Below are 144,179 nucleotides of genomic sequence, written 5' to 3' on the forward strand. Positions count from 1 at the left end.
TTTTTATACTGATGATGCAAATTGTAGGTTTTCTGACGATGAAAATAGTGTGCAGCACATTGTGATTTAACATTCATACAGATGACAGAAGGGGTACAAAACCACAATTTTACTGTGTGCACGCTCTTACTCAGCTGCTCCTACTGTTGCACTGGTATCTTAAAAATGGAGTCCCAAGAGATTAAAACTACAAGAAAAAAATCACCAAACAATAGAATTATTGCTACGAAATGCAAAGTTTCAAGGTGATAAACCACTGCAAACATATAATTCTAACATTATTCTGTTATATATCCTTCACTTTACATCAATATGATGATTAAATGAGAACACAGAGCCAATAATTAAGTAAATCCTGGTTGATACTGCCATTGACGCTACCAGTAATTAAACAGAGCCAGAGAGATGATGAAAGTTTTGTTATGAAATTGAAGAAAATGACATTTTCATTAGGTAACATTAGCTGCTGTAATGTTCTATTTACAACAAACCAAGCAGGACTATATTAACAACACACCTGAGCATATTTAAGTGATAAACAGTGCATTTGTTAGACGGGATTCAGACGTTAGACTGCACCGAAACAGCCTTAGATGTTGACCGAGTCACTTCTGGCCAAGTGTGTATCTGTGTTTAAGTTCAACAAATTGTTTCACAATCATATTGTGTGCATGACGAATTCATTTCTCCAGTTTGATAAATTGACACGCTGCATAAAAATAGGTATGTGAATAAGAAAGAGCACAGCAATTTATGCAAATGATTGAAAATGCACTTTTCATAAAGGCTTATCAGAAAAATTAATCCATTGCTTTATTCTGTTTGGGATTGTTGGGGGATAATGCTCTCAAAAGTGGAAGCACAATAACCAGCTGCGTTTTTTCAAAGCCGCAATAAAAAGCAATTTCTTTTCTCTTTGGCGTCCAAAGTGTGAGATTTCCTCGAGGACAGCAGAGAAGCCTTGCGGTCAGAAAAGGCCTCCTGTAAGCCACAAAGGCCCACGTTCGATCCCCAGAAACCTCGGCGTCCTCCCTGCAGAAGTGTCCTTTTAATCATGAGTCTAAATCTGCACCGGGTCCGTGAGCGGCTGACCCTGCGTCCTGACCTTCCTGGTAGGGGGAGGCAGGCGGCAAGACGGCAGCTCGGGGATCGATAGAGAATTAGAAGATTCGCAGGCCATATTGCTGCTGCTCGTTGGTCACACAGGAAGGACAGCAGCTGACAGTAATCCCATTCAATGGTGATTAATGCCGCAAAATGATGATCTGCACCAACAACGTCAGTCTGATCCCTCCTGGGGCGACTCAGTGCTGTTTCCAAAGCAAACAAATACAGCTACAGAGCAAAATTAACTTTATCTGTCCAGATTTGTTGAGCATTTCTTGAGTGTGTATGCCCTTGGACAGAGCTGGAAGCGTTTCTTCTAGGGAATGGTCAACATGGAGGGGTGTTTTAATAGTGTTAAATAATAAATGTAGGAACACAGTAAATGCTGCTGGTGTATTTTCTACTACATCAGTTTCTTCTGTTCTTTTAGATAAGTTTTTTTGAAACAGAACTGGTTACTAGGTACTTCATACATCTTAAATGTAGCTGTTTATAATTCACAGCTATATTTAAGAAGTAATCAGTTACATTACTTTCATTACAGCCCGGGTCTGTCAAAGATGTCGCCCTTAGACTACATATAAAGATGGACGACACGACAGTCCTACTAAAATGAAGTCAAACTATCCGGATCGCCCCGTGAAGGCTGGTTGCAGTATTGCTTGTAACCCCGTGCTTTTTATGCTGCCAAATGGCACTCAAACTCAACTAAAAATCAAAGAAATACTCAGAATGAATGTTTATCAATCTTGATTCCTGTTAAGGGTTTTTTGTTTTTTGTTTTTTGCACTTTGCTGATGTATTTGTTTGTGATTAATTGTTTGATGTTCTAAAAAGGGTGTATTTCATCATGATGGACAGTTGCGTGATTTATCATTGCCTGCTTCAAACTAGAACTATGTATAGTTTGCAGATGATGTGGTTCTGTTGGCTTCATCAGACCGTAACGTTCAGCATGCACCAGAGAGTCAGAATGGTAAGGAGTTAGGACAACTTATAAGAGCTTGGTGTGGAGTTGCTGCTTCCTTCAAAGGTGCCAGCTAATGTGGTTCAGGCTTCTGATTATGTTGCCTTCTGGGCACCTTTCTTTGAGGTTTCTCAGGCAACAGGGAGTAGACCCAGAACTCAGTAGGGTGGCTACATATTTCATGTGGTGAGTGAATGCCTTGAGATCACCCAGTAAGAGCTGGAAAACATTGCTGGGAGAGGAATGCTTGGAATGCCTTCTTTATCCTGCTACCTTTATGATCCAATAGTGGATAAACAGAAAAATGAATGGATGGATGGATTCTTCAAACCAATTTTCTGAGGGGTCATGGAGACATTAGGCTAAATTAATTAGTAAGTTAATGCTAATGTGGTTCAATCTATTAGAAAAAGCGTCGTTGATATTGTTAGGCTGGATGACATTCAAGGCGTATCATGGGGTCTCTAACCCTATACCACCAGGGCATGACATCTGCTCCCATTCCTGCAATATTTGAGCTTCCATCTTTATTCACAGTTGGTGACATAGTAGATGTTGAAATGGTTTCACTCACCTGACAACGTCTGACTTTTATGTGCACCAGAATTCATAGCAATCCATCCACTTTTTGTTAACATGCGTGACTGTAAATCAAACCTGTCGACCTGTTAGATTTTGGCACTACAGATGGAAAGTTAGAGGTGCACTAAAGTTTGTCAGTTTCATCATCAGAGTTGCTTGTAAAGAACTTTCTGGATATCAATCAAAATGAGTGATGGACCAACAGACAGACAGACAGACAGACAGAGAGACCCCTGCTAGCGTGGCTAAAACATTGCGTCAGACTGGCTTATGCTGCCACATTTGGTCCGAATGCTGTTGCTAATTTCATTCCAGCATTCGAAGAGGTTTCACACCATCTCCGCCTGGCGCCATGCAGCAAACCCATGCTGAGCACCACTCACATTAAAATTCAGATTGATCAGCTCTCTCCCATAATTCATTTCTGCTCTGGTGGGAGCATTGTCACAAAGCACAAGTGGCCATCTAGTTGTTTGATGAGCGTGATAATTATTTTAGCCATATGCCAAGGCTTTCCAAAGCACCTGATTTGAACTCCACCATTAGGCAGAGATGGACTGGAGCTGGAGACACTGTTTGCCACTGACAAACCATCTTTATTGACGTTCTCTTTATTCATTATTTGCCTCTTTATCTCCTGCTGTTTGCCTGTTTTTTTTTTTTTTTTTAAATCTTTCTCATCTTGGCCATTCCTTCAACCCCCCCCACCCTCCACCCCCTACTCGCCTCTCTCACCCGCAACCCCCTCCCCTCCCCTCCCCCTCATCCCGTTTGCTTGATTATGTCGAGCCGGAGTCGGGGAAAGTGTCACTATGGAAACAGGGGCAGAGGCAGCGGAGGGCTGTCTATGGGAGAGAGGGGGAAAAGAGACGGAGAGAGAAAAAAAAGACTGAGAACTGGCCAGTGTTGAGGAATCCGCGAGTGGTCATCTGATGCAGAGCTTATTCATGAAAAGGGCAGGTAACAAATTCATTTTATTCACCCCAAAGTGGACATAAACTGAACACGTACTGCCAGGTGGTATAGCCAAAGCCCCTTACTGTGCTTCTCTATTATTTCAGTATTCATAAGTCCAGCCTCTTCACACTCTACACACTGTATTCTGAATGCCAAAGAACCTTAAAATCCTTCATTATCTTTCTTCTTTTTTTAAATTTTTATCTATGTCTCCTCTGTGATTGGTATCTTTTTAATGAGGGAAATCAATAAATGATGGTGGCATTTGCCTAGATTCACCTCAACAACTGAGCAACACTGGAGCAGCAGTAAAATCCATAACAAGCTGGAACAACTAGTCGATGAGCCGACTGACAGAAACTATATTTTGATTATTTTTCAAGCACAAATTCCAAACATTTAGCAATTGCAGCTACTTTTTGCTTTTTTTTGGTCTAATATGACAGTAAACTGAACATGTTTGGGCTTTTTATGTGTGGATCATATCTTTAAAAAAAAGGTTATTTGAGTCCCTAAAGAAGAATTAGAGGAAAATCAGTAAATGAGGGTGGCATTTGACTAAATTCAGCTCAACAACTGAGCAACACTGAAGCGGCAGTAAAATCCATAACAAGCTGGAACAACTAATTGATGAGACGACTGACAGAAAAAATATTTTCAAGGACAGAATTCTGAACATTTGCCAGTTGCAGCCACTCAGATGTGTCTTTTTTGTGTGTGTTAAATGAAAGTAAATAGAAAATTTTGGGGCTTTGTGTGTGCTAAAAAGCCTATTTGTACACCTAAAGAAGAATGAGAGGACAATCAATAAACGATGGTGGCGTTTGCCTAAATTCACCTCAACAACTGAGCAACACTGGATCATCAGTAAAATTCATAGTGAACTGAAACAACTCACCAATCAGCCAATTGATAGAAACTGTATTTAGATGATTTTTCAAGCAAAGATTCCAAACATTTGTCAGTTGAAGCCACTCAGATGTCTTTTTTTTAATCTTACATGACCATGAACAGAACTGCCTGTAGGTCTTATTTAAAAAAATGGGTATCTGAATACCTAAAGCTGGAATTAGAATGGTCATTTTCCCCATTTTCAAACAATTAGTCGAAGCCCAAGCCACACACCGTCTTATTTTCTGATGCAGTGAGAACAGAAAACTCACCTCGTCAGATGACTTTTTGATTCAATTATGGCAACACAACAAGCCTACTTTGAAGAGAAAAAAAAAGAGCTGAAAGTACTGATAGAAGCCCTGATTTCCTTTGTCAGCCTTTGAGTTTGAGGAGCGGGGCGGCGCAGGAGAGAGGAGGGAGCAGGTTAGATAAAATAAAAAAAGGGGGAGGAGTGGAAAAGAGGAGGGGAAAAGAGTGGGGGGAGCAGCACGGGAGGGGAGGAGAGGGGAGGGGAGGGAGGTATGATAGTGAGAGGAGCTGAGACAGTAGCAGAGCGAACCAGAGGCAGGGAGGAGGCGGTGAAGAAGCAGCTCTCCTCCTGAGCCTCCATCCCAGAGAAGACAGAGCGGCGGCAGAGTCCCTCCTCGGCTCCACGCTTCCTCATCCCCCTGCAGCTCCTGAAGTTCACGCCGAGACGTCCGTCGTGAGGTACGTTGCATCTCACTGCCTCCTCTTCTTTCATCCCCTCCTCAGGATGCTGTTAAGTCATGTGTGTGTGTGTGTGTGTGTGTGTGTGTGTGTGTGTGTGTGTGTGTGTGTGTGTGTGTGCAAAGATCCTGCCAAGTCCAAGGTTTTTTCTTTGTGTGTGTGTGTGTGTGTAATTTTCCAGCAGCAGGTTGCTCCTTCTGTGTGTGGATCTGATATGTGTGTGTGTGTGTGTGTGTGTGTGAGCAAAATGGGGTCTGATTTATCAAAATGTCAGGAGCAGCGATTCTGCTGAGATGTAGTTTCTTTGACATTTGAAGACTGATAACATTCCCCCGCAATCAGAGCCGGTCTCAGCAAAGCGTGACCTCCTGCTACAACGGACGCCACAAGAGTTGGTCAGTTCACAAACTTGACACTGAGCCTTTCATCTGTTCACGCATTTACTGGCAATTAACCCGGAACCAAAGCTTGCTTAAACTCCATTCATTTGTCAGATCAAAATGAATTTCAAAACATGACGATAATTCAAAGCCACATTTGATCCAGTGGAGTTTCTTGGCAGCTAACAGACTGATCCTCTGACCTAAGTCTCCCTGAGTATCTGTCCACCACTCTCTTCATTAGCGCCATTAAGGGCGGTCTAATGTTATCAGGCACATTGGCGGTATCGATCTGCTAACCTGTTCCCAGGGGAGCGATAGCCCAGACAAGCTCAGAGTCTTAATTTTTAAGTGTTGCTTTCCGTTTTTCACCCGATACCGTCTCAGCAGCGGAGAGTGGAGAGAATTATTGAATGCAATAGCGCAGGGATTGTCTTTGTGCAGATGTCATGATGTCATACTAACTGGACCCTTCTCCTCTCTGGCTGAAGATAATTTTTTAACATTACAGAGCAAAAGTAGCTCATGCTGCAATAAGCGTGTGGTGTTAACCGTTAGATCCACTGTCATGATCCTGCTTTTTTTATTTTTGTTTTTTAAGAAAAAGGTTTGTGATATGTGTTGTAGCAGCTCTTTCACTATGATGTCATATCATTTTTTGGCTGCTTCAACTCATTTTCAAGCAATTTACTGTCGGCACTTCGCCATTATCCTTTAAAATCCATTTCAAAAGCAGAATGCACCTGCTAATGTTGTGTGTTTGTGTGTTTTCCTAACAGAATATTCCCGGTTTCCGCAAATAATTCTGTAATTACCATAATACACACAGCCTCACTGTGGCAAATAAGAGCCTTTTCGCAGAGCTTTTCGCCACTTTGTTCCAGCCTGCTGTATAATTTAGTGGCTTAGCATTCCTATCTTGTTAGAGAAAGTACCTCATTATTAATTTTCACCGAGCATCACAATGTTCTCTGTGTAATCTCAGCGCAAACACTGTTTGTTTGCTTCTGTCCTCTGTGAAACAATATGGGGACAGTGTGTTTTGCATAATACCTGTTGATAGCGCAAGATGATCCCACTTGATTAATCGTAAATCATTTTCAACATTAATTGCTTTCTTAGTGTATGAAATGTATGAAAATAGTGAAAAAATGTCAGATTTTGCACATCTTTAAGGTGTTTTTGCTTTCCAAAGATACTCAGTTTATTAACTGGGCAGAATTAATGCTGATTAGTTTTCTGTTGCTCGACTAATCGATTAATTCACACACGTTACATTACACGCTACAGAGTTTATTATGAGAGTGATAGTCTTGTGGTGTTGAGTCCAGCGTGCACCGAGTCGTACAGTAGATGCATGTATTCATGTGCCTGTGGGCAGCATCTGCGTGTGTGTGGATGGCAAAGAAAGTATATGGAGATCAATGCAAGCAGCTGTTCTCTCTGCACTTCAAACGGCGCTCTGTTGTTGGCGCGGCAACGCTCCGACAGGCCTTGCGCAAGGGGATCAAAGGCTAATGAGACAGCCATCGCACAAACGCACCCGGCAGACCCATGAATATTGATATGGCTCAGGAGAGAGATGGAGGCAGGGTGTCTTCACTCGCTCAACAGCAGCCAGATAAATTAAAGTTGGGGGGGATAGGACGGGGGGAGGAGGGGAGCGTGCAACTGTACGTCGGAAGGACTTTGGGGTTTGAAATGTGACAGAATATGTGGTCAAAGTGTGAACAGTTCTCGTGACGGGTTTCATTTAGACCGGTTAGAGTGCCAGTTTTGCTCTCTTAATGTCACACATTTAAGCTGCTTTAAGAGCCACTATATCGACTCGCAGTGCAGCGAGTGCAATGCTACTCCCACACTACAAACTACCAAGTTCAGAAACTCATGAATATATTGCCAGTTTAGTGGACTAAAATGTTATTTTCGCTGGCCCGCTCACTACCGCAGTGGATGACCAAGACGTGCTGCTTCTGTAACCATCAGAATACAAATGATAGTAAGTTTTGCTCCCAGTCAGATCACTGTGTTCTGCAGAGTACCATCGCCTGAAGGTGACATGCTCTCTACAAGATAATGCACTGTCTGGTACTGCAGTGTGGTTGTTTTGTCGAGCAGCACACTTAACCTGCTCGGTGTCATCACTTTGTTTGTCCCGGTGATCGACGGCTACGTGACCTGTTAAAATTAGCTCCTGCATTATCTCCCTAAACTCAGACAAGCATCTTCCCCCTCCGGCTAAGTTTGCAAAGAAAGGAAAAAAAATCAGCTGAAAGTGACATTTTAGGAGTTCGGCATGCACTGGATCTGGCTGAAGGTAAAGAACACAATGAAATGTTTGCCTGGGTGGTATGTCATTTCAGCCCGTTCCTGCTGTCAGCCAGCAGGCAAACAGACAGTGGAAGGAGGGCGAGGGAAGGCAGGCAGGCAGGAGGAGGGAGACTGATGTTGCAGGAAGGCCGTCTACAGTACGTGGGCGACTGTGCTTCCATCTTGACTCGGGGTCGTAAATCAAGCCTCCCCTGCGGGGCCTATCTTCCATTCTCAGACCTTCACAACAGCTTGTTCTCCAGCCTGTGACGAGAAGGCCTGTTGTCACAGCAGCTATCGATCGTGTGGGATGAGTTTGTCGGACCGGGGGATTTCACCCATCTGAGCGTGGCCACTGAAGTGTCCCGTCTTGTCTCTGTTGTCTGTCTGTGGGCTACATGTTCTGCTGAATGCCAAGTCACTTGAAGTTACTGTCAGCTGCTCCACACACAGTTTCAGACCCAAGTAAGATCTCTGTGATTTAGATCAAGCAATTCAAAAAGCAAAAAGGACCGCCGTCTGTTTGGATGATAAATTTATTCCATTTTATCGACCGGATGCTTTAAATTTAATGACTTGTGGCATTTATGTTTCTGTTTCATCCACTGCATGCTGAGACTGCTCCAAACTCAAATGGCCTAAAAACGAAATAGGCTGGTGTAGAAATGCTGAACATTTAAAGGAATAATTGGATTTTTTTGGGAAAAACAGCAGACTGGAGGAATGATACTCCTCCCATGTTTTATGGTATGAACGTACAATCAGGAGCCAGTTAGCATATAGGCTAGAAATAGTGTAAAATAGGTTAGCCTGCATTTAATCAGAAAAAAAAACAAATTTAAAAATGCCAAATTCATGGGAGTTATAGGTTTTGACACACTCTGTCTTGGCCAAAAGCAATGGAGATTAATAAAAGAGTGTGTTGGTCATGTTGTCCCATGCCCCACTACCCCTAATATCATTTAATGCAAAGTATTAAACACATATCTGAATATTTTTCTTGAAAAGTTGAGATTTTTCTGCTCCCACATACAGCAAACACTCAGCGTAAGCAAAACTAGAGACCAGGTAAATGTTGAACTGTTGTAAAATGAACAGTAAGGCAGCTTGGTCAAACAGTGGGAAGACAAATATGACGGCACATGTGAGCTGGAATAATAGGAAGTCATTCAGTCTCAAAAATAAATGTACTCTTCCAAAGCAAAAAGCACAAGGAAAAAACTGAAGTCGACAACAAATACACGAGTCCCCTAAAATTCTTCCAACAACAACTCCTTAGTTCATAGTTCTACAACCAGTCATTAGTACTGAACATTCAGAATGAAAATATTTGTGCTTCTTTCAGTATTTACCGTCATTACTCAGAGTTTCATCACACCTCTAATCAGTTGAATCTGACAAGGAGCTGCTCTTGAGGTGTGGATCCAGCACAAGATGGCTTCTACCAGGGACAAACTTTGACAGATGATTGTTTTTAGATATTAATGTCCTCTTAATGTGCTCCGTACGTATTCTTATCGAACGGAACACTTTGCCTTTAATGCAAAGTACATTTCTGCCTCTCGACATTAAAATTATAAAATCAAATTAACAGAAAAATAACATGATGTGTGATTAATATCCACCAAAACATGCAGTCAGGTAGCAAGATAGTGCTTTCCAACATGGCTAACACTATTTGATGACAGGTTTTTAATTCTTGTGGTTATTATTGGAATTAACAACATTTATAAAAAAAATGCCTCTGAAAGGAAATGATTTCCAGTAATGCAATTATGTGTATAATCCCACAGAAAAAGTCAATTAATTGTTTCAAGATAAGGTCATTCAGATTTACTATCTGTAAAATGGTGCTTGATCTGCTGCAGGGCTATAGACCCTTTAATGACCCACGTCACGAATGACGTCACAGCTTTAGCTGGAGGCAAAAGAGGAAGCCGCGGCCGAGACCGAAAGGCGAAAGACTGAGGGACTAGGCTCTATCAACTTTTCTAAAATGTCGTCCTGCTGTGTTTTTGGATGCCAGAATAGGAGGAATGACATTGGCGAACGCAAAATAAAGTTTTATAGGATTCCACCGAACACTCGTGCTCAGAGGGAATGAAGACAGTTGTGGTTAAATGCACTGAGGCGAAAAGACTGGACAGAGACGATCAGCTGCAGTCAATTCCAGCCATTTTCAGCACAACAAATCGCTAATATTCTATTTGTAAATAAAAAATATTAAATTCAATTCAATTCAATTCAGCTTTATTCCAGACACTGGGTCCAAATACACACACCATAAGAACAAGGACACAACAAGACACAGAAAAAAATACAATCAAAAACAATAACCCGTTAAATATGACGAGAAATACAGGGAATATTGGACGCGCATCGCGAGGTGCATTTCCTTGAAAACGACCGATTCGTGGATTATATACCGACTTCAAGACATGTTTTGGACAAAATAGTTTACTGGCTTGTGTCGTCTGGATGTCCAAGGTTGGATTATGGCCGTTTTTTGTGGAATATTTTCATCTGTGTGTAATAATGAACCCGGAAATGTGAGTCGCGCTGTGTACGTTGAAGCCGTGTACAGAGAAAGGATGGATGGATATTCGTTGTTTGTTGGACAAATGTGTTTATATTACCCGCTGTGGTAATCACATCTGAAAGTGGTTTATACCGGCGGATTCATGAGAATCTAAGCTTTCCATCGGCGTATAGTGTTTATATAATCGCGTTTGCAGCCTTCGGACATTCTTTAAATTCCTATGCAAATTAGTAAGTGTACTGCTGACGGTACACTTAAGTTTAATGGGTTAAAAATGCTCGAGTTTGCAGCGCAAACTCCCAGCGCAAACTATATACTCCCAGTCCCGCTTGACTTCTCGCTCCGCTTTTGCCTCCAGCATAAGCCCCGCCCACAAAAAACATCACAATGTTTGTAAACAAATAAAGGGTCTATAGGACAGGTAAATCAGCCCACTGGTTCATTCTTCTTAACTGACACTGACACCTCTAACTCCGCCCCTTCAAATTAAGCTCACCTGGAGCAAAAGTCAGAGTGTCAAAATGTGTGAGGCAACAAGGAAGTGAAGCATGGAGAATTTGTGGACCAAAAAATAGGTTCCTCAGCTGGATGACATGCTTGCTACGGGAGCCATGGACAGTGATGATGAAGATGGAAGGAGTGTTGAAGTTGCGGTAAGCGAAAATGAACAGGAAACAATGTGCTGCCTGCCAGACTCAACAGTGTCACGAGAGATGATTAAGTTAAGGCTACTCTGAAGTCGAGAAACCCTTTAAAAGCTGCTTGATAAAGCTGCGCTATACACTACTGTTCAAAAGTTCTGGTCACACAGGCAATTTAATGTTTTCCATGAAAATTCACTCTTTAATTCAGATGCTAGCATAACTGCACAAGGGTTTTCTAATCAACAATCAGCCTTTCAACACCATTAGCTAACACAATGTAGCATTAGAACAGTTCCACCTAGAATAGTCATTAACCACATTAACAAAGTCTACACTAGATTTCTGATTAATTTAATGCTATCTTCATTCAAGAATGTGGACATTTCTTAGTGACCCCACATTTTTGAACAGTATGTTGATAACATAAGAGTAAAATAAATTTAGCATTTTTTACTCTTTTGCTAGCAAACTACCTTTATGGGCACATGTAATATGTCTAATGTGTTTAGCAAACATTTGGTAGCAGCTAGCAAGTTAATCCTCTTGTGTTTTCCCTGGTGATTGAAAAATATGTTTTAGTGTGGCTCTGATGTGTTGTTCTGTTAGAAGAACAGTGTTGTGTTGTTTGGTTCATTTATCCATTTCGCCTCAGGCTGCATGTCCTGAGGATAAATAATGTGATGCGATTTTATCTGGAGGCATTTACTACAAAGCAAGTTTTGACATAGCCAGACTTTCTTTGTGTTAGCATAAAGATGAAACCATTTTGTTGTTGTTCTGTGCGTAAAAGAAGATGTTTGATGTGTTATTTCACTCGTCTTCCTCACAATGGGCTGATGGCGTGTCGCTGCTTCAGGTTGTTATAATGGAGAGCTATGAATTACCTAAAATTATTACAGTAAAAAGTGCAATTACTGCAAATGAAGCAAAGGAGAAATGTTGACAGAAAACTGTTAATTGTGCAAGTTAATATACCGGTATATATGTTTAACCATTTGATGCACTCTCAATGCTGCTGGTTATTTCTAATGTGACATATGTGCATTATTGCTGTTAAACTTCACACACCTAAACATGATACTCGGGAAGTATACTGACAGTCAATAGAAACTTTGATGTAGAAATGTACGCAGAATTCTTCTTGTAGGGGGGTTGTAATTATTCATTGTGGATTTACTGATGATCTGGTGCCCTGGTAGTTGAGATAATGATGAGTTGTCATTTTGTCATGATTCATTGCACATGGGTTGGTCACTTTGCAAAAGTGAACCAAATACACACCAAGCAATACTCAGTGAGTATCTGCACAATTTGAGAATGGGTTTTGAAGGCCTATATAAGGCCTATATAAAGGCCCAAAAAAGGCCACCATTGTTAGTCCAGTGAACAGCATCATGCCGCGTCTATCACATGAACAACGTCTCCGGGCACTGGGTATGGTGGAGGCCGCTTTGAGCTACAGTGATGTAGCCAGGCGTATGGGCTGTTCCCAACCCACAATCAGAAGCCTGGTCCAAAGCATGCGCCGACGGATTGCTGCCTGCATCGAAGCAAATGGAGGCCATACTCTGTATTGACTGTTGTGACTTTGTGTTTGGCAGGTGTCGTTTTCTTTTGTGAAATTCTTTATTTTGAAATCATTCTTGAAACTTTAGATTTTTGTTTCTGTATGCCAATATGCTAAACAAATGATTCATATGAAGAAAATCCTGTTTTGGGCTTCAAAATAAAAAATATGTTGAAAATATGGTCTCAAAGTTTTTAATGACTGTCAGTGTACATTGCACTCTAACACTGACCCAAAATGAAGGATATGTGGTAATCACTTTAGTTTTTGGCCATATTAGTGTGAAATTAATGTACTATATTGGACTATTCTTTGTCAAAAAAAGCAACAACAACAAAAAATCTGTCTTCTACTTGTGTTCTATTAGCTGCACTACCAGCAGTTTTGTTTTCCCTTTTGTACTAGCCTGCAGCCTGAATGTGAAGTCAAATTGATCTGGACTAAACTCTTTTACTTATTTCTCCACTAATTTGCATGGCCTTGAGCATCTTTAGCCAGCAATTGGTTAAATGCTGCACTGACCGGGTGATGCTTCTGCAGCATTCACCACCCCCAACAATAAGGATTTCTATTTCATTTATTGCAGGTTTTTGGTTATGCTGCATATTTTAAAGGTCATTTTTAAAGTGTATTATAAAATAACCTTTTCAAGCAGGGAATGGGTGCCCCTAGAGCTCTCTGTTGGCCCACTGCCCCTCACTGGGAGCATTTTCCAGGCAACCAGTGGAGAGACTCATACTTTAAAAAGAGCTGCTTTTTTCCCACAGATTAAACAAATGAAATTTAGCGTGTTATTTAGAGACTGAGATTCTTAGTCATTTAGGTCATGGTAAATCTAAGAGCAAAAATGAAAACAAATGCAGTTGCTGGAGTTTGTTGAGGACATTTCATCCCTCATCCAAAAGGTTTCTTCGGCTAATGATGAAATATTCAGATGAGAGGAGAAACATCTTCAAGAAATTCAAGCGAGTTCAGCTGCCTTCATTTTAGCACTTCGATACATGCTGTCTAGAGAGATTTAAAGGCACTGACTGTATGTAGAAGGTGGATTTAGAGCTGTCATCTATTGGTTTGTGTCTGTTTTTGAAGAGTTTAGCTTTGCATTTGCTATCTTGGTACATTATGCACGTCCAGACGGTCATGACTTGTCAACCAAAAGGAAGCATGAGTCCTTATTGTCTATTTATTCTAAATGGGATCATAATTTGCAAAACAAACATCATATTGTTTTGAAGGAGAATTCAAACTAGTGATTGAGACCACAAATGCACTTGGAAAATGTTAACTGGGGTAACAAATTAAGTCAGAAGAAGAGTCATTTTTATACAATCTGATTTATCTGCAACCAGAGAAGTCGCCCCTGTTGGCCATTGGCGATATCAACCCTTCCTGATGGGTCTTCACGATAAAATTAACTAACCAGTTGCCGGCTATTGCTTCATATAGAACAAATAGGACATTCCCCTCATTTACCTCTCAAGAATACGAGTACTTGCATTTCTAAATTTGAAATTAATTCACTTCAGTCTTTTTCCTGATCTCAGATCTCTAATTGCAAAATTGCTCATAAAACACAGCTTCAACCAAATTAATCACATTTCAGTTTATTAATATTTCTCATAAAAGAATGAGCACACCTGCAGCATGTTTGTGTTATCAATCCCCAAAAAGTTAATCACTAAGAACGCTATTTTGTAGTTGAATCCCTCTGTGGATTCAGCGTTTACTATGCTACACTGCATATGCTAATGCATTTCAGATGATGTTCAGGTAGCAGTGAATGTGTTCACACAGCATGCTAAAGCAGATTGTATCAAAGTAAACCCAATGCAGAGAGGTGAAACTTTGAATAATTCTCATTATCTGCAGATTATTTGATCCGTTTGACCTGTAAAGCAAATAAACAAAGCTGAAGATGCTTTAAAAAAAAAAAAGAAAAAAAGCCTTGAAACACATTTACATGGCAATGCGGTACCCAGAGTTCGTTGTTCCTTTGGCATCGCTGCAGTGCTAAGGAAGCTACATCATCCATTTTGTTGCTCCTGGTGGGTTCATACATGACTAGACTGGCAATATGTTTTAATGAGTGCCGGGGTGGAAAACTAAATTTAAATCAAATCAAATGCAAATGTAATTCCTGAATAGTGGTTCCAAAAAAAAAGTTTAAACCTGCGCAGTAATGGATTTCCAATAGTATTCTCACCAAAGTCAAACTACTTTTAAAACCAAGCAGTTAAATTATTCACCATCACACATTCTGCTCTTTAAAATCCAATTAGGTGACGGTTTCATGGAAATCAGGGACAGCATTTGATCCCCAGATGTCATTTTGAATTCAAGAGGGGAGAAATTACACAAATCTAACAGCCTCTAAATTAAAGACCTCATCCCTCTGACACTTCTGGCAGGTGAACACTCAACAAGCTAAAATCCACAATTATGTGATTTTATTTTTCCACCGCCTTGGGTTATGTGACACATGCAAGCACCCATCTTCCATTTTATTTAGCAGTGAGAAGCAACACATTTTAAACCTGATTCATGGCACAGAAAGTCGTTCTTTAATTCTAAATCATAATTTAAAAAAACAGGTTTAAAAGTTCAACAAAATCCATCTTTGGCATCCCGGCCTTGGCATCATTTTATTGTAGAGCGACACTGAAAACAGTCATTTCCAAGACAGAAATGAATTTCATCTCACTGTTTTCAGAAGTGGTATGTAAATGAAAACGTATTGAAACTGATAATAGCGGTAATATTGCGGCACCGTGTCACCGGTGCCTCCACATTCTTTGTCCTCAGGCGGTTTCAAAGCATTTCTTCATCTTGTTTCCTCGCCCTGAAAGCCTAGTTTGTGAAACTCCACCGGCGCTACACACAAGAGAACACCCACTCAACCTCCCAGCCTGCTGAGAGCACTTGAAAGCAATTTTCTTTTAATCAAGTTCACTATGAAGGCCCCTCTGACGCCAACCTCAGCAACACTACCATTTTGTTTTTTTTTTCAGCTCCATCTCTCTCCATTATATTGATTTCTTTACGAGCGGTATGAAATACTGTTTACTGACAGAATGAGAATTCGCTGAGTTTATTGCTCGTTCTAGACAGATACAAATATCGCTGCACCCTCAAATGGAGGCCTCATTTCTCAAACAATTGCATGGGGCTGCAACTGACAGTTATTTTTCTCATTAGGTAATCTGGTCTTGTCTCCGCATTGTCTAAACCCTGGTAAAATGCTCATGAAAACTACCCACCAAACACAGTGATATTTGTCTAATTAGCACATTCCAGGTTTACCCCTCTTTTGGATCAGTCTTGGTTGCTTTGTTTCCCATTTATAAAAATACATATTTTTTTCTTAGTGCACACACAAAACAGACATGTAGTGGACCATGAAAAGACATTCATGGAATTTTACAAAAAGTACATTGGATTAGAATTGCCTACCCTATCTTTAAATAGCTTATGGCAAAGAAAAGCAGAAATGTTTCCTTGAAAATTTATTCAAATAATTCTGTCGTCCAAACAGATGCTAAATAATCTTCTACTGCTCGACTCCATAATCAGTTAATGATTGCAGCTGTACTCTAGTTACTGCTGTATTGATTATTGTAACTAAATAATTGTTTAATCAGGAACTGCATAATTACTAAATGGCTCTGATTTAATCCTTATTTAATCAGCTAAAACTGCAGTTTTTGATATCCAGCTTTAATATTTTATGTTTTTTTTTAATGGTCTAAAAATGCAGCAACTTGTAGGCTACACTGCTGTGCCCAAGTGTCTTTTTGATCAGGGCTTGATGTCAGCCAGCAACATACTGACTTAGAGTCCTCTTGTTTCTTAGCTGATTTACCGAGGACAAAGCGCTCGTCAATCTGAGGTTGGGCTAACATTGTCGACTCAAAGGAGCCACAAATATTAGCCGTCACTACTGAGCTTTCTAACTTTCACATCAGTTTCCAGTCACATTGCCCCCCTGCAGCATTGGTTGTATTTTTGGCTTCATCAGTGCTTAGATCCAGAATGTGTTGCACAGTTCAACACCAAGGAACTTCCAGGTGTGCATAAGTTTAGGAAAAGTTCCTTTACTTTGTTTTTTGTTCATTTCTGAAAATATTAAGAGATGTAACATTTGCGAATGAGTGAACAGTTCTTTAAAGTAAACGATGAGAATTGGTTCTCAGTTGCGAGGAGGAGTGTGGAGCAGAGCCACATTCATCAGGGAGGAGGAGATGTTACTGACAGAATAAAAAAAAAAAAAGCAAAATGAGCCAGAGTCAAAAGAAAAGTAGCAGCATATATCACAGGTCTGTATATATGTAAACAATAACAAAAAGAATGCAAAACACAAGTAAACATTTTAACAATTCAGAAGCAAAATATAAAAATTATGTATAATAATGAAATGTATATAAAATTAAATAGAGTATACACCCCCTGTCAAAAGTTTTAGGACACTTTCTCCTTCAAATAAAGTAGAACCTGTCCTACAACTTTTGACAGGGGGTGTATCTACCAAATTTGGTACACATATGCAGCACATCAGGCTGAACAAAAAAGTCAGTGACAGCCACATTCCAAACCCAACAGGAAGTGAGCTATTTTGCGTTGAATGTCAGATTTTGCCCATTTTTCATTTTTTTTCTAGAGCGAACTCCTCCTCGGGGGAAACTCCAATTCACCTCCAATTCAGCCAGTACATACAGGAGGCCTTAATGATCCAAAGTTATTAAAATCTTTTTCCAAAGTCAAAGGGCGTGTCCGTGGCGGCCTCTGGAATTTTGATCCTTCGCCATGAAATTTCAAATGCTGTGTAAATGCCCTGAACATGCTCCAATCTGCCTGAAACTTTACATGTATGATCAGAGTCCTGCCCTGATCACATCCATATGATGAAATACACCCCCTGTCAAAAGTTGTAGGACAGGTTCTACTTTATTTGAATGAGACAGTGTCCTAAAACTTTTGACAGGGACTGTATATTAGTGGGATATGTAAATTTGAATTATTCTGATCGATATTGTATCTTATTTCTGCTACCAGTGATTGTTTCTTTGATAAAAGCGCCCGGGTTGACATCTAAAATAAATGAATGGAACAACGAACCAGTCTTTTGAACGGCTCTTTAAAAGGAACTGCTACCCCAAGATCTGGCTCCATTCAAAAGAGCCGTGAATCCCATCTCCATAAACTACAGGGATACAACCATGTTAGCATAACGTGGTTAAATGCTGCAGGCTGTCGGAGTTTACTCACAACATTTTGCACATTCAAGTATCTTCTATTCTAGCGGGCTACCTCTGGTTACACTTCTGATTCTTTATTTAAGCAAATTTTTATGTGAAGCACTGTTTTACATAAAATGCTCGTTCATTTACCTTGCAAATGTAATTTTAGCATCGGCGGTCTTCCATTGCTCTTACGGATTCATTATGCTTCTATGTCGCTGTATTTTATACATGCTGCTTACCTGAAAATGCAGAAACACAAGCACATTAGCATAACGAGGCTGCAGACAGTTGGGACTTAACTTAATGACGCAGGCCTCTCTGTGTTTTACCCACAGGACTCCTGAGCTGCCCAAAGTGTCTGCATGAGCTTTTCAATCATAGATTTACCCACTAAAACATAACCATTGCAAATGCAGATGAGCTGGAGTTGGATAAACCTCAAACAAATATTAAACAACACAGGCCTGAAACGGTCACATTAAACTCTTTCACAAGTTTAGAGGAAATTGCTCTTTAGATGCACTGCTAAAAACTTACACTTGAAATGTGCTCTAACTAAAAAAATGAATCGGTTTATTATGTTTTCAATAGAAGATCTCAATGTGTAATCTAACTTGTTTACCAGATTATTGCTGTGGAATGAGAAGAACGTTATTTCCTCCTGAATTGTAAAGAAGCACAAGTGTTTAAAAATGGTGCTTAAGACAGTACTTCGGTAAATGTAATTAATTACACGCCACCACTGGTTAAACTTTTGCAGCTTTTCTTCGGGTCATTATGAGCTCATCTCGGGCTCTTTCCACTACGCCGTCTGGTCCTGATGTCCTCGGGGGGGGGGAAGCATTTGCTGTATCATATTAGTGAAGAAGATATTTCATAACCACTTAATAGTCACTGACCTTGAGTGAAGTGCATATGAATGTTGCCCTGCTGCATTGTTAATTCAGGGAGTGTTTAAACAAGAGCACCTTGTTTGACACGTTGTGACTGCAAATGTGTACCGTATCTAATTGCTTCAGCGAGGCATCAAATGACGAGCGGGTAAACGACAAACAAGAAAACATGTTCCCCACGAATGATTCATGCACCTTTAAAGGCAGAGAGGGAGGGGATGTTTCATCAGAACAGGCCAAAATGTGGCAAATGTGGCCTTTAAAAGCTGGAGCTGTGCCTCTTAACCACCCTAATCAGTTAAACAAGTATAATTTCCTGCACCCTAAAGCGCACGCAACCAAATGTGGCAGATCATCATTTGTTATGACAAACGGGTCCGACCTTTCTGTCAAAGCGTTTTAAATATTCTGACCTCAGTGGGTGAAGATAATGATGTTTGGAGTGGCCCACTTTGCTGCTTCTAATCGCAGACTCAATTTTCTACCTAAACCTGCAGAAACTGAATTTTTGGCTATTTGAGGGCAACTTGAAAGCAGCAACACTGACTGGTTATTGATTCTTAAAGGATAATTGTGTAGGATTTAAGGGGATCTATCAGCAGACATGGAATACAATATTCATAGTCATGTTTTCATTACCTGTAGCTACGAAGTACTGTGTTTTCGTTAAGTTTTAGCTTTCTACTGTAGTCATGCACACAAAAACAGAAGTGGTGGCTGCAAAGAGTGCGTCTTCACATTACTTTGTGCAAGCCGTAGCTTCTGTACTTTCACCTCCAAGCTTGGACAGTGAGGAATATTCAGCTAGTTGCAATCTACAGTTAGCAGTCTAAATCCCAAAACCTGCTGGCTGTTTTGAGAGCTTTGTGTGGCAGAGCTAGAAACTGTAAAAACAGAAGCAAGAAAAGCTCTCAGAGAGCGCAGTACTATGCCAAGGCTGTTCAGTCAAATCATTTCCGACAGATGAAATCTTTAGTAAAAAATTGCTTGCGCTGAGCACAGGCGTGTGTTATGCATGTGTACGTTATGTACGGATACTGAATCGCGTGACCTAAATATGTAGCAAGCGGCGGGAATTGATGGGACTCAGAAACACCCCCACAATTTAATCACTTGTTCCTTGTACCATTTGTGGCGGTTAAGTCCTGGTAAGTCCACAGCGGTGGATTTGTAGGAGGATCACAATCATGTGATGGTCAGCAGGCAGCTGATGTAGTGTTCACTTGTAGTCATAGTTATAGTGATGCCATGCCGATATCTCACAATGACATAAAAATCTTTAACAAATCTGTGGATCCAGACTATAAGCTGCTTCACTGCCAAAATCTAATCACTTGGTCCTTGAGTCATTTCTGACCTTCCCTGAAATTTTTTCCAAATCCGTTTGTCCGTTTTTGAGTAATATTGCACACAGACAGGACAGATTAACAGACAAACTTACCCCAATCGTTGCATAACTCCACCACGTTCCTTGGCGGAGTATTAATCATTACATTTTAACCGTTTCGTGAGCTACTCATTTGTGACACATCACACTGGAAAAATTAATCTGTAATCTAAGCCTAAAGTAGTGATATTCCATCTGAATTTCTTTATTGTACAAGTCTTCTTAAAGAAATTAAAAAATAGACTGTGACTTCTTGATTGAACTGTAGGCTATACTCCACAGAGCAGACAGACAGGTATGGAAAAGTTTTAAAAATATTAGTAAAATATCAGTGGTATGAACAGTTACCATGTTTCCCAGTATTGGTAGCACTTGTAGGCACTTGGAAAAAATGAAGTTTTTTCAGAAATCCAACTTCTATTTTTTTTCTTTTGTATGATTTTTTTTTTAAATTTTGTATGACTATATATTGCAGTGAAAAATAAATCCACAGTGACAGGGGCAAAAATGCTCAGAAACTGCTTTTAGTTTAGCGGCTAATGGCTAACATGTTCACTATTTATACATCCACCAAACTCAAAGTAAAGTTTGCATTTGTTTAGATTTTTTTCTGCCTTACATGGTGAAGATAAGTTTAGTGTTCATTCTTTTAGCTCTATTTTTGGTCACCACCAACTTCTTTTTAAATTTAGCTGGTAAAGGCTAAATCATTTCTGTGCTGACTGTAATTGTTTGCTGTACAGTGATGTACTACGGTTCTGCAGAGCTGTTTCACAAACACCAAGCTGTACAAGGGTGCATGAACTAATAACTGACTAGAAAACACACTGCTCGTTACACATTCAGTTGATCCTTTCATCATTTGATCTTTTGTTGTAACAACATGCATTATAGACACTGAGGTTATTTCACTTTCTGATGTTTCACAGAACATGTACAGAGTTTGTATATGTGTGTCATTTGTTATCCCTTGTCACACTGTAGTTCATGTTATGTTGGCTTTTGTTTGGATGGTTCAAAGCAAATATAATTCCCTAATAAGCTGCAGTCGACTGGGTGTCTGTACTAGTCGTAGATGGGTGCAGATGAAACATTTCATAACACAAATGTTTGTTCAAACTCTGAAAATTGTGTCCAAAGAGTCTGAACTGAGCCTTAGAAGGATTTCAACCTTAAGGCTAAAAACATGTTTAAAAAATAATTTTGTTTGACGAGAGTCCTCATTTTTTTCTTCCAATTTTGTACAACTTGTAGGTCAAAAGAACACGATGTTCTGAGAGTGTGAGCTGTGACTGAACCTGCCAAGACTGACTGTCCTGAACACACAGGTGAGTCTCACTGTTCTCACTGTCTCCTTGCAAAGATTAATAACAAAGATCCTTGAAGTGATGGATGGCAGGACAAAGTTAAGATCAGACATTATGAAGTGTGAGCACAGCCTGATGTGTCAGGATGACGACTACAGTGATCCCTCAGTGTATTTATAGTGGTTTAGAACAGGAGGAATCTGCTCTCGTATTCATTACACCGTGGTTTCAGCACTCACCTGTTTATAATCCACTGAAACACAATGAATTATCAATATAAATGATGTATTTGCCAGTTACTGACTTGTGGATGGAGTTTCGGGCAAATCAACCAAGTGAAAAAGAAGAATCTCAAAGATCGATAGTCCAGAACTGTAATCCCTGTCTAGGAGTTGGCTGGCTTCTTCTTTCTATGAATTTTGAAGTGGTACACATGTAACCATCAGAAATGCTGCACATTTCACTTATGCTTCCACTCCCCTGCTGCTGCATTCACTCCCAAGGGGTAAAACCTGTTGTGCCCATACAGAACCGAGGCCATTTAGCCAAACTACAACATCGAGAGAAGTAGAAGCAAAGTGCAGAGACACACAAACTGCAGGAATGCCCTAAAATATACAGCTTTTACCAATACAGTACACATCTTAATGGAAAACATAAAACAAAATGAGAATTGCTGTTAAAACTGAGATAAAACTGAAAAGTCGCGAGATCAAATGTGCAAAAACATATTAAAGTAAATTAAACCACTTCATGACTACATCACGGACTAAAATACTATTAGAGGAAATGGGAAGTGTTACAAAGCCAATGGTTGAAGCCGCTGAAGCCATTGCCAGGCAATATATAAACTGCTAATCAGAAGGAAACAGTGTTGGCAGAAATTGTCACATAGATCAAGTATGAAAATTACATCCTACCCAGCTGGCTGCCTAATGTATTTTAATGAAACTCCAAAGAGAAGCCGCTTTAAACTTTAAAAGGTACTTGAAGCAGTAAAACGAATAAAGCCCTGAAACATCTTTATATTGGTTATTAAAGTGCATCGCTTGTGCAGCAGAACTTTGTAAGAGTCTAAGTGAAAACAGAATGAAGACCTTAATAGTTGCGTTTCCTCAACTTTTCCTATTTTCAGCCCCTATATCCTCCATTTCAGTTTTCTATTTTCTGCGGCCCGCTTGATTTTCAGGGAGAAAACTGCATCGCTGCAGAAACCCGAGGTGATTACTTTTGGTATCTGTTTGTATCTACCAATAATGATGATGATATCCTGAGCTTAAGCCGTGCAACAATAATGCAGAGTTGTGCAGAGTTCACCTTCCAGGCTGTTAATGAGATGACTCCTGTGTGTGCATGCTGTTGCTTAATTTACGGATACCTGCAAATCGGCCGAGTAAATGCATTCACCGTGTGCATCCAGGCAGCATATATCTACAGATAGAGACAGCATAGAGCACTAGTGGATGTCCAGCTGCGCACCGGGCTCATCCTCCTGATGTGAGCAGCGTAAAATATCTGCATTACAGAACACGGCCTTAAATCCTGTGTTTTGTCACCGTTTTAATGATGCTCCCCTCACTGGGCTCAGGTTGCATCGTATCAGCGCTGACCCTGGCAGGCTGAGCTCTGGTGACACCTTCCAATCTGTGTTAATGAGATGACTCCACTCTGTCTATGGGTCACGGTGATATTTACAGAAAGCGTTGTAGCGGCAGAGATCCACGCCTCCCCGTGGTGCACCCTCTCCTCATTTGCATAGCTTTCAGACTTCCCTTCCTCGCTCTCCCTGTTCCATCGCTCTCGCTGTGCTCCTCCGTGATCGACAGGCTCCTTCACACTTCTCTTCAGTTTGTGTCGCACATGTTAATTAAAGCCTCTAATTAGCTTTCCCCACTAAAAGGCCGCATTAAATCAGAGTTGGAATGGCAAATGATTCCTGGCATTAGCATAATTGTGTTTTTGAAGTGTAAAGATTCAGGCATTAGGGATGCTAGCACGCGTTTTTGTTTCAGTGATTTGTTGTGTTTGCGGCTCGGGGCCCAAGGGGCCACCGGAGGTTGGCTGGTTGGGTTGTGGGGCCCCGGGACCCTTCAGGGGCCACACGCTAATGAGCCCTGCTACTCTCTGCTGGAGCAGATACAGAAAAAACAAACCTGCGATGTGTTAGCCTCAGGTGGTCCTGAGAGTCCGTCAGAGCGGAACAGGACTCTTCTGGTTTCTGTTTGTGATGGAGAAGAAAACAATAAGAGGAGACAAAATATATGAAAACTCTTTATTAACTACGCCAAGGAATGCATGTGACAATCAGTATACATTTGTTTGTCTGTTAGCAACATAACTAAGAAACGGACTAACGAATTTGGATGAAATTTTCAGGGAAGGTCAGAAATGACACAAGGACCGATGATTACATTTTTGCAGTGATGCGGTTTACAATCTGGATCCACGGATTTGTAAAAGATTTCTGTGTCATTGCGAGATAGCAGCATGATGTCACTGTAACTATGACAACAAGTGAACACTACGTCAGATCACATGATTGCAATCCTACTACAAATCCACTGCTGTGGACTTATCAGGACTTATTGATACAAGGAACAGTTGATTAAATTGTGGGAGTGTTTCTGTGTCCCATCAATTTCCATATTTAGGTGCACAACACACATCTGTGCTCAGCGCAACGTCATTTTTATTAAAGATTTCATCCATCAGAAATGATACGACTGAGCAGCCTTGGCGGAGTTCTGCGCTCTCTGAGTGCTTATCTTGTATTTTTGTTGTTAGAACTGTCGATTGACTTTTTGCAACAAAACCCTTTGTCTCTTGCTGCCTGTGCCATTTATTCACTTTATTCAAAGCTAAGCAGTTGCATTACTATTTAAGTGCACTTCAGCAGCAAGCGAATGCATTGCCACTTATATGACCCAAAGTAAAGCTCTGATTCAGACTATTTTCATTTCACTAATACATTCAGTTCAGCAACAAAACTAGCAAATACAAGCAGAATGCATAAGGTGTCATTTACCGTACCAGTAAAGCATCAGATTCTGACAGTTTTTACAGTTTTTTGCTGTTGTCTAATATGCTGAATGATAACGGCAGCAGTCAGTGAGTGGATCTCAGTCTGGGTATAATACAACTTAATGTCAAGTATCAAAAACAAGAAATGGATTCAATTTTTCATCTTCGTGAAGTCTGTTAACATTGAAAATCAATTGTTGTAAACAGGAAAACACAGCTTAACTTTTAAATCACTTTCTTGATTTAGTGTAACTGCATTTTAAGTTTTATACCAAAACTGAAAACACATAAACATGAGCTATTTTTTCATTTATTCACTGCCCATTAACACAGAAAATTAGGAAGAGCAAAGTATTGAAAATGGTGTGTGATTTCAAAAAAATGTCATTTTCCTGCAAAAACCAGAAGACTGGACATTTTTTAAAATTTCCCCAATGACTGCTAACACTCAAAATCATAAACTGTAACTAAAATTAAAAAATCTAAATATAAGTGAATTCTGTGAGCATTTTAGTGTCAGGAAAAGGAGCCACATTGCAATCGGTTTCATTCAGTGTCAGATTACACCAGTTGGCTTGTTGGTGTCTTATGTGGTTAATACTGTGAAAACTGTTGCACCTATTCCATGTTGCCAACCCAAATAAAACAGATCAGACATCAGTAACATTCCTGAAATGTTATCTTAGATCTGCTATTGATACACTGGAAGCTTACACCTGAAAACCCAGTCGAACTACTCTTTGTTGCTCTATGTTTTGGTTTTTGCCTTAAAATGGAAAAATAAAAGATAAGATTACACCACCCAGCATACAGGTTGGAGAAAGAGGAGGGCTGCCATTTTAATGAAGAAAAGGATTATTTTTAGGTTGATAAACAATCTAAATATATTACTCTGAAACACAAAGATGAGTTTTTAGAGGTTTAATCAATGAGGTTAAATAAGGTTAAATGGCATTTTAATGTTTGCACAGCAGAATGAGACAACTAAGTACTGACAGCTGCAAGCACAGTGATTCATCTTCGTCTGTCTGGAGAAGTTTGCAGGCTTTTTTCCCCTCATACATATTGGATTTTGTGTTCTATCGCAAACCTGAAAAGAGTTGGATCTACTAATTAGCCTGCTCTGGTTCGGTTAGTGTAAACTATTCTCTGCAAAGATCCCCACATAGGCCTTTGAGTGTGTCTCTGTAGAACTGTAATTCCAACCAAATATGAGAATATATTGTCAAATCTAAGAACTGTTTATACACCCTATCGTTCAAAAGTTTGGGGTCACGCAGACAATTACATGTTTTCCATGAAAACTCACTCTTTCATTCATGTGCTAACATAACTGCACAAGGGTTTTCTAATCATCAATGAGCCTTTCTACACCATTAGCTAACACAATGTATCATTAGAACACAGGAGTGATGGTTGCTGGAAATGTTCCTCTGTACCTCTATGGAGATATTCCATTAAAAATCAGCCGTTTCCAGCTAGAATAGTCATTTACCACATTAACAATGTCTAGACTGGATTTGTGATGCATTTAATGTTATCTTCACTTCAAAATTAGGGACATTCCTGAGTGACCCCAGACTTTTGATCAGTCGTGTTTGTCAATCAGGTATACAGAGTCATCCTAGTCCAGGTAATGATTTCTGAATCCACCTCCTTATTAGTGTTGGTGAACACACAGAGACTCGTGCCTCAGGTCATGTCCTCTATTACACTGTGACATCTCTGGATTTACTCGTGATTAGTGCTGTGCACATCCTCAGCTATCAAACATGACTGAAGCTGTCACCATCCCATGAATCGAGCCTCGGGGCCGACATGATGTACTTTTCAGGAGCTTCCCCTGAGCGAACTTGCTCGCTGCCACTGTGGCGAAATTATTCAGGGTGAACTTGTCCACCCAAAGGCGCAACGGTGGAGCACTGACAGTTTGGGAGTTGTGTGATAGCTGAGAGTGTTGTCATATGAGTTATAATTGAAGCAGCTAGATATACCACAATGCAGCAGATTCCTGCTCCAGCCTTGAATATGCTCCAGGCATGAAAACCCATTAAGATGCATTACAGGAAGCAGCAAGTTGAGTTGAAGAAATGATGTAAGAAGGAGAAGGAGGCTGCAGACAGAATTATCACGTCTTCTACACAAGGCTGCCTTTAATTTCACTAATTCTAATTAAATGATTTTTGTCAGCAGTCAAATCATTTCTTTTAAAGACCAGCGTTGATTACACGAGGACATGCTGCCATGTTCTTTACCGATGCAGTTATGTGGAATGGTTTTTTAATGTCCTGTGCAATAGTGTGTTTTTGCATGTGAGATTTAGGCAGAAAAACAAGCAAAAAAAAAAAAAAAGAGCAGAAGGCAAGAAAGAAAGAAGTGGAGGAAGGAGGGAAACCAACAACACACAGAAAGTCGTAGAAATATGGAGACTGCAAGCAGCGCCAGACTCTGTTTGGAAGTCTAACATTCATTATGTCTGTTTCACTGGTGCTGCTAGTCAGAGCTCAGAAGGAGATTGCAGCCAGGCAGCAGAGAAACCAAGGGCACTGCCAAAGGCTTGATTTACACAACAAAAAGACATTTCACCCTACGTGACCTGGACAGGACTTTATGGTTGTTTTTCCAAGTTTTTGCCAAGTTTATGTAGCTCCTGCTGCCAAAAGGAAGTATTCCCATAGTACCAGCTGTGAATGTTGGCCGCTGCGCTCCCTCCTCATCCGTCCACGCTTGTTGCATTTTTGCCGATTGTGGATCCAACTTGTGTCAACAGGTATAAAGTTTAAACTCCATTAAAGTTGCGGTAAGAGGCTGAGCTCTGTCGTTAGAGAAAAGCCAAGAGATGTTACTTGTAGAGAGCAGAAAATCACTGCAAGTTCAACTGAGTAGCTGCCTGAACAGTAAAATAACACTTTGTTATGGAAGCCAGAACAGCAGCGTACAGTTGGCAAAGCACAGAATATGTAATTGTGTTATTTATGGCTTGAATATGGCCTCAAGTTCTTATTTGCTTTGTTAACCTGAAGCATTCTGTGAGTACAATAGCCTACTGCCAAGACAGGTTGTGTGGGATTTAAATAGAGAAGTACTATTTACAAATACTGTATAATAAAATATTTGGATTTGGAACATTTCATTTTCATAACAAACATTCATTTCATAGGTTATTTAAACTTAGTTTACCAGTCAGCAAGCAAATATGGTCGCAATATCAGCGCTAACATGCTGATAGAGTATTTAACAGCATAATATTTACCATGATCACGGTCTTGGCGCTAAAACAGAGCACAGCTGATGGAGATGCCATTAATTTCACAGGTAATATTTAACTTGACAAGGGTGCAATATGAATACCATAGTTATTACAGCTAATCCATTTTTGTTTATCAAATTGTCCATGCAATAGTTTTGGAGCTAAAACACAAATATTAACTTCATGGTAATGCTAAAGAACAACATGGAATGGCCCAAATCATCTAAGAACACATTTTACATACATGCACAATATTGGGAAAAACAGACATTGCAGTATATTGCTATTGAAGTTTCACCAGATGACTTGAATAGCTCTATTTGGGATGAATTAATCATTCAGCGGTGATTTTGTAAGGGAGTACGTCTGTCAAGGAAATAAAAAAAATTGAAAAGTTACCCTTTACTGGGTAAACTTTTTTTTTTTTGAGTGCAAACTATTTTGACCTTTCTCAAATGTAACCCTCATAAACAGTGGTGTAGTGGTCCCTGGAGAAGTGGGTATACTCTTAATTTTCACCTTTTTTTTAATTAGTCCAGAAAAACGCCCTGTTTTAGAAACAGTGACATAGAAGACTACTCTATTCAATTTATTCAGTCATTTCTACTTGCCCACTATTATAAAATTATCATGACTTGATTAGGAGCAGTTTGTAGTTATTACTGGTCACAAGCAAACTGGATTAATGTAACATGTATTTATCATGAGGCAAACATGGTGTTTCAGTTACTTTTGAACATTTATTTAAATTAAATACTTCAAATATGAAGTTGACAGTGCATCCTTGTTCATATTTCATCATGAATAAAACCTCAATATTGTTTTAGGTCGAATCTTAAACTACCTGTCCCCATTCTTGTGTTTTTACTTACTTTAAAATCAACTACCAGCCTAGAGGTTTTCCCACATTATCCCAATCTAGCTAGCTTCAGAGTTACGTTAGAATAATGTTAGCCTTTCAACACATTAGTCAGACTCGGCCGACACTCAGTTTAACCCGCTGCGCTTCAGTTACGCTTCAGTGTCCCGCCCGCGGTACACTTTGAGATCTGCATAAAGCAATTTGCTAAATGTCTGAAACTGCAAACGAGATTATACAAACACTACACGCCGATGGAAAGCTTAGATTCTCATGAATCCCCCGGTATAAACCACTTTCAGATGTGATTACCACAGCGGGTAATATAAACACATTTGTCCGACAAACAACGAATATCCATCCATCCGTTCTCTATACACGGCTCCAACGTACACAGCGCGACTCACATTTCCAGGTTCATTATTACACACAGATGAAAATATTCCACAAAAAACGGCCATAATCCAACCTTGGACATCCAGATGAAACAAGCCAGTAAAATATTTTGTCCAAAACATGTATTGAAGACGGTATATAATCCACGAATAGGTCGTTTTCGAGGAAATGCACCTCGGGATGCGCCTCCAATATTCCCTGTATTTCTCGTCATATTTTTCTTTACAAATAGAATATTAGCGATTTTTTTTGTACTGAAAATGGCTGGAATTGACTGCAGCTTTAACCACTGGTGACAAAATATCCTCTCCTTGAAATGTGCCATCATGTTGCCAGTAGTTTAAAACAATAATTAATTTGGAAACCACCTTAAAACTTACCTGAGAATTATATCGTCCATGAAAGTAGGTTCGCTCGATACGTGCCACTCACTTGAAAGGTGTTTATTCTGACTTTCTCGCATTTCCGCACATCTTTCAAGCAGACCTGTCAATCAACTGGAGTGCCACAGAGGTGTTAGCAAAATTTTCCTCTGTATGACCCGCCCTACTCTGCCTCTGATTGGCTCATCCCTAAAGTTGACCAATCGAATCAGTGAAGGTAGCATGTAACAGCCAATTACAGGCAGAGGAGGGTTGTTCATGGCTTCATCATCTTTAAGGAAAAGAGGGCTACCTGGCACACAGATATACTGAATGATGCGCACCAAGGAGCATTAGAAGTGGGTATACGCGATGCTAACTGAAAAATAAGTGGGTATACGCCGTATACCGCCGTATACCCTGGACTACACCACTGCTCATAAAGGAATCCAGAATAGTTTTTTTGTTTGTTTTGCTTTAGATGGCATTTAAATCTAGTGTTACACTCATCATACAGACCTATTTGATGCTGATTAGTTGCGTTGCCTCATGTAGTGGCAACAGTCGTGAGATTCTGTCAGAGTGACTGTTTTTGGTCAACTTCATCCATTCTGTAGTAGAAATATTTCCACACAATAGGAAAGACTGCACGATTATGGTGAAAATGATCACTACTGATGTACAACTAGCCATTTTATCACAGTTCCATTTGCAAATTTAGTTAAATGGAGCCCTGCTTTAATTCCCAGGTTGTTCCAACTAATGTACAAAACACTGGATCAGAGTAGAACTTGAAGACCATCAGCTAGGAGCACAATCTAAACACAACTGTAAGCAAAAATCTCAGTGGTGGAACAGCTGCACTACAATTTACCAAGATTCCCCAAATGCTTCACATGCAGGCTACAATTAGAAGAGAGCTGAACAGCTGTGCACAGAGAAGCCTCAAGTCACCACTCAGTTATTTACACAAGTTGAAGCCAACAGATATTATCTGCGCTGACTCTTTTTTTGTATAAGGCAACATTTCAAGAATCAGTCAAAATTGCATCATCATAATAATCATAACTAGAAAAGCTGATCAGTCGCATCATTTCCGATGGATGAAATCTATAATAAGGTAGTTTTACCTGGCACTGAGCACAGGCGTGTGTTATGCATGTGTATGTTATGTACGGATATCGAATCTCATGCCCTAAATATGTTGTGGGCGATGGGAATTGATGGGACTCAGAAACACCCCTACAATCTAACCCGTTGTTCCTTGTATCATCTCTGACCGATAAGTCTGCAGTGGTGGATTTGTAGTCGAATCTCAATCATGTGATGTGTGTGGTGTTCACTTGTTGTCATAGTTAGTGGCGCCGTGCTGCTATCTCATAATGATACACAAATCTTTAACAAATCCGTGGATCCAGACTATAAGCCACATCACTGCCAAAATCTAGTCATTTGATTCTTGTCATTTCTGACCTCCTCAGAAAATTTCATCCAAATCTGTGATTTTTTTTTTTTGAGAAATGTGATACAGACAGACAGATTCCTTGGCATAGTAATTAATGTTCCAGTAACTGTTCAGCCCTACAGCTGACTTTCCTGCATTTCTGTTCGTTGATAATTCAGACTGAAGTAGTGAACTGACTGACTCCATAAGGCCGCAGTGCTAATGTTGCCATAAGTGATATTTTTGCCCTTCAAATGGAGTTGATGTGACATTAAAGACATAAATCATATCTTAAAAAAGCCGCCTGAGATTGGTTGATAAATGCCCTGTTAGCTCCTGGAGTCCTCTCCCATTCTGCCCCACCTCTCTGACAGATGGGTGGTGGCTGAAGTATAAGTGTTACACAGTCACAGGTCTGTGTTTCATCATTACATCGTTAGATTTGAAATGAACCATGATGTGCTTACAGGTGTGTGTTTATTAGCCGTTTTACAGCTGCTCCAAAAGCGACTCATCTAACCAGAGCTGAGGACCAACGCAGTCTGGTCAGCCACCACAGGCAGAAAAAAGTCCTTTTTTTAACTTCAGGCATCACATGTTTGAGCCTTTGATGATTATTTTCTCGGGGAAAAGAGAGAACTCATGGTCCAAGTCATCATACAGGTTGCTTCTCCATTTGAATTCTTTTAGAATACTTTAAAGGTGTTCTCATTTATTCTGCTCTGCTATACTAAGTGAAGACATATTTTTCAAGTTTGAATAGACTCGCAGGAGATGAAAAAATACCACATTTTCAAAGTGAAATGTGTGTATTCACCTTTAAGATTCAGTGACTGACAAGCTCAATGAAAACACGCCGATGGCAAGATGACAGGCGCAAGAATAAGCTGATATTTTCATTTAAAATCCTCATCTAAGTTGGGTGGAGCTCCAAATATCATGATAGAAAATGGCAGGTAAACACACACACACATACACACACACATACACACACACATACACACACACATCCTCTGCAGCCCTGATTGAGTGTAAGTGTCTGCGTCGGCGGTCAAGGTCAGCCGATAATGGGAGAGATTGAGGACAGGGTGAGGCGGCGGGGGGGTCGGCAGCAGTCTCAGGTAATGAGATTTACGACCCTGAGCTCTCACTGCACCCCCCCCCACACCCACTCCCACCCCGATACCCCCCTCCTACCGCTCAGCTAACATGATTTATAGATCTAATAGACGTCAGCGCTCCCGCCTAAGATAGAGGCTTCACATTATCACCGAGGGAAAGTCATCCGTTCAGCAGGGCAAGAATACAGAGACAACTCTACCGAGATGGCCCTCGAGCATCAGAGAGTATCTGGAGTCCAGATGCTGCTGTTCAAACCATCAACACATCAGTGACAGCTTGTGCTGGCGTTAAAGATGCTTTATTGACAGTCTTTATAGTGTTGGTGCAGTGTTTGTGAAGGTGACTAAATTCATGCAAAGGTAACTCACAGAAAAGCACCAGTCTTGTTAAATGTCTTTACAGCTGCTTTAATCATTGCTTTAATATGATTTTATAATAATACAACATATGATAATATGTGAATGCCTTACCTGGTAGTAATGTCTCTACACATAATCATTCCCTGACTTAATTGCCCTCAGTTTTACAGGGTATTTTAGCACCTTTGAACCGTTTGTTTTGATTTCTAATTCACTGCTGTTTGGGTTCACAGTTAAAACTCGAGTTAAGTGAAATGCTGCATATTTAGAGGCAACAGGCAAAGTTGGCCAGAAGTTGGGGAACGTGTGTGCTAACATTGCATTTAGCAGCTAAATTCAGTTATTTCTCCTGAAGGTTGATGGAGACCAAAACAGAGATTAAAAAAATGACGAAATGTTGAACTAAAATCATGAATTAACTAAAAATGGAACTTCAAAGTAATGATAATGCTGATTGTGAACAAGCAGCCATTTGCTAATATACACTACCAGTCAAAAGTTTGGACACATTCAATGGTTTTTTACTGAATTATTTTGTACATTATAGATTAACACTGAAGACATCAAAATGATAGAGGATACACATGGAACTGTGTTGTAAACCAAAAAGTGTTAATCTTCAGTATTAATCTACAATGTAAAAAATAATACAAATACAAAAAAAGTGTTGAATGAGAAGGTGTGTCCAAACTTTTGACTGGTAGTGTATTTCCCACAATTTTGTATTATAATGTCCCAAAAAAAAGTTTTTCCATGTTTTTCCAACTTACCCCCAAGTGGCCAAAACAAATTCAGATTATCAAGTTTGAGATAAGTCTTGAACGTATTCTCTGTAGCACGCCATTGGGTGAGAAAAATGAACAAATATAGATTTAAAATCATGATATTTCAACAAAATATGCTTATTCTATATGTTTTATTCAAAAATTTGCCAAAAACAAGTAAAACAGCACTTCGTTGGTGGCTCAGCTGTGAATGAAGATAAACTGGGTTGAACTGCAGGCTGTGTTTACACTAGGTGGATAGGAAACAAGTGTTGAAACCGTAACACAGAATTGGTTACGCCATTGGACACCAGGATACATGTTGTACATGTTGATTTGTTTTTGCCGTTTTTATACTATAACTTCTTTTTTTTTGTTTGTTTTATGTACAATGTAGGCCAATACAACTGTGCTTTTCTGCACAGAAGAAGACATTTTTGAGTTCTCTCTACTTCTCTACTTCTTATTGTAGTGAAAATGAGGCCACAGCGAGTAAAAATGCGACTGAGTTGGACTGCTTGGGGCTCAGAGGGTTAACTAAATGCTGAGAGTCGCTCTGAATATTATCGTTTGTTTACTAAACATCATAAATATTAGCAGTGCTCAAGCAACAACAGTCCAATTTAAAAACATAGCTGAAAAGAGATTACAGTGATTAAAAAGCAATCACAGAGGGCAACTAGCTGTCGCGCAGGAGTAATGGGATTACTCTGACATGCCACCCTTCACACCGTTCTACTCGTGTGATAACACTCTAAACAGAATGACATTCAACTGAAACAACACGCGACGCTATTGTTCCGGTACGCTTCACAAGCCAGCTGAGGCGCGGCGGCGGGAAAGATGGAAGCCATTGAACTTACTGCTCATTACCAGCACAACCACTCCTGGAGCAGCAACACAACAGAGGCAACATTCAGTGTCTGTTCAGCTCTGTTTACCGACTCTCCGGCACACAAAAAAAGAAAAAAGCCAACAGTATGGTGACAGCCAGATTGCCTCCCAATAGATGCAGAGCTAATATTTGCACTAGGCCTGCTGTACGTGTTGAAAAATATGGTAGATTGGATTTCGGGCACATCGAACACACACAAACACCCCCTTCAGTTGTTTGTTCTCATGCAGTCTCCCATCTTGGTGTATTTTGAGAATTAAACCAATAAGCCCCCCTGCTAAGCCCAGCCTAGCAGTTATTGATGTGCTGCCTTTTTATTGTCTGGAGTTTATTCTGTTCATATTCTGTCTGCCTTTGTGCCAAGAAGCAGCTACTTTAAGCAGCCTGACACCGAGGGGCTCAGAGCAGCTGTGGAATTTCACACAAATATATGTAGCAGAAATCACATTAATGCTCCGATATCTGTCGAGGACATGTATTTCCTCAAATCCTTCGATTGTTTTAAAGATTTGTACATGAATTTTTCATTTCATTTCCATTCAGCGCGAACAAAGACGAGATTAAAGGCCATTTTCACACTGAAAGGCACATTATAACCAGTTATTGGCAAGAGCTTCAGGCTAAAAAGGACTAAAAACCAGTCTGAATGGTGTTTATACCGGGCCTGACCCCAGCTCACAAGCACACATCTTCTCTATAATTTGCTCGATACTCGATAAATTCCTCATAAATTCATCATGCTTCCCTTTCTTTTAAATAACGCTCACAGAGAAATATTTGGAGTTCATTTGGATATCAGGAGAGATGCCAAATTGCAAAGAGAAATGACTACCAGCTCCGAAAATTCAATTTAAAACTCTGCCTGCTTTCATTTTATCATCTCATTTTTATATCATTTACTGTATATTACTTTTACTCTGAATATGAGTCACATTTTTTTGGAATAGCAATCCAGAAATGTCATTACTTCCATTCTCAAACGCCTCTTCATTTTCAGGCTACGAGTACGGTTTCATCTGTAATATATTTTTACTACAAAAGCAGTTGGGAGCGAGACATTTTCAATTAATAATTACAATGATTAGATCGTTTTGTGTGAATACTAATATGGTAATTGTAGCGGCAATCCTGTCCACCAGGCATGCAGAAATTTACATTGCCGTACATTAAACTTGCATTAATTTGGATTTTTAAAAGTATCACAGTGCTCTGAGCTGATGTGATGCTCGCAGCTGGAAAAAGAAACTTGACCTTTTGACTTTTTGTACATGTTGCAGTACACAGCCTTTTTCCACACATTTTAGTTTCACTGACCTCCACAGACTATTGAATATTGTTATTATTGCATAATAGGCTACAAATAGAATTGTACACACATAATATACAGTATATATATCATCTTACTGACACTAACATTAACTGGAGCATCAAATCTGTACCTAAAATACTCTCAAACAAATTAAAGATTTAAGCCTGTTTGCTAAAAAATGACAGGTTTCAGCTGACTAAAGACTGTATTTGGCTTTTATACAGATTTGTACTGATGTACCCTAGCGTTCAAAAGTTTGGGGTCACCCAGGCGATTTCATGTTTTCCATGAAAACTCACACTTTTATTCATGTGCTAACATAATTACACAAGGGTTTTCTAATCATCAATGAGCCTTTCAACACCATTAACTAACACAATGTAGCATTAGAACACAGGAGTGATGGTTGCTGGAAATGTTCCTCTGTACCCCTATGGAGATATTCCATTAAAAATCAGCCGTTTCCAGCTAGAATAGTCATTTACCACATTATCATTGTCTAGACTGCATTTCTGATTCATTTAATGTTGTCTACATTGAAAACAAAAAAGCTTTTCTTTAACAATAAGGACATTTCTAAGTGACCCCAAACTTTTGAACGATATTGTGCATTATCTTAACAAATGTATTGTGCACACATGATCCTACTATAAAGTATAGCACAAAATACACAGTTTTAAATGACGTTTCCCACTTTCCACACATGTAATTTATTTCTGCATTTTAAACCCAATTTTATCCATTTTCTTACTTCTTAGTTTGTCCTCTCCTGCTGTAATGAGTCTATCGTGACACCTAGAAGTCTTTTTTGACTTATTTTAGTTCTTTATTCACCTAAGAAGTAACTTACAGGCACACAGACATTTCTCGGAAACTGCCTTAAGAGAGAGAAAAGCAACTGTAACGCCAAAAAACTTTCCGCTTCTCAGATTTTGCATTTCCATACCTTTTCCAGCTGACTCACTGGAAGCTTCCCGCCCCCTGTTCTCTTCTCAAATCATCCTGTATCATCTCCTCCTGTATCATTTTATCTCCCCACACCCACCGCCTCACTGTGGGTGTATGTCAGTGCTCAAGTTGACAGCCAAGTTTGTCACTTTGATAACAGGTGGGATAAGAGGTGTAGTCGGGCGAAAAGATGCAAAGAGAGGAAAAAAAAGCTCCGTCAAACTTCATTTCTTTCGGGATTTCAATAAAAACTTATTCACAGAAGGTGCTTGTACAACAGGTTCAGATGCTCTTATTAATTTAGTTTGTTTATCGGCCGCTCAGCTCTCTCACCTGAGGTAACGTTCTCTGCTGCGAGGACAATAAATAGTGCAGCTCAAGTGCCTCGACAGTTTCTCAGCTCAATAGAGAAAAAGCACTGTTGATTTCTCAGCGGTGTCTCAGCTGCTTTATTAGCGCAGAACTAAAGGTGCATATTTTTCCGTCTGATTATTCCTCAGTAGGTGGAAATAAAAAAAAAAAAAAATCCCCCTCAGCACGCCATCCAAATAGTAAAAATTTTAAGGTGACGCAGAGGAAAGGTTTGTGTTCTGGTTGAATAATGGAGTATTAATGCTGTCGTTTGAGTGAGTCGAGCTCCAGATGTACATTTCTATGAGGCTGAATCTTTCATAAATGATGATTCGCACAGACTGAAAACAATCAGATTAATAGGTCATTCCAGAATTGGAGGACATTTTACCCTTCAAATTTCAAATAATTCATGTACAAAATACTAAAACATGTTGCGTAAATGTACTTGTCCTGAAACCAAATATTTTAAAAAACTAAGAGAAAAGAATGTTTGAAAATATTTTTTTAAAGAAAAAGTAAGTCTGGAGTTCCTTCTAAAATGTCACTTTTTTTGTCCCACCCCCTGATGACCAAATTATGACCAATGGTAGCCCATTGTTTTTTTCATTAATGTCCCCTGTAATTGTGGGAATATTTTTTTCATCCACATAATATTTTAAATAATAATTATGCATGGAACGTGTCCCACAACAACCCTGTTAGTATAACCCTTTGTAACTGGTAGAAGAAGAAGAAAACAGTGAATCACATGAAGAGCTGGAATTAACATCATCAAACAGTTTCCATAACACTGTCAGCCCTGATTGAATGTCTCACTCTACCTCAGATTATCAGGATAAGACATTCTTTTTACTGTTTTCCATCAGTCAGTTTGTCCTCTTGGTCAGCAGTAACAGCTAGCTAAATATCTAGCTTCTACTGCTGAGGAAAGCTAGCATTAGCAGGGATTAGCAACCCTGTTACTGTGATTAGAGTAGGGTTAGCAAACAACAAATAAAACATGGAATAAAAATGGTACCAATGATTTGTAAGCTGAGAAAATCAATACTTTGATAGCTTATTACCTATGATTGATGAATATGTAGCAGAAAATTGTAAAAGAGAAGGTTTATTTTTCAATAATGTTGAAACTCAAATGTCCTCCAATTCTGGAATGACTCTAATACTGACTAAAAAAACACATCCAGCCACTCGGAGCAACATGCATTCAAGCAAGTACAGTAGCAGCACTTCAATGCAGAAAACACTGCAGCTTTGTCTCAACACAGAGGAGGGCGAGTGCTGCCAGAGAGAGCTTAAAATGGCTGCTGAAAGTCAGAACACTGGAGCTGAACCAAGCCCAGCAGACGGTGGACAGGCTTGCGGTTGGATGGCTGGGTTCGAAGGCAGCAGCTTGTTAGGATGGAAATGGATTAGCGAGAGGCACAATGGGAGTCTTAGGCGTGTCTGTGGTGTTGTGTTAAAGCCCTGCCTACGTTGCCCGGGCTGCTAGACTCATTTATGCCCAGCGGTGCATGCAGCAGCCAACTCTCGCACACAGGGCTTTTCTAATTGCCGTGGCTTCTTCTGTGCTCGCAGCGACAGCCTTGATTCAGCATCCATCAAAGCCGTGAATTAACCTGCGGTGTCGCACAATTGTTCTGTTTGTCACATGCAGCTGGAAATGGAATTATTTCTCGAACACTGTCGCTGCATTGTGGGAGACACCGCAGAGAGTTTTTACAGTAGGATGGAGAATTTCTGTACAAAAAGCAGGTTTCCATCACCTGCAAAACCAAACACAGCGAATAACTAAAAGGTGTGACTCTAAACTGGTTAAACTCACATTGATTTTTACTGCCTTCAAAACACATTCCAGCTAACGTTATAAAGAGTCTGTTTATTTCAACTATAAAACCACTATAATTCCAGCTATACTGGCTCTATGAATCATGCTAACTTCACATTCTCCGCCTCTATTGGAGAGATTCAGGGAAAGGAGTTGCACAAACTCCGGCCATGCTTCCCAAATAAGCACATTTTGTGGTAAATAATTTTCAAAATTCAGTTTTTGAGTCTGATTGAAAGCCTCCAGAGAAATTTGTCACCAGCACCGAACATTTTGTTAACTGCGTTGGGCATCTCCATCCAAAGATACGGACTGTCTGACTTCATCATGCTACTAATTCACCCATGCATAAAATTAAACTGGAAATGTCCTTTAAATTAAAATGACCAGATTTCTAAATTGAAATTGAAAACCGGGGATGTTTCAAGTTTGGCTGTACATGAAATATTAAGATATCCAATGTTATTATCTGTGAAATAAATTTAAAAAAAGGACGACAATTCAGGTTTTGGGAATTCACTCACAAGTTTGCCCATTATATTTGACCCTGTACAAGGTAATGAATGGCTTACACAGTGCACTAAAAATTGAATTTACTCAATGAGCTAGTTGCTAGAAATTCTACAAAGCAGCACTGCACTGATAGATGAGTGATGACTAGTGAGCGATTGGATTTTGTCTTTTTCATGTAGGTATTATGTCCTTTTATTCAACAGCATCTTGTGGAGATGATATGAAAAGAGAGGAGAGAGATGAAGAATAACATGCAATAAAGCTCTTGCCCTAAATCTAGGAAATCTCAAACAAATGCACTCAAAAAACAATTCCTCCCACATAAAGCCATCAAAGTTGCATCTGTTCTGTTGATTATCTGCATATTTTATCGGTGTACCTGAACACACTGGCAAAAGAATGCAGAGTAACTTCAACCTGTCACAGAACTGACAAACAACCAAATGCGGTTTTCACTTAAGATATTTAGATTTGTCACTGCAGGAAAAGCACAGATGTAAATAATGAATGATTGCTGGTTGCTTCTGGGTTTTGTTGCTATGCATGTTGGCTCACCGTCACAGCTTACTGGGACAAATAAAAAGAAGGAAACCATTCTTAATATTATTAGAAACACCTGCACTTATCCTCCTGTAGGAAAAAAAAAAAGTATTTTCACACTCACAGGCTTTAGAGAGTGTCCAATTAATCCAACCTGCATGTCTTTGGGCTGCGAGAAGAAACTGGAGCACCTGGAGGAAACCAATGCAGAAACAAGGAGAACTATAAACTCTGCACAGAAAGTTCATCAAAGGAAAATCCATAGAAAAACAGCAGAGTAGTGGAGGCACTGTGTGACTGACAGGTGATCTCTGGGAAGAGCAGTGAAGGAAAAAAACAACACAACAGGCTCTTAGAACCAAAGATTTTGCAACAAAGGTGAAAAAAAACAGAAAAACGCTACATGTTGCTAAGCTAATGGCCTCAAAAATATCCCAAAGTCAACTTCCTCTGCTAATACAAGTACCTGTTTTCCATATTTGTGTTGTGATATTCTATATTTGTAGCTCTGAAGTTGTGTTCTATGTTATTTCTCTGTGCCACAGGCTTCTGTCATTGTGCACAAGCTAATAAATTCCCATTAATAAGTGAGATTATTCAGACACTTGGTGGCATCTTCCTTCAATACAATGAACACAGACATTGCAATTTATTTTAAATCAATCCGCTGACATAAATAGTCTCTGGTGCACTAAATGTGCAGCTAGTAATAGTCCCCAGTGGAGCAAATATTGCGATATTGGCTTTTGTCATCTACACTGATAATGGCGTACATGCTGCGTGATAGATGCAGATATGACAACTTTATTTTACAGAACATAATGCAGGAAAAGATACCACATAGTTCATCCAGCAAAGTGGCTTTATTGTCTACAACAGGGTTTGCAGCACATGTAGCGGAGTAGACAGTGGTGTGGAGTCAAACTTTGTCTTGATGGTAGATTAATAACAAGTTTGTGACTCAATAATTTCCCCTTTTGTATAACATATACAAATAAAATCAGCTCAGTTGTTTACAATTCTGTCTGCAGCACATGTAGCAGAGTAGAGAGTGGTGCGGAGTCCAGTTTTGTCTTTATGGTAAGTTACTAACTAGTTTGTGACTCCATAACGTCCAATACTCACTATAACATACAGTGTATGCAAACAAAATCAGCTCTTTTGTCTACAGTACGGTCTGCAGCACATGTAGCAGAGTAGATAGTGGTGCAGAGTCTAGCTTTGTCTTGACGGTAAGTTGCTAACTAGTTTTTCTCCATAATTTCCCTTTTTCAGTATAGATATAACATATACAAACACAATCACTTTACTGTTGCAGCCAGCACATGTGGCAGGATAGATAGTGGCACAGAGTCTAGCTTTGTCTTGATGGCAACTTTTCAATATTACTAATGCATATATACACAAAATCATCTGATATCAGAATTTCTTACTTTGATAAAATTGCTATCTGACACAAAAATCCAGTATGAATTGTTCTCTATGTCCCAACAAATCCAATGTTTCTTCCACTTCGAGTGACATTTGCTCCAAACTACAGCGCCCAGCTGTTGAAGGAAATTATTTAGCCATTTCTGAAGATTAAAGATTTTTAAGTCCTAAATGTCTTTAAAAGATTAAGTAGGAACCACTGGGCTCGGGGCTGAGTGCCAGAGCATTAGTATTAGTACAGTGTATTGAGAGACAGACACACACATAACACATTGTTGGATTTGTACTTTTAATAGGATTTGTTGTCAATAAGGAAAATCTGAAACGCCGCTGGCTTTATCCTTTCAATCAGCGGCGGAACACATCGGCATCTGGAAAATAGTTTTGGTCGGAGAAATCGCACAAACATTTTTTTTTGAAAAAAGTGGTATACAAGTGTGTTTGTGAACTAAAAATAGCGGAGTGTGTTTGTGGTCATGGCCCTGGTGTTGTGCAAGTGCAGCCTGGGTAAATGAGGACTGACAGGCCCCTAATGCCCTCTGCAGCGAATAAATGGATAATCGAGGATCCTGTTGTGACGCCCCCCATCCTGTGTCTGAGATGAGACACGTTGCCATCTGAGCACTCCAATGACACAGCCAGAGATTGATTTTGTGTGTGCGCTTGTGTGTTTGCAGGAGAATGACAGAAAGATGGATTTATTCACTGAGTTTCATAGTATCAGTCACACTATTTACATATTCATTTCTCATATTATAATGCAGTGACAGTGATGTTATTCCGCCGCGCTCTCCATGGTGTCGCTTTTTGCATTTGTGCTTTTGCATTTCGCTGTGGGCCTCTAAAGAAGATGCAGGGACACATGTCATGAGACTTGATGCTTAAACCCCACATTGTTATCTCTTAACTTCTCAGGAAATAATTGATATGTCGAGAAGGACAAACATGAATAGACCCGCAGCCAATGATTGCTAGTTGATATTACGGCTTTACGGTTCTCTGAAAAAGTACAATTTGTGCATAGACATTTGTAGTCTGGTCACATGTACTGAATAAGATTGTGCGATAGGACGATTAAAAGCTTCTGAACAACTACTGAAGAGACACTGTGGTAAGATACAGTAGTTTTAAATTCAGTAAAATGCAAAAAAACTGTGGAAGATGCAACAGATGATATGCTTCTTTTGTCTGACTAACAATCCTAGAATGATGAAAATGTTCAATTTAAGATGCAAAACAACAGAAAAAAAGGCCAAAAATGTTTAGAATTGAGAAGCTAAAACTGTTAAAGGATTACATTGCTGTCGATGGATTAATTGTTTAGTCTTAAAGTTGTATATTTTACAACACTTAATCCCTAAAACATCTGATTTGTCCATGAGAATCTGTATTAAGTAAGTGTTTGGGTGTAATAGTAATTAGTAGTAATTTCTTTAGATGCAAGTTACATTCTTCAACCTGAGATTAACACCGTCCGTGTTTGTCCGATAAGTTTTTAAAGTGCGTAAAGTTTGTTCTTTAGAGCTAAATAAAAAAGCTTCAAAGTACCTTAACCATCTGAACCCTGAACAGCTTCTCACCGCTTTTTCCTTTTCTTTCTCCTGATACATTTCTGCTCACTGTGGGCTGATATGAAGTCCTGCAACTCTATGGAAACAACACAACCACAGCTGGAAGTAGAAGGAGATCGTGTCTTCAATGTCTTCTTTGCAGTCTGGCACAAAATAAATTATAAAAAAGTAAAAGTGGAATTCCTTTTCGAAGTGACCAAAGGTTTTGCCTAAACTGGAAAAGAGAAATAGTGACTCCATATATTGGAAGTATTCTACGACTTACATTTTAAATTTGTGGCCATACTGGTTTCCTACTTACTGTGTGAACACTGCCTGCAGTTCAGTCACGTTCAAGTGAAAAGTGGTTTCTCTTACAGGGAGAAGAGCAGAATTTTTTGTTTTGATTACAAAAAGGCTTCAAATTTGGCAAATTTAACTATGTGACACATACAATGAAATGATTTTGATGAAATATCCCCATCTTGGTTAAGATTTCCAACAACATGGGATTTGACAGGTGAGTAGATCAAGGACTGTCAGACAGTTGAAAATCTGATCATTTTTTTTCGATTAATGGTGTAATTTTGGCAATTTCAGGTTTGGAATCTTAAATGTAACTTTCAAATTAAACAATGTTGAAGAAGCTACACTATTACGACCACAGATTTACCAATTTGCACTCACTGGATATAAAATTGGTAAAAAGAAAACTGTCTTTTTCAAAATCAAGAAAAGGGTGTTTACTTTCTTTAGCCGGTGATGGAGAACGATAGAGAAGTGTAATGAAATAAAAGCCAGGCAGAGGAGATAGACTACTGGGCAAGTCACGTCCGTCTGCAATGCACTTATCAGGTGGGGATTTTCTGGAAGTGTCAGCCGGTATAGGAAGCCTTCAAGGCTCTCGGGGAAAGGGGATGCTGCGGTAGTGACAGGGCTATCTGCCTCTGACAGCCCAAAGACCTAAAACCGGATGGCTGGGAGAGATAAGGCTCTGTCGGCACTGGACACACACAAACAGACAAGGCACACACACACACACACACACACACACACACACACACACACACACACACACACACACACACACACACTCACTCAGGATACGGGTGCACTTGCCTGCACACACACAAAAAACACACAAGCACATAAACACACAACCACAACACTGGCATTCACTTTGCATGAACAAATTCCCTATTGCCTGACCACTCGCTCATTCACTCACTCATGTGCACTGACACACAAACACACACACAGCGGCTCCCTGTCTGCCAGCCAGCGAGGCTTCCCATTAGCTGTGGTGCAGTGTGCTGGGTGAGGAGCGCTGGGGCGAGAGACATCAATTTGCTTCCTCTAATGCGCTCGCTGCCCCCACAAGACATATTGATTATTTCTTCCCCGCAAAGCGACAAATAGCAATTTCAGGGGCATAATGGAGATAGATGGTTGGTTTATAAGAATCCCCCAAAGAAAAGTTGTAAGGGGGTGGAGGGCCGGGTTGGGGGAGGAGGAGCAGGCTCTCCCTCCTCGACTCTCCATCCCCGGTCTCCCTCCCTCTGTCTGTCTGTTGCCTTTTGACTTTCTATCTCATCCACCTTGTCCACTTTCACACCAGAAAAAGCAGCTGAACGCAAACAAAACTGAAAATGGAGCAAATACAGTTGAAGGCAGGATAAAGAACAGAGATGTAGTGAGAGATGGGTGAGTCTGCAGGAGGGTGAAGGTATGGAGGGGCTTTGGGGTGCGCAGATGTTGAGGCGCGCCACCAATGCACATTCATTACGTGCCTCCTCCTAGGAGCGTCGCCTCCTCCCGTCTTAATGGTTGTACTGCAGAGAGCAGCTGCTGCCGCAGTGTTTGCTGAGCCTCACCCTCCGTCTGTTACATCCACTTCATATCCCCCTTGTTAGCACCACTGTGACTGATCCATAGGTTGCTATCGTCGTGAGATAATGAATATTTGATTCTCAGGTTGACTCAGGCGAAAGTTTGAAGTTCATTTCAAGTTCTGGGATGAGTTTCTGTTTTAAAGGGTCTGGAAGCTGGATTGTTATTGACATTTATGGTTAAAGAGGTTGTCGTATTATCTTTGCTGCCCTAAAGGCCGCTTTCACCTCATCTCTTGGTCGGATAAACTCCTGAGATGAAGAATTATACAGTGTCTTTCAGTTACATTCGATTACAGTCGCCTCTTGGAGTTTTTACTGGATGCACATTTTGTCAGAAAAATACTAGCAACTTACATCAAGTTTGGATTTTTCAGGTAGAACAAAGGTTGAATCTACAAACATTTAAAGGTCTGTTGGGGAGAGATCTAAAGAAATGCATTATAAGCACATGATAAATGGTGCTGCATAATGTTTTAGAACCCCAGCTTATTTTCTTTCACTACATGGAATCTTTTGGTTCTAGTTTTCTATTGTACAAGTTTAAGTTATTCTATACATTTTCCATCCATTGCAATTGGATTTTTTTAGCTGTATGTTTTGTAAAGATGCAGTGCCTGTAGGTGGATGTTAAATGTTACTAAAATCAATCATGAAAATATCTGGACAAACTAAAAATGACGCTGACAAAAAGACACAACCGAGACTAACGGGATCGTTCAGTCTGTTTTTCTTTGAGGAATGAACATTAAAGCTGATAAGAGATTATCTGTTAATGATAAGGTTGATATATAGATTGTTGAAGCTTTAATTTGTATATACAGATCCAATTTGTTTCCGCTGAAATGTTCCCAAACTATATCTGACTGCTGGTCTTTACAGATATCCTCTGTAACCCTGAATGTCTCCTCTTCCCCCAGACAGCCAGCACCGATCACATTGTCAAATAATGTGCCGGCTGATTCGCGCTGGCTGATAACTGGCAGTTGTACAAGTCATTGTTGCTGCAGACTCCAGACAGTAAATGAGGTAATACATGTGTGCTGATGGGAAGAGTAGAGCTGCACAAAACTTTTCTCCAAAAATATAACGTCTGCTCTTTATAAGTGTTGGAAAATCCATGATCTTGATTGGAGCAGACACCATATTGCTGATCTGACACACATGCATGGTTTGGCTTGTGATTGTGTCACATGAAATTGGCCAAAGCACAGAGACGCAGTAATTGATGTCCTGAACTGCTTGCAGTGTGAGCAGATGGTTGAGGTTCAGGCTTACACACCCCAAGGGGCAAAATAAGTAAATATTTGACTGTCGGTACTTAAAATTAAACCTCAACTTATTTACTTTGCAATTGCAAATCCATATGTGGGTATACTGGTCGGCTGAGTGTGGCTTAATTTCAAACATAAGCTTAATAACCCAATCAGTCACTAGCATATGGTTCACAGGGAGGCCCACTTTTATAGACGTGGTAGCAGCTCTGTCAGGCTTTATTTTGCTGGATTTGGCTCCAATATGATCAAAATATAACCAGCTTTTCCCACAAGATATGACACATGACTGAGCTTTTTGCTGGAGTCTGTACAAGATCTCCAAACAAGTTGTGACAAAATGGCCTCCACTGGCTGCTTCATCTGAATAAAATCCAATATTTACAAGTCACATAATTTGAAAGGTGTTATACATTGCTTCAACTGATATTTTATAATGATTTATAAATGCCAAAACGACGGTGTCAGAGTCAGTTTTAATGATGGACCTACAGAGAATAATCGCCTGAATGTGCAGCTCTGTTCGGCTTTATGGAGCTTTGTAGCAACTTTCAGCTCATTGTTTGGCTCCATAATCCTCTGGATCACTCTCGCCGCTCTTGTAGCAGTTTTCAGCTGCAGTTATTTTCAGAAAAGAAGTTCTAAAACCAACTAAGCTCCACCTGCTTAACGCCAATCCAGACACAATTGGACAGATTTACATGCAGGTGTGAATGGACACAAGACAATTTGAGATTTGTCTGCACAGACTACATTCGAAGATGGTCCGAGCCACGTATGACCACGCTCTTTTAGCAATGTGTGTACTCAAATGTGTTCTAGGCAAGTGAAGGACTTCAAGTGATGTACTCTGCACAAGTGGAAGTGCATACTCATTTGTAGGGCTGAACAATGTTATCAAAATCCTAATATGGACAAGTGGAATGTCAACAGGAGCTGCAATTGTTGGGTGAAGGCAAAAATGTGTCATCTGCTATAAAAGAGGCGCAGTGGTGCTACAGAGATGCCCTGGTCCACAAATCATAATTTCTAGTGTGAGTTTTCATGGAAAACATGAAATTTTCCGGGTGATCCGAACTTTTGAATGACGGTATATGTCAAAATGATGATGATCCAATTTTTTTCAGCCCTGCTCATCATATTGGTTCTCTGAATCCATAGTGCTTTCTCTGCATTTTTGGCTTCTGTGAATGTTTATTAAAACCCATGGTGTCAAGCTGTTCAAGACAGCTGAGGAGAATTTATCCATTTATTGATAAAGGGAAGAATTCCAACACCACTCATGTTGTTGTTGAACTCCCTGAACCCCAAGCAGTTTCTGGTATATCCTGCAACTCCATGGAAAAAGCACAACAATTGCTAAAAACCTGGAATTAACACGTAGAAGTGCCCACTGTTGTTACAAATAGTTTAAACAAATGATGTCTCCACATGGAAATGCATTAATACTTACATTTTAATTTCCATGCCTGTCTCCTATCTGCCATTTATGAACACTGCCTGCAGTTCAGCCAAGTTTCAAAAGACACTGAATTCATATTGTTTGATTGTTCTTGCAGCTGAGTTAAGAATAGCTTCATAGTTGCTCCGTAGAGCACAGAATGTTTAGTTTTTTACATAATCTGGTTGGTTTATGGAAAATTTGTCAACGAGACATGTAGAATAAAAAAAACATATTACAACATTAAGCTTAGAATTGGTGGAATTTTATGAAGGAATGACACAAAGTTGAAAATCTGACAATGCTCCTAATTTCTGGCTCTGAAAAATAATGTTGTTTTGTGTCTTTTTTCCAAACACAGAATGCCTTTTACACCCACTGGTGGGTTTTTGGGTTCAGGCAAAATGGCTGTTTCTCCTTTTTTCCCAAGACTACCTATGCGAAATGCATTATTGTCTTCCACCAGCTAAAACCAACAACATATTTCATCTTTTCAGACTGAAATGATGTATGTGTTTATCTGCTTGTAGAGTCGGGACGTGACATCGGATCACAACTGGTCACTGGAGACTCACATGGAGAGTCAGTTTGTTGTAAGGTGTGAACTGACACACTTAGAACTGTCCGATGTGATCAGATCACACAAGATGCACGTTAATGTCGGGTGTGAACAGAGGCTGAGAGGTTGACTTGTGAACACAGTGGGGCATTTAGCAGCTAAAGAGACAGATATTCCCTTCAGGAGGTGGTGGAGACCAAAAATGGAGCAAAAATAGGACAAAAATTAGGCTTAGGTTTAGGATTTGGGCAGACTTCAAAAGTGCTGGATGTCTAAATAAGCAACTATTTTTTATTTTTTTACAACTGAACCAAATAAACTTAATAAATGTATGCATATTTCTGCAGCCCCCAAGTGGCCAAAAATACATTTGTTGCTCGTTAAACACTCTCAAGTCAGTATGACAGGAGGCCTATTAACAGAAGTACAGATATAAACAATATAATTAATGTTTCATTTCAGGGTCCCTTGAAAAACTTTTTTCCCCATCTCAAATTTTGCTTCGTCATAGCAGCAAATGTTCCAGTTTTATTAATGATGGCTCAGAAAACCGTGACTGTGAGCCAGACTGTTGATTTTTAATGTTCTCAATTACACCTGAATTTCTCCAGCAGAAAACTGCTAAAACGTCTGCAGTGAAAATGGTCTGTTGTGCATGCTGGCTCGCTGTCAGACTGTTATGACTTACTGGGACACTTGAATAGAACAGACCCATCATTAATGTCATCAGTAACAGCTGCTGTGACAAGTCAAAATGTCTGTGCCGCAAGCCGAAAGTTTATCCTGTCGAAGAGTATTTTCCTCATCTCGCAGACTTTCTCCAGAGAATTGGCCGCCTTAAATGTTTGGTGCATGAATACCCAAGTCAGTGTCTGAGCAAAAGACATGTTTAAAATGAAAATTCATGTCTTGAGCCTCATTAAAATGATCTGTTTTATGCAAAATATTATGTTCCTTGTAGAAGTAAATTAACTCCTGATCAAATCTGCTCTGCTTGTTTGGAAACAGACTGAAATAAGAAGATTAATACACCTCTTGACAGCACATATCTTCACTCAGTGGCTCAATAATCTAGATTCCAGCCGCATAATTATTACTAAGCAAAGGCCATTAATAATGCAGGATTGACATTTACTTTCAGGTTCTCAGACATTTGCTATAGCGTGTCACTTTTTTCAATTGGCTGACTTATCTGTTCTCTATTGTGTGGTGCACAAAAAGCGCCTGCACCAACTTCTGCAAAAGTATTATATTTGGTGAGCAGGGATTTTGATTCAGGACACAGGAATGCGTTGCACCCTGAATGTGTGAAATATTGCAGGGGAGGCACAGGGGGTTTTGAGCTCCTATTTTTCTCGCAAAGCTGTCCTCCTATTGCTCGGTCCTCACTTCATCACAGTTCCCTTGAATATTTCATGCATCTTTTATTTTTATTCCATTCAAACCACTGTCACTGTTTAGTTGCTAGAGTATCTTGAAAATCACGTCCTTGTTCAAAGCTTAATTATCAATTATTCAGTGTTGAGTTTGCAGTAAGACTGACAGAGAAATGAAGTTGTGGCTTTTATACTGTGAATAATATGAACTTTTGTGTTTTCTATTGCTGTCACATTAAAAACACCCTTGGTTGTGGGTAAAGCATAAAATTTTAGTTTGCATCCCATTTACGGTAACCTCATTGCACTTGAGCCATGTTGCAAAGTTGCTAATTCTGTTTAAAAATACAAATTAACTTCTTCCCTCCTGAGTATTTAAAGTTTGCAGATTGTATTTCAACAGCAGGGACACGGCTGCTCAGTTCAAATGTATCCTGACCTCATGAATATGAATAAAGCGAGCATGACAGGCCATTTTGTTGTTTTTTAGCAATAATGGATCAAAGCCTTAATTGTATGCAGCAAGACTGCAGTGGGCCATTAACCACAATAAATAATTTCCGAAACTAGTTTAAAGAATTGCAAAAACTTTGACCGTTCCGGCGGCGTTTTTTTTACGCCCCTCCACAGGCAGCCGCTATCAATTGGGTTTTGTTAAATGAAGGTAATGTAGCCATTACAAAGTGTAACAGCAGCAAGTTCTCTGCTCGCATGTAAACCGACACCCTTAACGAAATGGAATTTTTAAACACCAGAGACAATCCTCAGCAGACTAATAACGGCGCCTTCCCCAGAGATGCAGCAGACCTAAATTATAGGAAACAGCCCGGACAGACAGAAGTGACACAGAACCGCATGCAAAATGAGCTTATTATCCCTGTTGCTGTCAACGCAGCACGGCCAAGCTGTCAGTGATCACAACAGACATGTTATATACGACAGCGGTATTACAGGCACCGCTCCTGATAAGAGGAATGATCCACAGCAGTGATGAGAACAGACAGGTTAGATGGAGGGGAAAGAGGGGACGGGCGGCGTCGGAGGATGGGGATGATGTGAGGATATCAGCCTGGACAAAGAAGAAGAGAAAGATGCAAGAAAGAGAGAGAGGAGGAGGAACAACAATGGATGGATGGATGGTGGTTGAGAAAGGAGGAGTAGGTGGATGGATGGAGGGATGGAGGATGGTGAGGGCGCTGGCTATTATCCTGCATCGATTTACTCCAGTCAGGGATGGCTGGACGCGTAATGAAGTGTGGGATCTGGGGGTTGCCGCATGCGCTTGTCTGCGCCTTATAGCTTTTTGGATGTGTTGTGGGCTGATGTGTCACCCGTGTGTGTTACGTGCAGACAGCGGAGGTCTGATCTGATGTGGTCAAACACAGAATTAGGCCTTTGATTCGAGGCTGATTGTTTGAGCGCGTCGCTGATGAGAAACATCTCGATCTTTGGAAATGATAAAGACAGACACAGAACCATGGCAGCAAGTTGAATACAATAATTTGACGTAGAAAAATTTGAATGAAAGCCTCTCAAAGTCGGGTTAAACATTGCAAGGAATTCCTGAACATATAATTCTGGCCATAAGTCCATTTTAAGCATTTATAATCAGTGAAACAGCTTCTACATTTATGACACTGCAGTGGTGTTAGCAAATATTTCCAGAGCTAATCAACAAGCTGATCCATAGTTAATTAACCCTCAAAGATCTACCATTGTGCAAGTCTTCCAGGACATACTCTTTTATTTTTGCATACTGTAGTGTAGTATTTTTACATCGATATATCCCTTATATCTTAAGTTTAATAATATGTATTGACTTATGTCTTAACTAGTGCAATAAACCAAAAAAATGAAAATAGTTTTTGTTTTTTCACATATATTATAAAATACAGATATTGCATAGATGTATCCTTTAAATTTGAAAAAAAAAAAGTTGTACAATATCCAGTGATTTTGTTTATGAAGATTTTTGTTGTGCGTTTTATTGTGTATTTTTACAAACCCATCCCTGCAACAAAAAGCATTCTGAGACCTGGTGAATGTGTGAAATGCGAGTCTGACTCCCCAGATTTTATATGCAAAAAGAGTGGTCGATCCATCTTACCTGGTTTCAAATCTACCATCAACCAAAAATGAATATGCAATCATAGCGTCAGCGCTACACTGGGATCTACACGGTTAACTGGCAACATTTTTGATGATAAATTCATTTTTAAAGTCATGTTTTTACACAAAAATTCATGCTTTTTTGTGCAGTGTCCTCTTTTGGTGCACAAATTCACCATGCCCACTGCAGATGATTAAATGTAAAGAAACACCACCTTTCTTCATAGGGTTTTCTCCATCGAGTGCAGGTTTAAAGGAATACAAACAAAGGACATGTTGGTAGTTCACAACAGGAATTGCATCAGGTAAATTAAGAGGTGTCGGAGGGGGAATCGACATGAAGAAAGAGTCGTACCACTCTATTTGCTTTCACATCCCTCACATTTGCTCTCTTCCTGCATCCCTTTTTTTTCTCTCCCCCGAAGCCCCACACTTCTCCTCCCAGTCTAATCCGCTGCTCGACATGCTCCTTCTTTGTTCTGCGACCCTGACAAGTTGTCTCGTTCCCCGTGCTCCAAGGACAGCCCCGGTGTGCTCGGGATAATGGAATGCAATGCGGGAGTGATAAACCCCCAAGGATGCTGGGAGAAAACACAGGAGTGTGTCAACCCCGGGTGATAACACTCTATTCTCTGGCGTCTGTCGGAGAAGCGGGGATTATGGTTTTACAGGCAGGCTTTGCCGATTTGCAGCCCCTTTCTGCAGGGCTAGGATGTTTACACTGGAAGGTATCATAGGTGTCACGGGGCACCAGAGGAATATTCTCACATCTGTCTCGCACAAAGGTCTTCATTAGTTTTGAGCTTCGCTTCACATTCTGCAATCATATCGTAGCGGACAGGTAATTTAAAGTCACCGCATCAACACTTACTGCGCTCCGGGAATGTTCTAATTCCTGGAGAAATGCCATCTTTACCCAAGGACAGTCTGTTTTGTCCAGTTTCTGTAAAGTGTCAAAAGTTAGAATTGCTATAATCACTGAAAGCTACACCTCAGCTGGATTTTGCTTCAGTAATGTCAGTGCTGTGACATTTAAAGTCTGGTGTTTTTCCTCTTGTCAACAAATCCCACAAAAAGACTAGCCATTATTAGTAGCCACAGCCTGATGTCGCTGTGCCATCTGTGCCATGGAGCTCCGTACTTACCCCAAAAAACTATTTAAAACACATCAGCGAGCCACATCATTGCGCTGGGTGACGTGTTCCTTCATTATGACGAACACGGGCACCGTAGCATATTTAGCTCATGTCGTTTATACCCCCATCCTGCTGCTGTAAGCACTTATGAGCACCAAATGTGTATTAATCCACATCTGAAAGTAGTCCCTAATAAATTCTCTCTTTGCTCCTGTTTCGGTAATATTTCCCCAAAACTGCAGTGCCCAGCTGTTCGGGGAAATTATTGAGTTACCTCTTTGAAAAAAGAGAAAATATATTTATTTAGTGAAAACAGCAAGAATGTATAATACCAACCGCGTCCTTTAACCTCCTTAAACCGCAAGATGTTACTGGGCATTTTTTGCTAGTGTTGCATTTTTGCTTGCTTTTTTACTGTAAAATATATAAAGCCCTGCACCTCTATAGAAATGCATAGAAGTAGAGAGACCTCAGAACTGTCATGAATGTCAATAAAGTGCAATTTTTTTTGTTTTATAATCTTCTTAACTCACTTCTTTTTAAAAACCTACAATCAACACATACAGCATTTCTTTTTTGTTACCAATACTGGAAAGAAATTATGGCTCTACGTACGATAGATATTTTTCTGCTTACATTTTTAAATCTGTCTCCTATCTGCTTCATGTAACACTGCCTGCAGTTCAGCTGAAAAGTCCTTGAATTTTTGTAACTGTTGTTCACAGCTGGGTCACTAGCAGTTTCACAGTTCTGTCAAAGAGCTGAGAATTTTTGATTATTAACACAATCTGATTAGTGCAAACATTTAATATTGACAAACATTTAATTGAGGCATGTATGTTAAAGTAGACACAGCTTAAAGGTCAGATTTGGTTAAGTTACAGAATTGAACTGCTCATCTGTGATGTGCATGGACTACTAGAAAGCTGAAAATCCAGTTAAATGGTGTCATTTCAAATATTTTCAGAAGGAGAACATGCCTTTCAAAGCTGCTGGTAGGTCTTTCGAAACATATGCGTTAATATAAAGGTGAACATTATTCGTAGATGTGTGACCAAATTCTAGACTCCTTCATGAAAGTCTGATGTGCTATGCGGCACAGAATGTAAATTGAGAGGTGTGGATTCATTCAATCTGGGGCACTGGGCAGGTAAAATGCATTTTTATTAGATTGCTGTCATTGTTTAGGATTATTGAGCAGCTGCAGTGTATAGAGTTTGAATCCTGAATATCTACACGGGAACCTGCTTCACATGGGATTTGGAGTCATTGAATGCACCAGTCAAACCTTGAATTCAGTTAGAAATATGAAATTAGAGTGTGTGCAAATGATAAAAGTATCTAAACTTCCCTGTACTTTTGTTACTTTCAGTCTAACAAGGGCTTTTCAGTTGTGTTTTCACCCTTTGAAATTTCAGGTATTAAACGTCTAATGTTGTAATACAACAGTTCAATATTTTCCTCGACCTCTTTCCCTGGTCTCTGGGCAGTTTGTCTGCCTTTGTGCTGATTACCTTGACAGTAATTGTTAGTGAAGAGTCGAGCAGTTTAAATACTCTCCAAACACCGCTTCTGATTAGTTCACATTTCAAACCCCGCTGAGAGAACACTGAGAGTCTTTGCTGTAGCCGCCGCTCTGGTCTGCTCGACCTCTCCATTATTAGACATGAAATAGGATTCAGAGGATTCACAAGATCTCCAGGCTTTGAGTTGGGGTTTTTTTTGTCACAGCGAGACGACGAGGACGCAAGGAATCAATAAAAGCAGATTGGTAGGCCTGGTTTGTTGCTGTAAAACAATTGCCAGAGTTGGATTCTCTTGGGAAAGTTCAGCAGACGAAACTTGGCCATTTCTAGCAAACGTCGTCGTCCACCTACTCTTGACCCCAATCTCCCACATATCCTCACAGACGGGGGAGGTGGACGCCTTCCCTGTCCCCAATCTAACCCACCACACAACACACTGACTTAACCTCAGACTGTCTGACAATCGAACACTCTTCCATCTGACCTTGACCACAAAGAAAAGGGGAAAATAAGTGGGGGAGGGAGCCTCATAAGAAAACCTCGCTCCCTAAAAATAGAAAAGGTGGCAATTAAGTACCAATCTAATCATCCCTCTGGTAAACGAGCCCTGAAGATTCCGCCCTCATATCCCAGAGGCTTCTTTTTTTTCTTCCTCATCATCGCTGGCTATCGGCTTAATTACGCCCCCACCATCCCCAGATAAGAGAGTGATAGCCTTATCGCCACGGCTCATTTCCAAATCCATGAAATTAATAAAGTCTACCTCCCGTCTCAGTTCTGGGGCCAAACTTATATTAGCTGTCACGTACGAGAACTCAGTGAAGTAGTACTTCTTTGCCTGTTCATACAGTTGGCAAAGAAACGCTACAGGAAATCATCCTCCAGGAGATTAAAGGCATCGAGGGGGAGAGCCTCTTTGTGTTTTAGGCAAATGATATCTGGGCTGTAGTTTTTCAGCCTGATGAGGGTTACGTCTGTGTGTTAGTTTTATGATTCCTGTGGCCTCATATATCATCTGCGTAGTAGCTGAATTGTCCATTTGGTTTAGTTAACTACTCAATTCTCCTTAATCTCTACCTTGGGAAAACTGCTAATTACACAGTTTTGCTTCCAAGTGGACTTTGCAAACATTACTTGTATGAAATATCAATTAGTAGGACTATGTAGTAAAACACTCACTGCCTGTAGACAGTCCCAGCTTGTTGTAACTGATAGTTCCTTTATCTACAGATCATCAATAAATCTCTAATCAAATATAAAGTGAAGCTCGAGCTGCTTTCCAGTCGGATCCACCTCGAGTCTATGAGCTTCTGCGACTCTTCGTGCTGGCTGCTGTAATCAGCGGGGAGACAGCTGGCTTCACCACGCTGTTCCACCTGCCCGCTCCCCTGAGTAAAGGGCTGTGCTTCACCGACCAAATCCACTCCAAGTCTCTCTCTGAGGCACACTCCAGCATGACTGGCAGGGGTCTCACACATCGATTTCAGGGAGAAGGGGAAGGTTGGGCGGACCCGTCACCGGCGCCGGCGCTGGCAATGGAATGAGACGGGCTCCCACTAGGTTTGGGCCTGTCATTTATTTCTAAACGACGGCAGATGGTGGGTTTGGCGCTTGCACCATCCTCTCAATCTCCCAAGGTGCACTTCTGTGATGGATGTGGCGAATGGGAGCGCTGCAGAGAAGGCTGAGGCACATCTGCGCGGGCCGATAACGGGGGGCAAAGTATGTCTGGGCTTTCTAGCCGTCGACTCGCTTTCACATATTACTCATTCGCACACAGACCTCTGGAGGACTCACATCTTTCTGAGTTTATTTGCCTCTTACTTTCATAGCTTTGCTTTTCAGGGCTCTTATCAGCAGGGCACCTTTCTGTTTACTGTGCAGGTGCACTTTGAAGTTTGACATTGTTACCTAGCTGGAAAAACCTACACAAACTCTATTTCTACTGGAAAAATGATTGCTGCTATGATACTTAATGATCACAGAATTATTTCAACTTGAGGACTTAAGGTTATGTGCAAAGTTTTTACTGAATGGGCCAATAACTTTTTAAACAAAAGGGTATTTTATGTAGGAACATAACCTTTCTTAATTGGCTTTCTATCCTTTTGTTAGTCTCCAAAGGGCTCAGTCTTAAAGCGTGTCTTTAGAGTCCCTCACAGCAATGTGTATCCCCGCTTTGACAAAGTCAAGACATTCAAGGTGAATGAACAACTGTGTCTCTTTATGGACATAAAAAGAAAGAAAATACTCAGGTTAAGGCTTTTTTCTGTGAACTATTTTCTAAAATTCAGCAGTAATAAGGATTATGTTAGCAGCATGTCTGGAAAGAATACATACTTAGCCCGCAGTAAGAAAAGATGAAAAACAACAATCAATGAGTTCACTTAGTTTGTCCCAGGGGGGCATTTGGTTTATGCAGCAGTGGGATGTGTATAGATTTAACACACATGAAACACAGAGCAGTTAAATACAACCCACAAACACGACACTAAACCATATATGCACAGTGGAAATACTAGTTAAAATGTTCTGCAAACAGCTGCCTTCTCCCCCTCGACTTTAGAGATGACACATTAAATTAAGAAATTAATGTACAGCTCACTCTGGATTATTGCAAACTTACAAACTTATCAAGACGCTACAAACTTGTAAGAAGTCAAACAAGCTCCACTTATAAATGACTAAATGGATAGATTTTCACTTCAATTAACTGTGAGTGAAATTTCAGTAACTTTTAGGCCTATTTTTGCTTTGCCAGTTTTGTTTCCTGTCATAAATAGTCCAGTGTTTATACCCCTGATTGTCATCTGCCTAAAGAGTAAGAAATGTTAATAGATGTAAATTGTAATTGTGTACTTGCTGGGGGAATTTTGTCTGTGCAAACGCTTCAGCTAGCTAGAAAATTTATGAATATCTCATCCATATTCATTATTCAACCTCGATTTAAAACCAATGCGTTCAGGTATGGAGGCCTCATTCACTCAACTCAACAATACAGTTGAGTTAGAAAATAAAAGATACAGGCATGCAAATAAGAGACTTAGATAGCAATATCATCTAGAAAAGCCCTCAGTGAGGGCAATACTCCGCCAAGGCTGCTCAGTCATATGATTTCCAACGAATAGTCCCAATAAGTCCGTAACAGTGGATATGTAGTAGGATCGCACTCGTAATCGTCAGCAGGCAGCTGAGTGGTGACCTGCTGTCGTAGTTACAATGACGGCGTGCAGCTATCTTAATGACACAGAAATCTTTAACAAATCTGTGGATCCAGACTATAAGCTGTATCACTGCCAAAATCTAATCACTTGGTCCTTGTATCATTTCTGACCTTCCGTGAAAATTTCATCCAAACCTTTCAGTCCGGTTTTTAGTAATGTTGCTAACAGACAGAGAAACAGACGGACAAACGTACGCTGATCGTTATACAACTCCATCACGTTTCTTGGCGGAGTAATAAAATACTAAAAGGTGAAGTTATTAAAACAATTAAACATTAATTAGAGCATTTAAGATTTAAAAAGAAATGAGTTAACCAAAGCAGAAGCAGCTAGAAGTAAATTACGATTAAATCAAAAACCGGAAATGTTTAAAGGATAAAAATGTTAAAAACAAGCTTTAGATTTTACTCCAGGTTCTTTCAGGTTGCAGCTGCACAGTGAATAAAACTGGATTTTACAAACTCAGCAGAAACGGGGTGGTAAATCCAGTCATTATGTTTGATACGATGTATAGATATATGACGTAACCTCATTACACGTCACTACGTTTAATCACTCATACTATTGTGGTGTGATTAGTAGTGCAACCTGCAACTAATAATTGTTTCCATTCATAATTTATGTCACCACTTAGGCTCTGAATTCAGTTGTTTGTCATGAGAAAATGGTGAAAATGAACATTAGTGTTTCCTAGTGATTCGTTTTGTCCAAATATTGACAAAGAAAAGCTGCAAGATGTGCAGACTGCAGCTCAACGCAGAAGACATTTTACATTTTGGCTCGAAATATGGCATAAATGATTGACCAATTATCACAGCAACTGTTTATTCATTCCTTCTGGATCAGTAACAGCACCTCAGCAGCACATTTTGTCCACCTCTGTTTTTTTCTTTTTAAAGATCCCCTGAACCCAGCCTTTATTGAGGCCGTTTGCAAACACACGCCCTCTGCCCACGCACCGTCTGACACAGTGGATCCAAAGACACATTAAAGTGAGCAATCACCGCCTAACAACACCCTTGCAAAGGTCACGTCAGCTTCATCATCCTAATCATTGAAAGCCATCACTTTCCATGATTTAGGGTTGCAGTAAAAGCATCATAACCCGCCCAACCACATCACTGCCCATAAACGTAGCCATGGCAACAGGGACATTGCGCTGCCCTCCACCGATGCATCTTTGGGATTCTCTGCGCGTCGCTGAAGGGTGACAAGTCAGGCGTAAAGAGTCGATTTAGCTGCGGCATTGGGGAGGCTCGCACATTAGCAGAAAGGAAATAGGAGCCAGCAAATACTTAGTGGGTGATTGGCTCCGCAATAACAGAACAGCCCCTTTGGCAGCTCGTCAAGCGCTGCTATACGGATGCCATTACAAACAGGGGGCCATTAGCAGGCACCAAGGCTTTGTGAGGCATGTCGATGCTTCACGCCTTTAACCCTCGGGGCTGTTTTAAGATGTGTATGATCAGCTGTGGGCTGCTCATCCCGGGTGTTTGCCTTTTTTTTAGCCCTTAGATAAAAAGAAACTGCATTTTCATCAACGAATCAAGCGGCGTTGGCATTTAGGAAACATCAGCTTGCATCCAAGGGGGAAACAAAATCCACCACTTAAATAAAATTTCATGTAACAACATAAAACATGCCGTGCAGATTCCCTCCATAGGCTCCAAGTTACATCAGTCCCCTTTGCAAAGCGAAGCAATTTGGGTCAAAAAATGGCACACTGTCTGTACACAACCGCCTCAGAGGATCAGACCCAGATCTGAGGAAGAAACAAAACCTTTACGTGCACCACTGTGTCAATACTGCTTTTCAGGTTTCATATAGAAACACACAATATGGTTTATTATCACCTAATGGCAGCTATTTTGTGCACATTTTTGGCACAAGATTTTAAACAGATCCTGAAAGCTACCCTTTGCTGTAGGCAGGACAAGAGCCGCATAATAATGACTTCCTCAGTGTAGGAAAGTGTGCTTTGTGGTTTTTCTGCTTCATGCAGTGTCGAGGAGCAGTACACGCCGTATGTAAAGTAACCACAAGCTCTATTAATATGCAGTTAAAGGCTGAGTTAACCAGTGGTCGGGGGAATATTTTATCGCCGCAGGCTGCACCGACATTTCCTCCAGATTTCTTTGTATTGTTTGGTGAAAAGACCTGTCGAATCCCACATAGATGTTATAATTTTAAAACTCGGCACTGGCACTCAGACAAAGAAAGCACAGAAACAGCAGATTCAACCATGTGGTCACATTAGCGATAACATTTTTTTATATTCTTCTGCTTTTTTTTTTATCGCCTCTAACATATTTGTATTCTATTAAAATTGACAGAATTGCTCTTGATAACTGAAGTAATTAGCAGCTGGTATTCACAGATAGTGTAACTCTAAGTGAAATGGCTAATTAGCCAATTAGCAACCTGCTAAAGTGAAGGCATACCTGAGATATTTTTGGTCTGTACAGTAGAAACAGGAGCTGAAGGTAAATTTAACTCTGACAGAATAAAAAGTAAGGAGAAAAGTAGCGGTAAAAGCACGTTTCTCCTCTGCTGCTCAGATGTGATTGGTTTGCGCTTCACTGCTTTGCCAAAATGAGACAGAAAAAATGGTTTCTCTGCCTCAGTTTGTATCTTCATGCACACTATAGTCTACATGCTCAACACGTACCTTGTTGAAACAAATGTCCCCTGGTGATTTTCCCTCTTTGAAAAAAAATGTCAGATGTATGGGCAGATCATGAGACAAGAGTCCTCAAAGGCCCCCAAAGCTTCCAGCCAAAGCAGAAATACACAAAATCCAATCGGGCAAGATACACAAACATATTCTCTGGAGTTGGAGTGTCGACCGGTCAGTTGGTCGGTCAATATGCTCTGATCCAACCAAATTCTCATCGCTCAAACAATCGCTGGAGTAAAGCGCTATATCAATAGTACAAAGGATTTAAAAAATATTTCCATAACAGAGGTGTGCTTTCACAATTTTGAACGAGACAGTGAGGTCTAACCTAATGCTAACTGAATATTTGCTTGGAGCTGGCTCCAAACTGAATGGCACCATGTGGAGGAAGTTTTCAATGCGGCTGCAGTTTAAGTGTAAACTTTGGTTACAGCCGTTTGCGTATCACAGCTCAGAAACCAACTTGACTAATCATTTAAAAGCAATAAAGTAATGTATCTCAAAGTCGAAGTTAGCTTTATCATCAATTCTTTAATATGTACAGGACATCCCAAGGATTGAAATGACCTTGCTCTCTCTTTGTGCAACAGAAGACATTAAATAAACTCTGTACACAAAGCAGGTATATCTATCTATCCATCCATCCATCCATAGGTAATTGATGGGACTCAGAAACACCCCCACAATTTAATCAATTGTTCCTTGTACCATTTCCGACAGATAAGTCCACAGCAGTGGATTTGTAGTTGGATCGCAATCATGTGATTGTCAGCAGGCAGCTGACGTAACATTCACTTGTCATAGTTACAGTGACGCTGTGCTGCTATCTTGCAATGATACAGAAATCTTTAACAAATCCATGGATCCAAACTTTAAGCCACATCACTGCCAAAACCTGATCACTTGGTCCTTGTCATTTCTGACCTTCCCTGAAAATTTCATCCAAATCCGTTGGTCTGTTTTTGAGTAATGCTGCTCACAGGCAGGCAGACAGACAAACCAACACAGATCGTCACAGAACTCCGCTGCTTTCCATAGAGGAGTGAAATTTAAAAAAAAAAAAGATTTAAAGAGGTAAAAACTAAATGAAGTAAAACTCGAAAACAAAAACCAGGTAAACTAAGAACAAAGGGAGCAAAACTACAACTAAACTAAGAACTAAGAAATGCAGACTTGGGTGAAATGTAAACAAGATCATGAGATAAAGTGGCATATGTAGTGCAGAATATTCAATCTGTTCATTCTCTCAAATGTTCTTGTGCAGGGATCACCGGGTGACATCGATCTATTTTCAGAAATTGCATAAATATGGTCAAAACGAAGTCTGTTTTCATTTCATTCTAAAACATGCCTACTAAAATACTCTAACATGCTGTAAATACTAACTTTTTTTATTTTTAGTTGTGATTCATAAAGGCTAGTATTGCTTGCAGGTGGAGAACACTGTGGCTGATTTAGTTAATTTAGCTTCTCTGACCAAAATTTTCTCCCATTGACTTCAGCCCCAAAATACTGTCGGGTTTGGAAGGCATGTTCATTTACAAAATTAATATTACGCAAAACATCATTTACCAGAGGCAGACACTAAAAATTGAAGAAATAGTTTGATTTTCAACTTTCTGTGGTCCTTGAAAAATAATCTGTCATTCTATTAAGAAAACTCAGCAAATGATAGCTTTAAATTGTGATTTTTCTTCGAAAACATTTTATTCTGCGTCTCATTTAAACTTGCTAAATGACTCATTTATTCTTAGCAGATTTTGTACAAAACAACCAAGGAGTCATACAAAACAAACATTTAAAGACTTTTCATGCGAACTAGGTTGAACTGCAGGCAGTGTTTATACAGAGCAGAGAGGATACGAATATGGGAGCAAACAACAGTCTAAATAGTAAAATGTCTTTATGTTAACACATGTTGAAACTGTGTTGGACATACTGATTCCTGTAATTTTTGTTGGGACATCCTGACTTCTGGCCTTTGATGGTTTGCCAGTTTACCCACAAGAGTAAAGGAAAGCAGATCAGTACAAAAGATTAACAACTATGTTTGAAAATATTTGGTTCTTTCTGCGGGGTAGAAATTAACTCCAAATCCCAAAGGTGCGAAATTGCCAAAAAAAAAACATCCAAACACTGAGCTTAAAAGATTACAGATTTTAGTTTTTTCCCATTTGGATTGTGTCAATCTGATTGGCTTTTTCTCCATAGCAACAGCAGCCGAGGCTCACGGGTGTTGCAGTATTTGGACCCATCCAGCATGCCAAAACATAATTTCTCTAAAACAAAGTGCCGAAAACAAATGGCCACAGCTTAAAGCTATATGACACTCACATTAATCGGGAAACTTCTGTGTTTCTGATTTGTTTTTGAAGACAAAGTGAGTGAAAAACATCCTCGAAAATGCCTCCCCCTCCAGAAATGTAGTCCTAGCAAAGCACAGGTTCAGGCTGCAAAACCTTGTGGGGTTACTCTTGCTGCATGCCTTCACGGTAGAGTACCACGATTAGAATGAAAGCAATCCGCCAAATAGTGTTTGTTATGTAAAATTAGCTGCCTGTCCTGCCCGGGTTGGTTGTACACACTTCAATAGTCTCCTCTACCACCCATGAGACGGTTGCACAAACAGCCTCGGAGGTTTGTTTATTTTATTTTTAAATTTTTTTCTCTTTCCACCACGTTCACAGTCCCGCAGGCTGCCTCACTGACTGGCATCTCATTAGGAGAGCAGAGCGCCGTAGCTCGTGTGGTCGCCGCCAGACAGGCCACGCCACGGGCTGCATGCTAATTGCGGAGGCGTAGCCAGCGTGAGACGACCTTGTGTGGCATAAGAGGGAAGGAGGCAGAGAAGTGGGGTTTTTTTGTTCGGCGTCTGGTGGGCAGGGGGCTTCTCCTCCGCAAAACTGCCACCGTCCTGACCTTGGGCTGCAAAGTCAGCCAAGTCTGGCCACACGCTGGAGTAAGATCATGAAGCGGAGGCCTCATTAAAGAAATATGAAGCGGCGCGGCGTGTAATCTAGGTAGTAAGCGCTTTACTTATCACGTTGTGTTATATAACAGCTTGTAATGAGCAACACATCTCACAGAGTGACATTATTCTGACATTAATTTGCCACTTATTGTAACTTTGCTATTATTTCAAAGTGGCCAACTCGCACCTTCTCATTGACAACTCATTAGGTTCAAGGCCTCAAGTGAAAGTCACATTCAAAAAACACGTTCTGACAGTAATTTAGAAACATCTTAACACATGGGTGTCAAACTCATTTTAGTTCAGGGGCCACATTCAGCCCAATTTCATCTCAAGTGAGCCAGACCAGTATAATCTGAGCATAATAACCTACAAATAGCCACTTCTCTAACTGTTTCCTTTGTTTTAGTGCAAAAAGTGCATTCTGAAAATGTTCACATTTCAGGAATTATCTTTTTAGAAAACATCGTGAAGAACAGCTTATTTTTCTTCAGAAAAATAAGTGGAATTTCAATAACATTGTGTCTCAGTTTAGCGTTTCCATATTATAGCTTACAAAATACAGAAGATCTACAAATGTACAAAACATTTAGTCACAGCTATCTGGAACTGATTGATGTAGCATTTTACTTTATGATCAAAACAACAAAAGACAACAACAAAACAACAAAAGCATGACAAAATATTACAAAATGACAAATGACAAAAGCAAGAAACAAAATGACAAAAAACGAGACAAACGACACAAAACAAAAAGAGACCAAAAAAAATCGACCAGAAAGTTACAAAGCGACAAAATAATGGACAAACAACAGAAACGAGACAGGAAATTACACAAATGACACAAAAAATTACAAAAGCAATAATGAAAATGACAAAAAACAAACACAAGCAAGACAAAAAACACAAAAATGAGAAATGAAGCAAAACACAAAATGACAAAAATGAGACAAAAAACACAAGTGAGACAAAAAGAAACACGAAACGACAAAAATGAGAAACAAAACAACAAAAGCATGAGACAAACATCGAAAATCGGACAATAAAAGATTAACAAACAAGACAAAATATTACGAAAATGAGACACAAAATGAGTAGAGACAAACCACAGGAAACAAAACAAAAAAGACACAAAAAAGTTACAAAGCAAGAACATAATGGACGAACAACAAAAATGAGACAAACATCAAAAGTTAGACAAAAAACAACAAAAACAAGACAAAATGAGACACAAAATGGCAAAACAACAATGAACAATCCAATATTTTACTTTAAAATCGAAATTATTTTAAATTTTTAGTTAGACCGGACTGGACCCTCTTGCAGGCCGATTTTGGCCCACAGGCTACATGTTTGACACCCCTGTCTTAGTATATATAGTGTAATATATACACTTCCACCTTTTGTGACATTAATTTACAGCATGTGTTACAGTTTAGAGGTTTAGGTCGTCTTCGTAAAGGGCGTGTAATTCCCATCGAACACGAAGAGCCGCTTTATAAACCCTGAATATCAATGCATGTGATACTAGAAGCCTCGGACTTCCCATGTTTCAAACGCTGCACCTTGTCTGGCTCTATCTGTAATTTCATCATAACCCCTCCAGTCCAATAACACGACCTTTTGACGGCGCAATCAATCTCAGCGCTCGCATCTGACGGGTTTTTCTCGAGCAGCGAAAACTGTAAAGTCCTCAGATTAAATTCCAATCAATGACACAACACGTAAACACTCGGATGAAAAGTGAGGAAGGACGTCGAGAGGAGAGCCCAAAAAGGGTCAAACATGGTCACAGGCAGCTTTTCCCATAGCTGAAATAATAAGCACCCTGCTTGGAGGAAAGAATGGTATCTTTCTAATACTTGAATGCAGGCAAAATTTAATTTAGCTCCCCGCAAATAAAGAATATAAAGGATGTGTTGTGTGCGAGGGAGCGACTCGGCGGCCTGCCTGTTTTAGTGCCATTACTTCTTCCCTGCCACTCATTGATAAAGAGGTGCTGCCATCAGCCAAACCAGCCATCTCCTTCAGTCCTCATTAAAATGTCGTCATATTAAAAAATCATTTCGGGCCTTCACTGATGAGCGTTTTATTGCCTTCATGAAAATGTTCTCACTTTGGAGTCGACGGGAGAGAGAAAACCCTCAGTGAGTAATGAAAACACAGAGGGAGAGAGAAAGAGGGACGGCGGAGGAGATGAGGGCGATTTGTCGCGTTCTCAGGAGGACCAGTTCGATTTCTACACCATTAGTAGTTTCTTCATTTAGCTGCCCTGCATAAACATCCTGTACAGTATTGTGAGGCAGGAATAAAGGGAGAGTTTATCTTTAAAGGGGACCTCAGAGTGAGTTCAAACCAGCTCTCCTTACATGATCTGAATCATAGAAAGTCAGAGGGTTATCTCCATCCAACACGTTCTCATTAGAAACTACTTTTAAGCCACTATTAGTTCTGAAAACAAACACTTTAAAAGGTTAAAGTGTTTGTTTTCAGAACTAATAGTGGCTTAAAAGTAGTTTAAGGCAGACTTGCAATGGTAGGTCTTAAAGGGTAAAGGTACCCTTTAAGACCTACCATTGCAAGTCTGCCAGGACATAGTCTCACATTTTTACATCCTGTAGTGCAATTTTTTTAGTGTTTTTATTTGCTTTACATCAATATAACCCTTATATCCCAAGTTTTAATCTTATGTTTTGACTTATGTCTTAACTACTACAATAAATTGCTTAAAAGTGCAATAAACCTAAAAACAATGACATTTTTGTTTTTTTTCACATACATTTCAAAATACAGAAATTGCACAGCTGCATTCCTCAACCCTGTATCCTGTACCCTTTGGTCTCATTTATAAAGGTTTTTGTTGTGCGCGCTTTATTGTGTAGTTTTATAAACCCATCACTGCAACAAAAAAGCACTCTGAGATTTGGTGAATGTGTGAAATATTAGTGTAAATCCCCAGATTTTATATGCAAAAAGAGTGATCAAACTATCTTATCTGGTTTCAAATATACACCAATGGGAAAAAAGAATATGCAATCGTAGCGCCAGTGCTGCTTTGGGCTCTGTAGGGTGAAAAAACGTATTTTTAAACTGTATTCTTGTGTCATTTCATCTGTAGGAGGATTTTAATTCATTTTATTTTGCTTCTTTGATCAGCATCCCTGTAAATGCTAATCTACATGCACATTTCCACCAACTGTCCCTCGGCCAGATGTTAAATTAGCCATAAAAACTACAATAAAACAAACAACATGTAACATCATAAAAAAGGCGGGAAACACGAGCTCAGCAGAGGGTGGAAATCTCAGAGGAGCGAGGTGAGCGACACGCAGACCGGGAAACGTTAAGCAAACACAATTGCTGCGAACTGTTAAAACATGAAATCACATCACATTAGAGACGACATCAGGAAACCCGTCAGACGGAAAGTTAACTGAGCTCTGAGCTTGTTAAACCACAAACATGAGGAAAAAGTAAGTCTGGTTGATGAATATTTTTCACACTGAGCTGTTTTATTCATATTTTGCTGATGAAATGGTGGAAGGACTGATTTTTACAACCAAAAGAATTCATGTTAGTGATATATATTTATGGAAAATGTGAAAAAAAACATCACTATGAGCCAAATTTGGATGAAGAAAATTTATTTATTTAGTTTTTTTGTGCATTTTTTTGGCAATAAATTTCACTCAAAATGCAAAAGTGGGGAGGTGGAGAGAATCTGCAACCATAACTGTACTGTATATGTTTGAATGTCAACCATATAATTATTTCAGTGAGATTATTCACAATATATCATACATGTAATATTAAAGTTTTATGAATACTTAATTTTTATTTAACCTGTAACAAAAAAATCAATTTTTTAATTTTAAGGATTTTTTTCTATATTTTAAAATGCCCAAATATTAATTAAACATGTGTAAATAGATAGATAGATAGATACTTTATTAATCTCAAAGAGAAATTCACAGTTCCAGCAGCATGAAAGGCAGAGTACATGAGAGCATGCAAGTAAATATTCTTTAGTAGGCACTAAAAACCCAAATGAATACATATAATTTCATGTAAAAGTAACAGGCTCCTGATTATTTTCTAGAAAATTACAATATTTTTATTAGATGGTTATATTCTGTTATTTTACATTTATTTATTATTATTGTAATTTTTATTGTCTAATTGACTCTATTTTTATTGTTCATTTTCTTCTCTTATACCCTTTATTTATTTTACTTAATATCTTTTTTTTACATTTTACTTTATTATTTTATCTGGTATTGCTGTTTTAATTTCTATTTTAAATTTTACCATGTTTGGACTGACCAGCCCTCTGTTGTTTAATGTTCATTTTAATTGTCCTTCTTTTCTTTATTATTATTTCATGCCCCAGCTGCAGAAATACTGCCCCTTTTTACCATTTTTCACAGTGTACTACCAATACTGGTGTAACTTGACATCCGTAGATTGTGGTGATGATTTTCTTCCTTGAGGCCTTAAGGCTTTTGATGCATCTCCCAGACTCGAGCAGTCATTTAAACAAAAACAAAAAAAACCCGGACAGACAGCTGCAGGAATACGAGCCAGTAAATTATCTGTGATGGCACTCAGGTGAATCCTCAGTCAGCTCTGACAAACTGCACTCCAGACTCTCCATGTAAACTACTCTGACAATGCAACAACGGCTGCTTACTTTGTAGCAGTAACAAGTGTGAAATAGTAGAAAACAGTCAGGAAAAACTTTGAATTATAGCACATTAATGCCACTGTATGTCTAGGTTTGAATCCCAGGTTATTTTTTTTAGTACAGAGAGCAGAGAGACCTAAAACAGAAGAATGTCAACGTCATTATTTGATGTGTTTTTGTGTTGTGACGGTCAGTGTACCTTTGTCTGTCTGTTTGTTAGCAACATTACTAAAAACATGGAAAAACGGATTCGGATGAAATTTTCAGGGAAGGTCAGAAGTGACACAAGAATCAAGTGATTAGATTTTGGTAGTGATGTGGCTTATAGTCTGGACCCACGGATTTGTTAAAGATTTCTGGGGTGAACCATGTATAGGGGCTGGTCTCCGACGCAGCGGCCCGGGTTCGATTCCCGCTTGTGGCTTTCCCCATTCTACTCTCCCATTTCCTGTCTCTCTCTCACTTCGTCTATCCAATAAATCCAAGAAAAGGCGATAAAAATAATATTTAAAAAAAGATTTCTGTATCATTGGTCGGCTGCCTGCTGACATGATTCTGATCCGACTACAAATCAATGGCTGCTGACTTATCGGGACTTATTAGTCCGAAATGCTACAAGGAACAACTACTAAATTGTGGGGGTGTTTCTGAGTCCCATTAATTCCCGCCGCCTGCTACATATTTAGGTCACGTGATTCAGGATCCATACAAAACTCACACATATCACACGTCTGTACGAAGCACAAGGTAATTTTTTTGTGTGGGTACATCTATATTAAATGGGCGCATTCTATGTTGCCGTGATTTCTGTTCAATTTTTTTTCAATATTTCATCAGTTAGAAATCATACGACTGAGCAGCCTTGTTGGAGTACTGCGCTACTACCACTACCACTGCTACCACCACTTTAGTCTTTCCTTTTATCTTACTGGGCTTCACTCACTTCACTCCTGCATCCACTTTAAACGACATCTTACAAAGCCGCTCGACGTATATCAACTGAAAACAAAGCATCCGATGCTGTTAACAACACCTTTCCACTTCTCAGGTCGGTCAGATGTTGCGGGGGGGAGGGGGGAGGTCGAGAGTTAATCTCCTGCTCGCTTACAAAACGCTTCCACAAGCACTTTTTATTGTAGAGACATGTGAAATGGAAAAAGCAATCTCCTAATACCCCTGCAGTGGAGAAACGGCAGCAGCAGAAACTTAGACTATTAGGCGGAGTATAAAGGTCACTAACGAGGGAATTTCACACATGCACGCTTTAACAGTGGCCTAATGAAAGTCTTGGTCTCCTAATGACACGGAGACCTGTAGAGGCTGTATGTTGTATGTAGACGCTCAATAAACGCTCTCCTGTTGTAGCGGCAGCAGCCTCTCTAATGAAAGTCCTTGTGACTGAAACATCAAAGGGACAATAAGGGATTAGGTTTAAATGGACACAATCTTACAGCTATTCATCTCCATGAGCTTATTAACCGAGGTAGCCCTTCTGCTCTCATTGTTTGGACTCATTTCCCGTCTTATTCTGGGCTTTTCACTGCTTTCCATTTGCCGGCGAGATAATGAAAAGCAGAGCAACATGCAGATCCTGAGCACAAAGCCGATAGCTGATGGGTTGAAGTATAGACGCCACCGCCGCTTCACTCCATGATGTAAATTTAATACCGCCATATGTTGACGCTTTCACGCTCTAGTGTTGATTAATTGATTCGCTTTTATCCGATGAAGGAGTGAAAGTTTCTCTCTTTGCAGCATGCCTATCTGTCTCGTCCCCGTAATCACGTTTCTGTTCAAAGTGCAGCAAAAAAACAACAGCATCCTTCCTTGAGCTGTGTGTTTTGTTTATGAGATATTTTAATTGTAAATAGAAGCAAGAGCGCCACAATTTATTAATGCAGGAAACCATGAATTATGAGAGGAAATTAAACTAAATTCACACGCAGGGAAACAAAAGGCACACAGTACATGAGCATCCCGGCAGAATATACACATAACTACTTGATTGGCCTCAAGGGATGTAATATCTACGCTTTAATTTCAGATAACAAGTAAGCATATCCTGTTACAAGCCATTACAAGGCTTTAATGCCAGGCGCTGTGCTGGAGATGCTGTTTGTTATGCTCTCATTTTATATCCCCACTTCTTAGGATTTAGCTCTGTTTGAGATGCGATGAAAAGATTTCTGCTATTTGGGTTAGAGTTTCTTGTCTTGCAAAATTTGCTCGCATAATTAAAGATATTCAAAATGACTTCACTGTCTAATTCTTCCTCTGCAGAGGCTGGTTCAGAATTAGCAGAGAGAAGTTGCAGAGACATAAAGTAGATGTAACTAATTGCCCTCCTCCTCTGGGCGTGCAGTACTATTTTGGATTTATTTTTCCTTTTTTTTTTTTCCTGGGATGTAAACTCCTCCGTGGCTGCTGGACAGAAACATTTGTTTCTTCCTCCTGGTTCTGGACTCGTGTTCTCGCCAGTTTGAGAGCTGCTTGTGGCTCGAGGTTTTTGGTTGTTGTTGTTTTTTGGTTGTAATACAGATGGAAGGTGCCAAAACAGCATTAGGTCATTACTCATCCCACATCCTACTGAGTTTCTGGGCAGAAATAGAGCACGAGCTTGAAATGTGCCAGTCAATAAAAACAGTGGAGTGAAAAATGAATGTAGAGTTCCTTCTGGATAGTCGCGGTGTTTTTGTGGAGATGCTGTTGTGTGGAAAACAGATTATTTATAGCAGGGGTGTCCGGCCCACAGGATGACTTTGTAAAGTGTAAAAATTAGATTAAAAGCAATTTTTCAATAAAAGTAACCATTTTAAATTTGTTCACTGTATAGCCACAACTTTTATGTATTTTCTGTGTATAAATTTAATAAAACTTAACCTTCTTTCTTTATAGTTCCCACTTTAGTTTGGGTGACATGGTGCTCAGGATTACTACACAGATGTGGACATGAATATAAGTTTTAAATAATTTCTAGATCTTGACAAGTTGTTTTTAGGGCTGCAACTAACGACGAATCGTCTGAGCACGATACGTCATCAAAAGCGGAAGTGAGCGTGCAATGCAACAGAAATCACCGTCCGACCGGAGCGCGGAACACAGACGGACATCGGCGCTGCATCGTGTATGTATTATGTATGCACGATGAAGCGCGGATGTCCGCGTTTACATACAGCTGTTTAGTAAACGCTGATATCCGCGTTTACGACAGCATCACGGGGAACACAAAACTCTTTCTATTGGCTGATTCTGGATCGACAAATGGACCTTAATAAAAATCCTTCCTAACCATATCAGAAAGTCTTTGTGTAATAAATAAATAGATACCTAGAGACGTTTAAGTTATTCAGTCAATTACATGCTATATGCAAGAACGATAAGGAAATAATTTACGAAAATATGCGCACAAATTGTTGGCATTTACAATAAGATAGAGTTAGAAAAGTTAAAAAAGGTACAATGTGAAAATAGAACTACTAATAGCATAGTGTAGTATATAATACGTTGAGAAATAAGCTTCCTCAGATTTTTTTTTGTAAGCATTGGTCGGCTTTAAACCATAATCCATCAGCGTTTGTCACTCTGAAAATGACTGAACATGTAAGTAACCGATTATGAATGATTGATTTAAATATAAATAAAAATTAAAACCTATGCGGTTACAGTTTTCACAACACTCCAAGCATCTCAGATTTGTGCTTGGACTTTCGCTGTAGAGACATTCTGGCGGGAAAAATTAGCCACAGAAGCCGAAATGGCAAAATCGGCCTTTGCTAAAAGCCTGTTTTTGGGTTGTAGTGTCCGCTCATGAACACTTCGTTCAGAGGGGGGGATGATGCTCATTTGTGACATCCTCATTTCATATTCTCACCAGTTGGGCATGCCTCAGTTTTGAGGTGTAATATAGGCCCTGCCAAATCAGCTGTAGCCCCATTACTCATCCCCCTCTGTGCTGTCTCCTGGCTTGTGCTCCGGCGCTAATGCAGATTACAGGGATATATGAGGGCTATTTTGTTCGCTGCAGGGTGGAAACGATCACAGGCAACCCCATCCCTCTCTGATGCACGACTCTACATCTGTTCCCCCCACGAAAGCCTATCTGGAGATCCATCAGAGCCGAGCCCTTATCAGATCTGAGGCTGCTACATCTATTGCACATCAATTATAGATGCTGTGTGTAAAGAATTGGGTCACTCTATCAACACTTGCTCTCGATCCTCGGAGACATTGTTTAGTTAAGTGATTAGTGGCTTGACTTTAGATACAGTTTGTGCATGTTCTAAGTGTTAAATGGTCCATTTATGATACATGACTGTAAAGACACAAGGGCCTCCGGTGAAGGAGAATAATGTGCGACTAATAATGGTTTTGCCATGATAACGATAATGTGGCTCAAACTTTCTTTGTGCACAATGAGATAAGTTAAAAGTAGAAAGGATTAATCACAAGAATCCAGATTTTTTCGTGATCTCTCAGAGCCTTGGTGGCCTGCGTTTGTGGGATTTGTGCAGGTGGAAATCCACGCAGGTGTGAAGCACATGCTTCATAATCAATAAACCCATTTTTCTCTTGCTGTAAGACAATCCGAGGTGATGAATGAGCCGAGCTGCATTATTCGTAGTCGAAAATTGCTCGCAACTTAAATTCATTTCCAACTTGCTCCCTGACAGACAAACACAGACATATTATTGAAATTTCTATCTATTCCGTGACCAGGACACGTCCAAAAACCACACATTTAATCTTTATGCAAGTCTCCCCACATCTGTTGGGTAAATAGACCATTCATCATATTATTGGGCTTTTACAGCTTGACTGTTTGAGCGATCTGTCTCTCAAAGAGCCCGTCGCCCTGGCAGCCCAATCAATCATTTTTCAATGAAGATGTCACAGCTCATTGTGTGGACTGTTATCCCCAAACAATTCCCACAGCCTTTTAAATGATAAATTAAAAGCTGAACTTATTTTTGGTTCACGGGGACAGTCAGTGCTCTCTCCAGAATGTGCAGGTTCTGTATTAAAAGCGATATATAGAGCATTTTACCCGCATGCTTCACGGTTTTAATGTTAAATTCACCTGCTGTCAACAATTTTCACCTCAGTGGAGATGTTAGCAGGTGCAGAAATGTCTGAGTGTGCTCGCTATTAACTTTTCATTAGGTGCTGTAAACTGCACAAGTCATCAACAAGTAGTTGCTGCTCAGCATAATTGGTTTGTGGTTAGTGCCTGTTTGAGGCTATAAGTGTCAGTGTGAGTGTAAAATCACAGTTTGAGCTCTTTAAGACTTAGGAAGAAGCGCCTTTTAGAGATTGACAACTGAAACTACACACACCGCTGAGAAAAACATCTTCCAGCTCACGCGTTGTTTCTCAAGCTTCTCATAATGATCTTTAATTTAGTAATGAAGCCATTAGACTGAACTATTAAAGAACCAAACGGCCGCAGTGCAGCAATCAGGGTTCACTGTTCAGCCCTTCCTAACGTCTTCGCTCTTCTTCCTCTTCTGTTGTTGTTGCAGGATCCTTCAGGAGTCGATGCAGAGTCTGGCGACAACAGGAGCCTCAACGCTCACCTGGTGTTTCACAAAACACAAGAGTGCAGAAACAGATATGATTCCCACACACAAACACACAACCCCTAACAAATCATACTTCTTTCTACTAATTCAACAAATGAACATCTTTTCTAGCAGTATTATATGTGCATAGTTTATAAAATATAACAATGATCAAAATAAATCTGTCAGTTGTGGTGAATTAAAGCCTGACTTAGACTAGATTTTTGGGCCAATGTCAACTTTTTTTTAATGTATTGGGCAATATTTTTAAGATATATGTGTATTAGTAATATTAAGAATGAATATATTGGGATTTATTACATCTCTAGCAGTGTATTTCGCAAGCTAGTTAGCAACCTAACATGAAGACACCAGTTGACTCCGCACCACTGTGATCTGTACCCTGCTACATGTGCTGCAGACAGTGGACAAACTGGATGCTGGACAAACTGCATCCTAAAACCATTCTTAAATCACCCCAAAATCATTCTGTTCTGAACAATAAGAAAAGTTTTAATTTAAGGCAACATACACAACAATTCAAAAGTTTGGGGTCACTCAGACAATTTCATGTTTTCCATGAAAACTCACACTTTTATTCATGTGCTAATCACACAAGCGTTTTCTAATCATCAGTTATCCTTTCAACACCATTAGCTAACACAATGTAGCATTAGAACACAGGAATGATGGTTGCTGGAAATGTTCCTCTGTACCTCTATGGAGATATTCCATTAAAAATCAGCTGTTTCCAGCTAGAATAGTCATTTACCACATTAACAATGTCTAGACTGCATCTATGATTCATTTAATGTTATCGTCATTGAAAAAAAATGCTTTTCTTTTAAAAATTAGGGTATTTCTAAGCGACCCCAAACTTTTTAACGGTAGTGTAGTCTTGTATATGTGTATTATTAATAGTAAAATTGGATATAAATGGGGTTTGTTATGTCTCTAGCAATGTATTTCACAAACTAGTTAGCAACTTACCATGGAGACACCACTTGACTCTGCACCACTGTCTGTTCAGCTGCGATATGTACTCTGCTACATGTGCTGCCGACAGTGGATTAATGGAGTTGGCGCCATTTTGCCGGGCATCCTTAAACCATTCCTAAATTACCCCAGGATTCAGAATGAAAAGGAAAAAATTCATTTCAGGCAGCATATATAGCAAAACTAATGTATATCTTTGAAAGCCCAATATCTTTGTATCGGTATATTGGTTGGATTCTACTGTGAATGACACCATGTTATTTTTGTAGTGCAATAAGTGGAATTTTACCATTAAAACTGGTAAAGATGAAGAAAATTGTATCAGCTTTACCTCTTCTGGTAGTTTATTACCTAATGATGCACCATATTTTATCAAATAATCCTGTTTCAGATCTAATCTGATGGAACAAAGTCTAACATTTACATCTGAAATGTAGTGAAGAAGAAATATAAAGTAGCATGCGGCGGAAGTAAAGTCAATGTACCTCAGTCTCATCAGCCCGCCCCTATTTCTTTCCTGTTGCTAGCGAGCAGACACTAGATTGCAAAGAAATCACTACAGTCCATTGAATGTTCATTATTAATTTCAGCAGCATCATTACTGGCCATTAAAATGATGTCTAATCACATACATTAAGGCCATTATTATGAGTTGCAGCCTTTGCGGTCTCCGTGGAAAGCCAAAGTCTTGCTGTAGCCTGATTAGAAAGATTAAATGTAGTCTCTTACCTCACCGCTCACGCCTCATCTCATGAGGTCGTTGGTCAGTGCGTCAGTCCTCCTCCACTTCCTCCTCCACCCTCTCCACCCCCGCTGCACCTACGTTGCATTATTAAACTCGAATAAGATCATTAGCATACAAAGCAGGAAACCTACCGCGGCGGAGTCATGCATATTGATCTGGACGTGCCTGACTTGTGTGCACATACACTCGTACTGTAACCCTCCTTTTGGGCGTCGAGCTCGACCGGCTCTCTTGCTGCAAGAGAGCCGCGGACACCGACTAAGAAGTGGATATTAATAGGAGCATGTCTGGTTTTAAGAAGCACATATTTATGTGCGAAACATCTGCGCAAGGCTTCATTTAAAACGTGTGCGGGAAATGTGTGTATTTGGAAGCAGAGCAGATGGAGTTCGGTTGGGTTCATCAGAGCAGTTTGCTTCCGGCATATCAAATATAGTTTACACACAGAGGAATTTCTGAATCTCGTAATGCCCACAATACATATTCATCTGCTGCACACAGAGGCACATAATCAAACAGAGAGAAACACAAACAGAGAGCACGGCCCCCTGAATTCTTGTAGCACCTGTGGGCTGCCTCTGGCTTTTGAATGACTTCTCTTTCTCTCTCTTCCTTGCATCCTTCCTCACCAAATTCAACCTTCTTCGCCTCCCTGTTCCCATGTGGGGATCACTTTCACCTTGTTTTCCCTCCAGCTGAGAGAACAACCTCCTCCTCCTCCTTTTTTTTTTTTTTTTTTTTTTTTGGGGGGGGGGGGGGCTTCGTGAAGTTGATATTCTTTCCTCCTTTTTTCCTTCCTCCTGTGAGATTGCTGTTGTGTCTTATGGCTTTTTATTCCTACGTGATGGTAGATGGGTTCATGTAGGAGTAGAAGCCACTAAACACGCGGTGAGTCCTCGACACGCCGGCCAACACATGCAGCGAGCGTCCTGTGGCTACGACAGCTGCCGTGTTCACATCAGCGTCCTGCCTATTATCAGGAATGTATGCACAGTTTAAACAGAACACAGCAATCGGTGCAGAGAGCGAGTTTTTGTTCTGGATGTAAAGGGAGAAATCTACAGGTCTGTCTTTAAACATATTGGTTTCAAGACAATGGAAGCATCGGTCCGGGCTGACAGATCAATCAAATCTGTAGCTGTGAACAGACCTACTTTCCTCACCTGCTCGCTGCCTGCATGTGGCCTGAATTTCAAACTCATTCCTGCGTTTCCTCTGCCCCGGGGTCATTGCACAAAACTGGAGCTGGAAAGTTCTCAAAATAGAGATCAGGAGGAGACCACGATGGAAACGAAACAACTTGCAGAGGTAGGTCATCAATGCTGTTTAATAATGTACGGGATCTTCTTCTCTGTTCTGCCATGATGCCGAAATGAGCACACAGAAACCTGTTAGTGCTTCACATGAATCGTGTCACACGTAATAAATTCACTTTTTGGACATAAAATGAATGTGAAAATGGCAATTTCACATCTTGTCAATGTCCTGTGAGCTCAGAAAAACCCATCCATTGAAAATCCATTTTTCAAAAAAGCAAGAGAGAGAAAAGGAAGAATGTTGTCGACACATAAAGGAGCATTTAATCCCTCAGCTTGAAAAGACTAACAGTTTCTCAGATGTGGATTAAGCTCAGTACTAGACTAAAAGAAAAATTCAATGAAGACCTCTACTGAAAATAGTGTTTGTTCTAGGACTAGGCTAACTCCATATCTGGGAAGCTATGACTTAGTTTTCAGCCATGATAGTGGGACAAGAAGACTAACCCTCTGAACTCCAGGTAGCTTCTGGGAATTTGTTTAGTTTTTCTTTGCTCCTGTCACATTTTTACTCACCTTGGGTTAATTAATCACTGAAAGTCCTGCACCTCTTTAGAAGCAGTAGCCACCATGACTAGAAGTAGAGAGAACTCAAAAATGTCTCCTGTGCAGTAGGCCACATTTATGACACAAATCATAAAAGAAAAAGAAAAACAACCGTTGAATTTCTTTGATTTCTTACTTTACAGTAATTCTGAAAAACTGGAATCAACACGTACAAGATTTCTCCAAGTGCCCACAGCCGTTAATGGTACTGAAAGAAAAGGTGACTCTACATACAATAGAGATTTTACTACTTACACTATCGTTAAGAGGTTTGGTGTCACTTAGAAATGTCCTTTTTAAAAAATATATATATATATAAATTTTTTATTTTCAGTGAAGACAACATTAAATGAATCAGAAATCCAGTCTCGACATTGTTAATGTGGTAAATGACTATTCTAGCTGGAAACGGCTGATTTTTAATGGAATACCTCCATAGGGGTACAGAGGAACATTTCCAGCAACCATCACTCCTGTGTTCTAATGCTACATTGTGTTAGCTAATGGTGTTGAAAGGATAACTGATGATTAGAAAAGCCTTGTGCAGTTATGTTAGCACATGAATAAAAGTGTGAGTTTTCATGGAAAACTTGAAAATGTCAGGATGACCCCAAACTTTTGAACTGTAGTGAATGTTTTAAAGCAGTTTCCATTCTTGTCTTCTGTTTTGTGGAAACACAGCCTGCAGTTCAACCCAGTTCAGCCAAAAATTTGTATCATGCTGTTGTTGGTCACAACCGAGTCACTGAAGGCTTCACAGCTCGTCAGAGAAACACAGTATTTTTTGTTTTTTAAAGAATCTAGTTCAGGCAAGCAGTTTATTTTTAACATTTTTTGTAATAAAGTGATTTTGAATAAATGTCATGACTTTAAGATTATATTTGGGTCATTTTCCAAATTGAACTGCAGGTCTCAAATGATTTGGAAAGTGAAACTTCTGATAATTTTTCTCTTTTTAATGCTTTCTGGCTCTGATAAATGGTGGGATTTTGGCAGGCGATGAGCCTTTCAAACGCACCAGCTGGTTTTCTAAGCTTTTTCTGAGCTCTAAGAAAGTTTCACAATTATTGCACATAAAAATGCCTTTTGGTCTACTGTTGTTTTTTGGTTTTTTTGGTGGATTCAGTACTGTGAGTGAGATGAATCAGTAAATAAATCCAGGATCTTCATTGGTTGGTTTCTCTTTGGGGTAAATACAACTGATGTGTCACTGGCTTTGAAGAGAATGAGCTTAAGTATTTGAAAAAATGACATTTTTGACCAAGCGATGGAGCAAAATGAGAATTGGAGAATCACCAAAGCAGTTACAGTAATATGATAATCCATCCAGAAGTTCTTGACTCAAAAACATAAGAACTGATTTGCTTGTGGCACTGGAGTAGAAGTCATGGGACTATTTTATATCTAATTCCAAGTATATCCGGACTTTATTCAGTCCTCTTTTTAAGCTTCTCTCATTTATCCTGTTAAAGTAGCTGCATGAATCTTCCTAATAAAAACTTCTTATTGCCATTTCAACAGTATTCAATCCTTAACATGGCTTTTATTATTATTATATACGTTGTTCTTCATTTATAGTTTTTCCACCTCTGCTTGTTCTCGTCGACCGATCTACGGTCATTTTAGAAAACTCAGTGTTTATTTAAGGAAATATGGTATGTTTTTACTGTTCATCCAGCATTTTAGATGTGGAAAAACTCCCACACATTCAGATGCATTTGGGTACGCTCCTTCTAAAGGTCTTTCTCTTTGGACTGATCAAATTGATTTCCACTGTTGAGTCACTCTTTAACTCTTCAGACTCCAGTTTGAAAACTTCAGCTCCTCTTTGTGCCAGCTTCTGAAACTTTGGCCGCTCGCAAATTAGATTTCAAATTTTGGCCCAGCTCAAAATGGCCGATAATGGTATTTATCTGCGGTAACTTTCTGCCTGAGATGAACTCGGTGTCAACCAATTAAACAGGAAATTCAAATTATCCTGCTCGTGGGTCCAGTTTGGTGCTGTGGGGTTTGAGTTTAAATGTCAACCTTCTGTTTGTATTTGCTGTAAAATAAGCCGCTCGCTCTTTCTCCACTGAACAGAATCTGAATAAAGCCTAAATGGGTCGTCGGGAAAACCAAAAACCGAATTAGTAATCCCAGGGTATTACAAGAATTCGACACATGCTTGCAATTGTGTGACACTGATAGGAGTCGGATAATTATTCAAGATGAAATTGTAATAGATGAGGTCTGCTGAGGTTTAATGATTTATTTAAGGCTGTAAGTTATGATCTAATATTCCGTGGGTGGGTTGGCAAGTTTCTTTTGCTTGCATTATCAGTTTAATTTATTTTTCAGGTTCCCACTCCTACGTAGGCTTTTCTTCCCCTTCTTTATGGAGACACGAGGAGGGCTGAGAGAATAGCAGAGCAGGGGAGACACATTAGAGGCTGAGAGAGGATTCGATCCTCGACCAGCGGGGGTCCATGGGAATCTAAAGGTGGGGAATCAACCATCGTGGCGTCGATGGGAAACAGCCTGCATTATTTAAAACGGCATATAAAGGCAAAGTTGCGTTTCAATAGATTGCTGCCCTCCTCAATTGCGCCTGAGGGTGTGTGTGCCTTTTTCCTGTGCTGCAAAACCTCACATTTTCCAAAATGTCAGAATGATCGCTGAAATAAGTCAGCACAGCCTCATTTTCATTTTGACAGCTGTGCAGTTTTTTTTTTTTTATTCTTTAAATTATGCAATGGCTTTCATGAATCCTCGAGCTTTACAAGGTCACACAATCCTCCGTTTCAGGTATAAAAAAATAAACATGGAAATCATCAACATCGGCATAATGGGGTTTTTCATCTGACAGCTGCAGTAATGTAGTGTGTTTGTGTACAGTAGATTTAATGTATGAGTGTTGTGCTACTTTATCTACGCCCCCTCAGGCTGCACTTTGATTTTCCTGTAATAAATAATGCTCTTTTGTGTTCTGTGCTTCATTTGTTCCCTGTTGTAACCTCAGAACTGCTCAATAAATTATGAATCACGCCAGTTCAACCTGCTGCGAATCTCTTGTTTCATTTGTCTGTCAAACTTCTGGTTTTGTTTTGTGTGTTGTTTTTTTTTTTGTTTAATATCACACACATCCACAAGCCAAATCTGCACACATACATTCATCAGACTTCCAGTTTCCGACTTAATGGGTTCTTGTAAGACGAGCAGTTTGACTGAGATCTCACTGGATTTGAGGAAAACTCATGCAAAGTTGACATGAGAGGCAAGACTGCTTCAGGAAGACTAGAATAAAGCAGTTAACTGATGAGTAAACGCACATATGAATCAGTAATTGGTATGAGATGATGTTAATAATAAGCATACATGCAAGATGGTAAAATTAAGGTTGTCATGATATTAAGTTTTCACTAAATGATTATCGTGACTAAAGGAAATCGCAATACGATATCTATAGAAAATTGTGTGTTTTGTCTCATTTGACAAATTAATTTGACTCAAAATACAAGTGTAGGGAGGTGGAGAGAGAGTCTGCAACCTCTGTATGTTAGTGTGTTTTTCAAATGTGCATTATTCCCATGATATCAATATTTCTTTTTTTTTAAATACCAAAGTTATTGCCAGCACTGGTGTATCGCAACACCGCTGACTGAAATACCGAATAAAAACCCAACAAGTGCAGTTTAATGTCTCTGTTAGTGTCATAATTACTGTTAAAGCTGCTTTAAGCCATGAAATTGCCACATATAAGGCCGCAAGTGCTCACCGGTTCATTAAAAAATGAACGCATCATTCCTGCTGCACCATGTTATCCCACAAAGTTGTCTCACAGCAGGCGAGCTGAAAGATTGTTTAGGGGTAACTCAGATGCAGAGGATGAATTGCAGAGGCACAGCGTGACTCTTTCGCTTTCTTTTCTCTGAGATTTTGGGCAGCAAAGCTCGCCTACACACACCAGCTGGCTGTTGTCTGGGGGAATCGCCTCAGCCATCTTTTTTCTGATGAAATCAGAGGAAATCCACAAGCAGCCCAAGGCAGACCACACATCCTTTTTTTTTTCATACTCCTTCCCTATTCAATAATTCTCAGTGATAGGCCTCTCCTTTGAGCGCTGGCACCACTCCTCATTCCAATTAGTGAAAGGCAAAGAGGCCTCCTTGTTTGTCGGCACGCAAGCGGTAATTGGATAATCCCTGAAATTTGGGAGAGTGCACAAAAGGGAATCTGTAATTAAACCAGAAAGTCTGTCAAATATTGACACAGATGCATCCTGCAAAGTATAGATACAGAAGATGAGTCAACACTATTGGGCAAGTTTTTAGAGTCCTGCTGTTTTATGCACAGCAGCAAAATATGTCATGTTTTTATCAGAAAATTTAGTGGCTTGAATGGAATGAAAGGGGGGGGGGGGAATCAATTCCATCCTAATTTTAAGATGAATAAACATTCTTTCTAATCCTTTCTTTGTTTAATTAGCTTTAAATCCACATTTAACATGTCTCCTCATGTTCAGTGTTCATCTCCCGCCATGAGCTCAGTGGATTTAACAGGTGAACTCGGTGCAGGAAGCTTACTGGCACTTTCAGACAGAATCGGTAGGTTTTTTATGAAAAGAGCAAGTGCTGCAGCGCGTGTCACTCCCTGCCAGTAAAACAGATTCAATCCAAAATGAATTTTCCACAGTGCTAAAATGTGACAGCTGCTCCTGGAATACACACACCAAAAAAACCCAAAACAAAACACCACCATAGTGAAAAGCAATTAGTGAAAAGACAAACAATTTATTGGTGCTACGAGGCTGCGCTAACAATGCTAATGGGCTGATGTGTGGAGTTTGTTCATATACACTGTAAATAAAAGATGGATGTAGTGATTATGAGGTTCCGTTTGTTTTGTGGACTACTGTTTAAAAGGCTTTATTTTGGAATATGACTGTTACCATCTTGGTTTTTTGGAAGGATGGATCAGATTTGAGGACACTATACATGCTCATAGTAGCGACTTGTCAATCCTGAAAACATACCATACTTTGTCTATTTTACTCTAAATTTGACGATGATTAACAAATAAAACACCATATTTGATTAAAAATGTCTTAAAACTAGACACTGACTCCATGAACGTATTAGAAAAATGTTTATTATGGCACCAATTTAAATGTAAAGTTGAGTCATTTTCTTATAGACTTCTCCACATTCTGACTTCTTCCTGTATCCAGAGTAGTCGCCCCCAACTGGTGGTTAGAGAGAATGCAGGTTTAAGTCTCTGTCCAAACTTGAGGCTCCATCTATCTTTTCTAATTTATATAGTGTATGAATGTTAACATATTTGAACATTTGTCAGTTATCAATAAACACAAAATGGAGCTGAAGTTGTCAGGAATTTCATTTACTTTGAAGGTATCTAAGCATAAGTCAAAGTGTTAATCAAATTAAATGTTGATCTGACCTGTGATCAGTCATATTACAATTCATCATGAAGAATCTACATGTTGGCAATGGAGATATTTCAAATCCCTAAATATTAAACTCATGGCAACACAATAAGATAAGAGGACAAAAACAAAATTACATAACATGAGAACAAGTGCTGTCCTGGTAGAAAAGCAAAAAGATACAGGTATGATTCATTACTGAAGTAAAATAAGAAAGCTAAAATAAGACTAGATTAGAAGAGTAATGCTGGAAATGATGAGTAATATCACACCAGATATTAAAATATAGAATATGAAATTGAAATGTTGCACATAATGATGAAATATTACACATGAAATTTAAATATTGCACCAGAAAAAAAATTGCACGTTACAATAACACTGTGGTACATGAAAGTGAAGAACTCTGTGAAACTTAAACAGGAGTCAGTGTAAGGGATTATTAGGGTTGGCTACTTGCTCTGGGTACCATGGATACTTAGAGGACAAGCTGGTATTCACTAACAAAACAAAGTAATATTCTGTCAGCTTGGGAACCAAAAGTGATAGTGGGAAATACTATAATACCATGAATATATTAAAAATGCAGTTAGTTTCCATAATTGAAAAAAAAAAATTCATTTTACATGAAATTTAATGTATTTTTGGCTTCTTAGTGATAGAGATATTTACATGTGCAAAACTATGAATTTGCCCGAAAGAACAATAATAAAGATTAAAAAAAGATAAATCTAATGTTAATTTGGCATATTGATAATGCTTATAGATGTACACATGAAAGCACATTCAACATTTTTGTTGTGAAAGCTCCTATAATCACACAAAATACCTCATTTAACAATTTATGTAAAATTACAGAACAAGCATGAGAATTATATTTACAGCATTTAATTTAAAATTAACAGTTTCATCTATTACATGATGAGGCAGTATTTAAGAAACTAGAAAAGCACTCCGAGAGCGCTGTACTTCGCCAAGGCTGCTCAGTCGTTGCATCATTTCCGACGAATGGAGTCTTGAAAAATTTGTGGCAGAAATCAGGGTCATAGAATGTGGTCATTTTAATATCGATGTACTCGCAAACAAAATGACATTGTGCTGACCACAGGCGTGTGTTATGCATGTGTACGTTATGTACGGATACTGAATCGCGTGACCTAAATATGCAGCTGACATAGTGTTCACTTGTTGTCATGGTTACAGTGATGCTGTGCCGCTATCTCGCAATGATACAGAAATCTTTAACAAATCCGTGGATCCAGACTATAAGCCACATCACTGCCAAAATCTAATCACTTGGTCCATGTGTCATTTCTGACCTTCCCTGAAAATTTCATCCAAATCTGTTGGTTCATTTTTGAGTAATGTTGCTAACAGACAGACAGACAGACAAATGTATGCCAATCTTCGCATAACTCCATAACTAATTTTGTAAATGTACATTAATTTGTCAGCAAATTTCAGCTTGTTTAAAAAAAAATAATTGAAATTTTATGATTATTCACAGTTAAAGGTTTTTAATGTTATTTTACATTTGGCATGTACATTCTGCTTTTGCAATTTTGCTAATATTTGTGTGTATTAGTGACTTAATGTGACAAAACTGTAAAATAAACGAAAATTTTTTTGCAGCGCATGTTTCATTTCAGTCTGTTCCTCTTGTGATATTTATTTAACCAGACCAAAGTGGTTTACTGACCAACATTTGCCACCCTTGAGTCCTGCAGCCAACACGGCCAAAAACCTGTGAAGATAGCAGCCAATTTGAGCCCTTGTTTTTGCAGCCTCTGAACAATAAAAGCGCGGCGGCTTTCACAAGCCCACATGGCATTTTTGAAACGATCTCTGCTCACAATGCAACCTGCGAACATCCCATTGTGACGACGGCGTGCTGAGTTCCACAGATTTTTCCCAACATCTCACTAAAACCCATCACAATGAGACGTCTCCTCTCAGAGTCCACTTAATGAGAGTGTAGCGTCAGCGTTCTGGCTGCAATTACAGTGCTTAGGACTCTTTAATGATATGTTAATGGCTTGGCTGTATTACCTCTCAGCTGCCCAAACAACATTAAATACCCCGCGGCTGATTAATCCTGCATCCACAAAAACACCCAATTAGAGGGAAAATGTTTGAATTGAGTTCTGCCAACAACTGCAGAGCAAAATAACAGAAGTGCTGCGAGATATTTTCCACAAAATACAGTAAATGGAGATAATAACCGAAGCTCTAAGATCTATTTATTTCTGTTTTACACTTTATTAGTTGGATATTAGAATGGTGATCTAATTTGGACTAACTTCAGAGGAGTTAGAATTACTTTGCTCAAGGGCACAACGCCAAAACACACAGCTGTTCGTGAATGCTCGGTGTGAAGAAGGTCAAACCTGCGACCTCTCACTTACATAACGCTCTGTCTGACCAGCTTGCTTAGTCACCGCTGCTGTCTGCATCAAAGTCAGAGAGAAAGAGGCTGCTAAAACATCTAGCATGACTAATTAAGGCCATTTTTAGGGTCCGAGCACCCATGGGTTTCTTCTTTTTATTTTTTCTTCCGTTTTTTTAATCGCAATTTTGAAAGCCTAAATATGCTTGAAAGCGCGTCGGCATACGTAACTTGTAAAGACAGACCAAAATGTAATTGACAACCATACCTACAACGCAACAGGAAGTCGGCCATTTTGAACTAATTGACATATTTTGGCTGATTTTGGACCAATTTTTGCACATTTTCAGAAGCTATAAACTCAAACAGGGTAACCCCAGCAGAGCTCAAATTTGGCCAGGATGTACCCCAGGCATGGGTGATTCAAAGTGATCATCATGCTCCTCAAAAGTCTGAGGGAGTGGAAATGGTGACTGGCAGAATTCTGCCAATTCGCCATGAAATAGGAAATGCTGTATAGCTGGCCTGTGAATGCTTTAATCTGCCTCAAACTTTACATGTGTGATCAGAGTCCAGCCCTGATAAATTCTATAGACCAAAATATAGTCAGAGAGAGAGCGCCACCTGGTGGCTGGGTCACCATGAAACAGGAAGTGCTCTCTCACTAGCCTGTACATGCTCCAGTCTGCCTCAGACTTATCGTGTGTGATCACAGTCCTGCCCTGATAACATACCAAGGCCGATATAGCGTCACCTGGTGGACAGTTTTGATAGGTTGCCATCAAAAATGCCACAGGCTGAAGTACACTCTCAGTCGCAGCGCCACTTGGTTTGCATCGTGGATTCACTGACCAGCAAGGATGCGAGGACTCGACCAATGCTGCTTGTAGCATTAACCGTCCTGTTGTCCTCATTTACAGGCACTAGCAAATATTGTTTCCTTGTCTGAAAAAAATCCAAAAATCCAGCAAAAAAATCCCAAAATTTCTGAAAATTTGCAAAACTTTCAGGAAGAAAATTCTAAAAATTCCTTAAAAGTTTCCCTGAAAAGTTCTTTTTTTTTAAATCCCCCAAATTTGGCAAGAAAATTCTTGTAAATATTTTCCAAAAATGAGTATAAATCTTCAAAAAAAATCCATAAAATATCTAAAGTGATTACATATATATCAGTAAAACTTCTATTTTCTTTAAGAACATTCACAAAAAATCAACCAAAATCCAGCGAAATTCTTAAGAAACATTTTTAGCATTTCTTTTTTTCCACCAAAAAATGTTCAAAGATTTCCTCAAAATGTTGAAAATGTGGACATCAGAGGTTTCACTGTGAAAACATCTTTTTTCCACATTTTCAAACTTTAAAACGGGTCAATTTTGACCCGCAGGATGACACGAGGGTTAATTGTTCTACCTAAAACTTCCAGAAGGACCTCGGCGTGACTGTGAGCCGTATTCCTCAGAGCAACCACGTCCTCTTCAGTTGGTGAATTTCAATGCAAAAATTTCAGAAAACACTCCTCAGCATTATTACCATGTGTCAGATGCTGTTAATGTGTGATACATTTCCAACAAGTCCCAACACGTCGTCTCTCCTGTTGCCGTCAACGTCGCAGGGCCATCGTGATTATTAATGTGCAACATCTGAAGACAAACTCTTGAGGGGGGAATACGTTTTCCAGGAGTTCCTGTTGTAATGTAGCGATGACAAAGCACCGGCAAGTCTGTAGAGGAAGAGAAGATCCCTCCCCGTCAAGAAAACACACACAAATATAGAATAGGAGGAGGAATAGTAGGCAGGTGTTGCATTTTTGACTTGTTCACTGCTTAATCAGAGTTGCATTCACTTGGTTATGCTGGATTCGGCTCCACTGCATATAAATAGGTGATAAATGAATGACAAAAATCAACAGATGCTGCGGCAGAACTTAGTCAGAACACTAAAACATGATTATTCCAGACGAATTTAGTGTTTTGATTGTTGTAGTGGAGAAAATGTGGGTTCAAAATGTCACATAGGTGTTGTCTAGGCTAAGATCAGGCAGTGATTCACACATTAGGATGCTTGTTCATAGCTGGTTAGTGCCACTGCAGTTTCACCTTCAGTTTCCCAGCCCTTCATTTGTTTAGTGTTTTATTTTTCTGTTTCATATTTTTATTAATAATGTGCACACATAAAAAAACACAAGGCACATACATATCAGCACCGAATGTTATTTGCATGCATCTTTGAATTTCAACAATAATTTCAATTTCCTTTTTTCCCCCAGAACATATAATGAATACAAATGAAATCCAAAAAAAGCAATATGTATATGGAAAAAAGGGGGGGAGCTCACACTGAAGCGAAAAAGTCTATAAAAGGTTGCCATTTATCATAAAAAAAATTTTAAGGTTACCCATTTTCAAATGTCTCAATTTCTCCACTTTTAAAGAGAACATAACCTCATTAACCCATTGTGTACTTGAAGGAGCTGTAGTAGACTTCCAGAGTGTTTCTTTTTATAAGGTTTTATACGGTTGAATAACTGAGTCCAGTCATGTTTTCATATTCAAGTCAGTGAATACTTAGCAAATAATTATTTTTTTTTGTTGCTTTAGATCCCTGTGTGGCAATCTTTTTTTCCATTAAAGGGCCATTTTTAATGTCAAGAAAGCCACAATACATCTACTTTAATTCACTGCTGTAAGGCAATAAAACTTGTTACAGGTGCTGTAACCTGTTTGGGGGCCGAGGGGCAAAAAATTAGCTCTTGGGCCACTGTTTCCTCCACTTCCCATCAAATACAGAATATAATGAACCTGTAGACGGCAGCTTCACTGTATCGAGCAGAGACCCAGAAAACAAAACCCCATAGCCTGGTCCCAGATTTTTCTGTTTGTCAGGTGGCTTGTGGTAAATTTTACAGAGAGGTGTGAGCCACGTGAAGGTGAAAAGTGCTGCAGAGCCGGCTGTCAGAATGTGATGAGATGCTGGAAAGCATTGGAGAAAAGGCGCCAATCAGCAGGGAACAGTGGTAAAAGTCTGCAGCCAAGACAAGCGGTTAGACACATACGCATACGACTGTTCGAAAGTTTGGGGTCACCCAAGCAATTTCATGCTTTCCATGAAAACTCACACTTTTATTCATGCGCTAACATAATTGCACAAGGGTTTTCTAATCATCAGTTAGCCCTTCAACACAATTAACTAACACAATCACTACTATAGTAAATTTAGTAGATTTTTACTTGTAATATATTTTGTATTTATTTATGCATTTTGTATCTTAATATATCTTTATATTAATATTTCTATTCTATTTTGTATTTTTCTATTGTGGTGGTGGTTACTCTTTAGTCGATTGGAAACAGCAGAGTTTCCCTTTGAGGATCAATAAAATATTTTTATATTCGATATTCTACAAGGATTGTAATAAATTGTATTTATGCGTATCCTCCCACAAACCAAAACTATGCTGAGGTTAATTGGGGGTTCTAAATTGCCCATAGCTGTGAATGCAAGTGTGATTGTTTGTCTGTATCAGGTGGGATCCAGACGTTTCCCATCATGCCCTGAGGCCAAGCCATTGATGGACAGCAACTGTTGCTTTGACCTCACAATGTTATCGTTGCCTACCTCATTGTGAAGTCAGACAGAAATCCAACCGACATGCATTGTGCGTAGATTGTCGATGATCGATTCTGTGCAGTTCTGGCTCATCTCCAACAAACCTGTACATCGCTTTGATTGATGATGTCGCTTAGCAACAGGGGTGACTCAGGCTTTGCCACCAGCAGTCAAAAGACCGCCGAGGGATGCTGTTGTGAAAGTGCAACAGAAAACTTTTTTGAACTTGGAAAAACAAAATAAAATAAAATGGCCACCACTGATCCAGACAGCTTGAAAGTCCACACTGCGTTTTCTCAAGTTCACATCAATACACCTGCCGAGTGTGAAGCGCAGCAGCTGGACAGATTCCGTCGTTTGTGATTGCACAACTTTTGACTTTGATTAGCAGGGCTGTTTCCAAAAGTTTCTCAAAAGACAACACTGAACCTGGTAGTTTTAGTAGCCGGTGGCTGTCTGAGGTCTGCAGCAGTTACCTGGTTTAGCTATTTGGTAGTTCGTCTTCGCATTCAGTGGATCAGGTCATAGTCATCGTGGAGGAGGCAACTTCTAACACAGTTTTTGCTATAAATTGTCATTTTTCTGCATTTTCATCCGAACGCATACATACTTGACATATTGTTTATTTATTAATAAGGACAGTGCACATTAATCTGTTTAGACAGCAATAGACGTAAATATGCCGGACTATAGCAACAAAGCTCATTTACATCCATAGTCCCTAGGTAGGGGGAAAAAAACACGACAGTGGAACATAGGATAACAAATCACAATAAGAGAGCACTACAAAAAGTACACAAAAAAGTTAAAGGTCAATGGTCACAAGACTGTTTAATGTGAGTTTTGAAGGTTGGTAACGTGGAACACTCCCTTATGGAGAATGGAAGATGGTTCCAGATTGTACTGGCCTTCACAGAAGGAGCATTTTGTCTGAAGGCTTCTATTAATGTGTGGTGTCCAGTTCGCAATGACATTATTGAGTACATTTTATGTGGAAAATTTGAATATTTACATTAAACCGCCAACAAAATTACAGTTGACAAAGTTTTGTCTCCTAAGGTTCGGTTCATATTCCATGGCTTCCTCAGCAGTTGGAGTTTGCTCAGCTTCCCAGAAATCAAAGTTCGTATTACCTTTTTCTGAACATGTTAAAATATATAGATCTAACAACCAAAGAGTTGAAAATGTTTACTCTGATACTTGCACTTAAGCCAAGCAATATAATAATGCTAATCATTTCTGACTTACTGTTATACTTCTGTCAGTGAAAGACTAAAGTAAAAGTAGATTTTTGCCAGTTGTAGCAAATGTACCAGCACAAAAAAGTGGCCATTTTAAATGCAATCATGCTTCTGACTTTATTATACTAACCTTTTTGACTATTAAAGGTCGTAGTAGCACGAACAATCATCATTTTCTGCAGCACGAAAGCCTCTTTCAGAGTGTCGGGCAGGTTTGTGCTTTTAGCTCCATCTCGTCTGTCTGTTATCGCCTCTCATCAGCAGGGGAGGAGAAAGAGGTTGGAGGGATGGAGGAGGGAGGGAGGGGAGGAGGTGCTGCTCATCCGAGGCGACGAGGAGAGCCAAAAGGAGGCAGCATCCTTATCAAAGGCCCGGGTGCTGAGCCTCGGTTAAAAATAGAAACCGGGGGAGATTGGCATCGATTTCTGCAGGCGTTGACGGCCCGATTGACAGCAGCACCGCGGCGTCGGGCTGTTGAGCCATCGAGGGAATCCGCCAGACTGCCTATGATGAGATGAGATGGGAAGATAACTTCTGACAAGCTCCTCCACCCGCCACCCATCTCTAATCACCTCACACACAAACACACAGAGAGAGAAAAAGTAATTACCACATGCACACACACACACACACACACACACACACACACACACACACACACACACACACACACACACACACACACACACACACACACACACACACACTTGCTGCACCCTGAGCAAGTAATGGGACTTTGGCTGGCTGAGCTTCCACCTGTCCGGTGTCTCCTGCCAAGTCAAAGCTCATGTGCTCACACACATACAAAATACCTCTGGAAGTCTCTCCACAGCCACCAGCCGCCGTCCTTAAGGGTTATCTCACTAAATTATCTCCCGTCAGTAAATACTGCCTAATATCCATGAGGCGTCCCGAGTGGGGATGTCACTGACCTTTGTTTTACTGCTGTAATTGAACCCCACTAAGTGATTACTGTTATTACACTGTCCGCTTTACTGCACTCCAATGTTACTCACATCCCCGCGGTACCAGCAGCAGCTCTGTCAGGGAAATGAACTTAGTGGTCTGAAATCAATTTGTCTGAGATGTTCATATGAAAATAACAAGTCAGGGGCTGCCTTCTTTGTGAGATCTCTACAGAGCTTGTGGTTTCTGTGCCTCTTCCAGAATAATAAAGCTGAAACAGGTGCTTCTCGGCTTGAGAACAGCAAATTTGTAGATTGTTAAAAGGCTTTTATTGTGCGGACAGACAAATGTTTGTTGTCTTCCGAGTCAAAGTGGACAAAGGTATGATGCAAAGACTTGTTCAACTTAAATCAGGTGTACTATTGCCACTGAATAACTCCAACCCTTGGATTCATCATACAATACAGGGTGGGCCTAAAGTAGGTTGTTTCACTATTTGTTTCATGTTTTAGATGTAATTTATCCAAACCAGTGTTCCAAACTATAATCCCAGATCCCTTATTCACGTTTTGGAAATGGTATTAAGCTGTTTCTTCCGATTTTGGTTTCAATTTATATATTTGTTTTTACATTTTTTACAGGGATTGTGAGCAATGCCAAACAAATTAAATCAAGAGCAAAGAAAGTGGATACTAAAGCAGTATTGGAGGTGTGAAAATGATGCCGAGCAGGTGCACATTTAACACTGCCACAACCATAGTGACAATCAGATAGCAGTTTGTGTTCTTCTATGAAGGTGTCCAGTCTATTATTGAAGAGTTTTTCTCGTATTTTAGAGAACGGTGGAAGCAAGGAGACAGCTCTTTAATTGGTGAAATGATGTTTGTTCCCAGTTTTGTACAGCAGAATGACTTAGTCTAGTTTTATTTAGTTTGAGTGATAAATTACACATGTATGATAATGTTTTTAAATTCCTCCCATGACTTCTTTCACTGACCATATCAATGTCATTATAATCAGCTGACCGTAAAATGAAAAGTGCATGTCTACTAACTGTAAGCCTATTTTTGGCCCATAGGGTAGGTGTGAAATCAACCAGTTATCCAGGGAAGCATGGTTTAGGTTGAACATATAAGTTTACCTTGTGTATTTATTCACTTAAGCTTTGACAATAGTGCTGAAACAGTCTTTGTTTGCACAATAAAAAGTTTTGTGCTCCAGCCCCCTCTTCATTCTCTGGAACAGTTTTTTGCACTAGTAGACTAAAGCTGTCTTCATGTTTGCTCAGTTTACAGCTGGAGCCAGAAGTCAGTTAAACCAGAGAGACGGAGTCCTTCGCTCACAGTAACCAGTTACATCGTTTATATTTTATTCAAAGAAAAACCTTGATAAAAAAATCTTTGTTTTGGACAGAACTCGGCTGAATCTTTCTCTATTTCCAGTCTATAGTCTAAGCTAACTTGCTGCTGGCCCTGAAACCTGTATCGCTCAAGCTGCTCAGCAAGAAAGCAGAATAATTCCCATAATAGTGAACTCCTCCTCACACATTCTGTTCAGTGCCGTCCTTCAACACTGCACTACACTACATTGTGTTAGCTAATGGTGTTGAAAGGCTCATTGATGATTAGAAAACCCTTGTGCAGTTATGTTAGCACATGGATAAAAGTGTCCATGTTAACACATGGATAAAAGTGTGTTTTCATGGAAAACATGAAATTGTCTGGATGACCCCAAACTTTTGATTGGTAGTGTATGTACTTCTCTTGGTTGTTTCATTGTTTGAAGTTTGACACCAGATGGTTGTGTTCAAACTTAAAGAGAAAATTGTAGAAAGTTTCTTTTTCACCTAAAATCTGAGATAAAGGCCTGTGAGGAGGATTTGTGACCAAGCAACTAGTTTGGATCGATCCTGCCTCAACTTACTGTGATGTGGAAACGTTAAACCCACATTGCACAAACACTGAGAATCTACTTTCACTACTGAGCAACTAAACTTGTGCAATAAAATATGTTTGCACATTCAGGGAGACGAGGCACAGATGTCATTTCAAGGATTCATAACCAGAAAATTTAACATTTTTTAAAATTAAATATCTAGCAAGAGTGTTTTTGTATTTTTCCAAACATGTCTGCATTAATTAATGGAATCTTCAATGAAAAACACGACTTGATGCATCTGTTTTTCCGCGAATATTCTACAAACTTTCACTTTAGACACAAAAAGATGTAAAGACAGATTATCAAAAGACAAACACATAGACAAAAGCTTTAACTGTCCAGGATAAAAATTAAATGAAGATAAAGATGTATTCTGGACACTTCTCCTAAAATCCATTCTGACACACTCTCTCCATCTCTTCCTTCCTCCGTTGATCATGAAATTATCCAATAAAGCCAAAATAATCATCATTAAAAGCTGAAAGTTTGACTTCTTCCTATAATTAGGTGATTTGCAGCAATCTGCCACAAGGACTCTGTCAATCTGTCAGCATGATCCTCCTCCTGTTAAAACCGCCTGAGAGACAATTACTCTGTGCTCCTCCTAATTAGAAACTCATTGAAATTTATGAGTGCCTGTTATGAATTATTGAGTTCTGTTTCCTGGGAGGCATGCCATTAGGGATGTTTAAGCGACTGAATTTCTTACAGGCCCCTTTATCGGAGTGTTTGTCCAGGTTTAGCTGAAATATAGTGAGGTGTGTGTCTCCCTCTGGTGGTGAAAGTTGCACATTTGAGGCGAGGTTTGTAGGAGATGCTCACCTGTCCAGCCGTGTGACGAACATCGAACAAGCAAAAACACAAAAATGAACTGTCTTCACTGTGAATTATGAAATTTAAATGCCTTATATGGATTTATCAACCAGTCAAAAGTTTTAGAACGTCCACATTTTTCCATTTTTTTAAAATTGAAATTCATGTAGTTCAGTTCCAATGAACAGCTTGAAATGGTTCAAAGGTAAGTGGTGAACTGCCAGAGGTTACAAAAAACAAAGTTAAGATTACCCTAAACTGAAAAATAATGAACCTTTAAGAATTATACAAAAAAGGCCTTTTTCAGGAAACAAGAAATGTTCTTAAAGCTGTTCTGCAGCAATGAAAGTTGATCAAGCCTTGAAAGTTGGTGCTACCAAATCCTACAGGTGTCCCAACTTTTCTTCATTACTTTCAACCCCTCTGTCTGCATAAAAGTAGTGCTGGAGCACACCGTGGCACCATACCCTTCAGAGCATTATTTGAACAGTATTGTACTGCAGAAAGTAGTGTATTGCTATAAAAATGGTTGTGAAAAGGCAATTAACAACAGAAGAGAGACAGACCATCAGAACACTTAAAAATGTAGGTCTTTCCTACAGAGAAATTGCGAAGAAAGTCAAGGTGTCAGTGAGTACAACATTCTTCCCCATCAAAAGGCTCAGAAACTGGGGGAAACTCCAATAGGAAGAGGTCTGGAAGACCCAAAACCACAACAGAATCAGAAGACAAGTTTCTGAGAGTCAACAACTTGGTGAAAGGCGGCTCACAGGACAACAGCTTCAAGTGCAGCTTAACAGTGGTCGTAGTAAGCAAGTCTCAATTTCAACTGTTAAGAGAAGACTTGGAGTTGCAGGTTTGACAGACTGTGTTACAGCAAGAAAGCCATTGCTAAGAAGTCAGAATAAGATAAAGAGGCTTGCCAGGGCCATGAAACACCACCAATGGACTACTGAAGACTGGAAGAAGGTATTATGGACTGATGGATCAAAATTTGTCTTTGGTTCATCACGCAGGATTTTTGGACACTGTGTAGTAGGAGAAAGGATGGTTCCTCAGTGTGTGACATCAACTGTCAAACATGGAGGAGGAAGCGTGATGGTCTGGGGCTGTTAGGCTGGATCCAGGGCAGTGATGTACAGAGTGAGAGGTAACCTGAACCAAAAAGTCTACCACAGCATTCTGCAGCGCCATGCAGTACCCTCTGGTATGTTCCTAGTTGGTCAGGGGTTCATTATACAGCAAGATTGTTGGGTTTAAAACCTGAAAAACACAGAGACAGCACAAGGAAGGAGAGACAGCACTCAAGCTCTTGTATTTTACTTTCCGCAAGGGGAGAGAGACAGGCTGTACACACTGTAGCATCAGCCACCCAACTCCAAAGAGCCTGTGTCTCCCCTGCGTCTTTTTATTTGCTTCAGACAGGAATGTAACATAGAGGGTGGTACCATGACTCAGCATGAGATGACAATGGAAAAAAACCTTCTTCACAAGCAGTAAGATGTTAACAGAAAGACCTTCAGAGGCAGACATGTGGTATTTGCGTCTGCTTTCTTTGTTATCTAGAAGGCCTAGTTCTGGTTGCCTCTCGGTATGTGCTGTGGCTATATGTCTCTGCCATAGAGTATAAAGGACACATAGAATCATGGTTTAAAATACATACAGAGTCATGGTTCAAAAGGCACATATGTTTCACAGTCAATCAATGATAATCTAAGCATACGTATTCTATTCTAAGGATTCTGAGCATAATAAACATAATTCTTCTAACAAAGATAATGGCACAAAAACATAACTCCAAGCTATGGCAGAACTACCTTAAGAAAAAAAACCAAGATGGTAAACTTGAAAACACAGAGTGGTCTCCAGACTGAAACCAACTCTCTCTCTCTCTCTGCCCGTTCTAACTCCATCTGGTGAATTTCGGCTTCAGTATATTCGGATTCATAAAGATATCCCTTTGGCTGAATGCTGAAGTCAATATATTCATGGTCGCTGTCGTAGTCAGACATGTTGTTGTTAACTTTACAAGCAGTAAACAAAGTGAAACCTGCGTGGCTGCCAGCTGGAGGCAGTGCGGAGTGATATGAAGGGAGAGAAAATAGTGCCAAGCGTTTACGAGGTCTGACTTTTTCGTGGACAACGGTTTTGTAATGCAAATATATCACTCTTTCCAACACATATTGGTTTGAGAAGAAAACGCTTTATTTTCGTGACCCCAGCAAACTTGCCGGACTAAGTTCGTCTGGACCAAAACCGGACCGGATCTCTGCTCACCGGACGCTGTCGGGGGTCAGTCTGTGTGAATGCACAACACTGCTGATGGGGATGCCATACAGATTCATATCAAAAATCCCGAACTATCCCTTTAAAGCTCACATCAGCTGCACCATTCAAATGTTTGAAATAAAACTGCAACTTGGTGCACATATTTAAATTAAACTAAATAATCCCAGTGTATAAACAGAAAAGTCACATTACACCTCAATGGCATTGCAAGGCTGCAAAAAATAATTTATGAATTAACATAAAATAATAGCATCTCCACTATAACAATGTACAGCCATGGCCATAAGTTTGGACACAAGTACCATGACGCTTGTGAATCTTAGAAAATACCACAAAATTGTCACTTACCAGTCATAGCCATCAACCAAAATGAAATATATTTCATTTTGGTTGATGGCTATGACTGGTATTTATATTGTAAGTGACAATTTTGTGGTATTTTGTGACCAACAAGGTACTTGTGTCCAAACTTATGGCCATGGCTGTAGGTAGTACTCAGTAAGTTGCACATGGCTTCTCAAGACACACAATCAAAACAATAAAAATCTAGGCTATACAACTGATTTGCTGCACCAAAACAAAAACAGAAAAACAAGGGTAAACAGTGATAGTGCAATCTAGTGTCTTTCTTCTTTTGCATGCAGCCGCTGATGTTGTACTGTATGTAAAATACAGTGAACAATTATTTTATTGACACGTGTACAACACTGATGGAATATAAATAATATCTGGCGGTTAAACCTTGGTTTGTCCTAACGTTCTCATGCGAGTGAAGCTGAGAGCAGCGTAGGATCTCCCCTGATGCCATTTAGACACCGGTGGGTGGACGTGTGGATGAGAAGAGGAGAGACCTGTCACCTAATCATATTTAACATGAAAACATGTCCACAGTTCGCTACTTAATCACATTTAACTCGAAAAACAGTAGAAAACTTTGTTGATATGTTTTTGTTTCGTTTACAGATGTTAAGTTAAAGGAGTTTTATTTGTGACATATAACCAATCAAATCACTCCAGAAGACCCCAGGTAGACTGTTACCTGTCCAGGAGAATCTTCACCCTAAGTCAGTTGGGATAGACTCCAACATCCCAAGACACTAATGAGGATTAAGCGGTGTACAGATAATGGGTGGATGTATTAAATACAGTCTGCCTCGTCCATAGGACCTGTCAATTATTCCAGACGGTTGATGCTAGAGGTACGGACCCGTACCCGTAGCATCTGTACTAGAGGTACGGACGTGTTGAGGTCACTGAAGAGCTGGCGATGGTTATTGCTGCACATTACAGGCAGTTTATATGAATGACTTTGACGGGGAACATTGTATAATTTAACTAAAAATACACCGTCTCCTCTCACACTTTACGTAGACAATGTAGTTTTTACGCTTTTAGACGCCGTGTCTAAATTGTTTGAAGTCCAGTTCCTATTAATTAGTTTACCGCGTTCAGTGGTGGAAGCGGCTGACGAACTCCATTGCAAATGTTCCCATTTAATTTCGGACGCTAATTTACAAGATAAAGTTAAGGATGTCGAATATGAAACAAACACTCGTAAATAGTGAGAAGCAGCTCTTTAATTCGGCATGAATTTAAAAAACCCACAAACTCGATTTACTGTGATATTGTGAGATTTGTTTGTGGTGATGTAACTTAGTCATTCAACAGAGTCCGCTAACATTAAAGTGACTGACGTGCAGGGTCTGTGTTGACAGACGCAGAAAATACGTCAGGGTTTTGTTTAGGTTGTTAATATGTAATAGTCTGTCGCTACTTTTGAAGGTAAAAAAATACTTATAGTTTGCTGGCTGTTAGTTCCGCCATTCATTCCGCAGATTCACCTCGAATCACGGAAGCGCCTTCATCAGCGTCGCCGGCTCATTAATATTTATGTCCGTCGGATTACCAGCCAATCACGAAGCGTGTTCATCAGCCGGCTCATTAATATTTATGTACAGCTCATTAATATTTATGTTAAGGGAAAGTGCCGTATCCGTAGGCCACAGGCTACGGGTACGGGTCCGTATCTGTAGACACTACCGCACTAAATTGAAAATGTTTTTTTTTTTTTAAACACACTGAATTACAAGACAAGGCTAGAATTACATGATTTTAACAGTAATAGGTCATGAACTAAAGTGGGCTGGTCTGAGGCATGCAAGTCCAGTGCTGAAAATGAGTCCCAATCCGGCCCTGCAAGGCGCATAAAATGGATGTTCCTGTGTCAAAACTTGAACCTATACTTTCAAAGTGAAAGACTAAAGAATAGCAATGCATTTTGCTGTTAATTATCAGCAAATGTCTTGTGGAGTTATCCAGGAACTCATGCAGTGTGGAGGAGATGCTGGACGCCATTGCCAGCTTCCCTCAGAACACAGCAGTCAGTGTTGACAGCTCACAATCCTGTAGCAGAGAGTTTCACTGCAACTGTTGTCAGTCCCTCCATCATCCTCACAGCTGTCTTCGCGTCACCGTCTCCTCGTTTCTCTGTTCAGATTTCTGGTTTTGTTTCTCGTCCCTTATATGATATGTGCTTGATGCTGACATCTAGTGAGGTTTGTTTACATGCTGCTGTGGACAGGAGACACAGAAAACTGTCTTAATGACGAGGAGGCAGTCGTGCTGAGAAGACAGAGCTGGAAACACGACAGAGAATTTGCACTGAAGTAACAGCAAGCAAAACAAAATTATTCAATTAGATCTTTACAGATCAGTTTGTTAAATTGTATTTGCTATTTGTTTATCCAGTGAGCTCAACGGCTCATGGAACAGAACAATTCTTAGTTGAAATGTGAAGAAAATGCAACCCTCATATCAGAATGAGCAGCTCAATGCATTGGAAACATCTCCTTGAAAGAGGAATATCCTTTCATAATGTTCAACAAATCATGTAAGATATAAAACGTGCTAATCGCTGTCACCAGCAACACCAACATATGAGATGAGTTTTGCTAGTTTTCTGTTCCTGCCCTGTGCATCCTGTCACATACAGCCTGACATGAGTCTCAGTGGAGGAACCAGGAGACAGGTAAAATTTCAGGCAGACTGAAGCACGTATGGGGCAGTCACACAGCATTTGTTGTCCATCCACCAGGTGACGCTATCACTCTGACTGTATATTGGTCGATTGATGTTATCAGGATCGAACTCTGATGATACATGTAAAATTTCAGTCAGATTGGAGCATGTATAGGCCACTTATATACTATTTACAACTTCCTGTTGCCAATAGGTGGCGCTATGAGTATTTCTACATTTATGAGTGTGGATGTGTTCAAACCCTGACTGGTGTCCATCATGTGAAGTTTGGTCCAGATTGGACTATTTGCAGCTGAGATATAAATAATTCAATTTTCATGGCAAAACATCGAAATTTGCCGCTCCGCCACAGACATGCCCTTTGATGACGAGTGCCAAGACCTTGGAAAAACTTGTTGTTTTTTTTTTTATTAAAAAATATATTTAAAATCATCCCCTCCCTGCCTCAAAGACAAGTACATAAGCATCCTGACTTTCACAAGACTTTCGCTTTGATTTTCATGTTATGACTCAAACTCACATTATTTATTGGCTGTATCTAAAGATATCAGAGATCTTTTAAACTTAAATTCAGATATTAAATTATACAATATAAAACAGAATAACTTAAATTATATTATTGTATATACTAGGTCATTAAATCAATATGTACCACCTGGAACTCAGCACTCAGAAGACAGTGGAGATGAGAATCGACTTCAGGAAAGCCCCAGCCAGATACAAAGTTCTACACCGCCATCATGAAGTCCATCCTCATCTTGTCCATCACCGTGGGGTCGCTGGGGCCACTGCCAGGGACAGACAGACTTCAGAGCATTGTACCCTCTGCTGAGAAGGTGATCGGCTGCAGCCTCCCATCTCTCCAGGACCTGTACGTCTCCAAGACTCAGGGGCATGCAGGCCGGATCGCAGCCGACCTTCTCACCTTGGACACAAACTTTTCGAGCCACTTCCCTCAGGCAGGAGGCTATGGTCCATACCAGGGGTGTCCAAACTACGGCCCGCTGGCCGCAGTTTTAATTGGCCCGCAAGAAATTTTATAAATAGAATAGAATATGGCCCGCACTTCAACTTTTGCCTGAGTGTATTGCACTTCGTAATTTTAACACCAGGGGGAGCTAGTGTTGATCAAGGCAGTTGCTCCACCAAAAAGGACAATCACAGAAGAAATTTACCCCAAGTTACTAAACATGGCAGAGCCAAAGAAGCGAAAAGTAGAAGGTGAGTGCAGAAAATTTCAGACACGGTGGGAGAGTGAATATTTCTTCAAAGAATTCAAGGGGAAGTGTGTCTGTTTGATCTGCACTGAAACTGTGACAGTTATGAAAGAGTATAATGTACGATGTCATTATGAAACCAAACATCAGGTCTATGCATCCGACACTGGTGCTGAGCGAGAGCAGAAAGTAAAGCAAATGGTAGCTATCCTGCAGGGTCAGCATCAGTATTTTTTCGTGCTCAAAAAGTCCAGGAAAAGGCTACAATAGCCAGCTATGAGGTCGCCCAACTCATCACAAGACATGGCAAGCCTTTTTCAGATGGAGACCTCATAAAACACTGCCTCGTTAAAGTCGCCGAAATAATGTGGCCGGAGAAAGTGCAGGACTTCAACGTCAGCATGTCCAGAAATACAGTTGTGCGACGCATTGAAAACTTGTCAGCCAACATTAAACTGTCTGATAAAGCTTGTGCTTTTGATTTTTACTCCATCGCATTGCTCCTTGACCAAGTGGCATTTGTCCGGATTTTTGGCACGAGTGGCGTCAGATCAGCACCACAGCTGGATGGCCCGATTTACATACCCAGCGCAGCTGATACTCACAAGAATAATTTACTAAAATTATATGCACTCCTGTTATTAAGTCCAGTTCAGTCTGTTAATGTTGATAACTGTTTCAAACGAATGTTAATAGGTGTGTTGCTAAGCCTAGTAACTTAAATAACAAGCTTGAAATTTACCTGTCCTATTTTCCCCTTTATTATTTTTTTTCTATGTACTGTAGATCTTCTAAGAATAAATCTGAGGCTGCTGTTCTGAGAATGAGCTACTAAAGCTTTTTTCTGAATAAATCAATAAAGCTCTATTTATGGAAAGCTGTGATGAAGGCAGTTTTGTCTTTAATTATATTCAACAATATAACATATTTGACCACTTTTAATTGATTTTTCTAACTTTAATACACTAAAGTTAAGGCTATATACCTAATTTCTAGTAAGTGGCCCAGCCCCTCCTATATTCTTATGTACACACGTGGACAAAATTGTTGGTACCCCTCAGTTAAAGAAGGAAAAACCCACAATTCTCACTGAAATCACTTGAAACTCACAAAAGTAACAATAAATAAAAATTTATTGAAAATTAAATAATCAAAAATAGCCATTACTTTTGAATTGTTGATTAACATAATTATTTAAAAAAACAAACTAATGAAACAGGCCTGCACAAAAATGATGGTACCTCTATAAAAGATTGAAAACTATTTGACCAGAGTGACATGATTAACTCAGGTGTGTCATTTAATTGACATCACAGGTGTTTCCAAACTCATAATCAGTCAGTCTGCCTATTTAAAGGGAGACAAGTAGTCACCCTGCTGTTTGGTGAAAAGGTGTGTACCACACTGAACATGGACAACAGAAAGCGAAGGAGAGAATTGTCCCAGGACATCCGAAAAAAAATTATAGACAAACATCTTAAAGGTAAAGGCTATAAGACCATCTCTAAACAGCTTGAAGTTCCTGTGACAACAGTGGCTCATATTATTCAGAAGTTCAAGACCCACGGGACAGTAGCCAACCTCCCTGGACGTGGCTGCAAGAGGAAAATTGATGACAAATTGAAAAGACGGATCGTTGGAATTGTATCCAAAGAGCCCAGAGCAACCTCCAAAGAAATTAAAGGTGAACTCCAAGGCCAAGGTACATCAGTGTCAGATCGCACCATTCGTCGTTGTTTGAGCCAAAGTGGACTTCATGGGAGACGACCAAGGAGGACACCACTGCTGAAAAAAACTCATAAAAAAGCCAGACTGGAATTTGCAAAAATGCATGTAGACAAGCCACAAAGCTTCTGGGAGAATGTCCTTTGGACAGATGAGACCAAACTGGAGCTTTTTGGTAAGGCACATCAACTCTATGTTCATAGACTCAAAAACCAAGCATACGAAGAAAAGAACACTATCCCTACGGTGAAACATGGAGGAGGTTCAGTAATGTTTTGGGGCTGCTTTGCTGCATCTGGCACAGGGTGTCTTGAAAGTGTGCAAGGTACGATGAAATCTGAAGACTATCAAGGCATTCTGGAGAGAAATGTGCTGCCTCGTGTCAGAAAGCTTGGTCTCAGTCGCAGGTCATGGGTCTTCCAACAGGACAACGATCCAAAACACACAGCCAAAAACACCCAAGAATGGCTGAGAGAAAAGCGTTGGACTATTCTAAAGTGGCCTTCTATGAGCCCAGATCTGAATCCCATTGAACATATGTGGAAGGAGCTGAAACATGCCATTTGGAGAAGACACCCATCAAACCTGAGACAACTGGAGCTGTTTGCTCATGAGGAGTGGGCCAAAATACCAGTTGACAGCTGCAGAACGCTCACTGACAAATACAGAAATCGTTTAATTGCAGTGATTGCCTCAAAAGGTTGTGCAACAAAATATTAAGTTATGGGTACCATCATTTTTGTCCAGCCCTATTTCATTAGTTTGTTTTTTTAAATAATTATGTTAATCAACAATTCAAAAATGATGGCTGATTTTGATTATTTAATTTTCAATAAATTTTTATTTATTGTTACTTTTGTGAGTTTCAAGTGATTTCAGTGAGAATTGTGGGTTTTTCCTTCTTTAACTGAGGGGTACCAACAATTTTGTCCACGTGTGTATGTGGCCCTCAGTGAAAAAAGTTTGGACACCCCTGGTCCATACAGACCAGAACTTCCCGCCACAAAATCAATTTCTTCCCCTCAGCTGTCAGACTTATGAACCATTAAATAACCTCCATTTACCAGTCACTTTCTTTTTGCTTGCACTCATTCTGGTTGCACTATTCTGTTCTGGGAAAAATGATGACAACCATTTTTTCTTATATATATTATTAAGTTTTAAATTAAAATTTTAACCGATAGTGACAGTAAAGATGTATTCTGATGAGCGATCCCTCATATGATAATCATGATAATTGTATATAAATATATACGAATACAATCCAGGCCAAACGATGGGAATCCAGATCAGATTTATGCAAAAAAAAAAAAATGTAATAGCTTCACTGGTACAGCAAAAGAAACATTAAAGCTGCAACCAGTGATGGACGGGTCCTTGCATCCTTGCTGGTCGCCGAATCCACGCACGTCCACCAGGTGGCGCTGCGACCGAAAGTGTATGTCGGCCTATGGATGCCATCAGGACTGGACTCTGATGGCATCCGTATGCCCATTCTGCTGTTTCTGTTTAAACTATAACACAGTGTCTACACCATACTGCACATTTTGCACTTCTTTTTACGTACTAAACTGAATTTCGTTGGATTGGTCTTTGTAAGCCGTGCAGTGACAAAGTTAAATCAGAGCTAATCTAAAAAGGAAGAAGAAAACAAGCCCAAAAATTCTATGTGTAATATGCCAATTGCAGCTTCAGAGGGCTTGTTCTGTCTCCCCAACGGTTCTTTTTAACTATCATTTAATGATTTAAAAGCAGCGAATCCTCAAATTTGAGGAGTTACAACCTAAATGTTTGGGGTTTTCACTTGATAAATCAAATTAAATGATTATCCATAATGTTTTGTTTTTAAAAACAAGATAGCACAAAAAATATGACCAACTTTGCAAGTGGAACATGCAGAAATGTTTCTTTATTAGACATTTCACTCTCCGGAGCAGCAGGGGGCGCTGATGCAGCAACAGCGCTGATTCTCAACCTGAATGTTCGTCAGAAACAGTTTGTTTACAGTTTAGCACAACAGCTACGAGTTCTCTGTCAACTGAACGACACGCTTCGACAAGACCGGTGTTTACTGCGGACATAGCCACTTAACATTTCTAACGGTATGGTCTCTCTGAAGTAGTTTAGAAAAGCTTGGACTTCCAGTCTTTCCAGCAGCGCGTCAGTTAGCTTAGCTCTGCTAGCCGCTGCATCTAATTATTTATTTAGTTAGCAGGCTACAAGAAACCTATACGTTTGTACATTTTCATTCAGTGGGCGACTTTCTGTTTCAAGGTTTGTAGGTTTGTGTAGATCAAACAAACTGTATTTTGTTTTTCTTTTTTTTAAATGACCAGTTAGCAAGCACTTCCGGGTCACTGTTGACAAAATAAGAGACCGACTCGATGATCTCTGCAGACAGCTGTCATCCTGCTGACTTGAGGAGCACAAACAGCAAAACATTGTCTGGCAAGTAGTTACTTCCAATTTGTCACACACATACATACATACATCTGTATATGCACAAATTGTATGATAATGTCAAACAGGTCCAATATGTAATTTTTTACGTGCAAAATTTCATTGTCCTGTATAATATCACGTTAGTATCTCAAAATCATTGCCAGTATTGCTTTATAATTTTCTGTGTTGTAATTTTGTCTCTTCAGTAAAGTGTCATACTTGCATCTTGTTTTTTGTATTAGGCATTACATTGTGTCTTATGTAAATTTGTTTTCTGGCACAAGAACCTCCTTCTTGATTATGTTTGTGCAATAGAAATCTAAACATGTCATGAGGCACGTGTACTTAAATGCACATCATACCAAAGTTTTTACGTCACTGCTGCGGGGAAATAAGCTTATTTATGAATTCAAAAACTGTTACTCAGAATTGCTACATAACAAACTTGATGATTTGTTCACCCATGTAGTTTGTTTAACGTGCAAAATGTAGGCAGCAGGTTGCAGCAGAAAGATGTGAACTGTGAACGGACAGCGTCGTGGACAAACCCTGGTCTGGACCAACAAATGTATCAGCCGAAACTAAAGAATGGCTCATTGTTAAAATTCATGCTTGCCCCAAAACTCGATGTCCACTTCACCTCCATTTCTTTAAACTTTTTCACCACCTTCGCCACTGTGGAAAAGCCAAATGGAATTATCCTTGGATGATGTGCATTAAATTCATCTGCTGTCTTTCGATGCCCATCCTTCACATCCAGTGAGAAGTACCAGTTCAACTCTTTCTTCTTTCAGCAAAGCCATATTTAATCTGTGGAGGCAAAAATATAAATACAGGTAGTATCGAAGGTTAAAAAAATCAATATAAAAGGTAACTTAAATTTTTAAATGAATGAAATCAAAAACATGTTTTTTGGAGAGTAACTGGAATATGAAATGATAAAAACTTGTCATAGCAAAGATATTGATGCTCATTTTTGACCCAGTTATGCATCTAAGAGTTAATAATATATTCTAAGTTGACTGAAGTCTGAATGCAAGACTTATGGCATCTCTGGTTTCACTGTAGTGCAGGGGTGTCAAACTCAGTTCCTGGAGGGCCACTATCCTGCATGTTTTAGATGTTTCCCTCTTCCAACACACCTGATTCAAATGATCAGCTTATCATCAAGCTCAGCAGAAGCCTGATAACGAGCCTGATCATTTGAATCAGGTGTGTTGGAAGAAGGAAATATCTAAAACATGCAGGATAGTGGTCCTCCAGGAACTGAGTTTGACACCCCTGCTGTACTGGAGGATCTTCTGGTTCTGTCAGCTCAGCATCCTTCCACATCATTGGATTATGACCTAGTAGCGCCATCTAGTGCCCCAGCATCCAAACCGCCTGCTTGATCCGGTCTTCGTCAACCAACCAGGAAAGAGGGCTTGCCGTGATCTGGACTGAGGCGGATGAGACCAGAAACCTTTGTTCTGTCTCTCCTCCCCAAATGCGAGGATAAAGGCGAGCGCCTGTCAACACGTCCCGCAAATTTGCGCTCGCGTTTAATGGGTTGGCGACCGCAGATGTTTGTTTTACTAATCAGAAATTAGTAGAATTCATTCATCAGCCTTTATGTGTGGTTTTTTTCCTGGTAGCTACAACCCGAAGGCGACATCTGGCCATTTTTCTCTCTCGGTCAGCTGCTAAATGGAAATAAAACGCGGAACTGAAAGTGGAAGCAACCGAGGTGCGTGTATCCTCATCAAAATATCATTCCTCTGTGATCTCCGATCTTTGTGTCGGCAGCAGTCAGTTTCCAGTGACCTTAACGCCGATGGTGGGAATGGGCTGCTTTTATTCTCCATTAATATTCCTGCAGCGGTTCCAACTTGATCCTCAGTGATCAGTGAGCATCACTAGAAACTGGAGGCTGTTTTCCATCAGTGGATCAGTGCTTTGGCTAAACAAATTCTGCCACCTGCTTTTATAACTGATGATTGTCGTTATTTCCTGCATTGCATCTGTCATAAAATCCAATAGTCTGTGCAGTCTCCTGTGTATAAAGGTCAGCAATAAGTTGTTTAAGTCATGTTGTGAGTTTGATGGATGCTGCTGTCAGTGCACCTGAGAGCACCACTGTCATGTCATTATTCTACACGGCACTTTGCCACCATAAATCATGCTCACTTATGAATATGGTGGCATATGAAGTGTCAGGTGGATGCTGTTGACTCAGAATGTTTGTACAAGTTCAGATAAATTGCGTTTACCAGCTGCCACTGCTGGTTTGCATTTGTTGAAAGTGGTTTGGGATGTTTAGTTCCTCTTTCCAGCAACATGAATAAAACAACGTAGCAGCCTGTTTCCTGTCAGACACACTGGTAACGAATACTGTCATATTTACGCAACACAAAAATGCAGTTGAAAACATAATAATGTACATGTTGTAATAAAACGGTTTTGTTTTGCCAAAGCAAAATATTCAAAGTAAAAATCTGAACATTTTACTGCATATTTTAAAAGCTACTTGTATGTGAGGACCGTAGAAATTAATATTTTGAGTTTTTTTTCTTGTCTAGATAGTATGAATTTTCTGGAAAGTTAGATGAAAAGCTAGTTCTTAAAATGATCTCATTGGAAGGTCCAAATATACGCTGTCATTCAAAAGTTTGGGGTCACCCAGGCAATTTCATGTTTTCCATGAAACTCACACTTTCATTCATGTACTAACATAACTGCACAAGGGTTTTCTAGTCATCAGTTAGCCTTTCAACACCATTAGCTAACACAATGTAGCATTAGAACACAGGAGTGATGGTTGCTGGAAATGTTCCTCTGTACCCCTATGTAGCTATTCCATGAAAAATCAGCTGTTTCCAGCTAGAATAGTCATTTACCACATTAACAATGTCTAGACTGTATTTCTGATTCATTTAATGTTATCTTCATTGGAAAAAACGCTTTTCTTTCAAAAATAAGGACATTTCTGAGTGAGCCCAAACTTTTGAAGGGTGGTGTAGTTTCTCATGTGACTAGCCAGATAAACACAACTGTTTTTTACTAATACAGGGTGGGGAAGCAAAAATGTTCTATTGCCAAATTTGAATGTCCTGCCCGAACGGTGAGGGTAATCAAAACATTAATTAAAATCAAAGTTCCTTACCTTTAACCAATCTCTTTAGTATTTGTCAGACCTTGGTGCATTGTGAAGTGAGCAAGCAACAAGCAAAACACAATAGGGTTTGTGATCTCCTGGATGCCCAAATCCCTCAGAAGGACCTTGCCAAGATTGTTGGCATCAGTGAGAAGACCATTTGCGGCATCCAGCATGCCAGACAATCCAGTTTGGGCACCAAGAGATCTCCAGATGGTCCTGGGAGTCTTGGGCTCAGATGGCAATAAGATGCCCCCCTACTTCTTCAAGCCAGATCAGAAAATTGGGGCTGATGTGTACTACAAAGTTCTGAGATACACCGTTTTGCCCTGGCTGAAGGCCACCTGCCCTGCCAACAACTATGTGTGGCAGCAAGATGGGGCTCCTGCTCACACATCAATCAAGGTCCAAAAGTTCTGTGAGTAGAATATGGCGAACTTCTGGCCCAAAGGCATTTGGCCCCCGAGCTCACCTCATCTAAACCCCCTGGATTTTTTCTGATGGGGCGCCATTGAGTTGAGGACTAATGCCACCCCTCATGCCAATATGGAGTTACTTAAGGCTGCATTCTCCAGGGAATGGGAGGCGTACCCCAAGGAGGATATCAGGAGGGCCTGTACCTCTTTCAGAGGCTGTATCTTTCAGAGGCCTTCATCATGGCTGATGGAGGACATATTGAATAAACATGTTCTGAAAGCTTTAAATTTGTGTTCTTCAAGAAATCAGTTCAAAATTCCAAAGAATAAAAAAGTTATACCAATTTATAGTTGTTTTTACCTGACAGGACATTTTTGCTTCCCCACCCTGTAAACTGAGCAAAGTGTTGGAAAACATCAACATTTCCATACTGCTTATTGACTTGTTCAAGGATGCATATTGTGCTACTTTAAAGCAAATTAACAAAAGTCTCACATGTCCACAGAATGTGTATGTTAATGTTCTGCTCAAAATACTGCAAAATGGTTAATTTTACTATGACTGTATGATACCTGGTTTTGGTTCTGCTCTAAATGGGCATTTTCAGTGTCTGTCGCTTTAAATGCTGCTGTCCACGATACCCTTCAGGAAGAAAACTCTCTCTGTGTGTGTGAGATTGTTTGCAGTAATAAAATCTGCACAGTAATTTTTGTACTGCTGCATCTTGCACTTTTACATTTATTTTACAAGCCACTGTATATTGCTATTGTTTACAGTGTATTAGTACTGTATTTCTTGATTTAAATTTTTCATCCTTGCACATATTATGATTATTATTATTATACATATGCTTATTGCTGTTGTAGAAATTTTGCTGTTGTAACAATGTAAATATCCCCAGGCATTGGAGCAATAAAAGATTATCTTATTTTTTCTTACTGACAGGAAACAGTTGGCCACACAGTAGCCGACATGGTTGAGTGTTTGAGATCAGGACTTTTTTTAAAATCACTTAACTTTTTCTTATGATTATTGTACATAGAAATATCACCAAATTCAAAGCAACATCATTTTTAGCTTATGTCTTGTGAGTCTGTTGAACAACATTTAACCAACTTATAATCTGTATTTTAGTGGCGCAGAGTTGCAGCTTTAAAATAGCTTTAGAGTGAGTGACTGCCAGTTACAGTGCCTTGTGAAAGTATTCGGCCCCCTTGAACATTTCAACCTTTCACCACATTTCAGGCTTCAAACAAAGATATAAAATTTAAATTTTTTGTCAAGAATCAACAACAAGTGGGACACAATCGTGAACTGGAATGAAATTTATTGGATATTTTAAACTTTAACAAATAAAAACCTGAAAAGTGGGGCGTGCAATATTATTCGGCCCCCTTGCATTAATACTTTGTAGCGCCACCTTTTGCTGCAATTACAGCTGCAAGTGGCTTGGGGTATGTCTCTATCAGTTTTGCACATCGAGAGACTGAAATTCTTGCCCATTCTTCCTTGCAAAACAGCTCGAGCTCAGTGAGGTTGGATGGAGAGCGTTTGTGAACAGCAGTCTTCAGCTCTGCCCGCAGATTCTCGATTGGATTCAGGTCTGGACTTTGACTTGGCCATTCTAACACCTGGATACGTTTATTTGTGAACCATTCCATTGTAGATTTGGCTTCATGTTTTGGATCATTGTCCTGTTGGAAGATAAATCTCCGTCCCAGTCTCAGGTCTTTTGCAGACTCCAACAGGTTTTCTTCCAGAATGCTCCTGTATTTGGCTCCATTCATCTTCCCATCAATTTTAACCATCTTCCCTGTCCCTGCTGAAGAAAAGCAGGCCCAAACCATGAGGCTGCCACCACCATGTTTGACAGTGGGGATGGTGTGTTCAGGGTGATGAGCTGTGTTGCTTTTACGCCAAACATATCGTTTTGCATTGTGGCCAAAAAGTTGGATTTTGGTTTCATCTGACCAGAGCACCTTCTTCCACATGTTTGGTGTGTCTCCCAGGTGGCTTGTGGCAAACTTCAAACAAGTCTTTTTATGGATATCTTTGAGAAATGGCTTTCTTCTTGCCACTCGTCCATAAAGGCCAGCTTTGTGCAGTGTACGACTGATTGTTGTCCTATGGACAGACTCTCCCACCTCAGCTGTAGATCTCTGCAGTTCATCCAGAGTGATCATGGGCCTCTTGGCTGCATCTCTGATCAGTCTTCTCCTTGTTCGAGGTGAAAGTTTAGAGGGACGGCCGGGTCTTGGTAGATTTGCAGTGGTCTGATACTCCTTCCATTTCAATATGATTGCTTGCACAGTGCTCCTTGAGATGTTTAAAGCTTGGGAAATCTTTTTGTATCCAAATCCGGCTTTAAACTTCTCCACAACAGTATCTGGGACCTGCCTGGTGTGTTCCTTGGTCTTCATGATGCTCTCTGCACTTTAAACAGAACTCTGAGACTATCACAGAGCAGGTGCATTTATACGGAGACTTGATTACACACAGGTGGATTCTATTTATCATCATCAGTCATTTAGGACAACATTGGATCATTCAGAGATCCTCACTGAACTTCTGGAGTGAGTTTGCTGCACTGAAAGTAAAGGGGCCGAATAATATTGCACACCCCACTTTTCAGTTTTTTATTTGTTAAAAAAGTATAAAATATCCAATAAATTTCGTTCCACTTCACGATTGTGTCCCACTTGTAGTTGATTCTTGACAAAAAATTAAAATTTTGTATTTTTATGTTTGAAGCCTGAAATGTGGCGAAAGGTTGAAACGTTCAAGGGGGCCGAATACTTTCACAAGACACTGTAACATGTGGTCTTAATGGGCTGCGTTTCAGTCACTATTTTATGCTCTTTCCATGGTCCTACAACAGAAACAGAAAGATGTGTGAAAGAGAACAGCTTTTTTGGAAATTTAATTGTATTTCAAATGCAACATAGGCGAGCACCGAGAACAGGAGAGAAGCAAACAGATGTAAACAACAAGTGAGCCATAGGTTGCACTGACGTTCAAGAGGCAACATGAAAACGCAGTAATCCACCGAGTCATTGTTTAGGGGTTTGAAATTGGTCTTGAATATCCCCCAGCTGTGTAGTTTCCACAGAACTCTGACCTGTGATCAAAGCTGAAGTTAGCATTAGCCCCATTACATTAAGGATTTTGCTATTTTGGTGGTGATGTTGTCATCAATAATAAAAGTAATCCACTTAGTCTGCAGTTCCTCAGATGCTGGGAGTGCATGAAGACTCTTGTGTTCACTCTTGCAGCCTGCAGCCGAACATTTGGTGTGTTTTGCTCATGGCTGAGACGTTTTAGAGTGAGCAGAAACAGCTCTAGAAATTAAACAAACCTGGTGGACTGTGAGGCAGCTGCTCATTCTGATTGTAGCACAATAAAAATGGATTTTGACCGTATTCGACGTTTCATTTAATTGCTCACAAATTCCCAATACAACTTACAGACACTGACTGCATAGCTGCGTTTCTCCACTTTGTGTTTTGCATTATAACCTGAGTATTTAGAGTTAATCCAAATACCTGTCTTAACTTGTGTGTGCTTGCTCTTGTTTTCCATCAAAGTGTGGATAATTATTTGAATTTGAAACATTTACTACTGCCTGTTGACGCACATTAGATCTCTCTATATTTCAGGTTGGGACCAAATAGCCAGTTGCATGAAACGTTAAAACATCTTTGTGTTTACATTTCTGCTTTCCTTGGCTTCAGGCAATGACCTTCCAATCCATTATCTGCGGCTCCTGGCCCCTCCCTTACGGCTCTTATCAGCTGCAGTGTGGCAAGTTGTGCAGCAGGGACTTGTGGATCACTATGGGATGCTGGAGGAGTTTGTTACCACGGTGACGGAGCTGGTCCCAGAGCTGATGAGTTACAGTCAGAGGGCTCAGCTGATCCTGGGACTCAGGGCCAGGGTCAGTAGGATTTACTGCTTGATTACACTGAAGACGTATTTTGTAGTAGTTTTTAACAGGTAAATTTAAAAGCGATCAAACGCTTTATGTGGCTACGGAGAAAATGGTGACTATTTTAAATTCTGTGCTAGGGCAGTTTATTTAATTTCTTCCCATATAATTAAGTGAGTCGTAACAGTCAAACATTTGTGTTTACTATTTATAATTTCAGTCACACAGAAGAGAAAGCAACCATAAAGCATAATTCCTCTGTAGCTGCAGTCCAGGAGATTTGTAAGTGTGATGTCTTTGTGTTGTGTGTAAAACCAGCTGGTTCTGGAGATGTGTCGAGGGGAACATCCAGCAGACATGCAGACCATTCAGCCACATCTGGACAGAATAAAAGCTCCAGTCAGCACTGCCAAGGATCACCATGTAAGTCAACTTTAACTCAATTTATTCCTTTTACTAATGGGTTGTTCAAACTTACTGAAAACTTTAGTTTAATAGCAGCAATAAACAGTTTTTCCTCTGTATTCTTTTCCAATTAAAGATATCTGATGGAGTAGACTATTAAACAGTAGCAGACGTGAGCAAAAGTTTATTTCCTCCCTTGATTTGAATTTTATTGTATTTATTTTGTATACACATCAGGTAACCATCAACCAGGTTGAGGAATCGGAGGTGAACTTTGTGGAGCTGGTGCATTCATTACTGGAGGATCCCTCTGAAAGAAAATATTTTTTCCAGGTGAGTCATGATATTCTTTTGTGTTTTGTTCTTGTTTGGTTTTCTTTGAATGATTTGCGCTGATGAAAAGGCTACAGTAACTCTACAAGCTTGGTGAGCAGAAAAGCCTTTCAGAATTCACTACATGTCAAACGGCAGAACAGCAGAACACCACGTTGGGTTCCTTTCCTGCCAGCCAAGAACTGAAATCTAATCACCAAAACTGGACAGCTGAAGTCTGGAAAAATTTACCCTGGCCTGATGAATCTCCATTTCTACTGAGGCTGCAGATGGTAGGTTCACGATTTGGCGTCAACAGTGTGCCGACTGTCCAGGCTGCTGCTGGTGGCGTGTTCATGCGGGGAATGTTTTCTTGGCTCAGCGTGGACCTCTTCATACCAATCGATTGAGTATTGCTGCTGAGCATGTGTATCCCTTTATGGCTGCGATTCACAATCCTCCGACTGCTGCTTTAAGCATGATGAAGCGTTGTGTCGCAAAGAAGAAGCCGCTTCAAACTGGTTTCGATGCCTCCCCAGTGAACCCAGTAGATCACCTCTGGGATGTGGTGGAATGTGATCTTCACTGGATGCACGTGCAGCTGACAAATCTACAGGAATATGATGCAGCCGCGTCAGCGTGGAATCCAAAGTGAGGTTTCACGCAGTTTTAGTTGCATATTTATAATGAAGTGCTCTGTGAGTGTACAGTAGCTGCTGATTATGAAGCATCCAAGGATGTCTTTATACAGTGCCTTGTGAAAGTATTCGGCCCCCTTGAACTTTTCAACCTTTCGCCACATTTCAGGCTTCAAACATAAAGATATAAAATTTTAATTTTTTGTCAAGAATCAACAACAAGTGGGACACAGTCGTGAAGTGGAACGAAATTTATTGGATATTTTATACTTTTTTAACAAATAAAAAACTGAAAAGTGGGGTGTGCAATATTATTCGGCCCCTTTACTTTCAGTGCAGCAAACTCACTCCAGAAGTTCAGTGAGGATCTCTGAATGATCCAATGTTGTCCTAAATGACTGATGATGATAAATAGAATCCACCTGTGTGTAATCAAGTCTCCGTATAAATGCACCTGCTCTGTGATAGTCTCAGGGTTCTGTTTAAAGTAGGAGGAGAAGACTGATCAGAGATGCAGCCAAGAGGCCCACGATCACTCTGGATGAACTGCAGAGATCTACAGCTGAGGTGGGAGAGTCTGTCCATAGGACAACAATCAGTCGTACACTGCACAAATCTGGCCTTTAAGGAAGAGTGGCAAGAAGAAAGCCATTTCTCAAAGATATCCATAAAAAGTCTTGTATGAAGTTTGCCACAAGCCACCTGGGAGACACACCAAACATGTGGAAGAAGGTGCTCTGGTCAGATGAATCCAAAATCGAACTTTTTGGCCACAATGCAAAACCATATGTTTGGCGTAAAAGCAACACAGCTCATCACCCTGAACACACCATCCCCACTGTCAAACATGGTGGTGGCAGCCTCATGGTTTGGGCCTGCTTTTCTTCAGCAGGGACAGGGAAGATGGTTAAAATTGATGGGAAGATGAATGGAGCCAAATACAGGAGCATTCTGGAAGAAAACCTGTTGGAGTCTGCAAAAGACCTGAGACTGGGACGGAGATTTATCTTCCAACAGGACAATGATCCAAAACATGAAGCCAAATCTCCAATGGAATGGTTCACAAATAAACGTATCCAGGTGTTAGAATGGCCAAGTCAAAGTCCAGACCTGAATCCAATCGAGAATCTGTGGGCAGAGCTGAAGACTGTTGTTCACAAACGCTCTCCATCCAACCTCACTGAGCTCGAGCTGTTTTGCAAGGAAGAATGGGCAAGAATTTCAGTCTCTCGATGTGCAAAACTGATAGAGACATACCCCAAGCCACTTGCAGCTGTAATTGCAGCAAAAGGTGGTGCTACAAAGTATTAATGCAAGGGGGCCGAATAATATTGCACGCCCCACTTTTCAGGTTTTTATTTGTTTAAAAAAGTTTAAAATATCCAATAAATTTCATTCCACTTCACGATTGTGTCCCACTTGTTGATTCTTGACAAAAAATTAAAATTTTATATCTTTATGTTTGAAGCCTGAAATGTGGTGAAAGGTTGAAATGTTCAAGGGGGCCGAATACTTTCACAAGGCACTGTAACTTCATGTCTGTCATCTCATTGAAAAAAAAGATTCATGACTATTTACATGTAGATTTTCACTGAAGGCATCAAAACTATGAACACATATGGAATTATCTACATGGCTGGTAGAACTAAAGATCTCAAATTTGGACTCATCAGACCAAAGCACTGATTTCCACTGGTCTAATAGAATGCATAGAATGCCTTTTATTGTCACTATACACAAGTACAATGAGATTTAGAGCATCTCCATCAGTGCAAGATACATGTAATAAAAATCACAAAAAAGGATAAGTTAAAACAGTTAAAAAGAATAAAAGTGCATGGTCAGTGTGATATTGCACATTAGAATAGTCCGTATTGCACAGTAGACGGTTTTGAGGTAGTCTGGCGGGGGGGAGGTTTGGAATGTCAGTGCATGTTTGAATTCAGAGTGGTGATGGCTTTTGGAAAGAAACTGTTTTTGAGTCTGTTTGTTTTGGTTCTGATGCACCTGTAGCGCCTTCCTGAGGGCAACGGGACAAACAGGTCGGAACCAGGGTGGAAGTTGTCCTTGATGATGTTTCCTGCCCTTTTAATGCAGCGGGAGGTGTAAATGTCCATCAGGGAGGGGAGGGGGCAGCCGATGATGTTCATTCCTTGTGTTTCTTGGCCCAAACTAATCTCTTCTGCTTGTTGCTTTTTCTTAGTAGTAGTTTCTTAGCCGCTGTTTGACCATAAAGTCCTGATTGGTCAGCCTCCTCTGAACACTTGATGTAGAGATGTGTCTGCTACTAGAACTCTGTGTGACATTTATCTGGGCTCTAATCTGATCTGCTGTTAACTTGCCAAAAATGTTGGTTTTTGTTCGGAAAACATTTTGCACCTTGAAATTTGAAGCTATGTTTTGATGACAATATCTCAGTAAATATTAAAGATAAGAGCTGAATTATTAGTTATTCCTTATGATATTGATTCAGAATATGTCGCGAAGATATCACAAAAATCTCTGATGATCGTTGGGTTAAAATTTAAAAAGAAAAAGTATGGCGTAATGCAAAGTTATAACTATATCATACACACAGTAGCTTAAAACATATCGGGTACTTTTTAATATAAGATACTTCACATAAATGAAAAGAAAATAGTTTTTGTTGAACTGTCATACCTAATTGTTGTACCACAAAACAACAGTATTGCTAAATAACCTAACAAAACCTAATCCAAGTAGAACTAAGTGTTATCCCGGAAAGTATTTGACATATGGAGCTACAATTTCATGAATATTCTTATTTTGTGCGATAGGAATGTCAGGCAGTTCAGACTTGGTTGAGCATCATATTTCTGTTTAACTTCAGTCAGAATGAAGCAAAAGTTTTAGATTAATTTAGAAATCTACTTTATTGGGAAAACTGCATAGACCCCCCCTTCTCATTGCTGTCCACTAAACTCTGTGTCTCCACATCTCTCCAACAGAGGTGAAGAGTGCAAAGTTAGCATGGCTCTTAGTCACATTAATGAGAAACACACCAGGCTGAAAAATACCAGGAGTCTCTTTAAATGTACCTGTCTCTCTTTCTCCTATGTAGGAAATCTTTCCTGTATATTTTGGCTCAAAGTACGATGCAGCTCTGGAGATGCTGGTGTGGGAGTTCATATCACGACTGGATGAGCTGCTGCCTGTTCCAGACTTCACACAGGTAAAATGTTTCTTTCATTTCAAAAATTATCTGCCAGTTACTCTATGATAGTCATAATTACTCCACCAAAGCACAGTTATGTGACACTCAACATCCGTCTGTCTGTCTGTCAGCAACATTACTCAAAATGAAAAAATAGATTCTGATTAAATTTTTAGGGACGGGATGAAATGGCACAAGGACGAACTGATTAGAATTTGGCAGTGATGTGGCTTTTAATCTGGATCCATGGATTTGTTAAAGATTTCTGTATCATTGTGAGATAGCGGCAGAATTGACATTGGTTTGTTTCACTACTGAGACCATTTTCAATGAGCACATTTGTTTTTTTGACTGACATCCGTGCCTGTTTTGCTGGTTTTATTACCTTCCCTTTGCAGTTTTGATCTTGAATGAACATCGACTTGATGAGTTTGTTTGTCCTGTGGGACAGCACTTGTTGTTCTTCTGCCTTTTATTTCACAATCAAGTTAAACCTAATGCAGCCGGTATATTGTATATCTAGATGCTTTTTTTATTCCAAACTGAACAGCCTTTCAAGGCTGATGGGAGCACATGGGCTCATGGTGCTTCATAGTGGGGCTCAGCTGTCTGCACCACTGATGTGGAGAGGAGGGTTAACCGGGTTCAAGTCCCCCAACAAACAGCTGCTTCCTTTTCCTGTGTCTATTCTGGAACACCACAGCTAAGCCTGATCAGTAGCACAAGGATAAGAAATAATGTTAAATATACCACATTTACATTATATTTGTGTGGACTGTATATGGTATTTTAAAGAGCCCCTCTAAAGAAAATTGAATGAAAAAATGTTGTCAGCATGTCCATATAGTGTTTTTTTTTTTTTATAAGCTCAAAACTGTAGTGTGCTAATGACAAACACAAAAGCATGGATTCAGAGTTTCATACAGAACAAACCTAACAAAACAATCCCACCTATTCTGTCTCATTATTATTCTTCAGAGTAGGTTTCCGGTTTGAATCGGTCTCTGAATTGCTTATTTAACAGACGACTTGTCATCTTGTACTGTATTTATGTCTCATTTAGAAATTTAGCACAAATAAACCATTTGCTCTAATCAGATTGTGTTAAAAAAAAATACACACGCATATATACACACTCTCCAATCCGGTATAACATTATGACCACCTGTCTAATACTGCGTTGGTCCCCCTTTTGCTGCCAAAGCAGCACTGACCTGTCGAGGCCTGGACTCCACTAGACCCCTGAAGGTGTGCTGTGGTATCTGGCACCAAGATGTTAGCAGCAGATCCTTTAAGTCCTGTGAGTTGTGAGGTTGGGCCTCCAAGGATGGGACTTGTTTGTCCCACACATCGCACAGGTGCTGGATTGGATTGAGATCTGGGGAATTTGGAGGCCAAGTCAACACCTAAAAGTGGTTGCTGTGCTCCTCAAACCATTCCTGAACCATTTGTCTTATTGGCTGAACTGCAGGCTGTGTTTACATGAAGCAGCTAGGAATCATATTATTAATCTAAGTACTTAAATAGAATGTAGATTCACCATTTTTTTCAGTGTTGGTGACTCTTGTGAGAACTTTAAAAAAATATTGTGCATGCCAGTTCCACATTTTTTCCCATTTTTGTAAACTCAAACAAAGTTAAACTCTTGTTTTTATTTATTTTTTATGATATGACACAATGACAGAAAACATTTTTGAGTTCTCTGCACTTGTGGTCATAGTTTTGGTGTTTCCATAGAGGTGCAGGACTTCATATTGCAGTGAGAAATGAGCACAGTTAGTAAAAAATGTGACAAGAGCAACAAACTGCTTGTGATTTAGAGGGTTAAAGGATATGTGTGTGTGGTGGAGACCTGTGAGTCTTATCAGAGAGTTCGGAACACCAGCTAGAGAGAAACAACATGATTTATTGACTTGTATGCATGAGTGGAGAAAGAGAGCCCTGGGCTGCAAAGTTTGCACATTAGTGGCAGTGATAGTTCCTTGAATGATCCATTTTTAAACAGTCCTGGAAGGCAAACTTGCGCTTCTTTGTTTTGAAATCCACAGCCCAGACACATGGAAAGGTCATGGACAGGTCTGGTCATTATCAGAGCAAGTGTTTTTCTCCCAGTGTGAGAGTGGGTTTACTGTTCAGAAGAATGCACCTTCTGGTACATTAGAGTCTCAGAAAGTTGTAAATCTCACTGTCATCTCGCTATCTGGTTCTTCCTGAGAACGCTCTCTCCCACTCTGTGGAATCTCAAACACTGACGTTTTGAGGTTAACTCTGGAAGTTGTGTCCTTGACTCCAAATTCTGGCATCCTGCACACATTGATAGAAGGGTTACATACTTGCATGATAAGAATACACCTCTGACCAAGTCAACTAGATCTTCATTTAACCACAGTGGAGGTGCTTTGGGAGCACAAAAATTACCAGAATGATAGATTGCTGCCGACTTACTGAAACTTGTGTCTTCTCAGCTGGCAGCTTTGCTCGGCGACGCTCCGTCATTCCTAGACGACTGTTTACGATCCTATTTCCCGCCAGACGACATGAAGACCGTACTAGAACACCACAGAAACCTCGGCCACTTTGAAGAGAAAGGTACTTTGGGGCAAGTGGTGGTGGGAGATTTTTGTCATCCAAACTTTAGAGGGTCAGTATTGACACACGTCTAAAGAAAAATACTTCAAAAATGCATTCCAATCCTATGTTTACCTTAATTTAACTTAATTGCCCTGATTATTTACCGAGCTGAAATAAAGCAATCAAGGTGCCACAATATTTGCGGTTTGTATTTTAATGAAGTAGGATAAAGGATGATAAAGTCGAGTAATTATTTCAGCTCAAAGTTGTTCATGTTCAGAGGTCTGGCCAAGAATCAAAACAGATGCTACAAGTTATTTCAGGTTTTGTCCTTCAAACATTTTAGTCTCAGCTTCTATTTACCAAACACTCCTCAGCTGAGGAATGTAGATAATGCAGAGTGCAGTCAAAACCAGCCGATGGCAACAATGAGATTCTCTGAAAGTGGCGGAGGGTGACTGTGTGGCTGAGTAGTTAGGAGCTTCTACAATATTATACTTTTTCTAACAAATTTCTAATTATAATGTATGCCGATCAGGTATAATATTATGACCACCTGTCTAATACTGCGTTGGTCCCCCTTTTGCTGCCATAACAGTCCTGACCCGTCGAGGCCTGGACTCCACTAGACCTCTGAAGATGTGCTGTGGTATCTGACACCAAGATGTTAGCAGCAGATCCTTTAAGTCCTGTAAGTTGTGAGATGAGGCCTCCATGGATCGGGTTTGTTAGTCCAGCACATCCCACAGATGCTGGATTAGATTGAGATCTGGGGAATTTGGATGCCAAGTCAACACCTCAAAGTTGTTGTTGTTGTGCTCCTCAAACCATTCCTGAACCATTTTTGCTTTGTGGCACAGTGCGTTATCCTGCTGAAAGAGGCTACAGCCATCAGGGAATACTGTTTCTATGAAAGGGTGTACATGTTCTGCAACAATGCTTAGGTAGGTAGTATGTGTCAGAGTGACATCCACATGGATGGCAGGACCCAAGGATTCCCAGCAGAACGTTTACCAAAACATCACACTGCCTCCGCTGGCTTGCCTTCTTCCCATCGTGCATCCTGGGGCCATGTTTTACCCAGGTAAGAGACACACCCAGCCATCTGCATGAGGTCACAGAAAACATGATGCATCAGACCAGGCCACCTTCTTCCATTGCTCTGTTGTCCACTTCTGATGCCCATTGTTGGTGTTTCAGTGGTGCAGAGGGGTCATCATGGACATCCTGACTGGTCTGCTGCTGTGCGACTCCATATACAACAAACTGTGATGACCTGTGTATTCTGACACCTTTCTATCAGAACCAGCATTACCTTCTTCAGCAATCTGAGTAACAGTAGCTCGTTTGTTGGATCGGACCACACGGGCCACTCGCCACGTGCATCAGTGAGCCTTGGCCGCTCATGACTCTGCCTCTGGTTCACCACTGTTCCTTCCTTGGACCGCTTTTGATAGAAACTGACCACAAGAGCTGAGATGCTCTGACCCAGTTGTCTTGTCATGCTTACTCAAAGCCTTGCGCTTGAATATTTTTCCTGCTTCGAACACTTTAACTTTGACCACAAAATGTTCACTTCCTGCATAATGTATCCAACCCACTATCAGGTAGCATGATGAAGATATAATCAGTGTTACTCACTTCACCTGTCAGTGGCTATGATGTGATGCCTGATCAGTGTAATTCAACAGTCATTTAGATGAAGTGGATCTGTAAAGCAGAAGAAAAGCTGAAGTGTATTTGAGGGGAAAAGTCCAGTAATGCAATAATGACCTGATTACATCTTTGTTTCTGCAGCTTTTGTGCAATAATGTACCTTTATTTAATACCCTTATTATGAATCTAATTATTCATTGTAATCAGTCACTCCCCAACCTGCCAGTCTGCAACAAAGGACTGTGTGTTTTGTGATGTTTTTTGCTATGTAAGAAATCCAATAAAGCATTACATTTTAAATGTTGTAAAGAAAATACGGATGCACATTGATACTTGTTTTTATAATTCAGAAGTCAGAGTTTGGCAGTTGTTTGTTTCTCTGTGATTTATGTTTAAAACCAAGCAACAACTTAATTAACCACATTCACTGTCGATTGTAGATCCGAGCTTATTACCGATGGACGACTGCATCCTCTCCTCACTGTCGCTGCCTCCCGGGTCCAAACCTCCCATCAACTCCTGCTCACCTGCTCTCAAAGACTCTTCTCCTCCAGCACATGAAGGACCTTTCAGTCCTCCCATCGACTCGAGCGGCCTGGAGAGGTCGAGCAGGAGGAGCTCCGACACCAGCAGACAGAGAATAAGGGAGACGAGGGAGTCCGGCAGCTGGCAGCAGCAGGTCAGAGGCAGAAACACTTCTCAGGAGAGGAAAGTACAAAACTCGATTAGTACGCGGCCATGTGATGAAACCATAGACCTCACTACATCCAACGAGATAGCAGACACGGATTCAGAAGCCAGTGAGAGCAACCAAAGCTTGAGGGCAGCACAAGTTCTGAGGAAGCGGAAGCGAAGCGGAGGTGTGGAAGTTCCTGCAAAGCAGCCGGTGGAGGCTTCAGCTTTCTTGTAAGATCACCATTTGTTTTTCAGTTATTACACAAAGACCATGACAATGTGGTGTTTGTTGGTTAGGAATCACCTTTAGGTTCATTTTTATTTACTTTTTGTTAGCTTTTTGTGTTTATATGTAACACTCAAAGCTTTATCCATATTTTTAGCTTTGCTAGAGATGGTAATTTTGGTCTATTGGTCCATCCACTCCTTTGATACAGAATGAAATGTCTTCACAACTGTCAGGTAGACTACCGTTCAAAAGTTTGGAGTCACTTAGAAATGTCCTTGTTTTTGAAAGAATTTTTTTTTAATGACTCAGAAATCCGTTCTGGACACTATTAATGTGGTAAATGACTATTCTAGGTGGAAACGGCTCATTTTCAATAGAATATCTCCATAGAGGTACAGAGGAACATTTCCAGCAACCATCACTCCTGTGTTCTAATGTTACATTGTGTTTGCGAATGGTGTTGAAAGGTCAATTCTTTTCCTGCAAATCTCAGTAATGCCCAGAGAATATGTGCTAATGAATTTGAGACTTCCCTGACCCTTCCTCTTGCACCACCAACAGTTTAAATTGATCAGTCATGTAGTGAAATGCCTCAAAATCATTCAATAACTAAATCAAATTAGTCTAAAATAGTGTACAGACACTTAAGTTTTGACTCTGGCTTCACTGTGATGATGGCATCTGTGATTTTGAGGGAATTAAATAACATGTTTCACATTTATGAGGTCGTATTTTTATTTATGGAGTCTACTAGCCTAAATTGACATGCTTTATTGTTTTTAAGAAACCCTCACTATCACTAGATCTTCTCACCATCTGTCTGGAACGCTCTGTTTATCTCCTGTGTCTTCAAGGCCTCTCTGCTGTAAAATGTTCTGATTGGTTAGCTGACTGGCTAAATAGTCAAATTGTTCATAGTGACTCAAAAATTGTCGTTATAGACAATTTTAGCAGAATTTCAAACTATTTCTGGAGAGTTTTCTATTTGAAAACAGTCACTAGGAGCTAACATTTACAGATTTTTTTTCTTCACCTTCCTGCCAAAGATGAGCCTTCTGCAATAAACATTTCCTGTCAAAAAAACATCAATTATTAGAGTTTTCTTCTGAACTGCAGGCAGTGTTTCCATGACACTGAGAGGAAAATTAAAACAAACTGGATCAACTGAAAGCATTACGTTCTTAAATAGTCTGTCTGTCTGACTTGCATTGAAGGTCTTATAGTTCTATTTTGTTCCCTGAATTCACTCAAATTGTCTGTAAGGAGTCAAAACAAAAGCAAGGCAAAGTACACACACAACTCTGTGTCTCTGAGTATAAGGATGTAGCACTAACAAAAGCGACTTTCCTGAGGAAATGATGCAAACTCCCAGGAAGGTGCTCACCATCTAAGGCCGTGTAAAACTAGCAGCTGGGCAGACTGTACAGATGTGTTACATGGTGATGTAAATGGGTAGAGGAAGAGAAGCTTGGGCTTGAAACGAGGCATTTCAGACAGGTGAAGAGCCGTGTTTTCATTGGGAGAAGAAAGGTTTGTAAGCTTGTAGACCTTTTCCATGCTCAAAGAAGCTCACATGAACACATGAAAGCAAAAGGAAATCACCAAAAAGTAAAACATGGGCTCTTTAACTGTTCTTTCAGCACCGCTTTCGAATACAAATTTTAATTTCTGCTAAGTTTCTATCTCTGTGGCTCTAAATCAGTGAAACATTCATTCTTTCAGTGCCTCTTCGTCCCTCCAATAGCATACTGTCTCTGAAATATATCCATGTGAAGTCCATTTCAAACCGCTATACAAACACTACAGACCCAAATAACTTAGCTGATATTTACAAACCACAAAACGATTAGATTATTTGATTAGAAAATGATTTCTGCACAGACATGATATCAACTTTACTTTTTGACTTTTCCAGGGATTCCTCAGTGGATGATGAGAATTCAGGTGAATCTCCGCTAATCTCGATATGGGGAGAATATACAGGTTTGTGCTGATTATATTTGGCTCAGCTGATATTTAGTTTCTGTGTTTGTCAGCACAGCTTTAAGTGACTCTTCATTTGTAATTTCAGACTCTCAGGAAGGTTCTTTTCCGATCGTAACGGACACAAAAGTTCCGTGGTCGGACGAGGAGACGCTTCATCTGCTGGACATCTGGGGGAGGGACTCTGTGCAGCGAGCTCTGAAGGGCTGCCTGAAGAACCGTCACATATTCACTCAAATCGCACAAAAGATGGCGGAGAGGGGCTACATGAGGACAGTGGAGCAGTGCCAGACCAGGATCAAACGGCTGAAGAAGGGCTTCCGCCAGAACAGCAAGTGAGCATTACATGTTTCTGGAGCTGTCTGATGATGTCAGCTGCCAGATCATTCTCAAACACAAGCTGCTATTTGCAAAACAAGAGAGAAAATGTCAGCATAGCTCAGACAAATAGTCTACTCCACAGCGTCGAGAAAAAGTTGACGAATTTCAATTACAACATGAAATATAATAGCAATCATTTCATTTATATAGAGAAATTGGCAGATTTAGAGGATCACCTGCTAATTGGCTTCCGAAGGTTTCGTCTTTTTTTGATGGTATAACAGTGACAGAAAGCAGAATTCTGACTGAGCTTCCACAATGTGCTCTTCCTGATCCACCACCAGAGGGAACTCCAAGGTGGAGCGGAAGTTTTACGCCCAGCTGGAGCAGGTGCTCGGCTCTCGGGCTGCGTCGGCTGTTCCTGAGGTCACCTACGACGTCGAGGAAGTCGTTGATGAAGACGAATCCCAAGACGCCGATGAGGACTTGCAGTTTATCGGTCAAACGGGCCAGTTGGAAATCAGTACAAGGCCAACAGCAAATGGTACATTTTTTGTGACGTTATCATGATTTTTGAAATCTATACTGGGGGATTTTATCCTGTTTTTTATGATAAAAAATAATAACTGAATTTACATACATTCCAATACTTTATGCTGCTGAGAATGAAAGTTTTGCTAACAGGGTTGTTGTGGGACACACGTTCCATGCATAATAATAATTATTTCAAATACTATGTTGAATAAAAATAATGTTCCAACTATTACGAGACATCAATGAAAACATGATGACCAAAAAAAGGAAGTTGAGGTTTCATTTCAACTGATTTATTTGAGATTTAATTTGGTCATCAGGGAGGTGGAGCAAGAGAAAAATGTCGTTTTAGGGGAAACTCCAGACTTATTTGGTGTTTTAAAAAACATTTTCCAACATTCTTTCTCCTAGTGTTTTTAGATTTGGTCTCAGGACAAGTAAATTTACACAACTGTATGTTTTATTGTTGTGTGCATGGATTATTTGAAATTTGATGGATAAAATGTGTTGACTCTTAAAAATAAACAGACATTAGTCTTAATACAGTGTTATGTTAAAATGACAGATTTGAGTACAATTATTTTTTGTAGCTAAACAAAGTGATTCATGTTTTTATTTTAAGGAACTAGAAGCGTTCCGTGGACAGATTTGGAGTCTTTGACCCTGATCAACACGTGGGGTGAAGACAAGATCCGGCGGGAGCTCAGAGGGATTTACAGAACCGGAGACCTCTTCGCCATCATTTCCAGCAAGCTAACCACCCAGGGCTTCTCCAGAACACCGGAGCAGTGTCAGGCCAGACTGAAACGGCTGAAAAACAGCTTCAGACATTGCTACCAAAACAAGTATGTGTAAGTTCAGTAGAGAGAATAGAAGGAAGATGCTATTTATTATTTAATTTATATGTGTGTTCTTGTCTTGTGATTATATTGTAGCCTGAAAGGACAAGATCGAGTAGAGTGCAAGTTTTACAACGAGCTGGGAAGATTTTTGGTGAAAGACTTTCCTTCAGTGCCGCAGCTGAGTGAAATACAAGCAGAACAAGAGGACAGTGACTTTCCTGCCTACAGTCATGAGGACATTGGTAAACTCACATATCTTCTATTAATTTTAGGGAGATGTGGGAGCAGAGTTAAGGTAAAGTTACCAATTTTAAGTTTCCGCTGCAGGTGAGATTCTGAGGAGGTGCTCTAAATAGTAAAAACTTAATAGTAGCTAGGAAAATATAGAGAAGCCCCAGGTGCCAGAAAAAGCTTCACATTGTAAAATACAGACTCTTTAGTAATTGTACTTCAAGATTTTATCCTCTGGGAGGTGCCAGAGACATGTAAGAATTCGGAAATGCAAAATGCTGTCAAAATACCGAGTACCTTTTATCACTGTGTTCAATTTTGAAATCAGCTGTTTTCTTCTTTTCAGGCTCTTTGTGTTTATGAGCTGTTTTGTTCATTTATGGTGCAGTTTTTCCACAATGTGGACAGTAGTGTTTACAGCACGATGATTAAGATAGGTTTGGACAAATTTTAGCTCATCAAACGTAGTTTCAGACCGCTGCACTCATAAAAGTCATAATTTATATTGATTCTCTGAAGCTTTATTGTCATGCACAGTTCATTTAAATTGAACTTCACTGTCCTGAAACTCGCCAGTGGATTTGAAAGGCACGTTATCTTTCTGAATATTCACCAAAGTTACAACATTTATCAGAGCCAGAAACTGCAAAAACAACCAGCCAGCCTCAAACTGAAGCAAATCTAACATCTTGTGTTTTGTTTTTTGTCAAAATCGCTTCATTCTACATGTCTCTTTTATAAAACCTGCCAAAAATGTATATAATATAAAGCAACTGTAAAGCTATTATTGACTCAGATGCCACAAACGATCACATGACCAAAATTAAAGGGGCTTTTCAGCTGAAATACAGGCTGTATAAATATAGGATAAAAACAAATTAAAAATGCAAGTAGTAAAATATCTATAATATGTAGAGTGATCATATTTTTTCCAGAATTGGTAACACCTGCAGACAACTTGAAAATGCTTCTACATATGAATTACATTAGATTCCCCTTGTATTCAAACATTCAACTTTAGTTTCGTTGTAATTGGTAACATTGTAATTTTGGTGTACTGCACAGAAGGCATTTGGAGTTCTCTCTACTTCTAGTCATGGTTGCGTCTTCCATAGATGTGCAGGACTTTACACTGTAGTGAAAAATAAGCAAACAGTGAGTAAAAATGTGAGCAAAAAGTTCAGAAACTGTTAAGACTTATTCCCATGGCTGGAAGAGCAGCCTGGCTAATGTAGAACATCAACACCAGACAAATAATACATAGTGGCAGAATGAGCTCAATCAATGAGTTTTTATTTATTGGGATTTTTATTTTCCCTTGTTGTTTGTCTTCAGATTCTGCTGTGGGAGTTCAGGAGGACAGGAAGAAAGTTCCCTGGTCGGACAAAGAGACGATCATCCTTCTGGAGAGCTGGGGAGACCCACAGGTAGATGTCACCCATCCTGCCTGATAACGAGTAATAATGAAGCCCTTAACTTTCCTGATAATCTGATTGTGCTGCCATTCCATTCTACTTCATTGTTTAGTTTGTCAGTTGTTGGTTATACAGATCTGAACCCAGGGTTACTTTACCTGCTGTTCTTGTTTTGATGTGATTTAAAACTAGTGTCATGACAGTTTTTACTATCTTCACTATGAATTCCACTTATTTAGGTCCAGCAGTGCCTCAGACGCTACCCTCACAACGGTCACATTTTCACGGACATATCAGACAAGCTCAGCGCTAACGGCTACACCCGCAGCGCAGAGCAGTGCCACACCAGGATCAAACGGCTGAAAGCGAGCTACCGACACTGTCAGGACAACATGTGGTAAAAACGGCACATGATCTTTTTAAATTCTGCACAGCGGGAAACACTTCTGGTTAATCCTCCTCTCTGTACTCCCTGCAGCGCATCTGGGACTGATAGAGTCGACTTTAAATTCTACGATCTGCTGGAACAAATCCTGGATAAGCAACCGTCAACTTCGTCAGCGGTGGTTACAGATTCTATTGAAATATCAGAAGACTCCAATGATGAATCAGGGACTGAAAGAGGTAAAGTATTCCCCAATACCAAGATTACATTACACATTCTACTAATTGTAGCTATGTTAATACACACTACCGTTCAAAAGTTTGGAGTCACCCAGACAATTTCATGTTTTCCATGAAAACTCACACTTTTATTCATGTGCTAACATAACCGCATAAGGGTTTTCTAACCATCAATGAGCCTTTCAACACCATTAGCTAACACAATGTAGCATTAGAACACAGGAGTGATGGTTGCTGGAAATGTTCCTCTGTACCCCTATGGAGATATTCCATTAAAAATCAGCTATTTCCAGCTAGAATAGTCATTTACCACATTAACAATGTCTAGACTGGATTTCTGATTCATTTAATGCCATCTTCATTAGAAAAATAAGGCCATTTCTAAGTGACCCCAAACTTTTGAACAGTAGTGTAGCTGTACACTGTTTTATTCGAATGTAAATACAAATGAACAAGAAAGTCCTGAAGAAATATATGAGACATACGTAACAAAATGTGTGCACACTAACTTACTGATTAGCTGGATTTTAGTTTTGTGTTCACATTCACCTAAAGCTGCTTTACTGTCTCTACAAACCTACTGAATTTTCAGGTGTCATATGTAATAGTATTGCATTTCTGCATCATTATTAGTTATAAAATTAATAAGATTAAATGGAGGTGACCTCAATGTAATGAATTTTATGGGTTAAAAAAATAATATATTGATTACTATTATTACTAGAAAAGCACTCAGTGCAGTAATTGACGGGACTCAGAAACACACCCACAATTTAATCAATTGTTCCTTGTAGCGCAGCGGTGGATTTGTAGTAGGATCTCAATCGTGATCATCAGCACTCAGCTGATGTAGTGTTCACTTGTTGTCATGGTTACAGTGACACCATGTCGCTATCTCATAATAATACAGAAATCTTTAACAAATCCGTGGATCCAGACTATAAGCTGCATCGCTGCCAAAATCTAATCACTTGGTGCTTGTGTCATTTCTGACCTTCCCTGAAAATTTTATTCAAATCTATCACTGTTTTTGAGTAATGTTGCAGACAGACAGACAGACAGACGAACCAACACTGATCATCACATAACTCCGCCATGTTCCTTGGCAGAGTAATAATGAGTTTGTATGAAGGTCATCAGGTTCCAAACTTGAGTTTTTTTTTTGTTTTTTTTTGAGTATTTAAAAAAAAGAGTTGCTCTATATGTGTAATATTAATACAATAAAACAAAAAGATCAAAATCCCCTAAGTGTATCACTGTAGTTTAATTTTGTTTTTTTATTTGCTGCTGTCACATTTTTACTCCCTGTGGGCTCATTTTTCACTCCAACATAAAGTCCAGCACCTCTATGGAAACAGCACAACCATGACTAGAAGTAGAGAGAACTCACAAATAACAAAAAATATGACAGTTATAAAGCCAGAAATCATTAAAAACTGAATTGAAAAAATTCTAGAATGAAGATGAGTGACTTTTTCCACCAGGTGTCCACCAGGTTACCAATACTATTTTATTACTTGCCTGTAGTTCAGCTGAAAGGTCTCAGAATTTTTGTCCCACTTCTGTTGGCCGCGGGTTAGTCTCTATTGTCTTCTCAGTTGCACCGAGAAGTGTTGAATTTTTGTATTTTGCAGAATCTCATTAATGCATTTGGTTTATTTTTAAATGAGGAAAGTGATCTAGATTAAATGTCACAATTTTAAAATTTTGATTATTAGTTTGAACACTGTCGTAAAGTTGTGGTTTTAGAAAAAAAAGGTAACATTCCTTTCAAATTCACTGCATTCTGCAGAATTTTATATTTAAAACAGAGAGTGCTTTGGATGTTTTTGGACTGTAGATCAATGCCAAGAAGTTCCATTAGTAGCAACTGAGACGGTTGTTAGTTTATCTTCAACATGTAGACCTACTTTGAAAGGTCCTAATAGCTCACAAGCTCTAAAATAATCAAGTGAAAGAAGAAACAGTCAGTTCTGTTTTTTTCCTGTTATTGGACATAAAAAATCTGACTTCTTGGCTGAAGTAAATATCAGCTGATAGTCGGTTCATACCTCTGCTGACATGAAGCGCTGTGTCTCTGATGTAAGATGGAGAAACCAACGTGTCACCAGAAAAAACAGCATCGAGCTCATGGCTGGACGAGGAGACTCTGGCGCTTATCGATATCTGGGGGGATGAAGACGTTCAGAAGGCTCTGCGGGGTTTCGTCCACAACGGGCACGTTTATGCCGACATTTCTGAGAGGATGCACGACCTGGGCTTCTCGAAAACCTCCGAGCAGTGCCGCTGGAAAGTCAAGTCACTGAGGGTCAACTTTCGACAGAGCTACGACCGGAAGAAGTGAGATCAGACTTTCTGTCCATTTGTCTGTTTCTCTGTCTTTATAATCGAGGATAAACATAATGCTGCACGTTTTTGCTCTTTCTAGATGCGGAAGAAAAGTTGATTACAAGTTCTACAACCAGCTGGAGCAAATACTGGGACAGGAAGCAGTTTCTATCGATGAGTATGATGAAAAAGACGAACAGACGGAGCAGGATGCTGGTACATCTGTTTTCACACATCTATAGAAGAAGTTACATGAAACATGCAGTCGTAGGTTTGATCAGCTGTCTTCCTGTAGGTGGAGATGGTGTAAACACAGCGTGGACAGAGCAGGAGACAGTCGCTCTCATTGAGATTTGGGCGGCGGATGACGTGCAGCACAGCCTGAAAACCTGCGTCCGCAACGGGCACATATTTGCCGACATATCGGAGAAACTGGCCTCCATGGGCTTCCTGAGGACGGCCGAGCAGTGCCACATCCGCATTAAAAGGCTGAAGAAGACTTACAGACGCTACCGCAACAGCAGGAGGCAAATAAAACGAACTAAAGATTGACTAATAACGTGATTTGAGCTTGTTGTTTTCCTGCTGAGTTTAAATTTATGTTTTCCAGAACTGGAGGGCGGCCTGCCGTGTTTCGATATTTCCATTTCCTTGCCCCGGTGCTCGGTGATGAATCTGCGCTTGTTCCCGATGTGAACACGACTGCAGCTGACACCACCTCACAGCCGCTTGTGGACAATGATCCTGTCATATGTAAGTGCAATCCATTTGTCCAGATATATCAACAGTTAATGCCCAGTAATAAAACCGGTGTTCCTCCTTTCAGACGAGCAGCCCTCCACCAGCCACCACTTGGTCGACCTGAGCAGAAAGATGCCGTGGTTGGACCAGGAGACCAGAACCCTGCTGGAGATCTGGGGTGAGGACAGCGTCCAGCTCACCCTGAGAGGCTGCCTGAAGAACCGACACGTGTTTGAGTATGTCTCAGAGAAGATGAGCGACCGAGGATTCATCAGGACCTCAGAGCAGTGCTACACTCGCATCAAGCGCCTTAAACATGGCTTCCTCCATGAGAAGTTAGTGATGACACGATATGATATATACTCTACCAGTCAAAAGCTTTGGGGTCATCCAGACAATTTCATGTTCTACATGCAAACTCACACTTTATTCATGTGCTAGCATAATTGCACAAGGGTTTTCTAGTCATCAATAACCGTTTCAACACCATTAGCTAACACAATGTAGCATTAGAACACAGGAGTGATGGTTGCTGGAAATGTTCCTCTGTACCCCTATGGAGATATTCCATTAAAAATCAGCTGCTTCCAGCTAGAAAAATCATTTACAGCACTAAAAATGTCTAGACTGTATTTCTGATTCACTTCATGTTATCTTCATTAAAAAAAAACGCTTTTCTTTGAAAAACAAGGACATTTCTAAGTGACCCCAAACTTCTGAATGGTAAGTATACAGACATATTCATACACATCTACACACCCAAACACAGCATAATAAATATATTCAATAAATAAAATTCAGTGCTGCAAGTATTCAAAAGACAAATATCAGATGGAGGGAATGATTTGGAGTATTGGTTAGTTTTGCATGATGGCAGCAAAGAGAATCCACCTTTCTCACATTCTGGAGGAGGCAGAATATTTTCTTTCTTTGATATTTGTTGGTTCCAAAAAGAACTCTGGTCCCGTTGCTTCACTTGCTGCACTCCAGAAAGTTTCTTCTGGGTCGTACAGGTAACATATGCTCCTTATGTATAATGTGTAACAGCATCACGAGGTATTTTTGTCTGCTTTAATGTCAAACAAATTTACTCTTTTATTACTGTAAATATTTCTGTCAATGATTGAAGGCCTTCAGTAGTAAAATTAGAGGTTCATTAGTATTGCTCAGCTTTTCCTTTGCAACATTTTCAGTTTGTTCATTCTAAAACAATCCGTCTTTACTATTTGCTTTGATAAGTTCACGTTTTCAGTGATTTTTATTTGGTTGACAGTCAGTAAAGGTCCACATGAGGAATGAGTTTGAAGTTGCCGCAGTAATTTCAATCGAAAATGTACAAATTAAAATGTGAGGTGTTTAGTTTTAACTGCAGGTTTATGTTCCTTACATTTCAGGGAGGATTTTAAATACTTCAGTGAGATGGAGACGATATTCAGGAAGGAGCTGAAAGTGGATGATTCTGTTGCAGAGACGTCGATCATAGAGGAGCCAGAGGAGTGTGTACCTGAACCGAGTCCAAAGAGAGGTAAAACTGGATGGAAAGGAAGCTTTACAACAGCTAGGAAGTGTTTTTTTTTAAATATATAAATGAAATACAAGTTCATCATGGGATGCTGCAGGAATAATGGATAAAGCTCAGTTTATAATAAATATATCTGCATTTATGAGACAGGATTGACACTTTTTTGGATCTTTTAGCTCATTTTGTTCTTGTTAGCTAATTTACAGAAATACATTAATTATCTGTTCTAAACGCCTTCAGAAGAAAAGTGATGGAACATAAAAATAAAATCTGACTAAAAGCAGCACACATAAGAAAATATTTACTATTATCTTAAAAAAATATATAGTTAAGTATATAGTTAAGATCTATAAGGATGTGTACTATAGTGTGGAGCTCTTTCTCCTTTCATTCCTTTGTGTGGTTTGTTTTATAAATCGGTCTCCTGTTTGTCTCCTCAGGTAGCCAGTGGACATCTGAGAGCTCCAAGCTGCCCTGGGGCGACGGGGAGACCGAGGCCCTCCTGGACATTTGGGGGAGCGAGGAGATCCAGGAGAACCTGAAGGGCTGCACCAAGAACAAACACATCTTCATCCAGATCTCTGAGGTCATGGCCAGCCAGGGCTACAAGCGAACCCCCGAACAGTGTCAGTCCAGGATAAAGAGGCTGAGGGCCAATTTCAAACAGTTTCTGGAAGGCAGAAAGTAAGCCGTTCAGTTTTATCCTCAACCCTTGTTTAACCCGCTGAATCCCAAGCAGTTGCTGGACGTTTTTTGCTCTTGTCACACTTTTACTCACTGTGGGTTCATTTTTCACTGGAATATAAAGTCCTGCTCCTCTGTGGAAACAACAAAATTATGATTGCAATTAAAAAATACTTTAATCTGTGCTGTATGACAGTTACAATGACAGAAATCATTCAGAACAACGGCTGGGACTTGAACGCGTTCATTTTGATTTATTAATTACAGAAAAAATAACGCGTTAAAGCAATAGCACTTCACAGTTGCACTGAGAAGCGCATCATTTTTTGACAGAATCCAGTTTAAGCAAATGCTTTATTTTTGGCAAATTTTTAAATGAGACTTGTAGAATCAAGTGGTATAAAATAGCACAGTTTTAGGCTTAGATCTGCTGAAGTTTCTTTGCAGAACGGGTTGTAAAAAGATGAGTAGTTCATGGTCTGTTGATTCTTCCTGTTTTCACCTTTTATGTTTTGTCTTGTTTTGTTTGTTTGCTTTTGCTTTCTTGAATGGTGTCATTTTGGCTTTTTTTAAAACTTGCTTATGAAATTTCAAACCACAGTCAGGTTTTGTAGTTCAGAGGGTTTAACATTATAATGTTTAAATTGAGCTGTTTGATAATTTTCTTCCTTCTAACGAGTTTTAAAACTCCGTGTTGTGTTTTCAGAGGAGAGAAACAGGAGTGCAAGTATTTTGACCAGTTGGTGCAGATATTCGGTACAAAGTACGTCATGAACTCTGACCCTCTGGCTGATGATGCAGCTGAAGTCATAGGTAAGACTGACGTTGAACATGTTGGTGGTTTTCTTTTATGTCAGACGGTAAAATTGTGGAACCTCCAAGATAAAGTTGAACATGAGCTGTGTGGGCTACCAGTGTTTCCCCTAGGATTGGTGCCTTGGGGGGGGGGTTGTTTTCGCGTCGGTCGTTGTCGCCATCGTACAAAAATTCGAAATAAGGAATTTGAGTCATAATATGTTTTAATTACCTACCTACATTTATGTAATGTATGTATTTTTATTAATTACTTGCTTATGCCTCGAGCTAACAACACGATATCAGGCCGATTTTGGCTAGGTTTTTTGTCGGAGCTTGTCTGCTCTTGTCTCACCCGACACTAAACTAAAATTGGCCTGATATCACATAGTGTGCTCTAAGCATTAATTACTTACCAATATCAGTTTTGTACAGCCAGGGGGAATATTTCCCCTCTGACAACCAAGCTGGGTCAAAGCCAGGCGTAAACTAACTGTGACGTCACCCGTTGGTTTCAATGCCGAGAAAATGAAGCCCGGATTTTGCTACTTCCTGGTCGCCGTTTTGGATTTTTTGGAGCCAGTGACGTAAAAAGCGTCATCAAACAGGCTGGACTGGAGAGCAACTAGGGGCAGGATTGGCTGAGGACTCTCTTATCCCGCCCACGTTTTACCGCAGAGGCTTCTGTTGCTGTCAATCAAGTATAGCCACGCCCCCTGGCTCCGCCAACTTTAACGATTTATTTAAATTCAGTATTGATTTATTTTAAGATCGGCCACCTGATCTCTCATTTTGACCATGAAAACTATCGGGAAAAAAATCCTGAGCTGTAGAAAATCAGTCTATCAAATTTTATTTTTTCCAAAAATGAATTGGGGTCTATGGAGAAAAAGCTTTTTGGAGCCAACCCCAGCAGACGGCGTGATATTGCAAGTTTTTGACACTTCCGAGTTGGCTTCAATTCTGGAGCCAGATGCTATGTCCACTATATATACAGTCTATGGTCAAAGCCCGACATGTGGTGGTGAGATGATGACTTTTGCTGCGGGGCAGGTGGGGGGGCTTGCCGTGCAGAACTTTGGCTGCTGTCACTTGGCCCGGGAGAGGCAGAGCTGCTCTGGGTGCTACTGCTTGAAGAGCCAGAGGGGCGGCTGGTGTTGCCATTATCACCTGTGACTGTGAGCGTTTAAAAAACGCTGAGATTTTGCTTTGTTTTTCATGTGCCATTTTCCGACAGTCGCTGGCGGGAGTCTGTTCACATGTGTGCTCATGCTTGTGTGTGTGTACACGTGTGCGCGCACGCCGATATTAAAATATATAATTTTCACCATTTTGTACCACTTATTGAGCGTGTGAATCATTTTTAGCCCATTTTTACGTTACGGTGTTGAAAGGCTTCATCTAATTATTTTATAATCATAATAATAATACTTTATTTATTTTAGGCCCAATATTACGACAGACGTCGTCTCAAAGGACCAATTTTGCATCCTAAGAAGTCATGCTGTTAAAAAGAGCGTATTCATTTTTTTTCTCTATGAAGTTTCATCGCGGGTCCCACTTCCCTTCGTTCTTTTTTCATTTTTAACACTCCTACACGATTGAGAACAACAACACATGGCCCCGCTATACGGTCGTAATTACCTCATGGCGCGCGTCACTGTCATCAGAGATGGTTTTTCTTCTGCTTCTTTATTTTATGGCTGAAATAACTATATTTTGGCCGTAGTTTGTTGTAGAAAGTAAAACACGAGACGCGCCACTGCAAACTAGTGTTTGTGTGTGTGGTGACTGTGGAGTGGGGGGCAGTGTGACTGTTTACAAGACGGAGGGAGGGGGGAGTAGACACAGTGGAGTGCTGCAGCGAGTGCTGTAAGGACAGCATGTGGAGCGGCCTTTATGCAGGAAAACTAAAGTTTGCGTGTAAAAACGTAACAATTATTTTCATTTAACTTGACCTTCTGGGGGGGCGGGGGGTGCCGTTGGGGGGGCGGGGCGCCCCCCTAATATAATGGTAGGGGAAACACTGGCTACGTTTAGCATCTATGATCTGAAGGAACATGTCGATAATACGCACCCAGATGAGCATTAGTTAAATCTCTCGTTGCATTGGCTTTGCTCTCTTATTGATATAATGTGCAAAATTATATAATTAAATGGTTCAAACACATTTTTGCTGCAGCTGAGGCCAGGGATGTTACATTTTCAGGCCTCGGATCCTCATCAACGTGATCATTTTTTGTAACATGATGAGGGAATTTCGTCAAATTAGTCAGAAACGTCCACATGTTTTGGCCACAACTCAAGCATTCGTGAGCTAAATATGACAAAGTTTCACACAAATGTCTAATAGGATAAAGTAAGGAGGATGTGGCTTCACTGTGGCTTCATAATGTTCTGCAGAAACACTCTTTGGCGTCCACATTTCACATTAGGTCAGATTTGCAGAAATCACAGCAACATAGAATATGTCCATTTAATATAGATGTACCTGCAAACAAAATGACCTCACGTTGAGCACATGTGTATGTCATGAATGTGTATGTTACGTACAGATACAGAACTGTGTGACCTAAATATGTAGCAGGCGGGGGGAATTGATGGGACTCTGAAACACCCCCACAATTTAATCAGTTGTTCATGTATGATTTCTGATGAATAAATCCTAATAAGTCCACAGCAATTCATTTGTAGTAGGATCGCAATCATGTGATCGTCAGCAGGCAGCTGATGTAGTGTTCACTTGTTGTCATGGTTACAGCGACGCAGTGCCGAAATGATACAGAAATCTTTAACAAGTTCGGGAATCTCGACTATAAGCAGCATCACTGCTCAAATCTAATCGGTTGGTCCTTTCTGACCTTCCCTGACAATTTCATCCAAATCCATTCGTCTGTTTTTTTTATTAATGTTGTTGACAGGCAGACAGACGGACAAACCAACGTATTTACTCTGCCATGTTCCTTGGCAGAGTAAATATATTGCTGTAAGTTACAGGGAAGAGTAATCTGTTATCTCTGCCCCTTTTCCTTGTTAGCCTGTTTAGGTAACTGACTTTTTTGCATTAATTGTGCATTGTAACTCATAAATGTGGCATAGATATTGATTCTCACTTCAGCACTATTGGAGCAACAACTTTTTGGAAATATGCTTATGAACTTTCTTGCAGATCTTTACATAAGCTCAGTAACACGAGGCTGTTTCTGGTCTTTATACTGAGCAAAATGTGTTTTATTTACTCGTGGATCTATCTGCCTGCTTAATACACACACGAGTAGTGTCAATCTTTTCATCTAATTCTCTGGAAGCAAGCAAATAGAAATTTTTACCAAAACTCTCTTCACCGTTCCTTTAACATGCTACTTGCAGGATATGTTTTTTATGCTGAACAAACTGTGAACTGTGGATTTACGTGTCTAAAATGTCTCTTTCTGACCCAGAGTCTTGAAATCTTCGCAGCTGATGGAAAAAGAGGAACGTGCAGATAGAAAGAGGAACGACATGAATGCAGAAACTGCTATTTACCGTTCTGCTTTTTGGTTGTTTACATGACAGAAGAGTCTCTGGAGACTTGAGTGAAGTAACATTTCCGTCTGTAAATACTTTTACATTCTTCAGACACAAAGACCTACTTCAGGATGAAATGTTGAAATGTAGGAGTGTGTGTGTGTGTGTGTGTGTGCGTGGGTGTGTGTGCGTGCGTGTGTCTGCGTGTGCGTGCCTCAACTTCAGTGTCTTGTTTTATTATTATTATTATTATTAACAGAGCCATGATACTGAAACCAGGATTCTCAGGGTTCGAGGGACAAAAATGAATCCTGGTCCTGGTTGAAGTTACACAAAATGCTGTGCTCCTCCAAAAATCACATGTTTTTTCTAGTATTTATTTATTTTGTACTTACAGCGAGGGAATACAAGCACACACAAGAAGAAACACTTTCAAGGCCTCTATCGCTGCCTTGCTTTTCAGTCCCAAATTATGTCTCACTTGTTCAATTTTATGTCTCTGTACTTGTTTTTAAAGCTGTGTGGTGAAATTCTTTAAGTTAATTCTCATTCTGTACTTAATATAAGTTAATGTTGCCATGAATTGTATTTATTTAAATTATTTCCATACGTATTCCAAAGTTTTGCGGTTTCCTTTAACTGTGACAGACCTTTACTGAAGCATATTTGTGCCACAAACATGTACAAGATTTTTCATATCCATTAAAAGAAACTTGAAATATGTGACTTTATGTGGTTCATTGTGTGAAAAAGTCTCCAACTGTATATACCGGGCTTTGTAAAAGTTCTGTTACACTTGTTGAGACATTCACGAAAATGAACACAAAGATTTTTTGGTGCAATAAGATAAAAGTTTTGGGTGGCCACATTTCTGATTAATATCATTAACACATATATTGAAATATTTGGAAAATAAAGCATTATCTTATTGCACCAAAAAAAATCTGTGTTCATTTTCGTGAATGTCTCATCAAGTGTAACAGAACTTTTGCAAAGCCCGGTATATATACATGCATAAGTGTTTACTGCAAAACACATTCAGTGCCTGATTAGACCTGGAACTTGTTTGCCAAATATTTCAGTTAGTCTGACTTACTTGCAGGTTCTCAGTTCCATGAATGAAATTCAACATAGGTAAACCTCAGTTACCTGATAACCTACAAGTTTTCTGTTTTTGCTCTATACCACCCTCCCCCACCCCCCCCCACCCACCCCCAAAAAAAAAAAAAAAAGTTGCGCACTCTAATATCCTCCTTTAGCTGTGAGAACGACACTCATTCACTGTGGCATCATTTTGACGAGCTTCTACAATGTCACAGCATTTATTTCTGTGCACAGATGCATTCATTTTCTACCAAGATCTTATGATGATGATTGAAGAGTCGGACCACTGCACAAAGTCTTCGCCACAACATCCCAAAGATTCTCAGTGGGGCTGAGGTCTGGACTCTGTTGAGGCCAATCCATGTGTGAAAATGACGTCTCATGCTCTTTGATCCACTCATTGCTCCACCAAGAAACGGCGGAGTTATGTGACGATCGGCATGCATTAGTCTGTGAATCTGTCTGTGTGAAACATTACTCAAAAACGGAGCAACAGATTTCGATGAAATTTTCAGGGAAGGTCAGAAATGACACAAGGACCAAGTGATTAGATTTTGGCAGTGATGCGGCTCATGATCTGGATCCACGGATTTGTTAAAAATTTCCCATTGCCAGACACGTTTATCCTCTCGTGACCCTTAATGTCTGCAGAACTTCATTTTACTTCTGCCTCCAGATGATGACATTAACTGCAGTCAGCCAGAGCTCTGCTCTGCAGAAATGAAATTAGCTGAAGTGGAATTATGGGAAGTCATGAGTGGTAGCTGGATAATGACTTGTAAACACAACAGCGTTTCCCATCACAGTGTCATACATAATTTATGCTGTTTGCATAGAGTTAATAAAACATTCTGTCTGAGCCAGGAAGCTTCTTTAACATTTATGGTCCAACACAAACAACAGAGTTTCAGTGGAGCTGCTGAACTCTGATCCTCTTCTGTGATCCAAACTGAAATATCTTAGCAACCACTGCATGGACAATGCATTCATGGCCCTACAGATAACATTTCAGGAAACAGAGCTACAACACAAGCATTTACATTCAATAATAAAAAGAAAACATAGGGAGTATACATTCTGAGAGTAAAGAGTCTGTGTCTTTTATGGCTGTGCTTTGTGACAGAGGGAGGGAGGTGCTGGTGTCTTGTTTTTCTCCACAAACACTTCAGATTTGATGTGTTCTTCTTCCATACTGGTCCCCATCAATCTGGTATCCGAGACTGAGTCCAGATTGTCACTCTGGTGATGCTGCATTTCTTTTATGTTCTGATTTAAACTGTTCAATCCATTCCTGGATACCAAGTTCTGTGAGTTAGTGTCACGATCCTCCTGCTCTGGTGCTCTGGCTCAATCAGCCAAATGATGAACAGCTGTGTGGAGAGCGCAGCTAGCTTGAATAGATAATCACTGCAGTATATAAGCCGGCCTTTTTACACAGTTCACTGCCGGCTCATTGTTCCATGCTCCATGTTCACCTGCCAAGACCACGACGCACTCTGCCAAATCCTGCACTTCGTTTCCTGTATTTCGTCTACTGGACACTATTTCACTTTTGGACTGTTACCTACCCTCGCCACGTCTCTCCCTTGACTCAGCCAGTTTTGTCGCCCGTCAGACTCAGGACTAATGCTCTGGACCTCTCGTGAGTCTTCTTCCCCAGTATTTTAGTTTAGTTTTGGTTGTTAGTTTTTCTCGGCCTTCAGGTCCGCCCTTGGTTCAGTTTAGTTGTGTTCTCTTCCCCTTGTTTTCCTCTGTCATAATTATTAAGAGCTTTTTCTGTTTATTTACTTTTGTTGATATTAAATCATTAATAATTTCACTCACCTGTCTGTGCCTGCTACTTGGATTCAAACCTCTGACTTGTGACCGAATGAGCCAGCTACCCAAGAACCCAGCAGGCACACCAGACTTGTTTCCTGTTCTCCCCGATTCATATAATGTCAACTCAGACCAGAACTCCCTGTTTTGGGGAACCCGGCTGGCAATTAAGTTGCCATCCCGGAGGCGACGTGGCTCCCAAAGGAAGGGTTCCCGGCCAGAATCTCCAGGGAGGTCCCCAAGTGCCTCCTTGGAGATATTTTTTTTTCTTGTGACAGTTAGGTTGGGTGATCAGAAGGTCAGAATGCCAATCCTCTTCTGCAGAGGTGTGGTTTTCCTCACAGTTGACACTTTATGACCCTTATCAGATTCTAGTGGAGGTAGGAGGCTTCCTGTGGTGTTCCAGAGAGCCATTAGAGGTCCTTTAGTGGTAAACATCCGATCTGCAGATGTTCCGTTTGGAGGTGAATTTTGAGTTAGCTGTCTTCTAAAATGATGTCTTTTCAAAATTATAGTTTTAGGTAAGAGTCTTTTTATCACTGGAAAGCTCTGCTCCTCAAAAGATTATTGACCATTTTTCAGTTATTCTTTCCAGTCTTATATGTGGGGAAAAAAACACTATTTTATTTATTTATTTGCAGTTTATAATAAATGCAGGAGGATAATAATGATGATTGTGTAATTTTACTACCAAACATTGTAAAAGAGCTTTGCATTAAAAAGTAAATTTTTGATGTCGACATTATTCAGAGTTTTGGACTGTTTTTATTGTGGTTAGCACGTAAATTCCTTTTTTTTTTTTATTGTTAAATGACTGATTATTATCTATAATTTAATCTCTACAGCACTAAAAAAAAGTTAAAATTGTTTTTAAAAGCTTTTTATTTATTTTTGTTTTACAGAGATTTTATGTTTTTGAGAATTGATTTTATATTTTTTAGAAAAAAATGTAGAGACTCTGGCTCATAAGTAGGTGTCAGAATAATTGTTTCACTTTTGACAAACATATTTTATTCACCAACTGATCAAACACGGGCACAAATATAAGGCACTAGTTACGTTCAGTTACTACATGGGTCCTTCCATGTCAAATCAAGCAAAACTTAAAAAGAAAACCTCAGAATCAGCTTATCTTTTACACACAGTAACTATAGTATATTTTATGAAGCCATGCGCAATTTGACCTTCATGCTATGAATGTTTTCCACGTTATCGGCCCTTGAGATACATAGAAGCGGGTCAGAATTTCCAACTTTATAATTCACTTTATATATTTTTTTCCTACATAAAGAAGATAGAAGCATGAAATTTTCAGAGTGGAAAAATCACATTTCAGCTCTGTTAAAAACCACAACCAAATCAATTTTACACCGACCTGAGCACAAATTTTTCTGCAGCGAATTTTGAGCATCACGGTCACAGGATATATCAGTTCAACAGCAGTTTAATGCGTAAGCGCTGGCACCAGCGGTGTGCTGTCTGTTTTCTGATAATTCACTGCAGAAAATGTATTTAAAAAGTGAATTTTATGTAAGCTTTCAATAACATCAACTGGAACAGAGAAGAACCTTTGTAAAGCGGAATCAGCTTTCAGATAATCAGTTTCTAATATCAAGTAGAACAGGCACTGATAGTGGTAATAAGGCCTTTTCTAAGACACAGTTCTTTAGATTTTATATTTTAATGTAAAAAGCAATATGAAAACACATTCAACTTTATATAGCACAAAATCACAACATGTAGCGTAGTAAGATACAGACCTTATGAATTATAAACGGAACAGAAAATCTTTTGGACTCCCTGAGTAACGGTGGGAAGGAATGAAAAATCCCAGGAATGGGGATGGGAGAAAAATTCTCACTGAGCCAGGCTCAGGGAAGGCGGCCGTCTGCCTCTGGGGTGAGAGTGTGGATGAGGGGGGTGGGGATGGCAGAATAGGAATGGGTGAGGCGGCTTCAGATCAGAGACTCGTAGCTTGAGATCCAGAGACGCCCACAGAAAGAACAGGCGACATTGTTGCACCGACACACACTGGAGGTACAACACTAGCATGCTGTATTTCTGTTCACTCTGTCTTTTGGCCAAACGATATCTTTAGCGTCAAATATCCTGTGTCCCTCTTCCCACCAACAAAATCTGGTGGGTTTGTCACCATCGACTAGCACGGCGTTACTGGGCAGCAGTGGTGAATCGTCATCTATCAGCACTGTGTAGAACTGCCTGATTGCTTTAGGAGGTGGATAAATACACATACAAGGTGAATTTTCCACCTGGTGTTGGACTGGAGGAGGGTCCAGCTCTTCCTGCAGCCTCGTCAGCAGAGACACAGGAATCATCTTCAATGGATTGTCATCCAAACCCTCCAAGATAACTCCGTCCTCCCAGACGCTTTCTTTGGCTTCCATGTCTTCCTTCTCTGTTTGGTTGTTATTGTTCTTTCTGATGAACACCACCGGAACCATTTTCTCTCCTCCACAGATTCTGTTTTTCAAGACGCTCAGCTTATAGCTTACCTCGCAAAATAGCTGAAAACACAAGGAAAACATGTTGTTTAGATCAGATCTTTATATTTGACGACTAATCTTATGTTGGTCAGATTTTACTGTCATGCCGTTGCACTTACACAACAACCAACAAAACTCCCGACGACTAAGCCCAGGGCAAAGATGGCAATTGGAGCAGCGATGATGGTTAGCTGGAGAAGCAGAAAACAGTGTTTGTAGAAAACCTGATGTAAAATCATTAGATTAAACACAATGGCCATTCAGTGGACAATTCGACCCAAGAAAAAAAGAAAGAACGGAGCCTTTAAAGAATACTCAAACAAATGATCTGTTTAATTGCAACGTAACACTTCTTACCCAAACTGTTGTGATGATCCAAACAGCAGAGCTGCGTTTTTCTACAAGAGATGTGATTGTAGGGAAACAAGCCTACACACACACACGCACGCACGCACGCACGCACGCACGCACGCACGCACGCACGCACACACACACACACACACTTTGTTAACAATTGTTTTCATTTGTTTATCAGTACATTATACAGATAATACAACAACAATCTTAGAAATACTCAAAAAATACTCGAAGGTTGGGTTGCACTAAGGAAAATTTATTTTGCATTGGTTCTATTCAGAGTTCATTGAGTTGATCTTTTCCCTTAACATGACATTTCTTGATTGCTTGATTATTTTGCTCCTTCTCTCATGAAAAATTTAAAAGTGTAAATTCAAAGTTAATACTGGTTAAGTTGGAGATCAAAGTTACGGTGCAACAGAATTCAATTTGATGTCAGTTTAAAGAAATGTTTAAACTGAATCTTTAAGATTTTTACCTTCTCATAAATATTTCTCCTTGGAAGCAAAGTAGTTCTGACCTAAAACACAAAGGTGACCATTATGCATCCATTGAAAATACTGTAAAACAGACAATTTGATGTCTTATGAGATACACAGTACATTCATTTCTATGCTGAGGATGCTCTATACCTCTATCACCTTAAATACATTTTGCAATACATTTGGCTGTGCAGTTATTTTTTGGTTTGAAAGGTGAAAGACCCACCCAGTTGTTGTCCTGCTCTTCGTCATCAAAGCAGGAGTCTGGAAAGGAAGTATTCCAGTCTTGGATGCCTTGAAGTCCACAACACTTGAACTGTAGTGAGCACAAATCAGAAGTGATTTAGAGGCATTCACAAATGCTTTCTGTATGTTTAGATCTAAAATAGAAACAAACACACAACAGTTGGCAGCATGAAACCTTACAATGTTTCCTAAAAGTACGTTTTTACTGAAATCCTCAATGTCAGTTTGCTTACCTGAGTCTGCCAGCAGTTCATCTCAGTGAGTATGCCTCCATTTATCTGTGGGTTTTTTATTGTCTCTGTGAAAGGCAGCAGTGCCAAGTATTTCTTCTGAAATGTTTGTATCTCCTAGAGGCAAACAGAAAGACAAACAAGGCCATTATTATATGTAACCCAAGAGATGATAGGTAATGTTTTCCAACCACATTTCATGGTCCTGCTCAGAAGAGGCTCTGTGTTGTCATCAGATGACCATATATATGGACTATATCTAAAAATTGACCTGCAACTACCATTTAGAGCTTCAAGTTCAGAATCTGGATGATGTTGGCCTTTGGAAGCCAGAAGTGATAAACGAGCCACTTCTCGTTTATCAAACATTTAGACATTCACACCAACATGCAGTGAGGAACTGGACATAGTCAAAACTAAGTTTAAGTTTGGTTGGTGCAACAGACAAAAGTTCCTTGTAAAGGTTGATTTTAGCAGAGGCTGACTTAGCAGTTACTGTGAGGCTCAGTAAAAACCAGTTGGTGCAACCAGCTCCCAGACGCTACATCTACCTTTTATCGTCTCTGCACTTGACAAGACTTCAGCTTCATATTTAAATGTCAGATACAAGACTGGTATCAGTGTCCCTGTCGAGACAATAAATACATTTCCCCAAAAGTCAGTTTAAAGTCACTAACATGATATCAGCTGAGATATCTGCATGACAACAATGTAAACTCCATCCACAGAACAAGACCTTAAAATGTGGTTGAAAGCTCAAGAATAAAAGCCTCTGTATTTAGCAAACTTTCTATTTTTTTTATTACTTCCACACTTTCATTAAAACCTAGTGAATATAGAAATGAAGATGAGATTAGCCCACCTGACTCTCTTTGTCCACGAGATTGATTAATGTCCAAACCATAGCCACAAAGATAAAAAACAAAGCCGCATACTGTGGAGAGACAACAAGAGAGGGGAGCAACGGTTTACACTTGATATTCTTTCCTGTGTGCATGCAAATCATTATTACATACAGATATCCACTTACCATTAGCATACAGCAGCTGTTTCTTTTCCAAATTCCCAACATTAGCAACGTACAGAACACCAGATTACACCCCGACCACACATAAATCAGCTGGGCCTCGTTTTCCAACCTGGACTCAAACTACAAGACCAAACCTCACAATCATATGTCATCAGATCCATTCATTTATTGCTGTTTTATTCCGTAAATTAGAGAATAGTCATCCATAGTAATTACTTTTGTTATTATCATTCAATATGCACAACATTTTACGACATTTTTGTATTGTT

At 39.9% G+C, this 144,179-nt stretch overlaps 2 protein-coding genes and 1 long non-coding RNA gene across 6 annotated transcripts in view; 2 read left to right on the top strand and 1 right to left on the bottom strand.

Annotated features, from left to right (window-relative positions):
• Positions 1–5,031: 5,031 nt before the first annotated feature.
• On the top strand, positions 5,032–79,487 carry LOC110965147 (uncharacterized). Its single transcript, XR_002596639.2, has 3 exons — positions 5,032–5,215; positions 21,427–21,500; positions 72,810–79,487. It is a non-coding gene; the product is annotated as an uncharacterized LOC110965147 (long non-coding RNA).
• Positions 79,488–102,994: 23,507 nt separating this feature from the next.
• zgc:113263 (uncharacterized protein LOC503753 homolog) lies at positions 102,995–136,862 on the top strand. Of its 4 annotated transcripts, none has more exons than XM_051948880.1 (25): positions 102,995–103,136; positions 103,371–103,482; positions 110,758–110,960; positions 111,270–111,374; positions 111,594–111,689; positions 115,389–115,499; positions 117,947–118,070; positions 120,149–120,614; positions 122,528–122,595; positions 122,684–122,930; positions 123,261–123,460; positions 124,073–124,295; positions 124,386–124,534; positions 125,859–125,950; positions 126,178–126,335; positions 126,417–126,562; positions 128,650–128,902; positions 128,991–129,106; positions 129,186–129,417; positions 129,501–129,643; positions 129,717–129,966; positions 131,026–131,156; positions 131,594–131,837; positions 132,544–132,650; positions 136,073–136,862. In XM_051948880.1, exons 2-25 carry the CDS (start codon positions 103,419–103,421, stop codon positions 136,078–136,080), a joined length of 3,936 nt encoding a protein of 1,311 aa, XP_051804840.1. In that variant the 5' UTR covers positions 102,995–103,136; positions 103,371–103,418; the 3' UTR covers positions 136,081–136,862. The 4 variants fall into 4 exon arrangements, with proteins under 4 accessions (XP_051804840.1, XP_051804848.1, XP_051804857.1 ...); XM_051948888.1 differs by having other exon boundaries at positions 103,006–103,136; positions 103,375–103,482; XM_051948897.1 differs by lacking the exons at positions 102,995–103,136; positions 103,371–103,482 and adding an exon at positions 104,852–105,202.
• Positions 136,863–140,031: 3,169 nt separating this feature from the next.
• LOC110962737 (uncharacterized) overlaps positions 140,032–144,179 on the bottom strand; it is a 5,472-nt gene continuing 1,324 nt past the window's right edge. Inside the window, exons 4-11 of the mRNA XM_051948943.1 lie at positions 143,911–144,030; positions 143,743–143,814; positions 142,884–142,997; positions 142,631–142,720; positions 142,401–142,442; positions 141,923–141,994; positions 141,685–141,756; positions 140,032–141,586 (exon numbers count right to left, since the gene is read on the bottom strand). Of these exons, the coding sequence (XP_051804903.1) occupies positions 141,107–141,586; positions 141,685–141,756; positions 141,923–141,994; positions 142,401–142,442; positions 142,631–142,720; positions 142,884–142,997; positions 143,743–143,814; positions 143,911–144,030 (1,062 nt within the window). The 3' untranslated portion in view covers positions 140,032–141,106. The remainder of the gene's footprint in view (positions 141,587–141,684; positions 141,757–141,922; positions 141,995–142,400; positions 142,443–142,630; positions 142,721–142,883; positions 142,998–143,742; positions 143,815–143,910; positions 144,031–144,179) is intronic.

The sequence above is a fragment of the Acanthochromis polyacanthus genome, chromosome 1, assembly GCF_021347895.1.
Source record: "Acanthochromis polyacanthus isolate Apoly-LR-REF ecotype Palm Island chromosome 1, KAUST_Apoly_ChrSc, whole genome shotgun sequence".
Taxonomy (NCBI): domain Eukaryota; kingdom Metazoa; phylum Chordata; class Actinopteri; family Pomacentridae; genus Acanthochromis; species Acanthochromis polyacanthus.

Coding starts and splice junctions, on each gene's coding strand:
- zgc:113263 (XM_051948880.1), top strand. CDS start 103,419: ATGATCTCTGCAGACAGCTGTCATCCTGCTGACTTGAGGAGCACAAAC. Junction 126,336..126,416: donor CACTGTCAGGACAACATGTG/GTAAAAACGGCA, acceptor TACTCCCTGCAG/CGCATCTGGGACTGATAGAG. Junction 129,644..129,716: donor GGACAATGATCCTGTCATAT/GTAAGTGCAATC, acceptor TCCTCCTTTCAG/ACGAGCAGCCCTCCACCAGC.